Genomic DNA, 144,179 nt, shown 5'->3' on the forward strand with positions numbered 1-144,179 from the left:
TCAAAACAAAAGTACCTCTGCTCCCCTAAGTCACCATGAAGAAAATATACAAGTAAACCACAGATGGAGGGGAAAGCTAGCAATACATACATACAACTGACAAAAGACTTAGGTCCTTAGGTAAAGGATTCCAACCATTCTGTAATGAGACAAGCAGCCTAATTAAAAAATGGCCAGAGACGTGAACAGACATTACAGAAAAAGGCAAATTGCCAATAAGCATGCAAAAAGAAGTTAAACATAATTTGTCATCATTCAAATTAAAATCAATAGATAGAACTGGAATTCTCAATTGCATACAAATGCACATAAAATGGCACATATAATCACTTTGGAAATTTTTTGGCAGTTTTTTATAAAATGAAACATAAACCTATCTTATGACCCAGCAAGTCTACTAGTTATTTCATAAGAGGAATGAAAACATGTCCATAAAGCATGTTCAGAACTTTATAATAACCCAGGTTATTTATAGTTAACAAGGGAAAGGAGAACTTGTAGGGTGTTCCTGAAACTGAACACGACTGAGTAGCAAAACAAATTATGGATATATGTAACAACATAGACGAATCTCACAGACATTTTGAGCAACAAAGCCAGATGCAAAAGTGAACACGTTGACTAAGTCCATTTTTTTGAAATTCAAGAACAGGTAACACTTACCTATGAAACAGGAAACAAGAATGGTTGCCAAAGGCAGGAAGACTATGCACTGCGAAGCAGGAATGGGGACTTCCTGGGCAGGAAAGGTCCTTTATCTGGACTGGAGCAGGGATTACACAGACGTGCAGATTTGTCAAGAGTGACAGAATATATTCCTACACTGTGGGCTTCGCTGTCTACAAGTTTTACTCAAAAACAAACCATTTTACCTTAAAAAAATGACATTAAAAAGTCTGATTTATCAGAGGGCCCTCTGCCACTTCCAAAAAGAGCTGTTCGGACACATGTGAACTTATCTCCACGTACAGTAGCTTCGTTCTTTGAATCAGCACTTCAAAATAAAACAAACTTTTTGAATTCATTAAATTTAAGGTCAAATGCTCAAAAAAATTTTTTTGTCCTAAGTTTCTTATCCATTAAAAAACATCATTTGTCCTATTGTACAATAGTTAAAAACTGAAGTTATCCTAAAGATCATCTAAACCTTCAACTCCTTTTAAAATAAAAACAGATGCTTAGATAAACTGACTTGTCCAGGATCATATTTCATTGCAGAAAGAAAAATACATTATATATCCTACATTGTCATCCTTTGCAAATACTAACACTTGGGCAAAGACAACAGCTAACCTTTTTAATAAAAAGTAGGTTAAACAATTGTGTTTTAATTGGCAACTGAGAAAGCATTAGGCATGACGGTTGTCATTAGGTTAGAATATTTTATATATAAATATACATTATATATTTTAAAGAAAGCACATATTTTCAATGGACCAAAGCATTTTGAAACGCACACTGGCGGGCCATGAATGAATGATCCAATTTCTAGCTGAAGTGTGTCAGTCTTTACAGTTGATGCATTTCTATCAGGCCCCTTTTCAAGAGCTGTACTGATGATGTATAAAACCTGTATAACCCAAAAACTTCTAGATTTTTAAAAAGTGCAGTCAGTGAAAGGCATAATGGTATTCCAGTACTATAATGGAGGTTAAATGTAGTAAAATTTCACTTGAAACAAATTTGGCAGTGCTGGTTGTGATGAGCAGAGAGGCTTATTAACATGCTTAAATGACTGAAAAACACTTTTAATTATATAGGAAAATTTTTATTTGATAAATATAATTTCATAAACTTTAAAAAATTACTGAGAACTGTACAATAAATATACTAAATTTACTGAAAATGCAGAAAAAAGTTAAAGGATTGTATTAGACAGCCACAGTGTGTCTAAGTTCCAAAATTTTAAACTAAGTGTTGCTACAGTGTTTCCAGCTACGAATTCCTCATAAAAATCTTACAATCACCATTATTACAACCATATCATTAGTTATGATCTATTTTTGTAGGAACATCATTCAAGTTATCTCACATAAACAAATTGTTAATGTTTTATTTTTATGAAAATTGATGACTAATTTCAAGATAGAAATGAAAATGTCTCTAAACGGGGACCAAAATTAATAAAACATGTTTTATATAAGTCTTTGGTGTGTTAGTTTTATCAATACCTGCTTATATCGTACTCCAAATTGATCTTTATAGGAAAAACAAAACATGGGTCATTTTCTTTTTCCCCAGACTCCAGTAACTTTTCAGAATAGCGTATTTTAAAAACTTTTGGTGTTAATTTAAAATTTTTTACTGACCTTGACTCCTGCCTACTAGCAAGGAGTCTCAAATTTCTCACACAAGCCCGATTTCAGTCTCATGCAGTAGAAATGAGCCTGGTCTAAGTAAAGGTATTTCCTAATAGGGCGATGTGCCTCTGTTTAAATTTCCAACTCAGGACAGGGCCAGAGTTTGGAAGAGGTCCAGAAACTTTAGGATATCATGGAGATTAAGATTCAAGGAGGAGGGTATTTAAGAGAAATTCAAACTGTAAATTCTCCCCCCTTTTCTTCTCAATCCCCCAGTAGGCCGGGGTAGCTCTCCTGGCCGACACTCACCTGCTAGGGGGAGACTAATGTTTGCTAAGGCTGAGGCAGGCTGCTGCGTCACCAAAAGCAGCTGACGGGCGATTCTGGAGGCTCACTTGGTGCTTGCTACTATCTTCAGGGCTACAGCCTTCAGACTAGGCCAAGGCAAGCGAGGCAAACAGATGTGAGACCATCAACTAGCGATACCACATGCAGCATCTTACTCTGGTTTTGGCAGATAAAAGTATATTAATTACCAACATCATACTTTCCAAAGAATTTTAAAGAATATGCAAAGGGAAAATTTTCTGTGATTACTGGTTATGTAGTAATAGTTTCACAGTATGACTCTCACCACTAGAAAACTATTGAAATCTTATAGACAACACTGGTACTTTCTTAAATAAATAGAAGAAACCCCTTGTTTTACAATTATAAGACTCTTCCTTGAAGTGGAATAGATTTTGAACAACAGAGTAGGATGAGCATTATCAGTGGATGATGCATTTACTTGTTTTTACATCAAGTTCTTAAATAAGTTCGAACAGTGAATGCAAAAAGTGACATCAGTCACATCGTAAGCACAATGCGTATGTTAGCTGATCTCCCTGCCTTCCGCAGCTGGTCACAGACCGCCTGATGGCTCTGCTGTCCTGTAGTGTCAGTAGTCAGTTTAGCTGATGGCAAATAAAACACTGTAAGGGAGAGGTCATGCCGGACTACTGAATGTCATTTTCTTACATGAACACTTTATGAGAGATTCTGAGAAAAGCAAATTATCCTCCACTAAATTACTGAATATTTCTGCAATATGTCCTCTTCTGGAATTGAATTGGTGAGTGTACATACTGTAGTTTATTATCCCTTTAATGTATTTCCAGAAAAACAATTTCTTCTTAAACCCAACTTTGGAATATCTAAGTTAAAGAAGGCCTATGTACGAAAATTAGTATTTAGTCTGAAATTCATAACCTAATATCCTTACATTGAAACAGGCAAATGTGACATTAGGGAGAAAATAGTTTACCAGTGAACAAAGGTAGTCTTAATTCTTGACTCTAACAATCTTTCCCCATCAGCCCAATTCAAGAAGTCTTATATTCATGAAATGGGAAAGAGGTGGAGGGTTGCACATAAGTCTACAAAAAGGAATTATTACATTCTCAAGGGAAAAATTTGGCAAAACCTTATTTAACCATTTCCATACAGTTTAAAATGTCTATGTATACAATCATTATATGCTTAGAGCTGGGCAATAGTTCTAAACCAACAATCATTTCCAAACTTTAAAACAACATTACCTTTGATCAAAACAAATAACAACAATGGATCTACATGATATATTCAGGATGGAAATTAAGCATCAAAGTGCAGTGAGTTAATACAGTAATATGTACTTGATTAATGAATGATTCTTAGCATTTTAATTTATTGCTGCCATTTCCTCATAAAATTTAGCATTTTAGACTTTGTTTCATTTACATTCTATAGCCACACCTAAAAATATACCATCTAATGGAACCCTGGACAGATTTCACTTTACTGTGGTAGTCCGCTACAACTTAGATACGTATACTAACCTAAAAATAACAGGATTCTTATCTGAAATCCTTTATGCTAAAATCTAGCTTACCGAAAGGCAAGAGCAATTCTAAGCCACAGACAGAGGCTCTTCACTTTTTATTGATTTAATTACCGTAATATTTTGATTTATATAATTAAAAGTATTTGCAATATTTAAATACTGTCCAAACTTGTTTTTTATTGATATAGTTGAACTTTACAACAGTGTCATAAAATACTATAAACAGAGCCTTCAGATGGAGGGAAAAAAGCAAATTTAAATATATTAACCAGATTAAAGCATGCAAAAGATCCAATGATAAACACATTAAATCATAATAGGCTAATGATACCTAATTTACTCACTTCATATTCTGTCATAAAAATATTAGTAAACATCAATTTGAAATCTGTTGAACGGACTTGATTTCCAATTTACGTGTAAGATATGTACACGTATCTTTGCATGTATATGGTTAACTTGACTGGTTGTGTTACAGTATATTTAGAGGAGTTTGGTATTGGTATATGTTTACTATCCACAGTGCAGTAAATAATGGTTAGAAATGCATTGTCCTAATGTGCTCTATGAACTTAGAAAGCACTAATGAATTAACAACATGGGTCACTGAGGGACCAAAATTCCTTACTATTCACACTTACTTTTCCCATGAAAAGCTTCAAATATAACTCTAATAAAAAAATAGAGTTTTCAAGGCAAACTTTTCAGCATAATTTACAGAAGCAGATTTAAATAGAAGACTCAATACCTAAGCTAATACTAAAAAATACAATTAACTAGGGATTATCTCTCTTTTCTACCTTGATAGTAAAATATAGTGGCCTTAGCAAGAGTCTGAAATGCCATTAGGAGTCCCATAAGCACGGGGACAACCCAGACGAGAAATGGAAAGTGTCTCTTTATTCACAAATTTTAACATGTTCAGATTAAAATTATGGGGGTTGACAGTGGTTCACGTGATGCCTTTTTGTTTGTTTGCCATTGTAACTCTGAGTGGGTATGAACGATTCCACAGATTTCAGAAAGTAACTCTTCAGTCCTGGCCATTACCAGGATGATCACATTGAATTTTAGAAAGGGAGTTGAAATGGCTCCCACAAAGTACTACTGCCCTTTTAACAAGTAGATGAGTCCATTGTGGAGAGAGTCAAGATGCTCCTGTCGTTGGTATAGAAAGGATCCGATGCACTCCATGATCTAAGGGAACAATAAGAGAAAAGTTTGGCTCATCAGGACCTATGTTTTAATAGAGAAAAAAATTTACTCTAAAACTTAGGACCAAAATGCAATTTGAGTATTAAAACAATTGATTGATTCATTTTTCATTGCTAAAGAGAAGTTCTTCACACTAGCATTGAATGACCAAACATCCCATTTATATTATACAAAACTTGGGAAAAATAATACTCTACTCATCATATAAAATATTAGCCAAAAACATTCATTAGCATTAAAACAATTTTTATAGGTAGGAAAGCATGAGACGCTCTTAAAATCTTAATCCAACGAGAAATAAGTGTGTTATTCAGAGATATGCATTCAGTTTTACTGAAAAGTAGCTAGGGTATATTTTGACATCACAGAAGCAAGCAAACAAAAATCACACTTAACCAAAAGCTTTGGTATGCAATAGCAGTATGTTCATACATTATCTTTTTTTTTTTTAGCTATCAAATAAATTCTGAAGATTTTAGTGTAATTAGCTTGAATGTAGTGAATGGTTTATTCAACCGATATCAAAGATACCTGTAAGTCACTAGGCTTTTCACTTAACTAAGAACAAATGATCCTCTACTAGTCTGGAAAAATTAACTACTGTCTGGATGATAAAGCCCATAGCAATTCATTACATAATACTTAATTTGCATCTGTATTAACTTAGCTAAAATAATTCAAGATCAAAAATAGCCTGCCACACTTAAAACAGCCTACGCTATTTTAATGACAATATTAGGATTACCAAGTCAAAGGTGGCTTTTCTTAGAAAATTAAAAGCACTTAACAATACATATATTTTATGTAATTTTCTGGGGTTCCCACTTTCTCTAAACCAAAGATGTTGGAAGAAGAGACTAGCATTTAAAATGATCCAAATTCGCTTTTGTCAAATATCTGCTGTTTCCTAGAGACTCTGTTTGTATACAGTTCAAGTTTAAATCGATTAGGTGAATACAGTCTTAATGAAGTTTGGGACCTAGAAATTTTACAAAGTTGACAAAGAGGAAGATGAACAAGCAACAACTCTACCAGTGATTTACAGAATTTATAATTCCCAGAAAACCTTAAACAATATCCGCCTTAGTTTAAGGAAAGGCTTATTCACTACAATCTCTCTAGCACCTACAACTGTACCTGGTACATAGTAGGCACTCAGTATTTGTAAAATATATGAATGAAATGAGACTATGAACATTTCTTAGAGTAAGTATTTATACAAGAAAAAATATGCTCAGACCCACATATGATAAAATGTAAGTACCCACACCCCTATTATCTGGAGTCGTTTCCACTCCCAAACTGCCAATGTTTTATATTAATTTTTCCTCTTTCCAACCACTGCTTACATAGAAAAATCTTGTTAGGTAAGATTTCCTTCATTTTTTTACCCTTTCAAAGCACATGTGCATTTATATGTTAAATACCATATTTGACAGAATATTAAATACCTTAATTACATATTAGCTATTAACTCCATTCTATTTAGTTAATAGTTTTGATTAGGATAAAGTACCTGTTGATAAAACCCATACAGAAAATCATTTATTGTGAAAGTACAACCCTTTAGGGCAGGGTGTCAAAACTGCGGCCCGCGGGCCAACTGCGGCCCGCAATCCATTTTTAATTGGCCCGCAGCAAATTGCAAAAATATATTTAGTTTACTTAAATAAACCAGGTGAGGCAATACGTACTTCACCTCGAGTGAGTGGCCCGGCTGTTTGTGTATTTTACCGCATATGGCCCTTGGTGAAAACCGTTGAAAAAAGTTTGGACACTCCTGCTTTAGGGTATAACATGGCATATCCTCTCTATAGCACCATGATGCTACCTTTGAAACCAAGCTTGCAATATGGCATATTCCTCTGACAATATCAATTAATAAAATATAAGTAGCATTTTTGTGCTTGGATGATAAAAGAAAAATCTGTCATATGAAAGCACTAGTTGTACTTCTCAAATGAGGCCCATTATCTTTTATGTTTAATATATTAATGGGACAAATGCCCAAGAGCGTCTACATCTGGTGATAGAGGTACCAGCATTGCCCTACCTTTTAAATTAGACACGAAATAGAAATGTAGAATACAGGCTGCTCCAAATCAAAATAGCAATGCCAAACATAGTTCACTAACACAACTATATGTGAAAAATAGAACAAAACTCTACCTATCAAAATGACTTTAAAAGTTTAAATAGAATGTTAATGGATCTATGGCAATTTTCATGAAGCCCTATGAAAAGTACCAAGTGGTTTTACATATTGTATGATATTATTCACTAGGAAAAAAAATGAACAGATATCAAAAGACTTTTTAGATTATTCATTTGAAGAAAAAACGGAGATAATGAAAGTAGTAACCAATAATTATAACCTGAGATGTTGGACAAAATTGGAAGGTATTAATAATCTGTCAAATAGGGTATTAATTACTGTTAAACATTTTATTAGATAAATTAAAAAAATAAAATCCTACAAAAGAAAAGACTATGGTATAATTTTAAGTGAAAAGAAATACAGATGATAACAGCTACCTTCAAGAGAACATAATGAAATAAATCCCATAATTTCTGGGGCAGGTCCAAAAGGGATAATGCAACAAAAAAATGGCTATGTGAAAAGTAATGGGGGCATATTACTTAAATACTGATATCAGGAAACTGGGAATATACATAAAGCAGAAAAACATTTTTGGCTCATTTAACATTAGTTCTAGTTTTTTGTTTTTTTGTTTGTGTTTAATAGTGGAGATGTATATTAAAGAGAACTTCCTGTTTAAGTAGACATTTTATAAATTCTGTGAAGTTCTATAGTAGTCTCTTAGTCTAATTCCCACCTTAGCTCGTACAGTAAAGCTGTCTTAAGTAAAATAATATTATAAATTAGGTCTTTCTGGAACTTCCTTTGGGAAACTTGTTAGTCTGGGGACATGACAGAGCTGCTTTCTCATTATGCATTTTACACTATATTTGTGTAAGTCATAACATATAAGTCTCAATAAATTTAACTGCTCATAATAATTCTCTTATTTAAAATAAAATGACTACAAAATGATATCAGCATTATAGAAATAGTTTTGATTACATGTTATAATCAATAAATGGGGAGTGGAACCAGACATTGTATTAACATATGAATGCTATTTATAATATATGCAACTGTACCATAAAGACATGGCTATAACGAAAGGCAGAGTGGGCGTGAACAAGTTTGCTAGTAACAGTTACCTGAATTTTATCATACATGAAGGATATATCATATTCATCATTTTTAAAACACAAAGCTAACCAAATACTGAAAATTTCTTTATCAACAAGTAAAAGTAGCACTCTTAGGATACTTTCCAACCTTTTCCAAGCCATGGCACACAGAGAAGTGACTCTATTCACATGGCATACTGTGGACAATGAAAATCACGACCTACCCCTGCCCATTTGTAATCCTTCGTGCACACTAGTGCACTGCTGCTCTGATTTTAGGAACAGGATCTCATTTACCTAAAGAACACCAAAGTGTGAAAAGTTGATATCCTTTAAATAGTAATATTTAGTTAATATCCCTTAAATGATATTAAAGTTAATATCCTAAATAATATTATGTCTCTCGGGTAAATGTGTAAAGAAATGAATCCATTTCACATTTAAATAAATTTAAGTGGAATTTACCAAAAAGTTATATTGTTTCGTATGATCCACAAAATCAAGCACTGATAAATCTTTTAAGAAACAGATTTGGGAGGAGACAAAAATGCTAAGATTCTTTTAAATCATAATTTAAAGAGCCTGTTCTAACTTATAAACTTTAATTAGACCATAAATACCAAGTAAAAACTTAAAAACCACAACTCATTTTAAAACCTCATTACGGAGATATTAATAAAAAGGGGTAGGAGAGCAGCAATACAGCCTTGCGTGTTTATAAATACCTCAGTCTCAAATGACTGACAAGAACATATACTTGAACAATAAGAAAAGCAAACTCTTGATTTTACTATTATAGGTAGATTATTTTATAAATACAAGAGACAAACAAAAAAAAAAACAAATAACTAAAATAGCAGTATCAGTATAATCAAAAAAAAGAAAGTTATAAAAACCAAATAAGAGTACCATATATATATACGTATATATTCCTAAAACTCCTATTCACGTTTTAGAAATATTGTAAAGCAAAATTTTTGTTCATTAGATGCAAAGTCTCTTCAAAGGTACTTTCTCTTCCTTTGTTAGTGAAAGCACCGCTTACCCCAAACCACAAAATGAAATCTACCATCAAAGAGTGCTAGTACTTATCACACTTTCCGCTTCAGTTGGTAAAAACCACTGCTGATTTATTAGGTATCTAGACATACATGTTCATCTGCTCCAGTTTATAAGCTACTCATCTGCAGCAAAGGCTACTTAGAGAAATTTCACACCTGCTGACATGGGCCGGACTACATCTTCCTATCACTCGTTCCAGCATTCTTCCAACAGATGTGCACGCTGCTTCTCCTGAGAAACAGCACATGGAGTCCAAGCACTTGATACTTGAATTTGTTTCAGTAAGCTAGAGAAGTTTGAAGCAGAAAAAAATTAGTTATTTGTAGATTTGGAATTCCAAAAAGCATTTAAGAAAATTATGACAAGCACTTTAAAACTAAAAGTAATGTATATACATGTTTTCTATAATGTAGAAATATATGGAAGGCTTATTTAAATAAGAGTAATCATACAGAAATATTTAAAAGGCCCTGTGTCCCGAATTAGAGGTCAAGTAAAATAATTATATAAAAACAAGCAGCTGGATATTATTTAAATCTGCAAAGATAATTGGATTTTAATATCTTATTTTAATAATTTATTATGATCCAAGTGATTTACATCAAACACTCAGAAACTTAATGAATTCTAATTTTTGAGTGTTTGTACAGGTAAAATGTTCCTGCAATTTCAATTAAAAATGTCTAGCAATTAAGAAAAATGGAGTGTGAACTATTTTGAAGACTGGGAAATAACAACCAAGCAAGGCCTAACCCCAGTCTTCAACAACAACTGCAATAAAAACCACAACAATAGTGGCAAAGACTACGTAGTGTTGCTATGTGCCAGGTTCTCTACATATACCACGCATAATTACAATTGGAAAAAGAAAAGCAAATTGCTAAGCAATATTAAGTGCCAACCATGCCTATAATCGGCTCATCTTACTTTTTAAAAATTAAGTGATGGAACAAGTATTAAAATAGATCCAAGTGACTAAGTAGTAGTATTAAGATTTAAAAATGAATTTGTGAAAGTATGCAAGATTTATATTGTCTCAGACATAAATAATCCAGCAAGATAACTTTAAGCCACACTTCTAATAATTTTAATCTTGTTAAATTAGGGGGAAAAAATGGTATGACCACATAGCTCAATGAATCCCAACCCTGGTTTTGATAGTCAACGGAATTCCTAAATTTCTCCAAGTTTGTTATTTTAAACACTTATTTTCATTCCCTTTCCTTTACATTTATAACATACTGTATAACAAATCTTTCAAAAGTATAGAGGAAGGAGAACAAATAAATTCATTCGAGTTTTGCAATTCACGAAGGTTGGGAATCACCAAGTGTTGAGTACAGGCATGGCAACAGGGGACATTTGCAGACATGCTCACAATGGGCAGAAGAGATGGATGTGATGGGATGTAAATAACCTGGCATTCTCAACCTGAGGAACTGGGGACGTCCTGCAAAATCCCCGCTCAGAGTAATCCTGTCAAATACCAAGCACTGCAACACAATGTGGTTCCTGTTTGGCAATTACCCGATTGCACCAATGTCCTGGGACCTGATAAGCACTGAGAAAGAGTGAAATTTTACCTGTTCTTTCTTTACTATACCCTTGGTTCAGGACATTATGGTACTGTGTTCTTAAACTGTATTTTGTGTGATGTTTACAGACATCTCATGAAAAACAGTTCTGTGGCCATTTAAGTTTGGGGAACACTAGTTCAGCGAAGGTCTAAACACATTTTGAGTGAAGGATTGTCAACAAATCAGGGTGCATGGTCAGTCTCCAAGGGAAGAGCTAGACACAGTGCAATTCTCAAACTTGTTTGTTCAGTAACAGACCCTGACCCCAAAGGGAACATGAATCCTTATCAGGAGGAATGAGTCAGTGCCTGTCATTACTTAGGGTCAGAACGCTACCCCTATGCACCAAGGTCAGTTTACACACCATCATCTCCACAGAACCTTCCCCACCTCTCCATCTAGCAATAATCTTTTTCTGGATTCTACTGCATCACTTAAATGGCACAAGCACTTAAATTCAACTGCTATTTCTTGAACAAGGCGCTGTGCTGGTTCCTATTGGGACTAGCAACCCTGCTCTCAATCTAGTGAGTTAAGAGTAAAGAAGAGTGTGGGAGAGAGTCAGGAACAAATAATAATGGCAATTATATTAATGGAATGTTTATGATGTACGTGTCAGTTCCTGTGTAAGATGCTTCTCATGGATCATCTCACTTAAAACTCGCAACAACCTTTTGGGATAGGCACCATACTCATATACATTTCACAGGTGAGGAAACAGAGAGGTTAAGAATTTGTTTAAGGTCACTCCAGCTGGGGCTTGAGTCTTAGTGTCTTTGATTCCAGAGCCCAAACTTCTTTACCATGCCATTATACTGCCTTCTTATAATCATGATATGAGGCACACTACAGACATCAGAAAGAAGAGGGGAAGTTCAAACACAGCTGTTGTATTGGTAGGAGGGTATGAGAGATTTGAAGAAAAAGATGGCACTTGTATACATCTTGAAGACTGGATGGGATTTCAATAGCTGAAGATGGGGGAGAGAGCATTCCAGGCTAAGTGAAAAGAATGAGTAATAATTGTGTGTGGGCAGAAAAGGATGATGTGTATTCATCATGTTTACTCGAAGTGTAAGAGAGAGTAGTTGTTACTTCTGCCCCTTTGCAAAAAGACCAGTGAGACTCAAAGCGCGATCCATGGATCAGTGTTGGTCCAAAAACACTGTTGATGGCTCATGGGTGGGTTAAGTGTTTCTAGTCTGTGAGAGTAAGATGTTAGAAAATGTTACGGCAATTTGACAGAATACCTTTGTTAACTGTTGAATCTAAAAATAATTTTAAAATAATTTAAAAATTTCATTTCCTAGTAATTAATTTTTATTGTATTTTATAAAAGTATTGGTCTGTGATGGACTGTAAACTGAAGACAACAAAACTGGTCCTTCACATTTATCTGGGGAGCACTGAACTTGACCAGAAACTAGGGTGAGCAGGGAATTTGTCGGGCACTTCTCAGGTTAACACGTGCTTTGCCCATATAGCTGGTGCTCAGCCAGCTGCTGGGGATGCACTGAGATGACATCTGTAACCTCAGCAGCTTCTTTCTGAGTGTCCACGTATGTGCAGATCACTGCTTATTTCTGGATCTGACTTTAAGTAATGATCTTGTTTTGCATTCGTCACCTTTCACTTTGAAACCTAAGGACAGGTATTAATATATGGGCAACCTAACAGAGTAAACATCTTGAAATGTCAAAATTATAAAAAAACACAATTCTTTAAATCATGTTTTGAACTAGGAAAATATATTTCCTTTTTATTCCCTAAAGAGATAAAAACCCTGGCTGCTTTGAAAATGCTGAAGGCTGGTTAACTGTGTTTCTGCATAGCTATCTGTAGAAAACACCACACTGTTCTCTAGCAAACCTCCAAGCTCCACCACTTTCCCATATACACATCTTTGATCTCATATTCAGGAACTGGGAGCCCAGCCAGAGTACATGTAGCCATAGTTGCCAGTATAACTGGGGGTGGGGTTGGGGTGGAGCATTTAGATCTCATTTCATTCAAAGCAAGAAGAGGGAAACAGTGCTTTTTGTTTTTGTTTTTCGACCAATTGTAAATACTAGAAAAGAAAAAAAGCAAAGTATGATAATCGGAGTGAGACCTTTCCTGGTGGTATCAAAAGTAACTTTTAATTTACCAGAAATTTTGATTTATTGGTGAGACTCACTCTCCACTACACTTGCTTCCCAGGAACAACCATGTAACTTAGAGCCAGAAGGGCTGCCAAGCCAAACAACTATGGAGATTCAACATGACTATGTATGGCTAATACAAATTTTCATCTTTACAGAATTTGGCTTTTGAAATAAATTTTGGCTCACTGCTCTTATTTCCATTATTTTTATATCGATGGTAAACATTTAGAAGTTTCTCTTATTGCTTCTACAAAATATCTCCCTTAAATCTTCTACATGTTAGAAAATTGTTATACATTTCTAAAGTTTTTCATCACTCCTATGACACCTTACCAATCAAATCAAATAATTTTTTAAATTTAGATAAGAATCATTGAACTATTAACCATATTTGTTCTTTTGCCCTTAAAACTGTTTTATACACTTGATAATGAAAGTGAGCCTTGCATAGCCTTAACAGAGATATTTGGAAAGAAGCCTTAAACTAATATTAAGAAAAAGAAAAGTTTGTGTTCAAGAAAGCTTTTTAATATGAGATCAAAAGTAATCAAACACTACTGATTTCCAAATTTGGTTAAGAATAATACCCCTAAAACAAGTAATAGCTTTATCTCACTATTCAGAATTGTAAGATGGAGTCATTTAATGATGGCAGTTAGATAACTGCCCTGTCTTACTCAAGGCCTATTTCACCAAAATGTCTCAAGCTCACGTTCACTCCTCTGAACTCTCTTCCCTTTTTCCTTCTCTCCAAGTAAAAGAAACAACTTTGAAAGATAGTTATAAATATAGATAAAATACCTCCATATTGTCTTTTAGGGATCTCCAGAGAGATTTCTGTATGTGTGGCATAAATTTAACTATGAAAACAAGCATGCGATAATTATATTTATTAGGGAAGCATATTTTAATAGTTTGGTTTATTCCTAGTTTCAAAAAGACTGAGGCTCCTTTACTTTTATAATGTGGTGACATAAATAACAAATATGACTAGGAATTTGTAGTTTAGGTTAAGAAAAGTGTCAGTATCTGTCAAAAATAATAAAATGCTCAATTTTAATGGCGAGCGTAAAGCAGAATAGCACTAATTAATGAACCAAGTCATGGCACAGCTATTAAGAATTCAGTTTTCTAAGTATCAATCATTTACAGCATGTCACAGGATAATTGGTAGAAATAATGTCAATACTAATATTTTTCTTAATTTCAATCTCTAGATGAAAAAGCTGCTCAGTAAGTCAGCACAGATTTGAAAATAACATTTTTGTAAAGTGTCATATGCCTCTAGGTCCGGCCACTGGTGGCAGCCTTATTAATATTGGTCTTTTAAATGTTCGATTCTATTTGCTTACAGAATTTTACTCATTCAGAAAAGTGTAGCTTTTAGTGACGAACAACTGAGTAAAGGACATGAAGGTTTCCTGTGCCTTTTGTAGTTCACTACTTTGGTAAATGAGGCAGTAGCTGGATCTTTGTCACAGAAGGAGAGGAAGGTGACTTGTAATTGGTTGAAACTGTTTAAAATGTGTTCTGTTTTTGGTAGTGGCAGGTTCCAGGACTGAGGCTGAAGCACCTTGGTGCACAGCGTGAAAGGTCAGTAGCCCTGGCATCCCATTGCTATCACTAGGGTTGCTGGAAAGAGGGCATTCAGAACAGGAATCCAGAGACAAAACAAATGACAAAACGATAGAGGCCTAAGAGGCAGGGGACCGTAGAGGGGGATGACCAGAAGACCCAAGCCCACGGTGACATTCAGGGCTCAGCGTAACTTTCTGCCTGATTTGACAAGGCTGACCAAATTTTGATTAGATAAACAGATGCAATTTCAAGACAGAAAAAAATAGAAGAGGGGTATTATACGACACTTATTTTTTATAAGTGATTTTTATCTAAAAATACATGCCAAAGGCAGAAATATACAAGAAAAATATTCAAGATATATTTCATTCAACCAATTAAAATTCAGTGATAAGCAGGAAAAAAAATTGCAGATCAGAGTAATACCCCCAGCAATTTTACTAAAATCATATTCATGGTTTGAGGATTCTTCTGGCTTCTGGTTTATAGGAAGAGACCAAATATCACAGGATGATGAGAATATTCACTTTATAAAAGTAACAATAACAAGGCCCATTACTTAATAGGTGCATTTTAAGAACTCAGTTCTCAACTGTATTGTACATTTTAATGGACATACTAAAGCAAAGGAGCACCAGATCCATGTCTTACGAAATATCCACTTGAACTTGAACTTTTGGCGAACTTTTATCACAGGGGACATAACTTTACAGCTTTTGTATAGTTAGGTCCCAAGTGGATTACCTGCTTTGTGGATTATTCAGGGCATAATACAAATCCTGGCCAAGAACTCGCTTCTTTACCCAGCAAGTTCTTCAGCTGAGTTTCCCATGCAGCCCAATTAGGGCATATTTTAAAAACTAAAAATCTTTTTATATTTATCAAAGCAAAATACAAGATAAATGCATTGTCAAGATAATCATATGAAGCACCCCAAAACAAAATAAAAATTCAGAATTCTTTTGAATTTCTTTTCAATTAATAATAATAACTGAGAGTTGATTAATTATCTTCAACATTTTCCATTTATGACAATTCACCAAAGGAGCCTAATTTTAAAAATATGTCTTCCAGAATAATTCAGATTTTTCAAATTATTGTACCTGTTCTGTGGTCTGATTTATAGTCGAGTTAATATTTACAATCTTCAAGTAGCTTTGTTTTCAAGTTTCACCATTTATGTGGGCTTATTGCAGATGGGACAATAGCACCTTCTTGACCAGTAATTACTGTAAGACCTCACTTATAGTTGTTGATACCTGGGTTCTGCGACTTTAAGTGAAATGACGTATAACCAGTTTTACCACAGACTAATTGATATAAATAAGAGTTAAGTTCCAATAGTGTCTCATCAACGTTCTAATGAAACGACATGGTGTACAATATACAAAATAGCAAACAGGCCAAATAAAGAAATAATTATCAGTGGTAAGAATTTCCATCCTCCATAGTAACTACCAATCAAAATATTCTGCATACCCCAATTAGGTCTAGAAGTGGTTGTTAGGGTTTATCCCTCAAGAGGGGAATCAAGCCCTCACCAATTCATACTTTTTTTTTTTTTTATTACAAAGTTATAACTATGAAAGCTTGTGAAAAGAATGGAGAGTTTGGTGAATATCAGTCAACAGAAAGTTATTCAGTACTAAGCCTAAGCACTCATTCATGTGATCACTCGACTCAAGAGGTAGACTTAGATAAGTAATTCAGTGTCTAAATCGAGGTGTGTAAAATGATACATAACTACAGCTTGAAGTGAGAAACTGATTTTAGAAATAATAGAACTAGCGTGACATACTTTCAAAAGGAGAAGCGACAAGGAATAAGTTCTCGAATATAAGACAATTGGTTGGGAGAATACCGATGATCACAGAGGACATACGTAACTTTACAGCTTTCCTAGAGTTAGGTCCCACGTGGATTATCTGCTTTGTGGATTATTTTACTAGATTAGAATCTGAGATGAAGTATGATTAGCACTGTAACTCCAAAGGAAGATGAACAAAAGATTCAGGATGGACACATAAAAAAAGTAAAGATCACAAAAAGGAAACGAGTGAACAAAAACGATGTATGAGAAACAGTGAAGGCATTAGTCAAGTAAGAAGTGGAACGCCAGGCGGTTCTCCCGCAGCACGCCCCCCACGAGAACTCAGCAGATACGTCCCCAGAAGGTCCAGCGCAGTACTACCGAGTGCACGCAGGAACTGCCCTGCTGACTGCAAGCCTCAGCTAGCAGGTGCCCACTGTCCTCCCCTCTGCGCTTGCTTTCAGCAAATTCATATGCTGAGCTGACTGAACCCTTATCTTCTTCCATCTGGAAGGACAGAAAAGCAACAAATCTCACATTACTGAGCAATAATACTCTCACTGTATATAGGTTGAGAATCAAAACGGCAAGTGGGGTCCACAATTTGAGAGGCACAAATGAATGTTCACACACCACTACATTCATTTACTGTCACAAGAGAGCTAATAGCAGCTTCTTAAGGGGCATACGACAAAGCACACAAACTAAAGCCATGATTTTCCAGAGCACAAAGTTAAATGAAAACCAGGTTTCCTTCAAAAAAATTAAACGTCTTCTATTACACAAATTCCTTGCCACCAAGATGTAAGCTTCTTATTGCAAAGGTACGCTCCATTTTGCACTTCTCATGCTCCCTTCTCAGAAGACTTCTCTAATCTAATCACGTGGCCTTTCAAGTGTGACACGTGGGTAAAGGGGGATTGACTTGATTTAACGAAACAAATTTAATCCTTAATTTGAAATACTTTTTTTTGTGAGTGTTAACTAATTTATACAAATTTCTCTTTAGTTTTTCTGTATTTGTATTAGAGACCTTCTAAGGAGTATGTGCCCATAGCCAAGCTAAATTATAAAAATAATGTCCTAAATAAATAAAAAACAAAATTGTCCTCATTTCTATATATTTTCTCAGTCTTAGGACTGACCAGTACTTATTTCTAAGAAAAAAATGCTATGGTGAATTTCTTACATACATAAAAAAGTAGTCAAATTCCTTGGTTTCACAAGTACAATAAGTTTATATAAAGACAGCTTTGCCTATAATACAGGGGAGGGGAAAGTACTCAAAATGAGTTTTCTTTTATTCAAAAGGAAATTGTTAATAGTCTTGTGTTAACGGTTTTTAAGAAGAACTAACCTGATTAAAGATTTGAAAGCTCTTAAAGATATCCACTATCCCCACACAATTTTCCTCTCTGTAAATGATTAAGCTACCAAGGATCATACCCAGGAACATTGTTCAATGCAGTTCAGAAACAAGATGTATTCAAAATTCATAGGATGCATCAGCAGACAGATGTATGTGGGAACTTGTTCTTCCTGTGCAGCTGTGAGCAAATGCCCACCCAGTTGTTACTCACTGCTCAATTAATTAAGCAACTGTTATTTCTGCCTGGCCTTTGGTTGTATTTCTTCTTTCTGTTTTTCTCTGATGCTAACAGTTAAGTAAACAGATCACAGTATGGACAATGGTCATTTGATAGTGAAGAACCTGGAGGCTAGAGAGGTGAACTAATTTGGTTAGGACATAATTGGAAGCAGTGCCAAGAGCAGTGAGCATTCTGGCTGTCGCCACAACAGGGCACTTCCCCCTTTGTTATACCACCTGACTGGAGACTGGCTTGTGGCAAAGGCTACCTGACAAATATGGCCTGCTCTCACTGTGTTCTTTCACAGATGACTGTCAAGCTTCCTGCTCTCTTATATTATTACAGAGCCTAGGATCTCTAATTTATGATCTCCTTACCTCATTCTTTTTTGCGGCTTGATTTAAGCCAACATGATATGTGAAACTAGGATTTCATAAAAATATTAAGATTATTCTATATGCAAAAGTTATCTTCAGTTGACAAAAGTTTGCCAGAATGTTCTTTAAAAAATGAGCTCCCTTACTGCCTTAGAATTAAATAATTAGATGTCCAAAAATGTGATGAATACTCACTCTTTTCAGAAAGGAAAATACAGATAAAATGTGATACACACTTGGCTTTACCAAAGGCGAAGACAAATCTTCAAGTGTGTTTTGATTTTAGTTCTTGTTTTAAACATAAAACTTAGTTAACTACTATTTAAACACTCATTTGTATATTCACCTACAATTATTATATCTTTGTAATTCAAAGTAGAATATTTCAAAAATCTTGAGGCTAGTAAAAGTAATAAAATTGGAAAGTTTGATAAAATTTTAGAAGAGCTTAAAATGATGAACTCACAGTTACATAAGAGGTTAAATGGTGCTTTGTCAAAGCCATTTATTTGATCAAGTGAATACTGAGATTAGAAAACTTGAGAATAAAAAAGAATTTAAAAAAATACATACATATGTAATTGAAAATTCTCAAGATACAGGATGAGAAATTGAAGAGTGTAAAAACTAAAAAATTTAGTTATATTACTTTTTCTCTTCAAACCTGACTGTAGTTAAAATTAATACTATATAGTTTTGGTATCTAAATATGAAGAATTCTAGGATTTAAGCTTTCATTCTCTTCCATCAAAAGACAGCTCTAAACTACTGGTTAGTTTTTGTGGTAACGGACAGAATGAATCTGTCTGTGGAAATAAAGGTATATGTAAGAGATATAAAATATATTGTTCTATTTATAGATGCACTAAATAGTAGCAAGGATATGAAATGCTTCAGCAGCCATTACAATATACAAAGACAAATATGCACATGTATTTACAACACAGATTAAGGTGAGATAAAAAATGGGCAACTCTCACTTTCAAATAAATGAAACTTAAAACTTTAAATTTTATGCATTTCTGTAGCTTAAATTACTCAACATGCAGGAGCATTTTAAAATATTAATAATATGACAAGCAGAAGCATTAGAATTGTGCTACAAAAGGTAATTAAGGTGTAAAACATGTAATAAAGTACAGATCTGTCCTGTTATCATGCTGAATTTTCATCTCAAAGAAGAAATGGATTTTTTTAAGGTTTTAACATACATATTCATAAAGGTCAAATTAGAGACAGAGCTGTGCTAACAAAAAATGCCACTCTTAATTCATGCCTCTGCCCATCTTTTAAATATCGTTTAATTGACCTTTAGCATGCAGAAGTTAACAAGGTTCTACTCCTACTCTACCTAAGTTTGCTCAGCTGATTCCTTGCCCTCGACAATGGCTGCAGTGCGATGAACTCGTCACTTAAAGCAACTGTGTTGGAGTACATCTATAAATGGACAGAAAAGGGATGGGACATACAACAAGTCAGTGAGCTGTATTCATCACCTAAGAGACAGACACAGGACAAGCTTTGTAAAGACACATCTGTTCCTCTAAGAGTAGGAAATATCATACATGATACACATACATGACTGACATTTGTAGGCTGTTGGCTTTCTTCATTCTTAACACCACATTTTAACTCTGGAGAAAAACAAAGTTCAAAATAAATGCTGACAACTCTTCTTTTGATATGATTTTTCTCGCTACTTTTGGTAAACAATGAAGTAGCTAACAACTTTCTAACCATTTCTTCATCATTTAAAATCAAAGGTGACAGTATAAGGCTGAAATAATAAAGATTACAGCCTATAGCAAAAGAATAATGTCACACATGGGAGTTGAATGACCATATACTGTTTAAGCAAAAAACAAAACAAACCAAAAACAAAACCCAAACAGGCCAGAAGATCCCTGAGTAAAAGCAGAGATTTCCTCGTTGGACTAGACTACAGCAGAACATCTATCAAGTCATTTAAGTGTAAATTAGTGGGGCAAAAAAAGAGATTATACCAGCTTTCACACAGATAAAATGTTTGACTTATCTGCACATTCCATTTTTAATCAATTTGAACCTATGGTAAAAAAACCCAAAATATATGAAGTACTTTTAACCTTTTCTTGTCTAAGGGTCCACCTTAACGTACCAAATATTTCCTATGTAATCCTTTAGAAAGAGGCTATAGCAAAGGTAACAAGAACTATCACCTTTTATTATTATTATGAAACCTCTATGAAAATACATCAGTTTGCAAATGCACTGTCTAATGTAGAATTACTAAGGGTAAACATAAATAAGTCAGATTATTTACTTTAATAAAGAATAAAATTTTAAAGTGATGCCATTAATATATTTTGGTGAAATATAACTTTATATAGGCCAAGAGAGGGAGTTTGTGTTCTCCATAAAGGTCAGAAAAAGTATAATAGACAGTGTACTAAAAATAGTATTGTTACTATAAATACTTATCTCTGAAGATTAAAAAACATACGCAAATCTTTCTGATATATATTTAAGTAAATATTGCAGAGTGGAATAGTTTTTCCATACTGATGTAAATATACGCATTGGCAATCAGAGGAACCAATTGTGCAAATTTTTTCAGCCCCATTTGGAGACCCACATTACAAAGCAACATCCTCATCGTCCTTATAATGTTTTTACTGAGGACTTACTACATACAGGCCCAGGGTTAGGTGCTTTATATTCATTAGGTCTAACAATCATTTAAGGTAGTAAGTATTATTCTAATTTTACAGAGGAGGAAATTGAAGCTTAGGAAAGTTACTTGATTAAAGACATATTTTATAAATGGTTAAAACAGTATTTGAATTAAATTTTTGTCAGGTTTCAGAGGCCTATGCTGCTTCAATGGTGTTAAAATGTATATTGCTTAAGATTGAGTTACCAAAGCAAGTAAATGTTAAAGAAATGTTCATATGATCAACTGAAATTAAAACCAATACACTGTTTAGGAAGCCTAACTCAAATCACTACTTAGGAAGCGCTTTTCTATGTGTAGAATATGCAGCTAGATTTCCAAAATTTAAACAAAATTTACTTGGCATGTAGCAAACGTGTAGAAAAAAATCTCAACCTAGGCAGAACTAAATGACAATAAACTCACTGTTTAACAAGGCATAAAAGTTACTTAGAATGTATTCTTGAGGATAATAAGACAAGTTAAGATAGACTTCTAGTTCACGTACAAGTCAAATACACAAAAAAGGCACATTCAACTAAATAGCTACCATTTCTTGACCATATACTATGTGTTTAGACATTATTTTATTTAATTCTCATTACAAAGGTAATGAAATAGACATTTCTATCATAATTTTATCCACGTTGATAGTGAGACTTCAAGTCACAGAGCTACCAAGTGACAGATCACACTATATAACATGCTGTATGTAGCATAATATTTATTAACATGTGCTTAGTGAACGTATTTTATAAAAATTCATTCTTTAAATTATTTAGGTTAAAGAATGTATATTTCATACTCTAGTTGAAAACAATATAACCTGAAAAAAGTATTACTCGAATTCTAATGTTTCTAAAGACATAGATATCTATCCCAATTATATATACCTGATAAAATGCTGTGACAATACTATTTAAAACATATTTACTATTATTATCTGGACATAATAATTTTATATTTAAAAACCTGAAATTCTATCATTAACACAATGTAACTTAAAAAAATTATAATTTGTCAGGAGTCATAAAATTAACAGAAACAATAAGAAACAACTTTAAAAACATCAGATTTAACAATATTTATCTTGCAAAATGCCTGATACAGAAATGGATAATTTCCTATTTTCTGATATAAGCAAATTATAATAATAATAGCTAGTCATTGTTTAAAACCCCTAAATAAAAGGTTTTCTATATAGAAAATGGTTACCTGTGCCTTTTCAGTATTTGTAGGATGGAGCTGTCTGTCAAATACTTTCTTCACAATATCAAGAAATAGACATGTAACAACCATGAGGATTATGGCAAACCAAACAGAACCACTTGATAGGAGCTGAAAAAATACAAAGTACATATTCTGGGAGCCTGAAAATGGCCTGCAAAGAAAGAAAGTGGGCTTAATAAAAGTAGAAACTGACAAGATAGTTTATCAAGATATCATGTAAACCACTATCCTTGAAGGTTACAATTTTAATTTGGAATACAAGTTTGGGATACTGTTCAAAAATTGCAATCAGTATAATTTAATTAATTGAATAACTAATAAAACAAGATAAGACTAATTGTTAAAACTAAAATTCAATTTAGTTACTTTCAATGACAACTATAGTTTTTATTATTAGGAAAGTGGCAAGTAGTTGACTAGGTAACTCTCTCTTAGTGGTAGGATATCAAAATTATGTAGGAATGCAGACTTAAGAGACCAAGAAAAACAAGAAAAACTATGTAACAAAATATTTTCTACTAAGCAACTAAAAGATTGACTACCCAAATCGTAGGTTGAAAAGATCTACTTAGAAGTTCTTCTTTACAAATATATTTTAAAATAAACGCATTCACAAATACTAGTTCTACATAGCAGTAGGTATAGTCAAGATACTCTTTTTGGGTTTTGGTGTGTATCACTTCAAGAAACGAATATGGGGAAATACAGAATGAAATGAAAAAATAAAGAGCATTAAAAACAAACATTACACACCAAACATATTCATAAGAGTATCCTTTTATGATCCTAAATGGAAGTTAACTATTTAGCTAATTCAACTTCTTTTTGCCTACCTTCTATAATTTTTTTTCCTAATACAGGGATCAAAGACACAGCAGGCAAATGTTAATATAAATTCTCCAAATGAGAGACTTTAGTTGTCTATCACTTACGAAAGAATCCTAGGAGAGGCATTAATTTTTAATCTATCAGAGTAGCTGAATGTCAGATTTTACCAATGAAGATGAAGCATACTATTTAATGTTGATAGAGAAGTTAACTCAATTCTGGAAATTTAATGGCTCAATGACTTATTTTATTATGTACATTAATAAATAATTTAGCGGTAATATGGTTAGTGTAAAAGAACATTAATTGTGGAGTAAAACAATTGAAGTTTAAATCCTAGCTTTGCTCTTTTTAACCTTTGTGATCTTGGGGCTGAGTTTCCAAATAGAAAAAATGGGGATAATAAGATTATTGTGATGAATCAATGTATTAGATTGGTGCAAAAATAATTGCGGTTTTTGCAATTATTTTTAACCTTTTAAACTACAATGACTTTTGCACCAACCAACCTAATAACATCTTAGGTAAAACGCCTAGAACGTAGTAAGTATTCAGTAATTGTTAGTTTCTTTTTTACCCCATATAAGGTCAACTGAAAGAAGTGTATTTATTATCAGGATAGGATCTCAAAATTATTTGTTCATAATATAACCTATCACAATAAATGTTTATTAGAGTTAAATCAATATAATTAAAATACAATATAGTCACTCACCAGAGAATCCCTCCATAAAACAAAGAAAATACAAAATAGAATATAATAGATCCCCAGGTAACAAGATGGTTGATCCAGGTCCAAAAATGAGTTTCCAAAGCCATCTAAAAATAAAATTAAAAAAAAAAAAATCCTTAATGTAAAATAGTAAATCTTTACTTTAACCTCTCAGATAAAACTCACGAACAAAATGTAATACTGTATTTTGCCGTGTATAATGCGTACTTTTTTGTCCAAATTTGTGAGGGAAAAATAAGGGTGCGCATTATACATGGGTAGTACTAATTCCATATCTATATAAATGTTTTTTTAATTCTTTTATTTATGCTTATGAGTTAAAAGTGTAACTCTAGAAATCAATAACAATATCCGTATGCAAAATAATACCTGGGAATACGATAATTGATTTTGTTGAACTTACAATGAACTTGCAACAACAAAGAGTTCTTGGCCTTCTACGATGCGTAAATACTGTAAATGTGTTACCAGTACATAAAATTTCTTGTACCACAATATGTTAAAAAATAAATGCTAAAATTCCTTTGTAATACAAAAAATAAATACCTAAATGTAAACAAATAAAATTTGAATTAAAAAATTAAAATGAAAGATTTTTCCCCCTGAAAGTTTGGGCCAAAACTGTCGGTGTGCATTATACACAGCAAAATACGGTAATTATAAGTGACTAAGATTCTGATGGTAAAGACTCTGAGAAGATAAAAATTAATGCAAGGATCCTAGTATGAAATTGAACAATTTCAAGTTTATAATATTTTTCTTCTATGAGGAAGCAGCATTGAAAATTTTATGACTATTTTATTCTCAACTCTATTGCCTACAACAATTGTTTTGTCTTGCATTATATAGAGAAGCAAAATTTCAGAGTTGAGTATTGTAGGATTAACCTTTATTTGACTATAAAAATCAACAGAGGCTTTCCAACATAATGAATTTAAAAGACTTTTAACAAAAATGAAAATGAATGACTAAATAGCAATCAGTGAAAGTATTCATGACTAAAAAGGAAAAGAGAAAAATACCGATGGCTAAAAAAATGAAGAATTGTATGGATTATACAGACACCAAATGTGTCCATGTGTGTAATTTCGCTACCATACCTTTACTGTGACTGTAATAACCATGACTGTGAAGACCAAGGTGCCAAATGTCCAGTTTCCAAACATCTAAACAAAAAGAATAAACAATTATTACATTATGTTACCATGATGCTAAATCAGATGTAAGACAAAAAGTAACTTAATTATTTAATTACTAAAAATCACTTGCATTATTTAGGCCAATTATAGTTGAAGTCTGTGACTAGATTAGTAAAGTTAAAGGTGCATGAAACAAACACCATAAGCATTATTATGTAAAATGATCCTTTGTGTAACATTATCAGACTGGAAACCCAAAGATGGGTTTAGAACTGGTGACACAGACCGTTTCTAGTTAGAATGATATAGTAACTGCTTTATTCCTGTCACATAGTAAAAACTGTAAAAAACAAACAAACAAAAAACCCCCCAAAATCCCTGTTCAATGACAATTATTTTCTGAAACCATTCCAACCAAAAGTTACAGCTGATAACTTGCCACTGTATTTCTGGACACAACATAGGCAGAGCAGGACAAAATAAATTATACACAAAACCAATATCCGAAAGGAAAGATAATGGCCAATGGAATTACTCCTCAAAGGGTTCCTTGTAAAAATGCAGGTAATGTCAGTCAGAAAGTATTCCCTTGGGTTTTATGACAAACACACAGTTTATTACAAATGCAGAATCCCCAAAGAATGTCAGAATTTAAGTTCCACAGATAAGAACACAACCAGAAGTTCATGTTAATTTATAAAGTAGTCACAGTCTTCACCATTGGCTTAAAAAAAAATTACTCAACAGGCTGTTTTATTATTTCAGATTTCTAACAATTAGCATTTACTTGACAAATTACTTGTCATTTAACCTCTGTATCTCACATTTTTCATTTGTAAAATGGGGGAAAACTTTATATGTTTTTGTAAGAATTAGGGTATGCAAAAAGGTACCTGGTATATAAAAAGTAGTAAATACGTTATCAACAATAAAACATCAATTAATATTCCTTTATTTGAGGGTAGTTGGGGAGTTTGTCAAGGGGAAAAGAATGGAAAGGTCATATCGAACCCCTTATTTTCCTGCCTTTATCATCTCTAGAAATGACCTGTAAATATTGAAAATAAGTGGCTTTCACTTAACTATCAAAACATCTTTCCATTTCAATACACTTATGTGCCAGCAAAAGCTGTAATAATAAGCTAGAAAAAAATGCCATCATCATTTATTAGCAATAAGTAAACTACCTGTGTTCTTTCATTGGCTTGCAGCTATTACTTAATTTTAGGTATATATACAATATAGGACACTCTGGTGTATTAAATGTCTTGGTACTCAGGGACTCGAGTTCCACAGAACACACCTTCCCCCAAATGGTCAAGAGACAGACCAGTACTTCACATAATTACTTTCCTTGTAATCTTACATATTTTATTTTATGCATCTAAAAGCACTGTACTGAGTAGTTTATATATCTCACTTAACTCGGCTCTGAGAGAAGTGCCAGTCTCCTCTTTCAGGGCTGTGGGGACAGATATTTAATGCAGCCAGGGAACCTGTGCCTAGAAGTGATAACAACTGCATGTCTATCCTCCAGTATCTGGTTTTACTGGACCCAGACAGGGTCTCACAACATGGCATCTATCTTAGAAGCAGAGGAGGATTCAGGGCTCCCTTTTGCATTCAAGCCTCTAGAGGGAGCTGTAGAAACACATTTACATGGTCTTTTCTTGCCCCCTGCAATCAATTGGTTAAGACTGCTGTTTCTTTCCATTCTGACTTCCCCTTGAACTGGTGATGAAGTAGTGGCAGAGGGCATTTTGGGGATCCAGCTAAAGAGAAGATGAGTTGGGTTAAGTGGGACCTATTTATGTCATTCACAGTTATTTTCATGTATACTTAAGTTTGTATTGATAGTTGTTTTTTTCCCCCTCAAAGAGGGCCTGCCAAAATATGCACCGTTTAGATTTTACTAAACCTCACCGTCCCTGCTCAGAAGAGACAGCTACTCCAAACACTTTCTATCACTATCTGCATGTTTTCTGGACAACTTACTCTAACAGAATTTGTTACCTAGTTATTTAATAAAGCCCAACTTGTATTCCAAATTAAAAAAGAATCATTCATTATTCATTTGTATACTCAACAAACACTAAATGAGCACCTATTACATGCTAAGTACCATTCCAGGCCTTGGGAATAAAGCAGTGGTAAGATCAAGTTGCTGACCTCATGGAGCTTACACAGAGCGGGGACAGACAAATAAACCTAAAAATATATACCTTCAGGTAAAGATTAGCGCTATGAAGAGAAGTAAATGTAGAGTAAGGGGTCAGGAAGTGATGCAAGGTGAGGGAGATGGCACTTTATAGGAGTGCGCTAGAAAGGCCTACTTCAGCCAGTGATGTTTCAGCAACACTGAATGAGTAAGGGAGTCAATCATATCACCACGTAAGAGAAAAGCATCCAGGCAGAGAAACAGCAAGTGCAGAGGTCCTAAGGCAGGAACAAGTTGGTCTGTTCAAGTTACAAGAAAAGCAGTGTGGCTTATATTGTGCTAAGAAGCCACTAGGTGATTTTGAGTGGGTCACTAGATAGATTGTATTTCATCTTTTAAAAGATCACGTGGGCTGCTATGTGGAGAACAGACAGTCGGAAGGGGAGGAACAGAAAAGCAGGAGCAGGAAGGAGGCAGTGGTTATGGTCCAGAAGGAGATGGTAGTGATCTAAAATTTGTGCAGAAGGAGAGAAGTGCAAACATTCAGGATAAGTGCAACATGAGAACCAATGTGACTGCATTTGGGTTGTGGGAGAAGTGAAATCAAAGATGATTCCTAGACTTCTGCCTGAGCAGTTGGGTAAAAGGTGACACCCATTTATTAATATTGGGAGAATTAGAAGGGAAATGGGTTTGCAGAAGACATAAAAAAGTTCTGTTAAGCTATATTAAGTTTGAGATTCCTAGGGGATTTGTTGGAGAAGGCAGTTTCTTATTTGAATCTGAGCAGATTGGCAGAGATGTAAATTTGGGAGTTTTCAGCACTTAAGTAGTATTTAACCCACAAGAAGGACGAGTTCACCCTGTATACGTATAAAGAAGAAAAGGTGGCATAGCACTGAGCCCTAGGCCACTTCTCCATTTAGAGTGATTTTAAACGTGGGTGATTTTGTCTTTCAGGGGACATTTGGCTGCATCTAAAGATGTTGTTGGTTGTCATAACTGGGGGATGCATGCGTGTGCTACTGGTATTTAGTGGGGAGCAGCTAGGCATGCTGCTAAACATTCTAGAATTCATAGGATGAACCCCTACAACAGAATGATCTGGTTCAAAATGCCATTAGTGCAGAGGACGAGAAACCCTGCTTCTGAGGGTGGGAAGAGAAGGCTGAAAAAAACAGTTGATAAGGAAACCAAAGTTACAGAAGCTAAGAGAAGATAATGTGGCAGGTAGGAGGCTTCATAAATTGTGCCCAACGATCAAGTTCTGAAGGACTGAAACATGCTCTTGAATTTAGCAATGGAGAGGTGGCTGGGACTATAAAGAAAATGGTTTTGATGGGAGTGCTGGGGGGGAAAGGGGGTGGAAAGCCCCATAGTGGTACGTTCAAGGGAGAAGAGGAGGCCAGGAAATAGAAACAATGAAAAAAGGTAACTTCTTCAAATTCTGTTCTAAAGATACACAGAATAATGTAACCAGGGCAGTTTACGGGTCAAGGAACTGTGTTTTTTATTAGAAGATGGGAGATATTAGAGCATATTTGCATGATGATCTGTTTGATCCAACAGAGGATGACAGATTGATGGTGAAGGAAAAAGAGAGGATAATTGCAGGAGTAAAGTCCTAGGTTAGATAAGAAGAGTTTTAAGAATAAACAAAAGATGAGAACTTTTTCTGTATCAGGTTTAATTAACTGTATACTGATCTATAAAAGAATTACCTTCCCTAGAATTAATCAGTTGTTCAGTTCACAGTACAAACTGTCTTTATCACAGATTTTAAACATTTGACAAATAGTTGCATGATACCATAAGAAGTAAGGTATATATTTTCTGTTATCATCTAATGTATACTATATCTCATGTTCTCTTAATTGCCTGGAATATTATTAGTTATTATATATTAATATATAATATATAACAATATATTATATATTAAGATATATAATATATAATAAAGTAATAATATATATTTAATATTTGTCTCATGAAAAAGGGAACATATAGGAAAACTCTATAATAAATGAGATAATTCAAGATATTTTAATCATATAACCTTTTATTAAAAGAAATCTGTACCTACTTATAGGAATTAAATTGCATGTGTTTGAATGACCTAATTGGTAATTATAGTGGCTAAATTATTTGAACTGAAATAAAGGATGCTGTATTCTCTCTGGAATACAGATACAAAATAGTATACTTGTAGTCCTAACACAGAGATCCTACCATTTGATGATTAGGATTCAACAGTTGATGACTTGTATAGTGTGAAGAGAAATTAATTAAGGACAGGAAATAAGGGGAGAAATTAAAATTTCAAGAAAAAAATAGTAGTAGCACTACAAAAAGGTTTAATTTTCTTTCTCTTAAAATTACAACCTGAAATTTCACCTCCTCAGTCTACTTTGTGTTGCTAATTATTTCCCCCCAACTAATCTGGCAAGTGGTCCAGACCTAGAAAGCTTGATGAAGGAGTGAAGAATTACTTTTTCTTCCTTAATCCTTTCTTTCTCATTTAATTTTTAAGTGGTATGATAGTGTAAATATGTATTTTAGAATGGTACCGAGAATCTAACAATTCGAACATCTCTATTGGAGAAGTCTAAGTGGAATTAAAACACTCTAATAGCTTTTCCCTTTTTCTCCCAAACCTATTATTCTTTGAATTTTAATTACTTCAGTTTTTCAAATCTGGTATAATTCCACAAAGTGAAAAAAAATCATTAATGGTAGACATTTTCCTTTGAGTTTCTGTACACTTCAGTAAAAGAAAAACAAAATGAACAAAGAAATTTTTAAAAATCCTTATTTGGGTAGAATCTCACTTTACAAAGTAGTTATCTAGTTTGTAATTTTCATATCAGACCTCAGAATGAGTGGAATAGATATTAGAGTCTGAGTTCCTGAGTTAGCAAAGGATCTTTTTTTCTTTGTTCTTGTTCTTCTGAAGCCTCCGGCTAAAACAACTTGGAAGCAGAATGGTCTCCAAATATTTTCCTCCCTACATCATCCTAGTTGTCTACTCTCACTATGAGTACAATACCCTCCTTTCTGTTACCTTCATTATAATGTTTTTACTCTTCTAATATTCAAGGTGTAATCAAACAATACAGTAAATGTTTAAATAAAATAAATTCACTATAGTAAAAGACACATTGCCATTAATCCCCCTCAAAATACTCCCCCTCGCTTTGAACACCCTTATCCCATCATTTTGCCACATTCTGAAACAGTTCTGGAAGTGCTCTTTCATGTCTTTTGTTGCTCTGCTGTGGCTGCCCTGATGTCCTGAATCATTTTTAATTTGGGGAAGAGCCAGAAGTCACACAGTGCCAGATCTGGTGAATAAGGTGGATGAGGACACACCGTGATGTTTTTATTTGACAGAAATTGCCATACACCAGAAGCGATGTGTGACACGTAGTGTTGTCATGATGAAGGATGATTTACAGTACACTTTAAAATACACCTTCTCTCAACCGTAGGTCACACCCGACTGACTGCACCGAACTAGCTGAAACTTGTCACTCACTGTTAACTAAGGTTCGATGTGCTGCTTCCCATATTGAAGATCCCTGCCTTTCCGTTGGATGGTACTCGGCAGCAGCCTTCACTGTAGTTTTTTATAACAACGGAAAGGCTCCATGTCACATTGCTTCTAGTACAGCAATTTCTGTCAAATACAAACATTACGGTGTGTCCTCATCCACCTTATTTACTGGATCTGGCACCGTGCAACTTCTGGGTCTTCCCCAAAGTCAAAATGACCATGAAAGGTAAACGTTTTGAATCGATTCAGGACATTGAGGTAGCCACGACAGTGCAACTAAGGACACTCACAACAGAGGATCTATTGCAGTTTTTTCTCCTGCTCCTCTCTCAGGTTCATTTGTTTTCACTGACTTCATCTTTACCTCCAGCCACTCCTCTTCCTAGTACTTCCCTAGACAGGCCCTGAATTATTTGTAGATTTCTTGGACATACAAGAACAATTATTGGAAAGTAGGAAGCATTCAACACATCCAGCGCTGAACAATGGGTCATGGACTAGACATCCAAAAAGATTTTCAGTCAAGGGAGACATAAGAGCTGGAGCAAAAGGACAGGCTGCGGGCTCAACCCTGAAGAATAGATGGTTGTAAGAGAGATTTTGGGGAAAAGGAGGCAAGAGAACTCTAGAGAGGACACATGGCAATGGCATTAGAATCGGGCACAGCATGTTCTCAGAGAGCCAGCAAGGACAGTTTCACTTACACAGTTAAAGGTTAAAGAGGAGAGAGTTTCTGGGAGAAGTAGATCAGGTGGGATTGGGTAGGACAGGGTCTTCAATGTAATGACTTAATGATAAAAATAACAACGAATACTGCCAACACTTATTAAGTACTTCTATATGCTAGCTACTATCCCTAATTCTCTCCATATGTCTTGGACAGGCTAACTAACTCATCTCAAATCCCTAAAGTGCCAGGTGCCGGGATGTAAATCCAATTTGACTGATGCCAATGTGCCTTTTTTTTCCCCTCTACCTAGTATTGGTGGCAGGCAGTGATGGACTAATTTCTAGCAGTATATATCTGAGTGGTAGAACTGGTAGGCTAAAAGGGGAAAGAAGTTAATGATTTTCAATTTGAGTTAAAAAGAAAAAAAAATAAAGAAAGAAACCAATAAGTAATAGATGGTAAAGAGAAAAAAAAAAAACACCTGTCATACTCAAGGCCAACAATGTACTCTTCACTAAGATTTTATCTTTTCTATAAAGCATGCTCAAGATTTAATTTTAAAAAGCCACTGAAAATTCAAAACAAATGTTAAGTTCTCAAATTAAGGGAATACTTAAATAAGTTATGACATGTAACGTGATATTATGCAGCTGTGAAAAATGTTTTTGAAGCATTTTTAATAACGTGAAATCACTTAGGTTATAAGAGGATAATTGTAATAAGATTATAATTGAGAAATACGGAGATATAAATTATGAGGTTAATGAAAAATAGCAAAAAATAAAAAAGGATGGAAGGAAATATGTTAAAATGATAGAATTACATGTGGGTAGAAGGACAACAGGTGATTTGCTTTCTTTTATTTTTTTCTATATATTTTAAATTTATCAAAATGGGCATATATTACTTTTAAAATAAAAAAAAAGTAACTCTCAAAAAAAGATCTCTTTAATTTCCTTTTCATCCAATGACATCTTCCTTCTTAACTCCTTTCCTCTGTTCATTCTGTCCAGTTTTCACCCCAACATTTCAGGTGGAAATGAGCATACTCACTCATATGGCCACGTTTGATGGTCCTTTGCACAGGTGGGTGGCAATACTGTGCAGAAGGACACCAGGCTACCGCTTTTTTCAAAGGAGTTTAAATAGTGGTTAAACACACAGGCTTTGAAGTCAAACAGATCTGAGTTTCAATTCTACTCTTGTAATTTACTTACGTGTGGCCTGAGGCGAGTTTCTTAACCTGTATGAGGTTAATTGTCTAATAGCAAAAGTAGTAGGTGATATTTTCCTCACACAAGGTTATTACAATTTAATAAGCTAACATATGTAATACACCTGGCCCAGAGAAAAATCTCAATAAAAGGCAGTTATTATTTGGGAAGTGCTGTATCCTTTATACTACACAAGCTAGATTCATTTTTTTGTCCAAATCAGGCTAAACATGTCCTCAAAAGTGAAATGGCAGTAATAGGTGTTCCTACTCTACATCCTAAAGGGATTTGCATAATTCAAGCCTCTCTACAATTGAAACCCATTTTCTTCATTGCACTTACACATTTTGTTATTATTTTGCTTGCTTATTTTTCGTATCCCTCACAAGACTCTAAGCTCCATGACGGTTAGTTACTCTCATGTAGCCAGTACTGGATTTCATGGGAATGGCTGGTCCTCAATAAATGTTTGTTGAACAGATAAAAACATAATATTCTCTTTCTTGCAATTCTTGTATCTCTGTGTGTCCAAATATATTCTACAAAGTACTACCAATGGAAAAGGGAAACTAAAGGTGACAAGCATTTCCAGTCCACCACAGGCCCACTTGCTGTCACCTCCTAACCCATCTAACTAAGCCTAGAAAGAGAGGCCTAGTTCTGCCAAGAATCTCTCAACATGAGCACTCCAATTAGGACACTCCAATTAGGACAACATACTGTGTAGCACTCTTTCCCCATTTCACATTTCAGAAAAGTGGCCATTCTAAACAGTAACTAGAGACTTCTTCAGAATTGCTAGTGTGCACTGAAGAGTATGGTAGCACTTCCTAAGCATACCAAAAAAATAATTCATGCAATTAAAAGCAAAAAACTAAACACTACGTCCTCATTTCTCATCTGAAAAAGGTGGGTCATAATACCTCTTCAACAGGATTACTGTGGGGATTAATGGAGATGGGGCATGTAAAGTACTTAGCACAATAGCAAGCACTAAATAAACAGGAGCTATTATTAAAACACAACCCTGAAGTGAACTGCATGCAGGGAAATGAACATATCCGCTTGTATAATACATTTTGAATAGCAAAATTGCCTAGTAACTTGAATTTCATATTAAGATTTCACTGTATTGCCTTTTTTGTTTTAATTTTCATTTGTATGAAATTATATTAAGCAAAAAAAGTTTAACACCTTTTTATAATTGCATTTTAATATCTGCATTTTTACAATTTAAATTGAATTTTTTATGACAGAAAGTTATCAAAAACCAAATGAAATCAAATTAACAAACATTTAAAAAAATTATATATCTTACCTGGCCATTTCCAAGCAGCGATACATCTTTCCCCATTAGAAAATAGGATCCAAAAAAGAAAATAAAGGCATGACTGAAACCAAGGATGGTCCAATAAAGAAAAGTTTTAATGCTCAGTTGACGGTTTTTACTAATGTCTCTGTAAATTAAAAAAAAAAAAAGGAACTCATTAAGACTCATATTTATTATTTACCTAGTAAATAATTATTATAATTTGATAATTAGAAAACAAGATGGATCTTTAAAATTGTTTGAAAAAATCTGTAGAAAGAATAAACCCAAATTTATAAACCACTGCTTGTAGTTTCATACACCTGTGTAGTAGCTTATATTCAAATACATTTTCTCATTTTATAAAGAAATATGACACAGGCCTAACACTTGAGTTTAATTGTGAAAAGCTGATTTATCTGTATTATATCTGTTCTCAACATTTAGTCACTCTGCCATGATTGTTTCTTTTCAGTGGAGTCATTTGCGTCAGGTTCAGTACTGAGGCTCCCAATCGACTTCGTGTCCATCAATATAGCTAATTATGAGAAGAACAGTCTTTGCCAACCTAGGGTCAAGCACAGTCCTAGATATCCTAGGGAAATCAAGGTAAGTTACTGCCATTTCTGGATAACTGAATAACTCTAGAAGAGTGGAGGTCACGGTAATGTGGAAATCATAAGCTGGTCCTGAGGAATAGTTCTACATCTGTGATTCCTCAGTTCCAAGGCAGCAGAAATAACCCAGGGGATCAGGGACAGAAATTAATGTCCTCAACTCTACATTGTGCATTGACTACTACTCATAAATTTGGCAATGCTAAGACATGCACTAATTTTTTAGGAATTCTAGAGACAACCAATTACTGAATAACTTCTTTTGTACACATGAACTAGAATACTACTGGTTTACAAGTGTAAGTGCAAATTACACAACTGTTCAATGTATTACTAGGATGAAAGTGTTTATCCCTAAAAACACTGGAAAAATTACTTTGTTCAACAATTATAAACCATACAACAACTAAAGCATTTTCTTTAGTAAAGTATTAATCACTCATATACTACCTAATATATTTGCTTATTTTTAAAGTACTTTTAAAAATTGTTAACTATATAATATACTACTGGGAATCAGAAATGTTACAGACATTTAGTACTGCCAAATACTTACCGATAGAGGGTAGGCTTACTCTGTAATACATGAGGGTCTACGTGCTGTTCTAGAAGGCTATATATCAGAATAGGTAGGGAGGTAAAACAAATATTGTACAAAGTCAGGTACACGCTGTCATACAGTGTCTAGAAAAGAGAAATTGATAGACATTTTGAGATTCTAAACAATGTATTAGTATTACACTTATGCATATAAAAACAAAGAAGTATATCAAAATTAAGCATAAAAATTATGTAGCTTTTTCAATTTATACAAAAATTCACTTTAATAATTCTAATTTCTTATATAAACATAGACATAATGTTCACAGATTTCTATTCTTTGTGGGACTTGGAATATTTTATATCAAGTAATTCTGGAATTATAGTGAATTGCATCTACATTTCAAGATTCTCCATAATTTGGTCACTGTGATGTAATTTTACACAATTCTCTTACATGCATTCTAGGTTTCTTACTATTCTCTCGATATGTTACACATATAATTTTGCTTTCATGGCTTTGTCTTCCCATCTAAGTCCAATACTTTCTTTAAGGCCTGATGCATTAAATTTTAAACACTGGCTCAAGTCCTTGATGAAGGCTTTTTCTAAACAGTCAAAAGTGCTTCTGTTGGTACTAGTTGCTTAGCACTTTACCTATGCTTCACATATTGTTTTCATCGTTAATAATACTTTCTCTCTAATTACACTGTAAACTCCCTGAAAACCTAATAAAATTAGGTTAGTTCTCTTTGTCATATGCTCTTACAGCATTCTTTATTTTATTCAAATAAGCAAACACTGTTATTGGCAATCAATGCCTAAGCAGATATTTGGAATTTAGAGTTAGAGATTGTAAACAGAGGAGAGAACAGTGATTAAGGACAAAAAAAAGTCATGAAAAAAACCTAAGATAATTAAGCTCTTGTTATTTCAACAAATTCAAACAAATGTCTTCACCAATTAGAGATGTATACTGTGATACGTGAAGAGGGTGCTCAAGTAGGCAAAAGCCGTAGGTCCAAGCATGGTTTAGTTATTAACTTAGCTATGTGATCCTGGGCAAGTTACTTAATCTCTGTGTAATTCAATTTCCTTTTCTACGAAGTAAGACATAGTAGAATGGTAAATAGTGACATGTATATAATAAAAGACCCATCACCATACGCTCATTACAGCTATTGTTAACCAATTATAGGGTTTTCCTCTGAGCCTTTAGCTTCAAAACCCTTTTCAATATAGCACTCTTGGTGGTCTCTATTAATTATTTAGTTTCTGAGATGAAACCTCATCTCTGAACTCAATCACTAAGGTTCCTTCCAAATCTAAAGAAATTCAATACGTAAAATTCAATACGTAAATTCAATATGTAAAAATGAGGTAATCCCCCAATAGTTATCTGGCCTGGCTTGATTTGGATGTTATGAAAACATTACACACAAATTGAAAAAAGTTACCAAAATTCTCTCTTAAGCTGTTAAGAGTTAAAATAACTATTTTTTAAAATAAAACATCCAAAATAAAATATATTTTGGTATCAACACTCCAAACTGAAAATTAGAGTAAATAAGTATTATGAATGTTATACTGACTAAATACACTAATTAGGAAAGTTTTATCTAGTAATCAGCAGAACTAGGAAAAATGGAAAAAGTCCTTCCAAGTAGCTATCAAAGACTGAATGCACATACTTTATTATAAAAGGATAAAACAAAAGCTTCTATTCACTTACTTGTTGAGAAAACAAACAGTAGAACTGATATAAAAATTGGGGTGTGATAAAGCACACATTCTGAAAAACAAAATTAAATGGAGATAATTAAATTAAAATAGTCTAAAAGAAAATTTCTAAAAATGGCTACTAAAGAATCTAGAAACACCATAACAGTTGGTATGGAAGGCAAATCTGCCCATAAGAATTTGTCCATATAAAATGAGAAAACAGGATTCCCATTTTATTAAAAAATGTCTAAAAGTATTGTAAGTAGCACTACAAATGTCAGTTAAAACACCACTGACTCCTATAATTGCCGAGCAATACCATAATTTTGAATTTATACCTTCCAACTATTATTCAATACTTTTCATATATAGTACAATAAATAAGGTTAAACTTTAGGGCTGTAATAGCTTTAAAATGCCAAAATATTTAAAACAATAAATGGAACTATCAAAACATCTTTCCATTTCAATACACTTATGTGCCAGCAAAAGCTGTAATAATAAGCTAGAAAAAAACTGCCATCATCATTTATTAGCAATAAGTAAACTACCTGTGTTCTTTCATTGGCTTGCAGCTATTACTTAATTATAGGTATATATACAATATAGGACACTCTGGTGTATTAAATGTCTTGGTACTCAGGGGCTCGAGTTCCACAGAACACACCTTCCCCCAAATGGTCAAGAGACAGACCAGTACTTCACATAATTAATTTCCTTGCAATCTTATGTATTTTATTCTATGCATCTAAAAGTCCTATATTGAGTAGTTTATACATCTCACTAAACTACCAAACAGTCATTTGCGGAACAAAAAAGATTAGGAACCTCTGCTTGAAACCATCATAATGAAGTTAAATTAAAACTTATTACTGGTTCAGAACAAAATAACATAAAAAAGAAATCAAATTAATTCAGTTTTAATTTGCATAGAATAAAACATACTAATTTTAAATGTAAAGTTTGACATGTTTTGACAAATTTATATACCCATGTAACCACCACCACAATCAAATTAGAGAACTTTTCTATCATGCAAAGTTCTCTTATATCCCTTTCCAGTCAATTAATTCTACCACCTGCACCCTTGGCTTTGCTTTCTGTCAGTACACATTAGATTTGTGACAAAATAATCAAAGTATATTCCATAAACTTATTTTTACTTATAGAAATAATTTTTAAGGATAATTTGTATGGTAATAGCATTCCTTAAATTGAAACCTCAAATTACTATGTCAATAATTGATTATAAACCATCTCCATGAAACTCACCTTATAAAAAAAAAACTGTACAAGAGTAGCTATTCTAATATAATAAAAATGACCATGAACAAAAAGCAATTTGGAGAGGAATTTAAATCTAGCTATTGCATAGTCACTGTTTCTTGCAGCTTGTCTTCCTTCTTTACCCATGATTCCTGTAACAAACAAAAGGCAAGTTCACTGATAATTGGTAGGTATAATTTTCATTATATACCTGCAAATATGTTAATCATTTATAGCAGTTGAACCTGGACTTAGGGTCACTATATTCTAGCATGCAGCAGATAGATTCCCAAAAGGTTGTTCTACTGAAATCAAATATGTAATTAATACAAAGCTATTTATACAATATATACGAGGCATGTAACACCAATTTTCAAAGAATTAGAACATAATATCAAATACAATTAATATAAAAATAAATTGAAAGTTCAAGATCTAATAAGAACATCCATTTTTACACTAATAAGTACAAAGTACTAGTTAATATATTTCTAATGGAGAGAATGCTGTGAAAGTTTTACTTTCACTAGTTCTAACATAGAAAATATCCAAATTAGTAATCTGAACCTAGAAAAAATGAGCATGATTGACTGTTTTAAAACTTTCATGCATAAATCAAACAAAATGTGCTTTTTAAAAGAAAAGTGTACAATATCATCTGAAATCAGTACATAATTTTATGATACATATGGAGTACAGTACTTTTTTTTGTTATTATAATCCTTTAGATTTCAAAAGGGTTATTGCCAAGTTTGTTGTTTCGGTCTAGAAGCAGCTTTGAAAAATTGTTTATCAAAATTAAAATTTTTTATTTTTGTCATAAAAGGATCAAAACGTTCCAAAATGTATAGGTGAAGACAATCACCTACATTCATAATACCTAGAGAAAAACCACTACTTTGTGTCTATATCCTTTTAGAATTTTTCCTTCTGCATATTTTCTGTGTGTTTAATATATATATATATATATATATATATATATATATATATATATATATATATATAAAAACAAATGTATACAAACAGGATTACTCTGTTTCCCTGAAAATAAGACCTAGCTGGATAATTGGCTCTACTACATCTTTTGGAGCAAAAATTAATATAAGACCTGATATTATATTGTATTATATTATATTATGTTATGTTATATTATATTATATGATATCTTATTATATCATATCATATTATGTAAGATCTGGTCTTATACTATAGTAAAATAAGACCAGGTTTTATATTAATTTTTGCTCCAAAAGATGCATTAGAGCTGACTGTCCAGCTAGGTCTTATTTTCAGGGAAACATGGTATTTGTTTGCAATCTGCTTTTGTCACTCAATATATATGGACAATGTTTATAACATATACATTTGTCAACACATTCATTTATTTTCTTAAAAGAAGTCCTGGATGCATGATTGCCAGGTCAACAGGCATACATTTAAAATTTTGTTATACATAATAATGCAGCGTGTACCAATTTACACTCTCACTAACATTGTATAGAGCTTTGTTAATCTACACCTTTACCAATTCCAGGTTTTCTCAATCATTGTAATTTTTGTCAACCTGATAGGCAATTTATACTTGCATTCTTTTGATTACTAGTGAGACAATACTTTTTCATGCATTTAGTATTCATTTTAGATTTCTCTTTTTGTGACAACTGATGGCTCAAATCCTTCCACATATTTCTACTACAGTATTTTTCTTATTCTCCTTAATTTGTTAAGATCTCACATATTAGGAATATTAAGACTCTGTCATCTATTTTGCAAATGTTCTTTACTACTTTGTCCTTAAAATTGTTTTGGGGGAGTATTTACTTCTGCCACACATATTAATCTTTTTCTATTTTATAGGCCTTACTTTGATTTGTACTTAAAAAAACCCTTCCAAGCCTCAAATTATAGGATTATTCATTAAATTTCTCTTCTATTACTTTTTATGGTCTTTAAAAATTGTTTAAGCCCTTAATTCATTTGGAATTTGTTTTGCTATAAATAATGGAAAGGGATCCAACTTCAAATTTTTCCAAGTAACTGATCAGTTTTATCAAATAATTTGTTGCCCTACTTATTTGAAACATCTCCTTTGTTATATACTAAATTTCCATATGTTTGAGTCTATTCTATTCACTGGTCTGTCTGTTACCACAATAGAATCAAATTGTCATAAGTACTGGAGCTTTTTATGCTTTAATATATGGGATAGGAACATACCATCAAATTGTTATGGAGATTTATGGGAAACAACAATATACAAACTACAAAGAAAATTTAGTTTTCAAAATGAAGAGTTAATTATCCTAAAGAGGAAAGAGTTGATTTGAGACATACACTAGAAATATTAGATCCAGTCAATACTCATCACAGGACATTACAGAGACGATTCCAGAACAGGGACTAGCTTAACTCTTTTTCTAACTCTAAAAATTTATCCATTAATGAAAAACCCATACTGTCCTCTTTTGCTTCTGTATTTGTATAAGAAAATTATTGAGGAAGACAGGTCAGAATATGGTTTAAATAGGAAATGATTGGTAATTTAAATATAATAAAATATTAGTATTCTGAATCCAATAAAAATTCTAGGCAAAAATAGAAAATAAATTAGAATAAATGTTATTGAATTATAAAATTATTTGAAGTTTTCCATTAGTTCGGTGTAATTTCCTGTCTCTAAAACTGTCTTTAAAATGAACTGCAGAATCTTTAGATTGACAAATAAATAATAAGAACATTCTAAAATAAGAATTTAAAACCACGAGGGCAATGATGTAAATTACAAGTTTAGAGTTCAAAAGTGATAAAATAGTGTGAAACGTACTTTAAAAGGTGTAACATGGCATGCCAAAATAAAGTTACTTTATTATGAAAGAGAACTGGCAAAGATAAAATTCACTAATGGGTATTAATTTCTTTGAAAATTTGGAATTAAAATATTGGGCAAGTTATAATAGGCTTCTGATGGGGATATACTATGATATCATGTTGCATTTAGTTTTCATTCATGTATTTGATATTGCACTTTGTCTACAAAAGGAAAATTCAAAATCCCCAAATAATTATACCAACTTTAAAAGTTCAGGAAAAAAATCAATCACCTATGCCAACATGTGCTTCTTGTATCATGCTGACATCATTAGCACCATCGCCAACAGCCAATGTTATAGGTTTCTCAGGTGAGATTTTTATCAGTCTTATTACCTGAAAGACATACAACTAGTTATTTATGATTAAAATTTCAAATTTCTTTTATTTATATAAAGTCACTTGTCTAAAATGACTCTGTTATAGGAAGTAGAAAATAATTAATTTTATATTAGACAATAATATGCCCTGGGGTTCATGTTTTTGAGGGCTGTCTCCACTAAGATGTTAGGAATGTCTTTCAGAAACAACCTTGCAAAACTGTATTATCTTGGATTTTATAATGGGAAGCAAGAATCTTTAAGTATAGCTTAAGCTTGTAGAAAGCTTAATAATGATTGTGTAAAAAAATAATTACATTTAATTGAACTTTGTCAGGAAAAACTTTTTCTTTCAAAAAATTATTCTTTTCATTTGATATAGAAGATAATTATTTTCTCCTGTAATAAAATTTAAAAATGTTTAAAGGCAATCAAGATTAAATCCAATAACATCAAAAAAATGTTTCTTTGGAATTCTGAATGTACTTTTATAAAGAACCTAGGCATTAGCTCTGTTTGGCCTCCAGTTTTAGTCTCCATAGAGTGGGGATATGAATTATAGTAATATAGACATTGTAATACAATTCCATGAAGCCAAAAAAAACTGAATGTCTAATTTATTAGATCTATATGTGAAACAATCAGTGTTTAGATGTGCATTTCAAAGGATATTCGTGAAGAATACAGTCTCGGACCTCAAATTACAAATCAGGAGTTACAAAAATTATTTTTTAGGCTTTCACTTGAATCATAGCTGAAATTTAAATATTTTCTGTATAAAGCTTCTTCTCACAAGTTAATTGGCTTTTCAACTTCTTACTAAAGTTATATCACTTAGTCATTTTTAACAAAGAGAATTATCCCTTTATGAGAATGCAAGAATAAGCAGAGATCAACAGAACCACCTGCAGGTGCAGATGAACTGAAGCTACAGGCTCCCTCACTAGTTAAGTAACTAACTTACGAAACCTTAGTTACCACAGTTCAAATTTGTGTCTCAGGAAAGTGACAAACTGCTACACACCACAGACATTTTAGGTTATTATGAACAGTTGAAACTTGCATATTCACTCTGAAAATTCTGAAGGTTTAATATATACGTGGTTCAAATTCATGAGAAGTGACTGACTCCTAGTAAGATCATAGACTGCGTGCCACCAAATGAAACTAGATTAAGGCATTAACCTTAAAGAATATTTTTAGATCTATACATCTTTATGGAACTTTTTATAACATAAACGTACCTTGGCTTTCTGTAGTGGTGCCATACGACAGCACAATACAGCTGAACAACTTCTGCAAACATCCATAAATAGTTTTTCATGCTCCCTGAGTGCAAGAGATAGGCTGGTCCCATCCACGACCAGCCCGTGCTGAATCACATGATCCTCTGTAATTCTAAAAGAAAAAATAATTATATCCTCTGTCAGATACTTTGAAGTATCTCACTTAGTAAACAAAAGAGTCTCACAACCATTCATCCACAGACTTTACTATTACAAAACTGAGAGGTCAGGGAACAGAGTTGTATTACCTGAAAGTTAAGATTAAGCAGAACGGAGAGTGATTCATATGATGAGTAAAACAGATGATATTCAACTTTACAATTGATACATACATACACACACACACACACACACACACACACACCCACCCACACACACACATAACACAGTTAAACAGATTTTCTGTAATGTGAATTGTAACACATAATCTGAGTATATTCTCCCAAACTGTGAGTATGAAAAGTCTTCTAAAAATAAAAATATTATTAGTTACATTTAACAAATCCTAATTTTTAAAAATTAAATGAAATCAACAATATTCAGGAAAATTCATGAGCTAGATTCACCATCTGTGTAAGTAGCAAGGAAAGGAATGAAGGAATTCTAACTGTCTCTTGATATTAACCCCTACAATGGACTGTAATGCTAGATATTACTATGGTAGAACATGGTTCACACCTCCCTTGTGGGCATACGCTAGACGAGTATGTCTCATATGGTCCATATGGTCTGATAACTGGCAGCCAGGCAAACTATTTGTTGCCAGGAAGAGATAAGAAGCTTGCATTAGTATGTGTATCAACTATGTTACTGAGCACATTATTTTGTTCAACTGTTTCTCCCCATCCCCCGAGATTTTCTCGAAGAAAGCAGCAGTACCCACACATCCATTCTGGTGCGAGCTCCTCTATGTTGTGGAAAGCCAGTGCTGTGCTCCATGCACCACAAAAATACACTACAGCTCACCACTGGGTTTACAGGAGAGCACACAGCCACTGAGAAATACCCCTTCATATACACTCATAAAATTATCTTTGAACAGTAAAATGCAGACTGATTTCTCAGTTTGGTCATGTGAACTAGATTAGGGGTTGGCAAATGTTTTCTGTAAAGGGCCAAAGTAAGTATTTCCATTTTAGGTTATGTGCTCCAAGAGGCTAAATTGAGAGTATTATGTAGGTACTTACATTAAAAAAGAGGAAACAAATTTTGACATTCTTATTGACTAAATAAAAAATGTAATAATAATAGAGTATAATTTGATTAAACAATATGAGTCTACTAATGAGAAATCTTTTGGGGGGGTAAATAATATTTTGTTTAATTGGGGTTCAAACTCAATGTTCCCTATCATCAAAATCAACTGCAAATGTCCATCTGTTAATGCTGATCTATAATGAGATTTTACAGTTTAACACAATAGAACTATCTGTAATGAGATTTTATATTTCATCTTGGATATCTTTTCGAGCAGGTAGCATGTTAAAGTGTCATCAAATAATAAGTGCAATGCTTTGCATCTAATATAATAAGATAATCAACACTCCACTCTGCTTTAAAAGTGTGATATTAAAAGCCCATTTTTCTTGTTTGAACATGATCAGTAAATACTGATAATATTAGTAAAATATTATCATATGGCAATATCTGTGGCACTCAAAACACTATAGGGATATGACTGTGTCACTAATTTGCAGTATATCAAGCATAGTGAGAAATTATAAAAGTCCTTTATAAGGTGTCTGTTGTAACTACTCAACTGTGCTGCTGTAGTACAAAAAGACTTCACTGATGATATGAAAGTGAATGAATGTGGCTGTGTTCCAATAAAACTTTATAGACACCAAAATTTGAATTTCATATAATCTTTACAACACGAAATATTATTCTTTGGATTCTTTTTCATCCACCAAAAGATGTAAAAATTACTTTGAGTTCATGGGCTATAAAAAAACAGGCATTGGGTCATAGTTTGCTTACCCCTGAACTCTATGGTTCAGATAATTATATATTCTTACCTTCTGGCAAGCTGCCTCAATTGTTCAGCACATTCACTGTCTGATTTCTGGTTTATAAGTTCAAGGATATTCATGGTTCTGTGAAAATGTCCACATGATAAACTCACACTAACAGCTGTTTCATGTTTATCTCCGGTAAGTACCCATACTTTGATACCAGCCATTCTCAATGCTTCAATAGTTTCTCGTACTTTATCTTGTAGTCTGAAAATAAAAGAAACAAAATTAGAGAATACGTTTTGGACTGTATTTTAAGTATTAACCATGTAGTACAAGTAAGGTAAATTTTGGACTTCTTGACCTAGGAATGTTACAATAACATTCAGTTCAGTAATATAACTGAATTTCTTCCCCATTAGGCAAGAAACAGGAATAACCAAATTAGTGATCACCTAGTTAACATAAAATTTACAACCTCATATTTTAAGAATGTATCTTCAAAGTTCATTTGTATAGAACCAAATTACGTATATGGTCTTCATAAATTCCTATCTTATTAGAAAAGTCTTAAATTTCAAATTAGGAGATTTTTCTTTTTTTGATTAGGAAATCTCTCATATCAGTAGTTCAAAAATCAGACTGGACAAGAAAGGACTATGTAACTTCAGGTGAGTCTCAGAAATCTTATGAGGAAAACTGAAAAGTAAATGAAAACCTAGATTACAAAAGGAAAACACCCGTAGATCTAGGAGGCAGAGGAAAACATAACAGGATTAATTTGTAGAATTCAATTTAATCCATAGAATTCAATTTCATTCAAGAAACTGAAAACACATTGAGATTGATGCTGAGGAACAAAGACAAAGAATAAATGAATCTCAAGGAATTCACAGGCTAACAGAGAAGAAAGACTTTAAACAAATAATTATAATATACTTATGTAAGGACAACACAGAACTACCTACAAAACATGGAGACTTCATAAAAAATAGAATTTTTAATCCTGTTAGGGGTAAGAAAAGGTCTTATTGGAGTGGGGGTAATAGCCGAGCTATAGTTTATGAATAGATATTCACAAATGGATAATAGAAAACTGATCAAGCAGAAGGCATAGCTTTGCCAAGGAACAAAGCCACAAGGCAGAAGCAGTTTTAACTATAGTATTCAGAGGAGAACTACAGTTTGGTAGTGTTGAAGCATGAAGTGGAAGGAGGCAGTGGTGGGAAGTGAGGCTGGAGAATTAGCAGCTGCTTAAAGTCTTTGTATGTCACACACTGAGGAGTGTTATAAAAATTCAAATCTATTGGCAAATTTATACATAGCTAGATTCTTTCATCTATTTCAGATATCTGGCTAGAAGAAAAACTGTGTATAACTGCATAAAACTAACTGGGAAAAATTAAGGCTTTAACTCTCTATTTTGATTTTAAATATATTAGTATTATAGGATGTTAATAAATGGAATTTGTCTTAAAATAGAAACACTTGGTTATGAAAATTCTTATGAGAAAAAAATGACACTGCCTATTTATCTGATACTTACCTGTCTTCTACTGCTGTGGCTCCAAGTAATATCAGGTCTTTCTCTATAAACTGGAAGACATTTGCCAATTTCTCTTCTCTTTGCTGCAAGGCTGTCCTGGCTTCAAATAGGCGTCTATCTATTACCTCATACTCTTTAGATGTCAACTGTCTGTAAGCCATGCACAGAGTTCTTAGTCCTTTCTAAAACAGAAAAATTAAAGACAAAAATTGAACAAAAATAACTAATGGGAAATCAAGAAGTCACTGAAATAAACCGAGGACCTCTTTACTAAAAATCAATTACAAATAATTTAAAAGTACTACCAGCTAGTGACAGGAGATAATTGATGTGTCACAAAGTCCTAGGGACCTGAGTTATGAGACACATAGGCACTTATTATCATAGCTCTTTCAATTTCTGATGAGTCTTAAAAAGTTGCTCAAAATAATAAAGGTCTTTGAATTGTAGAATATTTAGTTAGAGCCTAGACAGAATCATAAAGATGATCTTAACTGTGGTTTTAAAACTGCTTTACCTGGAAAGCCAGAAAGTTCTTTAATGGTTACCTTCAGGTTTGTCAAGAGAGAGGCAGCCCCAGATTCTACCCTAAGAATTTGTATTTTAAGCAAAGGGGACCATAATTTCTTGGGGGTTCATGGTTTGACAAATTTGCAATTCAAATAAAGAAGTCTGTAAGGTGGCCATTATCAAACAAACAATACTTCCTGAATGTTTTAAAACTATATCATTGTATCTTCACTGGAAAATTGGAATTACACAAAACTTAGGAATATATATTTGATTATCTGATTCTACTGGGTTCAAATTTTTCTTAAAGGTATTAATATTTGAAAGTTGGTATCTAAATCTAAAACCTTATAAAAGTTCCTTTTCTTGCTATATATTTTCCTCAGTAAAACCCAAAATAAATGTTCTAATAACAGAACTTGGAAAAAGTAGATTTTAAAATACTATTATGACACTATTTAGCAGATTTCTAAATATTGGCATTCCTTGATTTACAAATGACCCTATAAATCACTGTTTCTCTTAAATAACAATTAAGGGACATTGAGTTATTACTATATGAAATTTATTCATTCATTCTACAACAAATATTTACTGAGTGCCAACTATGTGCCAGCACTGTTCTGAGTATTGATATAAATGACAGCAAGCAGGAACAATGTCTTTGCTCTCGTGGCTGTTACCGTGTGGTAGATGAACCAGATCATAAACACTGAGGGAACCAGAAATGGGAGAAAAGAAACCATAAGCAAAGGAGGATGGTGAGCAGAGATGAGTACGGAGTACACATTTACAGAAATGCAGAAATGAGTGATTCTGATAAGGTCCTAAGACTGAGAGACAGCTGCTTAATAATGGTTCACATGAATTGTAGCTTTATGCTTCTGTAAGATTCTCCTGCATTCTTTTATTAATAGAGACATAATTCATATACCATGAAATTCAATAGTTTAAAGGAACATTTTCATCACACCCAAAGGAATCCCATACCCATTAGAAGACACTTCCCTTTCCCTCCTTCTTCCAGACTCTGGCAACCACTATGAATTTGCTCATTTTGGATAATGCATATAAATGGATATGTAGCCTTTTGTGACTGGCTTCTTTCACTCAGCATAATCTTTTCAAGGTTCATCCATGTTGCAGCATATATTACTTCATTTCTTTTAGTGGCCAAATAACAGTCCATTATATGGACACTGACACATTGTTTAATCCACTCACTGATGGACATTTGGGTGTTTCCATTTTTCAGCTATTAGGACTAATACTAGGAACATTTGCGTACAAGTTTTTACGTAGACATATGTTTTTAATTCTCTCGGGTGTATTGCTGGGTCATATAGTAACTGTATTACTCTATATTCTATGAGGAACTACCAAACTGTTTTCTAAAGTGGCTGTCTCATTTATATTCCCACCAGCGATGCATGAGGATTCCAGTTTCTCTACATCCTTGGGATTCCCCTGTATTCTTTTAGTAACCCCCCTTTGCAATATAGTAATTTGAGTAGTCCTTGCAGCCAGAAGTGCCCTGACTATAATAGGTTCAAAAAACAAGATTTGTATTTTAGCAAATTTTAACCAAAGAATGTGGAGAGAACACATAATGTAACAGAACTGCAGAATTTCCGTAATTTTTGATAAATTATTAATGCAAAGATAAAACCCCAAATCTTTCAAATATACATGTCTTTTTAGTTTTTACATCACAGAAATTTGCACTCACCAAAGCAAATTCATCTACATGAATTCTGGTTTTTTCTATTTCTCCACCTATACATTTAGGGAGAATTGATGATTCAGCTCCTTTAGCAAATAAAATCTTCTCACCTAAAAAGAAAAATGAGTTATCAAGCTCTTCATATTAGATAAATAAGAATTCATGAAAGTTTAGGTTGGTTACCTGAAGGTGCCTGAACAATTACACTCATTCTTCTACGGTCTGAATCAAATTCCAGAATATGAAGCAGTTTGTACCTAAGGGGAAAAAAATAAGAAAGATAAAATTTTACTTTTTTGAATAATATTGAGTAAATATTTAGAAAGAATCCCTAAAAAAGATAAAAATGGTTAATTTAGAAGAAGTAGTTAACCTCAACTACATTTTCAAGATGACTGGTTCTGAGTCATTACTAAAAACCCAAAATATAAATAGAAGGAACAGACATTTATTGAATACCTACCAAACACCATACACTTTACGTATCTTATGTCATTTAATACCCATGAGAACCAAACAAGGTAGGTCTCTTTTTCTGTTTTGTTTTTTTACAAATAAGGACTATTAAACTCATAAAGATTAAGTAATTTGCCTAAAGTCAAAAAAGCTTATGAATCACACAGCAAGGACTGGAATCTGCCCAACTCCATGTTTTTCTTACTAAAAAAGATGATTCATTCTTACTCCCTTTTTCTGCCCAAACACACCTGAGAAATACAACATATTCACATTAGTAACAGAGGTTCATTACAGAAGTGAAACTGAATCTGGGAGAGGGTATATGTGTGTAGGTGTGGTGAACAAATGCCTCTTTAGGGAACTAAAAGAATTTGTGTGGATGTGTCAGGTGTAGCCTGAAGTCTTCCGGATAAATTTATACAATGATGTACATATGCAATGCTTTGCCATCTCAAAAAACACACTAACTGGAATGATGGTTTATATATGGACGGAATGAGCTAGACAGGCTCCCAACATGAAAGTGGCCAAAGAATGGGCTCTTTTCAGTTTGGAAAGGCATAGTTTGAAAATGCACAGCTGGAGGTGAGATATGATTGGAATTGATAAAACCATGAAACATATGAATACATATAGGAATAAACTAATTTATCAAAAAGTAGAAATAAGACAGCTGTTCCTTAATGTTTAAAAGATATAAGAAATAACAGAAAGTTGTTCTTTATTTAGTGAGTAGAAACTTATGAAACTCATTACACCAGGAGTGTGTAAAAATAAACAGATAAGCAAATTCAAGAACCATTAAGCTAAAATACAGCTGAAAGCTTCAGATTAGAATATTGTTATTACTGTGATGAGATACAACGTAATACAGACATAATTCTAGAGCAAAGGTCAATAAACTTTGTCTGTAAAGGGCTAGACAGGGACTATTTTAGGCTTTGTAGGCCATCTACGGTCTCTGTTGCATAGTCTTTTGTAAACAACCCCTTAAAAATATAATGTAATTTGTGGGCTGTACAAAAAAAAGGCCAGATATGGGCTGTGGGCCATAGTTTACCTATTTTTATTCTAAGCTAAATGCTTAATATATAAATAATTACAATATAGAAAAAAATTACCGTTCCAGTTTTCCAAGTGTTTTAACTTCCATAGTTTCTTCGGTATTGCCAATAAACACAATGCCGATTCTAGGGAGTAAGAGGAGAAAGAAATATAAGAATATGATATTTCATATTCACAATGTCATTGTAACTTAGCTTCCATAAAAACACTTAAAACATAAGTTTGAGATTATTTTAAAATATTTCCTTTGAACATAGCATCATTTTTAAGAACTTGAAGGATATGAGTAAGTCCAAAATACATATAAAAGTATTCTCACAAATTATATTATTCGTATTTCATAGTAACCACTTGTAAAGAGGATCACTTCAAAATATGACTCTACTGCAACCTGAACAAAATTAATGAGACATTTCAAATTTTCATTAACAATTTAAAATATACTTCTACATTTATGTGTTTATGAAGTTTGTCTGACAATTTAAAATAATTTTCTAGTATTTTCACATCTTTATTTTAAAAGGTGTTTTCCTGATGATTTGGAAATCAGACTAAACTACCTTGCAGCAGCTTCTACTAGAGCCTTTTCATCTGGTGAAGATGCATAGTACTCCAACTGGGATGGTGCAAGGCTGGATTGCCAGGGCCCATCACCAATGCCGTCAGTCTGAACATTACTAATCTGTACCGTGTGACAGAGGCTGACTGCTTTAAAGAAGAGATCGTGTTCTTTAATCTGTAGAAACATAATTAATATTCACACCATAAACATCACTACCAAGTAACATTTAGGAAACCAGAAACAGAATTCTAAAATGTGCCAACAAATACAGTTACTAATTTGGTAACCTTTAAGATTTAGAACAAGAATGCTACAATCTTGAATTGCCTAAGTAACAGCTGGTTGCTTCTGACTCCAAAGAGTAAAATGTCACATTTGCTTATGACCCTTCAATTTTCAGGAGGCATAATCAAATTGCAAGTAAAGATGAAAACTCTTTTGTGGAAGAAGTGATGTCTCAAAAATTATTAAATAAATTGAAACGCTATTTCTCAGCAAAATCTTCTTTACTTCAAGGCAGTAAAGGCTTTCCTTAACTTACTTAGTTCCATTTAATTACATAGAGAACTAAGGCAAACACATATTAAGTGACAAATTAAACTGGGTTATGACTACAAATTCTCAGTATTAAATCAAAGGATATGCACTTCAAATATATATTCCTTGTCCCAGAAACACAAAGAGAATTATTTCAAAGGAAACTCCTATTTATTAATTTAAAAATTGCTTACTAGTTCAGTTTCATTTTCAGGACTGGTTCTAAAAGAAGAACTGGATGTAAGATGGGATAAGCTGTTAAGATGGGATAAACTACTAAGATAAGTTAAGTTTCCTTGTGAAGAATCTGGTGTTGGTCCTTCGGATACAAGTCTACCATTGATTTCTTGGTATTTTATGCCATTAATTGAACATTCTCGAAACTGCATTTCATTTTCCGTCAGTGTACCAGTTTTATCTGTAAACACGTACTCCACCTAGAGATAGAAAACAAAAGAAAACAAACCTTTGGGTACACGGTCCTATGTTAAACAAAAAAATCTGAGCCTCTGTCTCTTAAAGTCAAGTTTACCTATTAAAATTGATATACTGATGCTGATTCTTATAATCCAAGCACAATTAAATAATTAAAGATGTCGTGGAAACAAAACAGGGTGACAGAAAATATTTTAAATCTATATACATTTTGAAGTTTGTGGCATCTTTAGGTTCATATTCATCTGTAGAGCTGACTGACAATGTAGTATTCGTACTACTTTTCTATCTGCTGGATAAAGTGTTTTTAAGTAGTAGGACTCCAGAATGACCTCTGACCAAGGGTGGAAAGGATGCTTAATTAACCTCGAATGTGAAGGGTTTCTGGTCCAGGAGAAAATGATGCAGAACTGGAACAGGAACACAAAAGACAGCGACAAAGAAGTCAGAGGCAGAAAGTTGTCTAAAATAGACAGAGGAAACTAAAGTCAAGGGCAGGAAACAAACTCAGTGAAAAGGGAAAAATGTTTAAAAGAAAATATTTTAAAAAGTAGATAAGACAAACAATTTCATTAGTCTTTGAGACTAATTCTAAAAAATTAACCCTAAAAGAAGCTAGGTCCAGAGAGAGAAGGATGAAATAGTTAACATTTTTTTTTTTGAAATAGTTAAGTCTTGGAACAAATAGGATTATGATGAGAATTTGATTATAGCAATGATGATTTGAGCAAGAAGTCATTTAAAAAGGGAGGAGCTATCACAAGGAAAAAGACAAACAAACAAACTATAGACCAATATACCTTATGAAAATAGACACAAACCAAATCCAGAAACATATAAAAAGGACTATACATCATGAACATGTGGGATTTATCCCTGGAATGAAAGATTGGTTCAACATACAAAATTCAATCAATGAAACCCACCATAATAGTAACATAATATTTTGTCCTTTATTCTATTAATAAAATGATCATCTCAATAGATGCAGAAAAAGCATTTGAGTATCTCCACTTACATTAAAGTTAGAGTCTATACAAATTATGGTCAGTTCTGCTCTTGCACCATCTTAAAAGCATAAATTTATTTTTTACAATGACACTGATATATAAGGCAACAATTTGAGCATAACATGAAATTTGCAATTAGTTATGCACAATTTCATCTGTGAGAAACACTAGGTGAATGCAGAAAACTGCTGCACCCACATGCAGGAGGAATATGCACATATTCGTTTGAATTGTATAAACCTCACATAGGTACCAGCTACCTCTGGACATCATGTGTGTTATGAGCCACACCGATCCACATCTGGTGTTACAACTTTCCTTCTATTCTCAAATAACCTTCCTTCCAATACTTCACAATAACACACAAGTCGAAATACCTCTGCTAGCCACTTCCACAAGTAAACTTCAGGTCTTTTTCAAGATAAAGTGCCATATTTATTACAGTATTTATGTATTTCTTAACAATTTACCAAACAAATTTCTTAACAAGTAAGTATCGTTTGTTTAGATACTTTTTATTTTAAATATGTTACAAAATTTCTGTTGTACCCCCTAAATCCCATTTTTCCAAAAGCCCTGTGGTTTTTACTAAGAAATTTTGCATAGCGCAGTGAGTTTTAGGAATGTATAAGTCACATTAGAGCAGAACTGACTATACTGAAAGAGGAACTAGGAGGAAACAGAAAATGCAGAGAGCAGACTTTAAATAAATTGTCATTAATATCCTCAGAAAGGTAAAATAATAGATTATATTCCATTATTTTATAGGAATATGATGCAATTAAAAGAAGATGATTCAGACATACTGGAGTATTAGAAATTAAAAATATATAACACAAATAAATCAAAAGGTGGGTAGAAAGATAAAGTTGATGAATTCTCCCAGAAAGCTGATTATAAAAACAAACAAGTAAATGAAAATTGAAAGTAAGAATTAGAGAAACGAGATAAATGATCTGACACTCAAACAGTAAATTAAAAAAAAAAACCCCAAAACATGAAAAGACATGTTATCAAAGAAATACAAGAAATATTCCCAGAATTGAGGGACATGTGTTTCCAGATTGAAACGGCTTAGAGTTCATTGCCCAATGAAGAAAAGCAAAAAAATAAATAAAAAAAAATAAATAAAGAGAGACTCACCAAGGTACATCATAAGATTTTAGAATTATAGCACAAAGAAAAGATCCTAAACACTTTTAGAGATAAAACAAATCACACACAAAGAACTAGGAATCAGAATGGCACTAGATTTCTCAACAGCAAAACTGGAAGCTAGACAAAAAGTGGAGAAATGTTTTTGAAATTCTGAGGAAAAATAATTTCCAACCTGGGATGTATTACCCAGCTAAATTATTAATCAAGTGTAGAAACGGAATAAAGGTATTTTCAGACATGCAAACTCTCAAAATATTTTCCCCTCTTACATTCTTCTTCAGGAAGTTATTAAATGTATTCCCCCCAAATGAGAGAATAAGCCACAGGTGGGAAGACACGAGATCCAGGAGATAGAAGATCCCAAACAAGAGAGAGGCAAAGAAGTTCCAGGGTGATGGTAAAGGGAAGTCCAGGGTGAGAGCTGAGCAGCAAGCCCAGAAAGAATCCAAACTGAAGCAGAAAGATAAAAGGATCCAAAAAAGCTGCCACCAAAGACAGGGGACCAGGGTGGGAGGGGAGAAGGAGAGAGAGAGGGAGAGAGGGAGAGAGAAAGGTTTCATATATTTGTCAGAGAATTGTTTGTGGTACATGGAAATTAAGCAAATGATAAAACAGCAATTAGCTCTAGGGAAAAAATATATAAAAGAAAGAAAACGTAATTAGAGCATTGCAGGGCGTACATAAAGAACTAGAAATTAGTGAGCAATACTAAAACAGCCAAAATAATGTCAATAAACATATGTTTATTAAATCCCAAATTGTGATATAATAATATTGGGGAGCTATGGGGAGGCAAAGTGGGTATGTGTCTGGGTATTTAAATAACGCCTCAAATTTAAAAATCAAGAAAGAATGATATATAGAAATATAGTGCTAAATAATGGAAGAAACGGCTTAAGATTTTAAAATAGAAAACAAAATTACATGTGGAACAAAGTAGGGCTGTTTTTTGGTATAAACTCTAATATTTTATTAGTCTTTGTACATGTATTGTTTTGATAAAAAAATAACAAGTTAGAAAAACAAAATAAAAGGATCATTTATTTACCTGTCCAAGCTCTTCATTCAGGTCAGAAGTATTGACTTGAGCTTTCTGATCTGTTTCTTCATGATAGAGATCAAGATCCCAGCCAATAAAAAATGATCCAAGAAATTTCTGCATTTCAACTGTCACATATAATGAAATTGGAATGATGAAATTGTAGAGTACCAAAAAGGCAAGGAAGTCTGAAATAAATCTCAGAATCTAGAGGGGAAAAAATGATCATTTGATAAGAGAAAATACAAAAATTTCTTCAGTATCACTGAAGAAAACTGTCAGAAAGTTTCATGTGTAAATAGACCATTAACTACATTCTGAATCAGAACAGTCTCATGAACTGAAATTCATTTATTGATTTCTCTTTTTAACACATTTCCTTTGGTAGTTTTATTGCTCATTAGACTCTTGAACAAAGTAAAAAAAAAAAAAAAGGTTAAATTCAAATTACTTAATTTGTTACTTTTCAGAAGCTACCAAAGAGCCTGTTGTGACTAAAACTGCTTTTGGCAAAATTATAATTATAACCTCTGGAATATACTTACCATTCTACTCCTGCCCTTTAAAATCACAGATAACTAAAACTTGACTGTAATTTTTAAAAAAAAAATTATAAAATTGGTAGGCTAGAACTACTAGAATTTACAACTCTTAAATACAGATTACACAGGAATAGCCTACTTTAATGGCATAGCAGTACCACATTTTAACATACATTCTGGTAAAAGACCTAATAATGAATGATACTGAAAATATATTACTGTGATTATCTGCTTTGTGGTCTCTTGAGATCCAAATTTGTCTTCCAATATTTATATTTTAATCTAAGGTGAAATCTGGACAATTATTTACCAAAATTGCAGGTTAAATGTTCTTGGTCGTTCATATTTAATCAGTTTAAAACTTTATATGATATAATTTGTGTTATTACTATACCGTCAATAGAAGACAATAGTAAGACTCCTTGAATTATTCTGACAGAACTGAAATAAAATCAATTTACTCTATTTCACTTGTAACATACAGTAAATGGAATAAAAAACTGAATTTGAACTATTCAAGTGGAATGCCAATATAGACAATTTAAAGTTTTGTGATCTCTTGCAACTATTCAAGTCATGCCAAAGAAAATACAATTGCTTATGCCCTAAAATGCACAAAGCATACCAGTACAAACATGTTGGCTACTCTTTATTTGCAGTGTCCTTTTGTCACCCTTCACTAGTAATGATGTTAGGAGATCACAGTGGTCACTCCTATTAGAAGTGACTACCAAAGCAGTAATTGTGCTAAAGAATAAAGTTTCCTTTGCAGCAGAGTCAAGAACACCATAAAATACCTTACTACTATTTCTTTGATGTTCTGTTTTTTGGTTATACCAAGGTTCATCCCATTTTTCTTCAGCTTGCCATGTGTATTTCAAGATAGTACTGATGATGGCTTCAGAAATAAGTATTATTAGATAAATTATCAAAAATGTATTCATTGACCTGAAATGAGAAAAAAAATATAAAACATATCAAAATGTGTTACTACATGCAGCTTGGAAATACTGGTATTAAGTAAGATGTAAAAATATTTAGGATATGATGGTAGCTACTTAAAGGACACAGTCTTTGTTTTTAAGAAATGACCATTCAATAAATAGAATCTATTTACTAGCAATAAAATAACCACTACATAAGATTACGAGCCTATTTCCTAGATATATTACTGTTCAAAATGCCAATAGGTAAATGACAGTTTGGGCCAGTTATTTTTGCATAAGTAATTATTCTAAGATTTTATATATTTTCAGGACCCAGCTAATTTTAAGTATAAACATAACTAACATTTGTATAGCATTAAGATTTTATAAAACTTGTCACATTCGCTAACTTGTCTAATCTTTATAAAAACTCTGTGAAGAAGAGACTACATCCTTTTTAATGCTGAAGACCACAGCCCAAAAACTATTCTGTAAATTTCCAAAAAAAATCATAGAAGTCAGGAATTGACTTTAGAATCCCTCTTCTTTTCACCAGACAAACTTACTTAATATTACAGTATTTTGCTAAGCAAGCTTAACTTTAGATTTCTTTCATCAGCATGTTGTCGTTTTTAGGTCCTGTATGCATTCTGCTGCTGGCTGTACACCTATGTGTTTTTTTGGGGAATGACTGCAAATGGTATAGTTTTAATTTCAGTTTCTGTCACTGGTGTTTTTTTTCTAATATAAGTATCCAGTGCTGTGATGATTAATGTTATATATCAAATTGACCAGGCTAAGGGAGGCCCAGATAGCTGGTAAAACATTATTTTTCAGTGTGTCTGTGAGGGTGTTTTTGGAAGAGATTTGTATTTGATTCAGTAGCCTTAATAAAGAGATACCCCCTCACTAACGTAAGTGAGCATCATTCAATCCACTGAGGGCCCAAGTGGAACAAAAAGGCAAAGGTAGGGCGAATTCTCTCTCTTCTTCAGCGGGGACACCAGAGCTCTTGGTTCTTAGGTCTGTGGATTCCTGGTTATACCAGAGGCCTCCTGGTTCTCTGGCCTTCGACTCAGACTGAGTTATGTCATCAGTTGTCCTGGGTCTCCATCTTGCAGAAGGCAGGTGTGGGACTTCATGGCCTACACAACCACTTGAGCCAACTCCTGTAATAAATCTCCTCTTATATATATCTATATGACCTACTGGTTCTGTTTCCCTTTAGCTGCGTCCTACAAAATTTAACACACTGTATTAGTTAAGTGAAAACTAACTTTTAGATATTTAAAAAATTTTTTTTTCAGATTTCCTCTTTGATCTATAGATTATTTATAAGCAAGAAATCCAGTTGCTCCATATCCTTACCAATGCTTGGAACTTTGCCTTTTTAATTTTCACCATTCCAATAAGTATATATTGGTATGTCCTTCTAGTTTTAGTTTGTATCTCTCATGACTCATGATGTTGTACACTTTTTCATGTGCTTATTAGCCATTTGTATATTTTTGTGTGTGAAATGTCTACCCCAGCCTTTTACCCATTTTTCCCCCCACGCTGGGTTGTTTTTCTTTTTATTGTGGATTTACGAAAGTTTTTAATGTATTATTATATATTCTGGATACAAGTCCTTTATCAGACATATGTTTTGTGAATATTGTTTCCCAATTCATGGCTTGTTCACTTCCTTAACTGAGTAGTCTGATGAGCAAAAGTTATTAATTTCGTAGAAGTATAGCTTATCAGTTTTTTTCTTTTATGATTATTGCTTTCTGTGTCCTAAGAAATCTTTACCTATCCTCAGGTTGTGAATATATCTTCCTAAGTTTTCCAGTTTTAGCTTTTATGTTTAGATCTATGATCCATCCTGAAAAACTTTTTGGTGTGTCGTGTGAGGTAGAAGTTGAGGATTATTATTTTTTTCCATGGATAGCCAATTGTTGTATTATCATTTGTTGAAAAGGCATCATTTTCCTCATTAAGCATCACTGAAAATCAATTGATCATATATGAATAGGTCTATTTCTCAAATCTCTAGTTTATTCCATTGAACTATCTTTTTTGCTAATACCATACTCTACTTACTATAGCTTTATATTAAGTTTTAAAGTCAGATAATGTAAATTCTCCTGCTTTCATAAAAGATTGTTTTCATTATGCACTTTGAAGATAGATTTTGGCTACTGTATTTCAATATTCATTTTAGAATCACCTTGTCAATCACACAAAAAAAACTTCCTGGGATTTTAATTAGGATTGAAAGAATCTACACATCAACTGACCGTTTAACAATAGTGAGTTTTGGTCTTAATATTTCTAGCCATGTTTTGTAGTTTTCATTATAGAGATCTTGCACAAGTTCTTAAAAATTTACTTCTTAACAATTTATTTCTAAATATTTTATGCTTTTTGACACTATTGTAAAATAGAACTTTTTTAAAACTTAGTTTTCCTACTGTTTCCTGCTGGTATATAGATATAAAAGTAATATTTTTAAATTGACCTTGTATCCCGAAAACTTGCTACACTCATTCATTAATTCTAATAGCTTTTTTTTTGTTGAATGCTTATGACTGTCTATGTGAAAAACCATGTGTCTTCCAACAGGGACAATTTTACTTCTTACTTTCTAATATTTATGCCTTTTATTTTTTTGTTTGGTGGCATTAAATAAGGCTTCTAGGATAAAGTTGAAAAGTGATGAGTCTGGATATTCTGGATACGAGTCCTTTACAAGATATGTACTTTGCAAATGTTTTTTTTCATATTCTGTGGCTTGTCTTTTCATTTTTTTAATAATGTCTTTTAAAATGCAGAAGTTTTTCATTTTGATGAAGTTTAACATATCAATTTTTGGTTTTGCTTTTGGTTCATTTATTATGTTTTCCAAGAAATCTTTCCTTAACCCAAGCTCACAAATATTTTCTCCTGTATTTTATAGATTTCACTCTTGTTTTAAGTCTTACATTTTAAGTTAGTTTTTATATATGATGGGAGGTAAGGGTCAAGGGTTACTTTTTGGAACATGGATGGTCCAACCATTCCCATACCACATGTTGAAAGATGATCCTTTTGTGTGGAGATATTTTTTATAATAAATTAAATGTCTGATGCAGGGTTATTTAGATAATAAATAACTGTGTCAAATTCTGTAAATTGTGTTTTCAAAGAATTTGTCCATTTCATCTGAGTTGGAGAATTTAGTGACATAAAGTTGTTCATAATATTTCTTTATCTGTGGATAAAGTGACCACAGTATGTAGGATCTATAGTGACAGCCTTTCTTTCACCCCTAATACTGGTAATTTTTTTAGCATTTCTCTCCTACCACTTCTGCGGTAGTATTTTTCTCCCCCTTGATACCCCAATCTAAGTAGAGATTTATCCATTTTATTAATATTTTCAAAGAGCCAACTTTTGGCCTTGTTAACTGTGTCTATGATTTGTTTTCTATTCCATTGGTTTCAGCTCACATCTATAACATTTCTTCTTAAATTGGCTGTAATTTTCCTCTTTTTCTAGCTTCTTAGGTAGAAACTTAGATGACTGATTTTAAGCTTTTCTTCTCTATATACACATTTACAATTAAAAATTTCCCTTGAACCTACGCTTTCCCTTGAGTTCACAAATTTTGATAAGGTTGGATTTAAATTACCATTCTGTTGTTTTCTCAAAATTTAGAAATGTTCAGTAGTTATTTTTTCAAACATTTTTATTCTGCCCCTTTTTTCTTTTTTGGGGGGGGAGACTCAATTAGACTTATGCTAGATAGCTTCATGTTGTCCCACACAACACTGAAACTTCATTTTTCTTCAATCTTTTTTCTCTCTGTTCTTCAGATTGAATAATTTCTATTGCTCTTTCAAGTTCACTGACAATTTCTTTTGCTTTCCACAATCTGGTGTTGAGCCCATCCAATAACATTTACTTTTCAGTAATTACATTTTCCTCAAGAATTTCAAACTCAAGAATTTCCACTGAGTTCTTTTTTATAGTTTCCATTTCTCTGCTGAGATTTCTCATATACTCATTCACATCTTTCTTTAGGCCCTTGAAGATATTTATAATATCTGCTATAAAGTTTTTGCCTGCTAATTACAAGATCTAGATTATTATGAGACAGTTATTATTGAGTGCTTTTTCTCTTGAGTACAAGTTACATTTTCTTCATGTCTGCTTATTTTTGATTATATAGTGGATTTTAGAAATAATAGGTTGTAGAGACTCTGTATTCTTTTATGTTCCTCAGAAGAGTATAAATTTTCATTCCACCAGAAGTTAACTTAGTTAGGCTCAAACACCAAACACTGTACTGCAACAGGCAACAACACAATCTGTTCAGTTCTTTTAGCTTACTCATACGTACTGCTTTACTGCCAAGCCCACTGGGGTCTCCCTTCACATGTACAGTTTTCCTAGCCAGCCAAAGATCTGGATGTAATTTATATGCAGGTTTTAGAGTTCATTTCCTTCTGTGGCTCCTTCCCTTACATGATTTTCTCCTTTCTAGCTGCTCTTCCCTTGTCCTCTAACACCTAAATCCTATAAAACCACAGGCTCTCTGATACCCTATGTAGTATGTGAATTTGTAGTGCCCTCAGGCAAAAAGCTATACTCTTAAATCTTTCTTCTTGCTGATGCCATCTTTTGAGAGTAGATTCTTTGCCCTTTTCTTGGTTTTTTTTTTGGTCATTCTCCAGTGCTTTCAAAGAGTTATTTTAAAAAATATTTTGTCTAGATTTTATAATTGCTATTTGCAGGAGGATTAGTCTGATCAAGTGATTCCATTATTACCCAATAATATTTATTTAAAGTCACAACTTAGCATTTACTATATGCCAAACATTATGTAAAATGGTACATGTGTACAAAAATCCCTATCTTCAAGGATCCCATCTTGTGTTGGCTTGACATTATATATGTTTTAAATATATTTTTATGTATTACATATATTTTATACATATAATTTATATAGGAATAATACACATATCCATAGTCATATGTATGTGCAAACAAATGAAAATGGACAGTTTTCTTACTTTTCTACTGCAGATCGTTTCTGTGACTTGCTCTTGTAATTTAATGCCATCTTTGTTTCCATTCCAGTGTATATAGCAACACCTGCAAAACAAAACAGTCCTTTAAAACAATCCCCTAGCATGTTTCACAAGACACATGTACACACTAGCATGAAAGCATCTAAGAAAATGTATTGTCTGACAGTTATTGCAATTTGGCTTCCCTTTAATTTTGATTGGAATTTGTAAAAGGCTTTCCAAGTCCAATTTTGGGGAACTCTAGTCACTTAAAGTGCTGGATAGGGAAGGCATGGGGGGTTCTGTTTCTGAGTTATAACTAAGATACCTGAATGAAAGACATACTATTTGAGTTGGAATTGATGGAGGAAAAGGATTTGGAAAGATCAAAATGGCAGTGAAGGCCAGTATAGTAAGAGCAAACAGGGTTAACAAAGACAGAAATGGAAAAGCACTTTCTGTTAGGTTGGAACAATAGATTAGGACCAGAATTTGAAAGGCCCTCAATGCCAGATTCTGGAGTCTAGACATAATTTCACAAGCACTGGAATGGTAATACAGAAATCTATCAGCATAAATAAACAGAAGAAAAGTGTTATTTTTAAAATTTGTGCCTATGTGAATGACTCTGAGATGAGCAAGAATGACAATAATAATGGGACTAAAACTGGGGAGTGAATGAAATTAGGCAAGATGAGCCTTGTAAAACACTTTGGAGTTAGACCTTGGTTTTAATTCTAGCTCTGCCACTTGTTAGTTCTGGGTCCTTGGGCAAGTTATTTCATCTCTCTGAATCTCAATTTCCCCATCTTTAAATGGAAAAACAAAAAAACCAAAAAATCCTCACAGAATTGTTGTGAGCTTTATATGGAACATTAACAAAATTCCTGGAAACAGATAATCAATAAATGTTTATACCCATTCCTGAACAGTAAGATTTGAGAAGTAGTGTAGAATTCATCACGTCCTCTTCCTAAGGATTGGTCCTAGAATTTTCACCACTAGCATTATTCCGTAAAGGCAGGAATTACAACTCAAACGACAAAAGGCACCAAAATTATAGAAATGTGAAAAATCAGCCGGAATGATACAACAGAGCGATGATACTGAGGCAAACAATAGCAGACCCATCTAAAGGCATTCAAATACACATTTTCTTTTAAGAGCATGAAAGGGGTTACCGCTATGGAGATGAGTTAAAATACAGCAGTACATGAGAGGACCTAAAAGCCTTGGAGGTTTTCTCTGGCTTTTGCCAAAAGAAAGTTATTATAGTTTTCTTTTTTAAAAAAATTGTGGTAAAATAGACACAATTTACCATTTTAATCATTTAAAAATGTAGAATTTAGTGGTACTTAGTGTATTCACAATGTTGTGCAACCATCCTCACAATTTAACTTGAAAAAAATTTTCATCTTCCTGTACCTATTAAGCGTCATTCCCCATTCCCCTTCACTCCCCAGCCCACTAATCTATCCTATGTCTCTATGAATTTCCCTATTCTGGGTACTTCCAGCAAATGGGATCATACAATATGTAGCCTTTTGTGTCTGGCTTCTTTTACTCAGCATAATGTTTTCAAGGTTTGTCCATGCAAGGTTGTAACATGCATCAGTTATTCATTTTGTATGAGTGAATAACTGTCCATTATGGATAGCCTACATTTTGTTTATACATTCATTAGTTGATGAACAGTTGGACAGTTTCTACCCTTTGACTATTATAAATAGTGCTGCTATGAACATTCTTGTACAAGTCTTTGTTTGAACACCTCTTTTCAGTTCTTCTGGGGTACATATCTAGGAGAATTGCTGGGTTACATGGTAATTCTATGTGTAACTTATTGAGGAACTGCCAAACTGTTTTCTACAGCAGCTACAACATTTACATTCCCACAAGCAGTATATGAGGCTTCTAATTTCTCCACAACCTCACCGACACTCGTTATTTTCCATTTTTTAAAAGTATATGGGCTTTTTAAAAAATTTTTATCAGAGAGCCTAATTATGAGAGATAAGATACAGAAAAGAGAAGAGAACCTCAAAAGCTGTAAACATGCAGTGTGAATAACATATGTTAGCCAGCATATGAAGGGCCATTCCTAAAATGGGAAGAACTGGATGACAGTTAAGGTTATTATCGACTTCACAATTTGCCTAGAATTGATTCAGAGCACAGTGAATTAATTAATTGTTAATTAATTAATTGATCGATCTCTAAAGCAAGAACATTATTTATTCATCCTTTTGATCCAGTTAGTACATGTTCCAACAGTACCTGGTATATAGTCATAGGTCAATAAGAATTTGTTGAATGAATGAATCAGCAGCTTTATTCATCCAATTTAAGAATAATCATAATGGAATTATATAGGTGGTTTACTGCACATGATGCCAGATTATTATACTGGTTCTCATCCATCATGAACAGAAGTGCCAGAACTATTTTCTTAGCACTCAATTTCACAACTATATACAAAAAAAACATATAAGAGCAAGGTTCTAGTCTATTACTCAAAAATAGAGATTAAGAACAAAAAATACAACACAAAATTATATTAATACAATCTCTGTAAGGAAATTATCGTAGGCAAAAGTTAACTAAGTAATAAATTATCCAACCAAAAGACCACAAATGCTGCTTTTAAAAATACTTCATATAAAGAAAGCATCAATGTGAATCTATAATTAAAAATGTTCAACATATACAAACCAAAAATTTCTTTTGTGTTTTTTAATCTGGCTCCACGAAGCAAAAGACTCTCTGGCCCCAGAGGTCTAGGAAAAAAAAAAAGCAGTAAATATATTAAAAATTCAATTAGATTCTAAAATGACATCATCAGTAGAAGGCATCTGAGATATAGTTACAACACTGCTTTTATATAAAACCAAAATCTCAGCTCCTATAAAGCTTTCTAGGTCAGTCATGATATTAGTTACCATAATAAAAACACCTGCTTTAGCATTTCAGTTACTTTAAGGTCAGTGGCTCAGAAATAAAATTTTGCTGGTAAACTCACAAAGCCACCAAATTCAAAATTTTTAAACATAAAACACAGCAAAATAAAAGATTAAGCAATGATTTTAAAATGTTTAAGAGAAGATGAAATTTTAAAATTTTGAGCACAATCAATACACGGTTTTCAAAGAAAATAGTGTTACAATGCAATGTAAACATAAGTTGTAGCATGATTTGTATATAGATGCATGAGCTCTGCATAATTAAAATTAAGTGGATTATAAGACGTAACATAGTAAGTGAGTTAGTACTTTTTTAGGCAAGATTGACACTACAACTTGACTACTTGCATTGCATACTTCTTGGAGTACGGGTCTTCTTGGTGTTTGAATTTCTCTCCATGAAGGAGATATAAAATGAAAAGGCATAACTAGAAAGGAAATTTTATTTTCTTAGTGATACCAAAACAATAAGAATCTATTATGGATAAATAAAAAAGCCTTAATTTTGTTGATATCCCTTATGCTTTCCTGAAACATACATACACAGTCATCCAAATCGAACAGAATCTAAACAAATTCTGAAGATATCTGCAAAACCCAAACACTCTAAAAAATCCAACAGAAGGAAGGTCAGGTGTTTGGGACATGGTTAACAAATATGGTTTTATTAACTAGTCATGTCTGGAGCACATTCCATAGATATTCCAAAATCAATTAATCAGGAGCCATAAAATAGCTCTTTTTTATTTGGTGTTGGTTCCAACAATGAATAGAAAAACTCTGAGCTCATACTGGCATATACAATTAGGTTAGAAAGCTTCAAATTAAAAGATAACGCATTAGCAAACTCTGATTGCTTCAGCAAAGAACATGGCTCCTTTTTTAACCATTCTAGGGGCTGAGGTAACATAACTGATCTTTTCCTTTACCAGCCACAGTATCGTAATGCAAATTAGACTATGAATCCTCACATGTATCCCACTATGTCACTACAGATATCAAAATAAAACCTAGTCATAGTTATTCAAGCAGGGGTCCTACACTTAAAAAGACCTTGTTGCAGAGTTTATTCAATGTGCTCCTATGTTAATGTTTCTTAAAAATGTGAATTGGTGCTGATGCATGATATGTGGTGGCTTATCTTGAGGATGTCATTTAAAAATGCTCAATTCTTTGTCAGTGACTTATTTCAAGCAGCCAATTTAATTGAACATGTGTCTCCAGAAAAGAGGTGGCATGCTAATTTGAATAGAAGTTCAAGGGATGATTCCAAGATTCATTCTAAATTTGATTTGTGGTCATGAATAACAATGTAATCTCATCCCATCAGCAAATCTTTGAAATGACCCAAAGCCTTTCATATAGGCGCCAGAAATTAACCTAAATATTGAAGGTGACAAGCAACCAAGCAGACAACCAACCAACCAACCAATCAGAACAACCAACCAATCAGAAGAGTAAATAAGAGGTTCTGGATGGTCGGTAAATACTCTAGTTGTGCTGAATTATTTTGAAATAAAGAAGACCGTAACATTTATACTTGTTAAACATTATAAAGACATTTTTTGTATTCTAGACTTTAAGTGTGGTGAGTAAGGATTTGAATAAAAATAGCTATGTTTCCTTTTATGTTACTATCTAACATTAGAAGAAGAAATACAAGTACACAAATGATCTTTCTAAATTATTCTGGTATCACTTCATGGAATTGGTTTCATCCTTACCTGCTGCTACTACAAATTACTAGCAGATGGAGTGCTAAATGCTTTTAAATTAATCTTTTTCTATGATATGCTGCTTACTTAGCTAATATATCTTTAGCTTTATTCTTACCTTACAATTTCTTCCATTTGTTGAGTTATTATCATTCGTCCCATGAATCTATCAAAGAATTCACCACGTTACAAAAAAACTAATGATACATTACTTCTGACATCAATGGGTAGAAAATTTTAGATACTTTTGGCACTATTTTTATACATGAAACAAACCAAACTTTTGTATATATGAGTGGTCCAATATTCATGTTAGAAATTATAAAAGTAAATGCTTATCACTCACTAAGCTTTAACAATTTTTAAATTCTTGCCTTCTCTATTCCAGTAAAGAATGAGGTAATGAATGAAAACATGTTTTGAAAATGGTATGCAAATGTTATATATTATTACTATTTTCAGTTTCATCATCATGAACATTTATATTGCTAGATGCATACGTTAATTAGCCAACAATGAATGCTCACATAGTTCATCGCAATTTACTAAATAAAACTTCCTGTGACCAAAGTCATTCACTTATTCATGTATCCATTCAACCAACAAATACTCATTGCGCAATTACTGTGTGAGTTAAGTGCTGGAAATAGAATAGTAAGCAAAAACCTCTCAGTGATCTCCAGAGCGTCTTTAACTTTTGGTTGCCTGAAATCGAGAGTAAGTGGCCTGTTATCAATGAATTTTCATAGCCTAGCCTTTCAGTTCTAACTTCCCCTATCAAAACAGCTCCACAGCATAGTGAATTCAAGCGTACAATTACTTTCTACTATGTTGAGAATTGAATCCTGAATTGAAGCAAATTCTAGACAGGACTTAATGTTAATCATTTAACTAGGCAAAGAAATATTAAGCATTTCCTTCCAAATGTCCCTATTATTCTTCCTGTTTTCAGGTCACAGATGCTTTATCCCTTTTGGCTTCATTGTTTCTTGCTAATCTCTTCTGCTTCCTTCAACTCCCTGTATCAGGGAGAAGTAGTGTTACTTTTATTATCTCCACTTAATGGAATTTTATGTAGCCTTGGTTTCAGCCTCAACTTTGGACTGATTCAAAGAACCAATTCAGCTACTGTCACCCTAGGCATCTTTCACAGATAATGTGTGATCACTCTTTTGATTTTCCTGAGCTAAATTCCAACAAGAGACCTGTATCCTTCAATTTATCTGTCCTGTTATCCTTGATTCTAAGGTACTTCTCATCAGTTCATGCCAGTTCCATACTGGATTAACTCATCCTGCACTTTCCTTAGCCCTTTCTCCAACCCATAGTTTGATTTGTTTCAAAGTGAAAAGATCTTTATTCTCTTTTCTGATTATAGACTCAAGCACCACATTTTATAAAATGATTCAGACAATATAAAAAGGATACCAAAAGGGAAATAATCATGACTGGTAATCCTACTACTCAAATACAAACACTGCTAATATTTTGGGATATGTTTCCTAGGCTTTTTTCCAGTCAAATATAAATAAATATGTATCTTAAAAACAAAAATGGGATCATACCATATATAATGTTGGTAACATTTTCCCCCCACTTAGCATTTCCTGCCATAAACACAGATCTACATCATTATTTTTAATGGCTGTACATAATACCGCATTTTTGATTACTTACATAATTTATGTAAATAATACACTACGGATGGAAGTTTGTTTTTTTCAACTTGTAGTCTAAACAATGCAGCCCTAAACAACCTGTGTACATATCTTTTCATATTTTCATTAAGATAAATTCCTAGGAGTAGTTTCATTATTTAGTTAGGAAAAATTCCTAGAAGTGGAAGTGCTAAGTTAAGTCTAAAAAATTAAGAGGTGGAAAAAATAAAGAACTAAAGGATTAAAGGAGCCAAGGAAAAGGATAATGGAGAACTGCAAAACAGACACCTGCTAGCGGCTGCTCCTGAACAAAAGGCTCTCCTCGTTTTTATTTCTTCCGGTGGTTTGGCAGAGTTCATTTCTTACTATATTCTAGCCTCTCTCAAAAAACTATTAAGGAGGAATAATGTAATTCCATTTAATAATTAGGTAACTAGAAAGGAATCAACAATGTTCAAGGGGGGAAGAATTAATAAATGTTTAGCCTTTCTAATAAAAAATAAATTAAAATTCAAGTTTTAAAATTATGATACTATTATGTACAAAATTAGCAAAAAATTTAAAACTATAATACTTAATACCGTAAAATTCTGAAACAAAGAAGACCTCATAAACTTATACTTTGCTCATGGCAATAAAAACTAGTCCAATGCTTTTGTAAAGTAAGTGTCAGTATGTTTATTAAAGGCCAAACTCTTACGGCTTTAATCCAATAATTCCTTTTGTGCAGTTCAGTCTGTTCTTAATAATCTAGTACTAGATTATAAACTCTAAGAGGCAATAGCTATCACTGTTTCTTTACTGTTATAGTCTCAATTTTAGTATAATGCTGCCGAAACGAGCGCAGGATTCTCAGTGTCTAGCACTACGCCTCAATTATTGGAGGCACTCGATATCTGATGAATGAATGGGTAATAAAAACATTCGCCCTTCCTTTGATCTAAGATAATTTGGAACTCTATCATTCATCCATTCATCCAACAGGTAATTACTGAGTGTCGACGATGTGCCTGTTCTCCCTATACCGTTTGCTACTATGTGCCTATGTGCCTACGTACTGTTCAAGTACTTCGATGCAATAGTAGAGTGAACTACACACAAATCTTGCTTGCATACGTCATAGACAATTCAATAAAAGGGAAAATCTAAGTACTCAAAATTAAGTACATAAACATATTTATTCTTTCAGCTGTCAACAAACACGTAGTACGGCCTCCTACTTGCCAGATCTGTCCTAAGTGCTTAGGACATGTCGGTGCACAAGACACACAAAGGTGCTGGCCCTTGAGTTTACCTTGTAGTTGAAGAGATAATAAGCAATAAACATAATAGGTAAGTAAATTACACAGTATACTAGGAGGTATTATGGGTTATAAAAAAAAAAAGCAGGACAGAGTAAGGATTAGGCTGCAGTATTAGTCAAAGTGGGCTTCACTGTGGAGGAGGTTTAAGCCTAGACTAGAAGGTGATCGAGGAGTTAAGACAAGGAACTCCTAGTGAAAAGGTGAGAGTGAACATGGCACGTTCAAGGGAAAATATGGAGGCCGGTGTAGCTGGAGGGTGAGCAAGAGGGAGACGAGTCAGAAATTAGGTCAGAGAGGAAAGCTTGGGGATAGGGACAATCAGTCAGGGCTTATAGGTCCTTATAAAGATAAGGGTTTTGACTCGGAGTGAGATGGAAAAGCCATTGCATGGTCTGAGCGGAGGAATGACATGATCTGACTTTCATTTTAAAAGGATCACTCTGCTGTTTTTGTGAGAACAAACTGCAAGGGAAAGAAGACTGAAAACAGAGAAAGTGGTGAGAGTGCCTTTGTGAGCAGTAAACCAGGCAGGAAATGATGCTGGTTTGGACCCAAATAGTAACAGTGAAATTGGTGCAAGATGATCAAATTCTGAAAGTATTTTGAAGGTAAACCAATTAAGCCATCCTAATGGATTGGGATGCGATGTGGGAGGGAAGGTGAGGGGAGGTTAGCAGAGAGGGTACGGGCTGAGTCATGGCTAACACTATGGTTTTGGGCCTGAACAACTGGAAGGATGGACTGTCGTCAGCTGAGATGGGAAAGGCTATTGGCATAAAAAGTTTCTGAGGGAAGATCAGGAATTCAGTTTTCAACATGACTACTTTGAGATACTTAACTAAGTGTCCAAGTGGAACCATAGAACAGAAAGTTGGATATAAAAGTCTGGAATTTGGGAAAGAAGTCTAGGACGGAGATAGAAATCTGGGAGTTAGCATGTAGATGGTCTTTACAGCCGTCTGCTTGGCTGAGACCACCAAAGGAGTGTAGAAAGGAAAAGGTACAGGGAGAAGGGAAGAGGACCGAGGACAGTACTGGGTCACTCTAACATCAAGAAGTCAGGGAGGAGGAGAAATCAGCAAAAGGGACCAAAGAGGGACTAGTGAAGTAGGAGGAAAACCAAGAGCAGGGAGTGTCTTGGACGCCAAGTGAACGAACTGTTCAAAGAAGAGAAATAATGAACTATCCAAAAGCTGGATTTCGAATGTAATATTTATAATAGCAAAAGAGTAGAAGAGTTAGGTATTGAAATATTAGGAAATGCCTTTGTTCACACAGACTATTTCCACAGCCATTAAAAATGAGCATTAAGAATACTGTGCAGTAACATGGAAAATCCTTTTTGTAATCACAAAAGTAATCTATATTCTTTTAAGAAATATTACAAAATTTAAAGAACACAAAAGGTAAGTAAAGAGCAGCTGAAATTCTACCATCAAGAAATAACTAACATTTTGACACGTAATTCCAGGTTTTTCTTTCTCTCTTTACCTACCTATTTTTCTACCCCGCTAGTTAACTACCTATCAAATACACAGACATACACATTTTTTAATATAACTGGGACCATATGAGAGCTACACCTCTATTTCTTATTTAACATTTTATGTTCCTATGTCATTAAATTCTTTGAAAACATCATTTTTATAATCTACATATTTCTCTCATATCTGTACCATATACCCATTTAAGCATTCTCCTATGTGGACATTTAAAATGCTTTCAATATTTCCCTCATATACGGTATATAGTAAAGTGAAAAAATACAATTTTACATATATAATATTTTTACAGCTATGAGTTCCTCAAAGACAGAAACTATACCAACTCATCTTATTTCTCACTAACCATAATAAGCACAAAAGTGCTCAACAATAACTTGTTGAATGAGTGAATAAATAAAAACAGCAATAAATGTAAGTAGTGATACAATCATGAGTTATCTTTCCATTACAAAAGTCTTCCGCAGTAGTTATACTGAAAACAAAATATAGACTTTCAGTATGGAAGAGAAAAAGAGAACATAAAGAGGAACACCTTATATTTAACAGTGAATTATTTCCTATTAGAAAAACTTTTAATTTTTTTCCTATTTTCCAAAATAATATAAAAACCATCCAGTAATGCATTAGTCATATTTAATCTCATGTTAATTTTATGCCTGCTTAATGCTCCATCATTTTCAAGTTTTTAATAATTTTTTTATAACTCATCATTGTCTAAGACAAGGAAATGATAGCAATATAGAAATCTTAAAGTACTAAATTCTTCAGTTAAATCTTATAGTTTAAATGCTCTTAAAGCATAGGACTCAAATTTTTACAGTTAATTGGAAAACTATACCTCATTTGACTGATGAAAATGCAAATTTTTATAATGGTACTTTAAGTATGTATGCGTATGTCAGGAGTTCAGGGAACAGTTTCAGGATACATATAAATTTGAGAACCATCAGCATATAAATGGTACTTTAAGTATGGATGAAATCACATAGAGAAAATGCCATTATAAATAGTATATGGATCCAGAACAAAGATATGTAAGAGATATGGAATAGTTAATGACTAATGACAAGATTTGAAACATTTCAACCAATACAGGGAGATATATGATACGACAAGAAGCTGACAGTGATTTTTTACAATGTGATTGTAATTTATAGTCTACCACCAGCTATTGAGTAAAAATGAATTTAAATTTAGTACCTCACTTAAGTCGTTAATAATAAAAATTTGTTTCTACCATTGCCCACAATAATTAGCGTATCACTGAAAGATTATTTACATTATATTTGGTCAATTGTAATATTAAAAATGAACATAAGGATATAGCCTTTGCCTTCACGAAGTATACACACACACGATTTTTTTCCCTAAGGAAACAATCTTACTTCTCCTATAGCTACTATTATAGTTATAAAGCCAGTCCATATCAAGATGGAAGGTAATGGGAAAGAACGTTTGAATAAAAGCACTGTTTTTGAATTAATACTTTGGATTAGAATTCTGGCAAGTTCTGCTTTAAGTCTTTTTTCCCTTTAATTCATCTCCCCAAACCACCCACCCGCCCCCATAATGTCTTCAATTAGCTAAAGGTTTCATTGTATGTTTATATTATAAAAATGGTATCTATAAACAGAACTTAAAATGAGTGAGTATGTTGACTATCACACCGTACCTGTACAAGTCTGCTTCTGGTTGCTGACATTCTATCACAGCTAAAAGAGTGTCCAAATTGGCAACTGTTTGTAATACTGCTGTTTCTGGAACTGCCACATGTGTCTAAAACAGAACAAAATAAAAAATTTAAATTACAGTTTCAAGATCCAAATGGACCTTATATATATCATCTATTTCAAAATCTCTTTTATCTAAAAAAGCACCAAAGTATTAAAATATTTTGTTTTTCCTAAAAACACTTTCCATTTTTCTTTAACTTGCCTTAACTAAACCATCTGAGGCCAACCCTCGAAGTAAGTATATAACAACATTACTTCTTTTAAAAAAACTCAATTTTTAAGTTCCGGTAATTTAAAAAAAGTCTCCTTTACCAGGAGAAACTTTATTACCTTAACCAAAGGAAATATCACTATAATCCAAAGACATTTTGTTCACCAAGACAAACACTCAAATATATATATATATGTATATATATATGTGTATATATATACACACACACAAACCTTCAGGTTAGTTTCTCCATCCAAACTAGCAGTTGTAATGTGACAAGAACCATCAGGTCGATCTGAGGACAAAAGCACCAAATCTGCAGGGAAAATTTCATCTTTGGCTATTCGAACAATATCACCCACCTATGAAGAATTTTGGGGGAAAGTGAATATACTGATTTTTAAAGGCAAGCACTTATTTTACTGGGTTCTAAACAAGTAGTCTATCACAATATTTTAATACAGGAAAGCAGGCTTTTAACTAAAATATAATCAGATTAGAATTTGTGATACCACAACATAGTTGATTTCCATTATTTACTAAATGCATACCCGAATGTTTTTTGATCTAGTTTTAACAAGGCCACCACTTCGAACAACATACACAGGAGCTCCATTTACTTCATTATCTGAGTTATGTCGTAACCAATCTTCATATCCCTGTAAATATCAAAAGAATAAAAAAGTACCCTTTTTGGTAAAATTAGAAGATACTTTTATTAACTGAGAAAAAGAAACATAAAAATTTCCCCAAAACATTTCATTCACCAGAATTATATTAGACTATTTTGATGCATATACTTATAAGTATATGACATTCATTTGCACTAGAAACACTCTCTTTTGGTTTTCATCACACGGTTTTTGTAGTACCTCTTTGTTACTGCTTCTCAATTTCCTTATGGGGTTCCTTCTATGTCATCTTTACGGGCCCTTTTTCACCCTTCACTTTCTCACTACAAGATTTCTTCTATCCCTGTGTCTTCAAAAATTCTGAAATGTGTATCTTTAGCTCGTATCTTTCCTTTGGACTCTAAAGTTGAATATCCATGTGTTTTCTTAATATCTTCATTTTGATGTCTCATGAATATATTAAACATTTCAAAACTAAATAGATGATGTTATCCCCCCAATCTGTTGCATTTCCAGTGTCTCCCATCTTGCCAAATGACATCACCATCTATTGAGTTGCTCAAACTAGAAATCTGGGGAGTCATTTTTGATTACCTTTTTGCTAACATGTATTCAGTCAATAAGTTCCACTGTTTCTACATACAAATGATATTTTAAACATAAAATATAAATTCACAGAGCACTACAGACAATAAATAGAAAAAAATGAACAGATTTTAAAACTGAGGTTGAGTTCTTTCACTTTCTTAAACAACAGATCAACAGAATAAATTATAATTTGTACAGCAAAGCAATATGGTAGGTTACATGGATCATTATTAAAAAGGGAGACATAAGCATTGCACAAGGAATATTTTGATTAAATGTTAAGAAGTGGAAAATTTTAAGTGGAAAAGACTTTCTGTGCTATTTTAGAGAAAATTCAAGAACTCAGAGGTACAGTACAAGTACAGATAACAAAATGACATCGATAGCATTAAGTGATAAAAGGTATAGAATGTGTTGTGTTCTGTGCTATCATTTGTGAAAAAAAAAAGTGCTTGCCTATGCAAACACTCTGTATATGGACTAATGTAAAAATAATGGCTCCCTCCGGGGAGAAGAATTAGGAGACTTAGGGTTAGGAGTATAAGACACTTTTACTATATGCTATTTTGTACTGTTTCCATTTTTTTAAATATATACCTCAATTACCTAAAAATATTATAAAATTATAAAATATAAAGCAAATGTTAAAGGACATTTTGAAGGTCTATTTTTTTCAGAAGAAACCTTTTAGGAAAGCATTCTTAAGATACTTAAATTATACTGGCCCCACTTACGATGTGGTATGTCAATTTTAGAGAAATTCAATTGAGGGTCAAAAAATCTTTTCTGAAACTGTCAAAAAGCATACTTCCTTTTATAGTCAGATGACATTAACAGCAGAGTAATAATAATAACATTATCTTTTTTAACACAAGTTCAAAAATCTAATTCATCTTACATATTACTGCCAAATTAATCTTTTCAAAGCATTGTTTTAATTCACTATGCTGTTCAAAACCCCCTTAATAAAATCTCAATGCTTAAAACAAAGAATCTGCCAGCCTGCTTAATTTACCAACCTCTATTTCCATTATTACCTTTCAGTACTTTCCTATACAGGGTCATATATTACTCAGAAATATCATTCCCCAAAATAGGTCTTGCCGTTACTTCCATTTGGGCCGTTACTCAAGTTGTTTGTTGCTACTTCACCTTCATCACCAATTGTCATTTTACCTATATTCCAAGTCTCATCGCTAATAATGTTTCTGCCACAAAATCTTTCTTGATTATCCTGACAAAGCGTTCCACCCTTTTTCTGCACACCTACAGATCACTGGCTCTTCCTACTACATTATTAAACTGTAATTATTTTTGTGTTTGGTCTTACCTTCGCTACTTCATAGGTTATAAGTTCACAGAAGGCAAAGACTGTTTACCAGAGCATTACATCTTGATTTACACAACCAGAGAGAAAACTTCGTATGCAAGTATGGTTGGCAGAAGTTAAAAAAAACTAACAACTTTACTCAAAGTATAAATAACTGATAATACAGCTTTTCCTATTTTGATAAAAGTGCAAAAGGACAAACACAGACTAAAAGGGGTGAAGAGAAGAATGAAAGATTGAAACATGGCAACTTTCATTTTCACAATTTTTCCAAAATTTGTTCTAATGATCTATAGTAATGGACATAAAAACCTGAACAGTATATTCTAGTATGTTGTGTTTTATTAAATGAGCACAATTTAGGAACAGTTGTCACAGAACAGAAAACTCTGTGTCCTGAAGTTGTAATGGGAGAAAATCCTTATATATCAAATGTTCTCTTTGAAAATTATATGATCTTTCATATTTTCCCTTTTGATTAAGTTGTCAAGCTCTCATGTAAATTCAGTACTTAATTGCAATACCCATAGTAACACAGGTTTGAGGTATAATCATCCTGATTCCTACTTTTAGATTTTGTGTTTTTACTATACTACTTTAGAAGGACACAGAATGTCAATTATTACTATTGTTATTATTATGTTAAACTCTCCCATTTTGCAGATAGTAAATTCACCAGCAATTTTTCCACTTGGCTAACGGCAGCACATTCCAATTAAACCCAGTCTATATTTGGCCAAATATACATTCCAATTAAACCCAGTCTATATTTGGCCAAATATACATTGGGAAACCAGGGCAAGATGTATTGCAACATTTACACTGTCTTAAAAAACATTCAACTATTCAATAGATTCATTAATTCATTTATTTATCTGTCAAGCAAATTATTTACTGAAGGTCCAGTAAGTACACAGCCTTGTGGTCACTGGAAATAAACTGGTTTATAAAATGAAGTCTCTGCCTTCATAGAGCTAAATATTCAAATGAAGGCAACAAACTAATAAACATTTATTCACTAGAACAACAGGTAGTGACAAACGACATGAAGAAAAAAACAAGAGTAGGAAATGAGAGGGTGACATGGTGATCAGGGAAAGTCTAAGCTATCCAAATGGAAATGTTGCACAAACAGCTGTATGCCAGGAGTTCAGGGAATAGTTTCAGGATCATATAAATTTGAGAACCATCAACATATAAATGGTACTTTCAGAATGGATGAAATCACCTAAGAGAAAATAGAAAATAGGTCCAATGGAAAAATATGTGTTAACTCTGATGAATTAAATGACATCTGTAAAACCAAGTAAATACATAATTGTATGAAGTGGTGTGGATGCTATTGTCTTACATAGTCTCCACCAGAACAGTGAAGAAACGGAAATCAAACTTTTAAAAGCAGTAGCAGGATATTCTGACACTAGATATAAAATGCAATTGTTTATCTATGGACTACTCTTATCCTTCTTATGTAAGTAACAAGGAATATCCTACATCCCAGGATTATAAGTGTTTGTCAACTTTATTTCCATGGCAGTTTAAACCTTATCCCTAACTTATAAAACGAAAATTGATCATATTTACACAAGGGAATTCAATTAACTCCCTTTCAGATGGAAGGGACCATCTCTGTATAATTGAGCCCCTGCCAAGATTTTTCTGAGAAGTGGTAGCTATAAACACCTGACATTTCTATGAATTTCTTTATTTCTTACTCGATATGTTTACTCAATAATACTGTTTTTCTATACCTAGATTTACTAATTCAGATACCAATTCTATACCTAGAAATACCAATTCAGAATTTGATTGAAGCTATTTCCCCTAGAGTACTACTTTAGATAAAAAATCAACTTCACCAGAGAAAGTGGTAAAAAGTAGGAAAACACTACACAATTTTTATTCAAAATGTTCATGTCAGAAGTACACACTCCACTGCCCATAAACATATCCCTCTTGAATTGTCTTTCCTATAAATATTGCCAAACTCTACAAAAATGATAATAATTAATTTATTTTATATATAAATCGGTTTGTACGTATACAATGATTGTTTTTGGATGCTTCCGAGGTGTGTCAAGGGAATGACATATTTTAATAATGGTAATCAAACTACAAGTCACCAGCTACCTAAAACAGAGTGGCTTAACTCAGTTTAATTTTACCATATACAATATCAAAAAAATTGGTCTTCTTATGGAAATTATTTTCAGAACAATAGAGGTTACTTTGGAGTGGACATATTTAGCAAATTATGATTAACGGGGAAACAAGAATTAAAAGTATTTCATACCTGCTTTATAGCAGTTACTGTTATCACAAAGAATAATGGAAGTCCACTGGTAATTGGGCTGGTAGGTGTATCAATCATAAGCTAGATTTTAAAAAAAGAACGCAGAGTATTATATATTTATATTGTACACATCACACTATCAACATCTTAAATCTCAGACATATGGGATTTCTGGTAACACCATATAAAATGTGTATCATAGTCCACAGTAAAAAAGTAATAGGAGAGACATATTATGCAGTGAGTATAGTTTAATTCAGTTTCAGAAGTTCACTTTGCTGGCTATTACAGGGGGTTAGTAGAATATCTAAATATATTATATACTCACAAATATTGCTAAGGTGGACTTAGTCACTCTGCCTTCTTCACACAGAGTACTTTAAGTTTTTCCTCAATATTTGCCTAGGAGTGGAGCTACAAGTGCTCAGAATTTCATTTCACTTTTCTTTGTCCATCCTGGTAAATACTGAAAAGTCTTTCAGTAATTTTTACTCTGGGATTCAGAATAAACTCACCACTTGCAGAGCCAGAGGGTACAGCTTGGATACGACAATTATGATCTAAATCATACAACTGAGGTTTCAATAAATTGCTGTAGAAGAAGTTTTTGCAGTAATTATGTTTGGTTAGTTAGAAAATGGATCTAATGATTTATTAATGTTCCCTTATGCCACATAGGTCAATTTAATTTGTTCTATTCCACAGACAAGCTGAATTCCTGATCTTATTTAGTAATTTTACAAAAGCACGTGTCACGTGGACATGGTTAGTATAAATTTCTCACTTTTCCGAGAAAACCAAGCTGATGTTCTGTTGATAGAAAAGCAGAAGTTTCTTCTCTGTTCATGAAGGAAAACAATTTTTTTTAAAGTAAATGTTTCCTCAAGTGTTAAAGTAATAACTTGACAAGTTTTTTTCTCTTTTGAAATCCCAGGTTCTACTGAGAGAAAAGTTCAGAGTTCATACAAAAATTCAATGCCACATTAAAAGAGACTGCAAAGGTACTATCAGAAAAGAATAATCTCTTTAAAAGAAAAATAAATCTTGACTTATACTCAAGTTTCATAACCTATTCTCTTGGTATTTTGATGTTAGGAAAAAAGCACAATGTGAAATTAAATTGTTAAACAGCAACAGCTTATAATGAATACAGAATTAAGAAAATGATCTGGAAAAAAACATCTATACTCATGGGGATTCTTAAAAATTAAAATTTTATAAATTAAGAAAGTAGAATTTACATTAAAAAAGGAAAAATTTACTTTGTACTACCATGGTTCCATAGGCAGAAATGTGCCAAAAACATTGTTGTATATTAAAAGCCAAAATATTTATATTCTGAAGAAAAACATCTGAAAGATGATGTTATTTTCTTGGCTTTGATTATGGTTATCAGCATCACAGCACTTCAGTAATGTAACAAAATACAATTAATCTTAAAATTTATAGGCTAGTTTGTAGAAACCTAGACGTGGTTTCAATCATGATATTCAAGACGTGGTATTCACTGGGGAAACTCTGCAGAAAAAAATAGTCCCATCGTCAAATTATTTAGAATGCAGTGTAACTTTTCCCTGAAGACATATTTTTAGAAATCCTATCTGTGAACTTCACAATGTATTGAGTGATAATGCTTACCTGAACCAAAAATATAATAAGAAAATAAAAGTTTGCCACTCTTCTGAATTGTTCAAATAAATTTTTTGGAACAAAATTCCACACAGTATACTAAAAAAAAGAGAGAGAAAAGAGCAATAAATTAATATTTAAAAATAATACATACTATATAGATATAATAATAATACAAGTGAGATCAGATATACTAAGCCCTTAGATAAATTCATGTAACGCTTGGTATTACAGAAACTATCTGGGTTTTAGAGTTTCCTGACTTTTATTCTATTCTGTTTTCTTTCTTTTACTATTTACTGGTAATTTTAGTATAATTTTTTAAAATGAGATAAACTGTGACCTATCAATTTTGCTAGGAAATTCTTGATTTTTTTACAAACTGGAGGCGGTAGATCTAAATAATTTACTTTGGGCTCTGGTTACACAAAACTAAACCTAATGAAAAAGATAAATAAGAGCTGATAGAAATGCTAACACTAGATAAATTTATTTTACATTTTATTTAGCTCAGTGTCAGAAACAGAGGAAACAGTATAATTATTCAATTATTCCTTGTTAAGTAGAGAATATGGAAAAATACCTAGAATACAAAAAAGATGAAAAAATAGATAAGTGATCACTGGTATAATTACCAAGAAAAATCTCATAAAAGACATAAAAATCTTTCTCAATGTCAATTTTTAAAGTAAAACAGTAGAGTATAATGGTTAAGAATATAGATGGTAGTGAGTTAAACTCCTGTGGCCTGAGTCCTAATCCAAAGTCAGTAAGTGACCTTGGAACTAATCTCTCTGTGCCCCACTTTGTACCTTCAAAAAATGAGAGCAACAATAAACATATTGTATAGGGTTGTTATAAAGACAAAATCTGGCTCATATTAATTGCTATGTGTCTGTTGTTATATTATTAATTAGCTTACATTGTTAATCAAGCCTATATATCATAGGGGCGGGGTACAAATACAGCACAAATTTTACTTGTGTCCCTCACTAATCACAACACAAGTTCCTACACGAAACAGGGAAACACTTTATAGCACTACTACTTTACCCTATGTACATTCTCCAAGTAGAATGTAAAATCCCTGAGGTTAGAAACCTTGTTTTATTTATTGCTCGAACCAGCACTTACTCTACTACTTGGAACATAGTCGGAGATTAGAACTTTAGCTGAATAGATAGATAGATAGATAGATAAAGTTGAAAAAAAAATTTTGTTTCAGATAACTATCCTGATGTCAAGCAATGAAGCCTTAATGATTATAATTCAAGATTTTTAAGAGACATTCTACCTAATTTTCTCTGGTGCAATGTAAAATGGTTCTAATTTCTAAATTTTTGTATGTCAAAAGTTCACTTTTTAATCAGTTGGTTTGCGACTTGAAACACTCTTTCCCATATGAACCATTTTATAAATAGGGTTAGGTTCCCAGGAGAGCCCACAAAAGCTTATCTGACCCAAGGGTATATAAAGAGTAGTGTAATACCTAACAACCTTTCTTTCATAGGTGAAATTATATTTTCAGTTCTAATCTGGGATATCTGAAACATATTTTCCTGCAGTAGCGGCTCCAGATTCTGGAATTGGGAATTACGTTCAGTGCCCTAGAGAGAAGAGAGGTAGATACTTTCTGGAACCAAAAGAAGTCACTGTTCAATGCCTACATCTGAGATAGTGGGTAACTGGGTCAAATTATCTCGAGCTGATACTAACTGGAGTAAAAACACAGTTGTCCCTACAGGGGTCGGAGTATTCCAGGTAACTTCCTCAGTTACCAAGGCCAGTGTATAAAGTTTGTAAGAATTAAGTTGGCACTGTTCTAAGTTTACATCAATCTATTTAAATTATAGCAGTGACAATATATTGTCTTCCAGAATCTTAAAAAGAGGAACTACATAGATTGACAGTAAGGTCATTGGGTTCAGGATATTTCCTTCAATAATACAATGGAAAAACTCAGAATAAAAATTTCTTAGGAAAACTACCTTACAAATGCTAGGAATTGTTTCCAAGTTTTCTGAAATACAAACATATTAAGAGATTGAATTCTGTGCTTGTCCTGTCATATATAGAAAAGGGACTCTAGTAGAATAATATTAAACAATATGAAAATATTCTAAGAAAAATAATGATTTATTATGCTTTAAAATGTTTTAAATTATTATGTAATAATGGTCAAGAAAAGTGAATTAGAAGTATAACTTCTCTGTAGTTATGTACATGACTGTAAAATTAACCTTTTTTCCTCCTAAGGCCTGACATTAGAAAGGAAACCAAAATACAGTTATAAAATTAAATCTTTTCAAAGAAGTTTAAATTTAAGATAAAGCAGTTGCTATGGTAAATTAAATACAGACATATCATACATCTACAATGTGCAAAACACTTGCACTATAAGAGAATCAATTATAAGTTCAATATTAAATAGAGGAGATTGAGACTAAAACACCTATAGCTGCATTCAAAGTTAAATGAAGGGATATACAAAGAATTCAAAGGAAAAGGAGTCAGTAAGAAAAATTTAATAAAGGAGGTCATGTTTGACGTGCTTTAAGAGAGGAACATTCAAAAGGCTGAAAATAGGGGGCAAATAGAAGGAGAACATCTGAGGAAGAAGGACAGCATGAACTAAGACAGAGAGAGGAGGGAAGTTTATCGTGCCTTTGTGGGGTAAAAGATAATACAGTCTAGAAGAAGTTTCTGGGAACAACGGGAGTGAAAAGGTAGTATAAAGGAAATAATAAATCAGCCAGCCTCATTTATGTCAGGATAAAATTGACACTGTCTATATAAATATCTACATTCTTGAAATGATGGTCAAAAACATGAATTCTACATTTCTACAGAAACATGAAACCTACAATCTCTGCAAGAACAAATATCTACATTAAAAAATTGTGGTTATCAACATGAAATCATAGCAAAGATACAGTGGTAGGAAAGTTCAACATGAATTTATGGCATAGCAGGTAATCTGGCTTGGAAGGAGTTTAAGAAAGCCGTAGTGGAATAAAGAAGTAATAAGGAAGTAATGAGAGAGTCCTCATGTATGCTAAAAAAAAAAAAAGGCAATGTTTATTTAAATATCTACATTTTAAACTGTAATCAAAAACATTAAACCTAATACGGTTGCATATGAAAACAGTCATATAAAGATATTAAATCCCAAAAGTTTTCCAGGACACTCAGCTTCCAGTATTGGCAGAAGAGTTAAGTGGTCTGTGAATTCCTAGCTGGTAAGAATCATTATACAAACACTAGATTAGAAAAAAGAAATGAAAAAACAAAAAACAACTATTTTAAATTCTGGAAAGTGGCCAAAATATAGATACAAACTGAAAGAGAGTTTAAGTTTTTTGAAAATCGCGAATGGAAGGAGTTTGAATTCTGGAACTACGGCTTAATCTGGACACACTATGCAAACTCTCACACCTATGGCAGCAACACAGTAGAGGAAACTACACCCTTATCAACAAAATACGACAGAGATTAGAGTTCAGGGCTGGAAAGTTAGCTGGAAATTTAAGGGGAAAATACTGGTAGTGAAAGAACCACGCAAGAAAAATGACCCAAATTCAGAACATACAATATCCAAACCCAGACTGATAGCTAAACTACGTACTAAACAGGGATGAATTACTGATACTGATACTTGCAACAACCAAGATGAGTCTTAAAAGTATTATGTTAACTGAAAAGAAGTCAGACACAAAAGGCTCATACTGGATGACTGTATTTATATGAAATTCCAGAAAAGACAAAACCGTAGTTACAGAAAGCAAGTCAGTGGTTGCTAGTGCTAGAGGAAGAGGAGGGGGATTGGCTGCTTTTCATAGTGTCAAATATATTCTACATTATGATTGTGGTGGTGGTGGTCTCATGATGTTATAAATGATGAGTTTATGTATTTGATGAGTTGTTAAAACACATCAAATTGTACACTTAAAATTGGTGAATTTATTGTCCATAAATCATACCCAGTTTAAAAAAAAACTTAGAATTTTCAAGGACTTTTGTTTCTTGCATAATTGACTAAGAACGGTGCCGTTAATGTAGAACTCCTCTATTATCCTAGATTCTGTTATTTCCCGTTCTGCCCTCTGCTTCAGAACCATCGTCCAAAATGAGAGATGTCACTAACGGGTGTGTTGCATATGTAAGTAACGGAAGGCTGAAATAAAGGGCAGAGCAAAGGGACTACTGGCCTAAGACAACATCCTTGGCAAAGGCGAGATCAGGATTAGAGAAAGAATTACTAGTCACTTTGGAAGGAGGGAAGGAGCAATACAAAAAAAGCTTCTTAAGGTGGTCTATTAAGCAATAGTGATGATCTAAGGAGAACTTTAGTCTTAGTCTCTTAGACTCACATCCTCTGTAACTGCACTGTCCAATAAGGTAACCACTAGTAGCATGTGGCCACTGACATTTAATTTAAAATAAATTAAGTTCCTTGGTTACATTAGCTATATTTAAAGGCCTAAATAGCCCTATGGGGCTAATGGCTATCAGAATAGTATGGAAAATGTTTCCATCACGAGAGAAAAGTTATTGGACAGCATTACTCTATAACCTTCAGTTTCAAACTAAACTAAGACATCGTAAAAATGCCACAGAAAAAAATGAAACAAGGAAGAGTACGTAAGAGTGAAACAGTACTTTGGTACTATAAAATACTTACAGAAGAGTGATAAAATTGGAGAAAGTCGGGCTTTAAAGTCGCACAGAACTGAGATCAAACTCCAATCTTATCACATACTAGTGTACAACCCTGAGTAAATTAGTAAATTATTTCTCAGCACTTCAATTGAAGAAATGAGTACAACAAAATGAGTATAACACTTTGTAAAGCCATCTCAGAGCTGTCGTAAGGATTATATGATGTGACAAGTACCTAACACTGTGCATGACATAGTATCATGTTTCCCCGAAAATAAGACCTAATCAGAAAATAAGTCTTAGCAGATTTTTCAGGATGACATCCCCTGAACATAAACCCTAATGCATCTTTTGGAGCACAACTTAATATAAGACCTGGTCTTATTTTCGGAGAAACGTGATATGAATATGAGTTCTTTAGTTTGATTTCAACTAAGCATAATGTTGGCATGTTGGCTACCTGATATTAATAATTGGCAACTCCTTTTATTTTACAGTTCACAATTTTGGTTAAGATAAATCTACCAACCACTATTTCCTTGAAGTTTTAAGGTTATAAATGTATACTAGAATATGCAAATAAATCACCTTTCAAAACAAAATGGTACTTATCTACAATTTTAAAAATAAAAGTATTAATTCTTACCTTTGATGAAATGATCCGGTTATCTATAAATTTCTGAGGTGTGTAAAGGCCATTCTGAGGAAATCTGTTGGCTATGTAAATAGTTCTTGTGTCACTTTGATGTGGTGGGTCAAAACCCTAAGTACCAAGCAGAGAAAAAGTAATCATGGTCAACAAGGTTAATGGTCATGATTCTTTACTTTTGGTTTTATTTAACTGATCAGATTGCACATATTATTACTGGCTTTGAACTTCATATAGACTCAATTTATTTATTAGCAGAGTTAAGTCATATATGTCTTTCTTTCACAGGAAAACAGGCACATTTTCTTCAGATACAAACTAACTAGGTAATAGCTCTGGTAATGAAAAACCATCCATACTCTGTCATAAATGCTACAACAAGAGAAAAATAATATAGAAGACCTGCAGAAGCATTTGAAGATGAAGCTTCTTTCCTTCCCTGTCATTCTTGGGGGCTCCTTGCCTTTTTCCCAGGATGGATTCCTACTCAAAGACGTGGAAGCCCTGTGTAGCTATGGCCGAGTTAGCACCTACCACGTCTGATGACAAAAGTTTACATTTTATTTCTTCCACACCTAGATCAACTTGATTTCAAAGAGCTTTGTTCCCAGAGAATTTACAAGGCATTGGGTAAGGGTCTTACCCAGATTAATTCCATACAATCCTCCCTTTGTGCTAGCTACATTATCAATTGACCCCCTGAAATATGGATATATAATTGATACATGTTATAATTCTGGCCTCAAGTTTAGAAGACTCTCTCTCAAGGTACATTTAGTAATGATCTCTAGTGGTTATAGTGTTGTACTCTTTTTTCTTGGGTGGCCAGTGAATCTCAAATACTCCTTTGGTAGCTCTCGGGATCCTCTTGCCAGGCTGAAAGCAGTCACCAAATGCCAAGACCTTTTTTTGGTTGCAACAGGCAATGATTTGGAATTTCTTAGATTTTCCTTTTTCTCATGGTGGCCAAGGGCTCTTGACTAGCACTGCTAAGTTATTAAAAGGTCAATTAAACTTGGAATTCATGAACTACAATAATCTATTTTTAAATATTAAGGACTCTAACTTAGTACTCTACTAAGTAAGTAATATGGCTGCCATTCAATGGTTAGCATCCCTGTGAAATTTCCATTAAGCACAGACATACAGATTAGTGCAAATTCCCATATTACTTGGAGGGATATTTTGTTTAGTATATCAGAATATTAACAGTGTGGTATATAGTTTTCAACTGCTGTTATTCTGGTCATAAAAAAACATGATAAAAAAACACGATGTTTAATTTTATTTGTTTATGCTATTTATAGCAATGACCACATTTTCTGGATGTGGATGTGAACATGCCATTATGTGTCTAATTTCAAAATCAGTTTCTTGAAGGATAAAATATGGCATGCATACTTATTTTCTTTTTTAAACACTTCACAATTATGCCTTTTTCCCCTCATGGGGAAAAAAAGGCAGGTCTCAAAATCAGAATTGGATCTTATTGCTCATTTTAATGATACGTGACATTTATTCATTCAACAAATATTTATTCAATTTAAGTATGTTAAGTCATGAAGGAATATGTGATTTGTTATATACTCAAACAAATCATAACATGTTCCAACTAAATAAATAAATGAACAAATAGTTTCAAAGTCAATGGCTGTATTTCTATGTATAGTCTATGGCTGTATTTCTCTAAGGGGGTTCATAGGAAGTTCACCTGTAATCTTCATCAAGTTAGAAGAGTTAGACTGCATGAGGCATATTTATTCAGTATCTACTCTGTAACATAAAACTAAGTTATATACCATGCATGTAAGTTTCTGGGATAAATTAAAGAAGTAAGAAAGTAAATTTGAGGGTCTAAAAGAATATATAAATCTTTATGAAGATGTCTAGACAACTGAGACTGAGAAACACTGATACGGAATTTCATTTTTTGCTAATAAATTCCACCAAGACTGGAATTTTTACTATGTTCAACTAAAGCTAAGAAACAAAAACAAAACAAAACAAAGACCTTCCCAAAAATACATATAATATATATACTATTGCAACATTTCATTCCCGACTAGTATGTACATATATATATTTCGAAGGAAGCAAATGCTTGCTCATCATTCTCCACTCATCTGTACTGGATGTACCAGTTATCACATACCCCAGATTTGGAACTCCTGAGGTTTCTACTAATATTTTAAGAGGATATATTGAAATGTTCAAAAAATAAAATCAATTTTAAATTCTGTATCACCATATTCCAAAACATCATAATTTAAAATAAGAAGACAATTCCAAAAGGAGAATAAGTTTGTCCTTTTTCCCAAATAACATCCTATGCTATAACATCCACTTATGCATTTTGCATTTGTTTCAGTTGATTAATTCACATTTCATCCAATCATGTTATAATCAATGGCATGCACGTACGTGTGGGTGTTTTTTTCCACACACAAAACAGTTAAATTTTATATTTGTGACTGTAGTGTAAATATAGCTAAATGTCCCTCGTGGAAATTCAGCCTATAACTTCAGGTCAGTAGCATCATCATCTCTGCCACAAATTACACTAGCCACAAACTAAATAAAAATAAAAGAATACAATTGTCCAGAAATAAAGAAACTGACTCATAGCACGGTCCATAAATGAGCTCAGGGTCTGTGACTCTCTGAAATTGCATGCAAATTTGCACATATGTGCATTTTCTGATGAGAGTGAGCCTAGTTTTCAACAGATTTTCATGATGTAAAGAAGCTTAAAACTATTTACCTAAAGTCTTGCTTTTGTAATCAGTTCGCCATCTCAATATTCCGTATTTTTAAAATGACACCAGAGAATCTATGTTTCAATAACACCTCTACTTTCTTTAACAGGAGTTCAAAACAAACATCTATTACCAAGTTAATTGTATAACTATACTGTTAGGGTAAAGTTCAAGTGTAGTTTCGAACTATTTCTAGGAAGTACTGTCAGCAATTCTATGGCACTGAGAAAGAAATACAATCTGAACTCCCTAATCACTAGGCTACATGCCAGGGTTCAGAAACCTTTGGCGCGTATTACGTTTTCTGTGGTCATCCCAGACTACCCTTTCACACCCTCAACCCTTTCATGCTTGCCTGCTCCTTTCTCCTTTGGCTTCATATTGTCCCAAGCAAAGGAATAGAGATAGATTAATGGTATTCTAGCCACGGTGGTTTTATTTTAATGTCTGATGCTAAAAAGGCATTGGAAGCACATAATTTTAAATTATTTAAAAACAAAAACTCTCATACTCTATAATACGGAATTCCAAACCTCTTTTCTGTTTGGATTTGTGAGCATATGTTAAAGCTACAGGTACTTAAAAAAAAAGTAATGATTTAGCGTGGAAAAAATCTCATGGTAGCAAATAGGTGAAGAACTGATGACACACGATTATTTGAAAGAGACTCCTTTTGTAACAGCAAACTGTTGAGACTTAGAGAAACCAAACCAGCAACCAGCTTTATAATTATCAGAAGCTAGAAGCAGTACTTGGAAATGAATCACAACGTGTTACATTATCTTACCAAATATACCAGCCTTTGCATTATCTTAAAATCCCAAAGACTTTATGAAAAATATAAGCATTATAAAGAGTTCAGAGACTAAAACCATACTCCTATAATTACTGTCACATTTCTTTAACGTAACAAGAAAACATCATCTTTAGAATTCACAGTAATCAAAGTAAATTTATGCCTTTTATTTTAGTTGGCTATATGTTCCAACATCCACATGAATGTGAAAATGGCCTAGAAAAAATACAATGCTTCTGAAGAAGAATGATTTAATGTATTTTACCACATCTAAAAACTAGTTGTGAATTACTGTTTCCTGGACACAGACTTTGAATAAAATACACCTATATGAAGGTATTGTAAGAACAAGAGAATTTTACACTGTTACAAAGCAAGGTGACAGAGAATAACTTAAAATGCCCATGATGTACACAAACACAATAATCTTACTTTTTGTTTCAAGTTACCTAATTTTCATTTTAGGACTTAAGGTAGTTTGCCAAATCTATCAGATTTCTGGACTTCCAAGAACTTTGGCTTAGTGCAGGAATGAGTTGGGATTCGCTCTCTAGCTATAGCATATAAAATTTAGAGTGATCTTTCATTTCAAAATTCTTAAATCATCTGCTAATGCTTTACTACAGAAAGCTCATCTCTGACAGGTTATATTACTTCTCAAACTCGATTCCCTACTCCAACATGTACCTCCAGCAAAAGCCTACTCATCCTTTAAATTTCAGCTTAAGAATTTCCTTCTCAATGGAGCTTTACCTGACACTCCTACTCCTCCAGAAACAAAGAAAGGCATTTGTTATTTACTATACCCACCCAACCTTTTTATATACTCCCGTTATAGATTTTATGACACTGAATTGCAATTGATTGTCTGTATATCCATATCATCCTGCAAATTGTGAGTCTTTTAAAAGTTATTGGAGTGACAATGGTTAATAAAATTATATAGGTTTCAAGTGTACAATTCTGTAATATACTATTTATACGTTGCATCCTGTGTTCACCACCCAGAGTCAGTTCTCCTTCCATCACCATTTATTTGACCCCCTTTTCCCTCTTCTACCAGCCTCTCAACCCTCTGGTAACCACTAACTGTTGTCTGTGTCTATGAGTTTCTGTTTCTTTGTCTTGTTTATTTGTTGCTTTCAGTTTTATATCCCACATACAAGTGAAATCATATGGTTCTTGACTTTTCCCATCTGACTTATTTTGCTTGACATATTCTCAAGATCCATTCATGTCGCAAATGGCAGTATTTCATTTTTTGTTATTGCTGAGTAATATTCCATTGTATATATGTACCACATCTTCTTTATCCAATCATCTATCGAAGGGCACTTGTTTCCATGTTTTGGGAATGCTGCTGCAATGAACATATGGGTACATGAATCTTTACAAATAAACGTTTTCAAATTTCTTGGGTACATACCCAGAAGAGGGATTGCTGGGTCATGATAACTCTAAATTTTTTGAGGAACCTCCATACTGTTTCCCACAGTGGCTGTATCAATCTACATCCTGACCAGCAGTGTATGAGAGTTCTTTTTTCTTCACAACCTCTCCAACACTTTTTATTACTTGTCTTGTTGATAACAGTCGTTCTAACAGGTGTGAGGTGGTATCTTATTGTGGTTTTGATTTGCAGTTCCCTAAAAGCTAGTGAGGTTGATCATCTTTTCATGTATCTGTTGGTTGTTTGTATGTCTCCTTGGGAGAAGTATCTGTTCAGGTCTTCTGCCCATTTTTTAATTGGATTTTTCTGTTGTTGTTAAGTAGTATGGGTTCTTTATATATTTTGGATATTAGCCCCTTATTGGAGGTGTTGTTTGCAAACATCTTCTCCCATTCGTTTGGTTGTCTCTTTGTTTTGCTGATGATTTCTTTTGCTGAGCAGAAGACTTTTAGTTGGATACAGTCCCGTTCATTTACTTTTGCTTTTAGTTCCCTTGCCTTTGAGATCAAATTCATAAAATCCTCTCAAAGAACAAGGTCCGTAAGTGTAGTACTTGTTTTCTTCTATGTATTTTATTGTTTCAGGTCTTATGTTTAGGTCTTTGATCCATTTTTAGTTAATTTTTGTATATGGTAACAAACAGCAGTCTAGTTTCATTTTTTTGTATGTGGCTTTCCAATTTTCCCAGCACCGTATATTGAAGAGGCTTTCTTTTCTCCACTGTATGTTTTTGGCTCCTTTTTCAAAAACTATTTGCTCATGTATATGTAAGTTTATTTCTGAGTTTTAATTCTGTTCCACTGGTCTGGATTTCTGTTTTTCTGCCAATACCGTATTGGTATTGATATTGTTGTTTTGTAGTATAACTTGAAGTCAGGGAGTGTATTACCTCTGGCTGTCTTTGTTCTCAGGATTCTTTTGGCTATTGGGGGTCTTTTGTGATTCCATACAAATCTGATGAATTTTAGTTCTATTTCTCTAAAAAATGCCATTGGGATTTTGATGGAGATTACATTAAATCAGTATATTGCTTTGAGTAATATGACTATTTTAATTATGTTGATTCTTCCAATTGATGAACACAGATTATCTTTCCACTTCTTTGTGTCTTCCTCAATTTCTTTTAAAAATGTCTTATAGCTTTCAGTGTATACATCCTTCACATCCTTTGTTAAGTTTATTTCTAGATATTTTTTTGTTGTTGTTGCAACTGCAAAAAAAATTGTTTTCATTTCTTTTTCTGAAATTTCACTATTAGTATACAGGAACACAATGGACTCTTTCTTCTTCTTTTAAAGATTTTTGTTAAAAATATAGCTAACAAGCAATATTATATTACTTTCAGGTGTATACCACAGTTATCCAACGTTTATATACTTCAGGAACAGATTACCATAAGTCTACCAACCATCTGACACCGTACCACACTATCGCAATATTGACTCTATTTCCTATGCTGTATATTACAACCCCATGACTTATCTGTTTTATACCTGAAAACTTGGACCTTTTTAAGTTTTTCAATTACAGTTGACATTCAATATTATTTTATATTAATTTCAGGGGTAGAGCATGGTGATTAGATATTTATATAATTTAAGAAATGATCCCCCTGACTAGTCTAGTACCACCTGACACTATACATAGTTATTACCATATTATTGACTATATTCGCTGTGCTTTACTTTATGACTGTTTTGTAATTATAAATTTACAAAATTTTTTTTTGTAATTATAAACTTTTTGTAATTATAAATTTTTTTTGTAATTATAAATTTGTACTTCTTAATCCCTTCACCCTGCCCCTCAAGACCCCTCCCACCTATCACTCCAATAAATCTAGTGCCCATCTAACACCATACATAATTATTATACTATTATTGATTATATTCCTTATACTATACCCTACATCCCCATGACTACTTTGTAACAATCAATTTGTACTTCTTAGTCCCTTCCCATTTTCATCCAGCCCCCTAAGTCGCCTCCCACCTGGCAACCATCAAAATGTTCTCTGTATCTATGAGTTTGTTTTTGTTTTGTTTATTTTGTTCTTTAGATTCCACATATAAGTGAAATCTGACATTGCATCTGTCTTTCTCTAACGTACGCCACTCAGCACAATACCCTCCAGATCCATCCATGCTGCTACAGATGGCACGTGGAATATTGTGTGCCAATCCCTTCTGGCCTGCAAAGTTTGTTGAGTAATATGCTGACAGTCTTATGGGAGCTCCCTTACAAGTAACTAGTTGCTTTCCTCTTGCTGCTTTTAGGATTCTCTGTCTCTAATTGTAATGTGTTTTGGTGTGGGCCTGTTTGGGTTCATCTTGTTTGGGTTCATCTTGACTCTGTGATCTCTGAGCTTGTAGGTCTAGTTCCTTCACCAGGTTAGTTAAGTATACAGGCATTATTTCTTCAAATAGGTTCTCAATCCCTTGCTTTCTCTCTTCTTTCTGGTACCCCTATGACGCGAATGTTGCTACACTTGATGTTGTCTCAGAGGTCCCTTAAACTACCTCAGTTTTGGATTCTTTTCTTTTTGCTGTTCCGATTGGGTGTTTTCTGCTACCTTGTCCTCCAAATCGCTGATTTGATCCCCTGCTTCATTTAGCCTGCTGGTGACACCTTTCTAGTGCATTCTTCATTTTAGTTATTGTATTCTTCATGTCTAACAGGTTCTTTTTTATGGTTTCCATGTCCTTTTATACGCTTGCTATCTCTGTTGAAGTTCTAAGTTCTTAGAGTATCCTTATAAGCACTGTTATGAACTCTGTATCTGGTAGGTTGCTTGCCTCCGTTTCATTTAGTTCTTTTTCTGGAATTTTCTTTTGGTCTTTCATTTGGGATGTTTTTCTTTGTTTCCTCATTTTGGCTGCCTCTCTGTGTTTGTTCTCTATGTATTGAGTAGATCTGCTACTGTGCTGTAGCTTTACCACATGTGTTTATTGTTTCTAATACCGTGTTTCCCCGAAAATAAGATCTAGGCAGACAATCAGCTTTAGTGAGTCTTTTGGAGCAAAAATTAATATAAGACCCGGTATTACATTACATTACATTATATTATATTAAAGACCCGGTCTTATAGTAAAATAAGTAGTTTTTTTGATATGAGTCTTAAAGGGAGCATATGCTAGTTATTTAACGAACATTTACTGAATGGGTTAATTCTTTAGTTTTTCAGGTTCTGAGTTTGGTTTTAAAATATCTTAATAAATTTTCTACCAAATTGAATTTAAATTCAACGATATTTAAATTGAAAAGGAAAAACCTTAAAAGTGATTCTGTAAAGAGAAATCTACCATTATTGGTGAAAGAGGGGCTAATGGTAAACTTTTTAGTCTGGTATTCCTAGTTGTCCTTTATTCATCAAAGCCATTTATTATAGCTTTACCGTTGGTGGGGGTTCATTTCTGGATATCAAAGAAATCAACACATTGGGCTTATTAATTTTATATGCTAGGAACCTGAGAAACATGCTTCAGAAGAAAGTAAAACATGTCTATACAAGGTTTAAAAAAAAAAAGCAGCAAATCCTAAACTATTGCTATGAAAATTTGAAAAACTTTAAGCAGAGAAGTGATTATTTAGCAACACTAGGTCAAATTGACACAATCCTGAAAATGTATTTAAAAAAAACACAAAAGATTATTTTAGCATATTTTCAGCTCTTTCAGCAAGCAGTTAATTTATCCTGCATAATGACTATTAAAATTGTACTGGTGATCTGAAATTCCTGCCTTCTGGTGTCTTCCTGTGTAAAATGAAAAGAATTTACTTTAGTAACCAATCAAAAAGTATTTACCAAGTATATGCGCTTTGTAGTGTGCTAAGGACCACTGACGATAAAAAGAAATATATGACTTAGTCCCTACGCACTTGGAGTTGATGAAACCTTGGTGATTTAGGACTTATTTAACTTAGAAATAATCTAGTTTCCTATTTAGTCTCTAATTTCTTATTTCCTATTTAAGATCAAACTAGGATTATCTTCTGGTTTCAATGTGGGACACCCAGCACAGATACCTAGTAAGCAACTAGTTATGTTTGTATAGAGGTTAGGAAAGAGGGTTGGACTTGAGATTGGAACACAACAAACATAATGATGATGGTTAAAGTCAAATATATGTATGAGACTGCCAATTAAGAGTGTACAGAGGACTAGAATAAGGATAAGAGATGGAATTCTCTGGGCTATCATTTAAGATACACGTAGGAGAAAAGGAATACACAAAGGAGAAAGATCACCAGAGAGGAAGAAAAACAAGAAGAGCGCTGTGGCAGAAACCCAAGAAAAAGTTGCAGAAAGAAATTATTTCAACTGAAAAAAAAAAAGACCACTGCACTTAATAATTAGGAAATCATTGGTGGCTTTGCCAATACTGTTTGAATATAGTTAAAAGGATTACAATGGATTGATGAATAGGGATGAAGACGAGAGTGAGGAAGTGGGGACAGCGGCTAACTATCGAAAAGCTGGATCAAATGAAAGATTTTTAGTGTAAGCAAATCATAAGCATATTTTTAGGTTTAAAATGAAGGATGGAGAAAAATTAATTTATGGGTAAGAAAAAGTTATTGGAGGATAAAAGAAGAGGAAAAAAACAATCAAAAGCCAAGATGTAAAACATTAACTTGGGAAATGGATAAGATCTCGCCTTATTTGAAATGGAGAGAATTTTTTTATTTGAAACATGAAAAACGAAGAGAGCTGAAATCATATACTATCACATCTTCTATATTGGTAATTCTAAGAAACATCTTTGTGATGAGTTGATATACTCTCATCAACTGAGTAATTAAATTCAGTTACTCAGTGTGTGTTTACAGACTTCCTATCATCCTATGGCTTTCTGCATACACTTGTGTCTCTAGTGAATGCTCAGACTACTGTCACAAATCAGATCATCAATTCTTTCCTTTAAGATTCAAGTAACTCTAAACTTCATATTCCCTTTTTTATTACTAATAGATATTTATTGTACAAGTATAATAAATATAAAATATAATTAGGAAACTAGAGACTCTTTAATTATTGATGGTCAAGTGAAAAGAGGCTGAAAAAAGCTGTGTACCTTTAAATATGTATTAAACCTTCTAAGAGATAACAGAATGATATGTTTTTTGGGGTTTTTTGTTGTTGTTGTTGTTTTAAAGAACGTAATATTGAGACAAATCAGGCAGACATACATCAAGAACAGATGGAAATGAAAGAAGTCGATAATAAATTCTGGATATGAAAAGTCATTTAAATCAAAAATTCAGAAGACAGGATAAACTCTAGATTGGACACAGGTGAGAGAATTAATGCACTGGAGGAAAGAACTAAGAAATTTACACTGAAAGTGGCACAGAATGAAATTAGACAAGAAATATGAAAAAGAAATTAAAAACCATACAGGACACATTAACATCAAGCAAGAGTTCTAGAATGAGAAAGTTAAAGGCTGAGAAGCAATATTTAAAGGAAAACAAAGGCTGAAAAAATTTCTGAATGTAGAAATAAGAACCTTCAGATTGAAAGCACATGTAAGTACAGAGCTGGAAAAACAAAATTTTGAAAAATATGATGATACAGCATAGTAAAGTTACGAAATATTGACAGAGGCAATCTTAAAAACAATTGAAAGAGATTACCAACAAAGTAATGACAATCAGATTAAAAGTGTATTTTACATCAGCAATAATAAATGCCAGAAAGCACTGGAATAAGTAGTATCTTCAATATGTTGAGCAAAAGTAATTGTTAATCTAGAATTCTATATCTACCTAAATTACTATTCAATAATAATTGTGAAATCAAGACATTTTAAGACATAAAAACTAAGAGAGTTTACGTGCATAGTAATTCTTGCCTTAAAATAAATAAAGGATGCATTTCAACAAGAATAAAAGTAAATCCAGAGGGAAGAGATGGTACAGAAGAAAACAATGGTGAGTAAAAGAAATCACTAAAATCCTTGTAGTAAAAATCAAAGTGAGTAACTGTTAAAAAGTTAGAAAATGTTTTGAGTTTAAAAAGACATATGCGTAGACCACCACCACACATTGTTTGAGAAAATATTTGCAAATCACATACCTGACAAGGCTCTTGTATCTAGACCATGTAAAAAAACTCTTTTAAGTGAATTCACTTAAAATAATTTTTTTAATGGGCAAAGAGATCTGAATAGGCATTTCTCCAAAAAGATATACAAACTGCTAAAAGGGACATGAAAAGATGTTTGAAATCATTAGTCATTAGGGAAATGTAAATCAAAATCACAAATTCTCAACCACTATAATGGCTGTAATCAAAAAGAGAAAAGCAAGTGTTGACAAGACTATGAGGACTCCTTACACATTGCTAGTGGGAATGTAAAATGGTGCAGCCACTTTGGAAAACAATTTGGCAATTCCTCTCAAAGTTAGAAATAGAGTTAATATATGACCCAATAATTATACTCTTCAGGTATATAACCGAGAGAAGTGAAAAATAAATATCCACACAAAAACTTGCACACGAATAGTCAAAACAGCATTATTTCTAATTAGCCAAAAAGTGGAAACAAACTAAATATCCACTAATTGATGAATGGATAAACAAAATGTGTGTATCCATAATGGAATATTATTTGGCAATAAAAAAGGAAGTACTGATAAATGCTACAACATGGATGAACCCTAAAAACATTATGCTAGGTGAAAGAAGCCAATCATAAAATACCACATATTGTACGATGCCATTTATATGAAATGTCCAGAGTAGGCAAATCTATAGACAGAAGTAGATTAGTGATTGATTAGGTTTGTGGGAATAGAGTGCGAGTTAATGGGTTGAAAGTCTCTTTTAGAGAGGGTATAAAAATGTTCTAAAATTAGAGCGTGGCAATGGCTGCACAACTCTGAATATACTAAAAAAAATTGAAATGTATACTTTAAATGAGTAAATGGTATGGTTTGTTAGTTGTATTTCAATAAAACTAATAAAAGAGAAAAAAGAACTAAACTATTATGTAACAGTGATGTAGAAGGTGAGAAAGGGAATATTGGCATTAAAATCTTCTAATCTGTATATTATTTATAAGCAGATAGAGATACTCAATACACAGGCATAGCTGGAAAATAAAGGATGAAAATACAATCCATAAGTTCTACATCACCAAAAGGGAAAATAGAAGAAACTTAAATTCAATGCAAAGCCAATGAAAATTCTAGAAAGATTTTCCACCAAATTAGACTACTTATACATAGTATATGGAGGAGTAAAGATGAAATTCTGAAGAAAAAAAAAAAAAGAAAAGGGATTGGGGGTTCTGCCTGGCCAGTTATCAAGACTTATAAAAATACTATATTTAAGACAGTGCATTATTGGTGCACCAATAGATCAACAGATGAATGAAACAGAACAGAAGACCTAGAAAGAGAACAAGATATGCACAAGAGAACGCTGGTTTATGACACAGAAGGCAAACAACACAGATGAGTGGGGATAAGATGCCTCCTTCAATAAACAGCATTGGGTCAATTAACTGTACACATGGAAGAAAATAAATTATCTACTTTATTCCATATATAAAAATCATTCCAGATATATTAAGGACCTAAATGTTGAAAAACTAAGTTTTAAGACAATTTGAAGAAAACATTAGAAATATAGCTTTATGATCTTGACAGCGGAAATTCCTAAATAAGTAATAAAAAGCGGAAATCATGTGCCTAATAAACCTACCTACCAATAAATTTAAAATTTCTGTACCAAAAAAGACACCATCAACAAAGTTAAATACGAGGAACAGACTGAAAGAAGATATTTACAACATATGATACAAAGAATTAGCATTACAGAAAGAACTAATAAAGTCAAACTATCCAATAGAAAAATGGGTAATCTATGCATATGAATGAAATATAGGACACTTGAATCTCACTAGCAATCAGGAAAATGCAAATCAAAGCAAAATGAGATATAATTCACACCCATCAGAGTGCTAATTTTTTTCAAGTCTGATAGTACAAGGTGTTGACCAAGATGTAGGTAAAGGGGAACTCTCATGTTTTGGAAAATAATTTGGCAATATCTAGTACGTCATAATGTTATACCCCATGACCCAGCAATTCCACTTCTAAGTATTCCAATAAAATAAATAAAATACACATAAGAATGGTCACTGCAGCACTTTTTTGTAATAGGAAAAAAAATGACAACAATGCAAATATCCATTAGGGAAGAAGAGACGCCCAGAAGGCTGTCTAGGACAGGGGTTCATTTTGGTCATTCCAGAGCCTAGCAACATGCTATCACAGAGCAGGTGTTCAGAAAATGTCTGAGTGAATTAATAGGTAAACATGAGAGAAATGGTGTTACCTAAAGTGGATGCAGGGTTGAGAAACTGTCTTTGTTACATGGAGAACTAAAAACAGACCAAAATCGCTACCTACATGAGATAAATGAGACAAATAAGAAAATTATAGAGTATATTAAATAGTATTAAGTGCTAAGAGAAATATAAAGCAGGGAAGGGGGCTAGGGAAGTACTGGGGAAGTTTACAATTTTATATTGGATGTCCAGAAAAGGCCTCATTTATAAGGTAACAACTGAATAAAGACTTGAAGGGAGTGAAAAAAACAGAAAACTGGAGGAAGAACATTCCAGGCAGAGGTAACAGCCAGGGTAAAGATCCTGAGAGTGAAGTACTGTATGCCTGACACTTCTGATGAATTGAAGGCTTCCAAGGTGGATAAAGCAGAGTGAGTGAAGAATGATGGGAAATGAAAAGTGGTTGGAGGGCAGGGTGGGACTGGGGAATGATACAGATCAAGTTGAGACTTTGGTTTTTACTCTGAGCAAGAAAGCAAATCCTTAGGAGGTTTTAAACACAGGCATTACATGATCTAACTTGTGTTTTAATAAGATCACTCTGGCTGCTATGTTGAAAACAGACCGCAGGGACAGAAGGGATACGGAATGACAATAATGGCAATCCTTAGGTTCTTTGGAGGATCTGGTCAAGGTCCCCTAATTTCAGTGCTGCTGGGATACTTGGGATTCCTGTAATGCTCCCTAACCAAATGAAAAACTGGGTATCTAGGAATGTATGTCTGAATATATGGATAGAAGCAAATCTTCAAAGATCTAGGTTCTTACACATTAATTCCTGACGTTAAAACTTATTAGCCACACCAAAATAATACCACCATAGGCCTGTGCTGCCTTTTCCTACTCTTTATTCATTCCTTGAGAGAAAGGCAAAGAATGCAGGTACTTCCAAACTGATACTGAAATAAATCTGACACTCATTCATTTATTCAACCAACATTTGGTATGTGAGTACTTACAGTGGGCCAGCTGCTCTCTTGAGCGCAAGGGATTTAAAGAAGAACAAGATACGGACCCGTCCTAAGATATTTACAGCGTAGTCTAGAGAGTGAGATATCTAGACTTAGATAATGTATTATATAGAAACACAGCAGCACTAGTGGAAATATAACATGAGCCACAAATGCAAGCCACATATATAATTTAAAATTTTGTTATTTTTTTAAAGTAAAAAGAAACAGGTAAAATTACTTGTAATAATATTTTACTTTACCCAATATATCCAAAATATTATCTCACCATGTAAGCAATATAAAAAATTGAGATATTTTACATTCTTTTTTTAATACTCTTTTTGAAATCCTGTTTGAACTAGTCATGTTTCAATGTATCAGACAGCTCTATTATGCAGAATAGACCGATTTTTCTTTTAAAGAAAATTGAAAACAATTTGACATTTGCAGGTATAAGACAAACCAAAATAGTAGAGGGAAGCTTGAACATGTTCATAGGTTGAAGGAAAAGAGAGTAAATGTACTAGTACAGATAATTGATGGGGTCTGTGGACCCCATTAAGAGGACAAATGGTTAGCTTAAAAAGAGGATAATCACACCCTCCTTTGTGACAGGTGAAAAGGGAAGAATTAAGTACAGTTAAAAGCAAGTTTGGTGAGTGTGATTGATGAGAGAACAGGAAGTTAAGAGAATTTTAAGAGCATCCCGTTTTTCTTAGTGAATCAGAAGACAATCTTACCAACCCTTCCATCTTTGCCAATACAAATCTGAAGGGACTACATTTATGGAACAATTTAAGAATGGTATCTTAGTATGACAACATTAAGTTGTACTTTTGTAAAATCAGTTTTCTAGCTTTCTTCTGGACTGGTCACCTATTCAGCAAACATGTATTCAATGTCTACTCTATGTCAAGTGCTGTGTGGGACTGAGCATACAGAAATGAAAAAGATTTTCAACGACCTACATTTGTATCCTCAGCATTTAGAATATTACAATGGCTGCACAAAGTAAGTGCTTTAAAAACACAGCATTACATTGCCCTGTAAATATTACAAAGCAACTAACATGTATTTACAAAGACTTTCATTTAAAAGTGTATAAAGTAGTGCCGTCCAGTAGAGTTTTCTGTGATAATCAAAATGTTCTACTCTGATTTGTCCAACACAGTAATAGTCACATTAATTTTTAATCTAATAAATTAGAATTTTAATAGCCAATGTGGTCAACGACTACCATACAAATGTAACTATTAGAATACAGTGAGTAGCTAATGGCATTTCCAGTATTATAATCAAGGTGCTGTCATCTTTAACCGGTTAATACACATAATATGCCGTTAGAAATGGGTACACTATGGATAATACTAATTGTACCAGAAAGACACCATAAGAAAATCTTAGTGTGAAATAACTAGCATTTTGAATCAAAAAAGAATAAAAGACTAAGAAAAATGAAAGGATGATTCCAATCTTTTCACTTTACTTCCGCAAGGGAAAACATCAACCTTCTGACAATCTCCTGATTTTTCTCATCATGTCAAATAGTGAAAATGCTTTGTGGAGATAAGGGAGTCAAATATTTCTTTAATTAGAGAGAAATTACTAGAGCACAGAAGTTGTTTCTGTAATAAAATGACAATAAATTTTCTTTGGCAAAAGAATAGAAATTGTTGAAAATCAGGATTCATATAACAAATAGTGTGTTTATGACTCCAAAAACCTGTTCTTGTGATTTACTTATTAATTTCCCCAAATTTGTCTCACTTATCTGAATTTTAAAAATGAACCTATTGCTAAAACACATGGTGACTCAATCCATTGAGCAAATGGAAGTATAATGTAAACTAGACTTTGAGTTAAGTAATTCCTGGTATAGTAACTAGAACTACTGTTTATAACTGGGATAGTAAAACATACTTTTATTACTCTGTGTATCCACTATCCTCAATGTATAATTTAAGTGACTGTACAAAGTTAATCAGAGACACAAAGTCCTACACTGGCACAGGTCTGATTACATACTTAGAAGATCTGATAACTTAAAAATAAAGCCAGTGAGGTGGGCAGCTAAATGTCAGAGATAGTATTTTTTATGCATAGCAACTTGTTCAGCTTGTTAACCACCTGGTGAGGCAGTTGTCTTGTAAATTAACCACACAACTTCCTGCCCTTCCTTTCAGTTGTATTCATATGAAGCCATTTAAAAAAAAAAAAAAAATTACCAATTGTCTATATTAAGGAGGAGTGGTTATACAACCAGGATTTTATTCAGGTTAACAAAAATACCTAACATTGAGAAGTGGTGTCTTATTAAATCTACTAGGAAAAGCTTTAAGAGAACCACTGTAGAATGATATTCCTATCATACAAAAACACCATCAGGTAAGTAAGCCTTTTCTATTCTATACATGAAGATTGCCAAATCAAAAGCATGAGACCTGTAATAATTAACTTCCAGAGTCAAGTTACTGTTCTATGGCTTACTGAAACAAAGTCGAAGTATTACCATAATACGGTATTACATTGATATCATTAGCTCTGTTTCTTAATGAGTTATATATCTGGGATATCTGAATTTACAATTAGATAAAAACAGAGAATCAACATTTGTTTGAGAAAGAGGCAGGCAGTCTAGTTTTATTTATAAGATTTTTTTTTTTTTTTTGAGATTGGTGTCCACTGCAAAATGAATTAACAGAAGGTTGGATCTGAAATAGTCTTAACATTAAAATGCTGTTCTAGAGCAGGGGAGAAGAGTTATCCATGCTTTAGTCTCACAAAAATCGTTTTGGTTTCATTGCCTTTTTAATTAGTAAGTGAAACCAATGAATTGTAGAAGCACTTAATTAGTGCGATTTAGAAATTTAGCAGCAACCAGTAACAAACCTCAAAATAGAGACAAGGTTGGGCTTCTTCAGCCAGGAGCAATTTCTGTCCTAATATGCCACTGTTGCCTTCCTGTTGTAGTTGCCAGGAGGCAGGACAGATTTTTCTCTCTGAACTGATTATGAGAAAGGTGGCGCTTTTGATATGCCTTAAATCACCCTCTTCTAAGATTTCTTTTTCCTCCAGATATTCCATTGGTTCCAAACCTGTCTCGCTTAAACTGCCTTCAGAAGAACGGAAAAAAGTAAGGCCTACATTCCAAAAGTTTCACTTGGGGGTGGGGTGCGGGCAAGGTTGGAAGGAAAACGTCGTCCTTCGTAACTGTTGTACAAATCTTTTCCGAAACTAGACGGGGGTGTTGGGAGTATTTTCTTTCCCTCACCCAGGCCATGGGTAACGTTTCTTTTGTTGAGAGAGGGGTTAGACGAGATAAGGTCCCCTCCTCCTGGATAATCAACGCAACACTGAATCGTGACACTAATTGAAATCAGTGACGAAAGGGAGCTGGAGACAAGTCCTGCCCCCTCCTCTTCACTCAAACGTGTCCCAAATTGCTAGAGACAAGAAACGCAAGCCTCTTTCCTCTCCCCAAGGCCTACTCGCTTGCCGTTCCCTCGCCGTTTCCTCGGGGGACGCCAGCCCCGCTCCGGACCCCCGCTTCTGGCCGCAGCCGCCTAAGATCGGCGAGGATGAGTGAGGAACCGAGAAGCGCGGGCAGGAAGCAGCCACCTCCCGCCGCCCGATCGGCCGGGGCTTGGAGGCGAGTCGCGCAGCGGGGCTGCGCGGGGCTTCCCGGCTCCGGTCCCCGCGCCCTCCGCTGCCGCGGCCTAGCCAGGCGCCCGCGCCCCAGCCTCGCGGCTCCGCGCCGCCGGCCCTCCCCGGCCACCCAAGCCTGGGAGGCCGCGCGGGCGGGACAGGGGATGGAGGCACCTACCAGCTGCTGCCGGACCCAGCGCCACATGCCCCCACTGTCGCCGTCCCGGTCCCGCGGGACGCGGGGACCGAGGGGCTGCAGGTGGAGGCCGATCAGCCAGAGGGGTGAGCGGAAGAGCCCCTCTGGCTGAAGTTCTGCTGGCCGCCGCCGCCACCTCACTCCCTGAGCCGGGTTCCCATCTCGCCGCTTCTGCCCGGAGGTTCTACAGGCGCAGCCACGGCGCCGCCCCCGCCCGGTGCTGCTGAGCCTGCCGTGGCGCCGCAGCCACCTTCATTATTGACCGTGGTCACCCGAAGCACCGCCACAACCCCACCCCCGCCAGGTCCGGCCCCACCCGGGCCCGCCCCCCGGCGCCCCGGCCCGTCCCCCGGACGTGACGAAAGGGGCGGCCGGGACCCAGGCTCCCCGCGCTCTCGGCCCCTGTCGTGTGCTGCTGGGCTTAGCCATGTGAGCAAGGTCAGCAGCAGACGGGGACAGGTGCGGGCTTCTCGAAAGTGGTTTTTGCGTTCTGCCCCCTTCCCCCTTTTCAGAGGTAGGATTAAGTCGCGGCTGTGTGTCTACATTTCCGTGGAGTCTGCAGCTTCTGGCCGACTCCTCTGTTTCTATCGCTTGTTGCAGGTCTGTTTCTGCCCCTCTGCTTCCTTTGGTACCCCCATTCCCCAACATACATACGCAACAATCTCAAGAGTAGTGGCTGAAGGTTAATCCCGAGGTCTCCACTTTTGGTTCAATTAGATTGTCAAAGCCTTAGTCTCAATGCATAACGCAGCTCTCTTCTTTAGCAAACGACTGAGTGGGGGAATCTTGATCACTCCCTGTAAGTGATTTTGAAAGGGATTACAATTTCCCTGTGCCTGATCCAGTTTGGACCAGTGTTTTTGGGAGAATAGACAAGATATTCTGTTTTGGAACAGGTTAGGGTGAAAAATACTTTATGGAAAGATAGTTGTTTACTACTGTTAACTGCCAAACTCCTGCAATCAAAAACACTCTAGAAGTAGCAAGACTTAGGTAAGATGAGGAACGATAAATAGAAGTAAGAAGGAATGTAAAAGCAGCTGGAGCAGGGCTTTGACTTGGGAAGCTGAAATGAAGTGACAAATCTCGCTTTGTTCAAAAGCAGTCAATAGACATCTTGAGTGTTACAAACATGTATGGTGTGCAATAATTTTACTGAATTAAAGCACACATCATTCAACACACAGGAGTTTCTGGTGTTTATTTTTCCTTTTTAAGTTTTTTTTTTTTAGTTGCAGTTGATATTCAATATTATTTTATATTAGTTTCAGGTATACAGCATAGTGGTTAGACATTTATATAATTTATGCAGTGATCCCTCCGTTAGTCTAGTAGCCGGCTGGCATTATACATAGTTGTTGCAATATTATTGACTATATTCTCTATGCTGTACTTTACACCCCATGACTATTTTGTAACTACCAATTTGTATTTCTTAATCCCTTCACTTTTTTCACCCAGCTGCCCAAACTCCCTCCCCTCTGGCAGCCATCAATTTGTTCTCTGTATCTATGAGTCTGTTTCTGTTTTGTTTGTTGGGGTTTATTTTATTCTTTAGATTTCACATATATGTTAGATCATACGGTATTTGTCTTTCTCAGTCTGGCTTATTTCACTTAGCATAATACCCTCTAGGTCCATCTATGTTATCGCAAATGGTAAGATTTCATTCTTTTTTATAGCTGAGTAATATTCCATTGTCTATATGTACCACATCTTCTTTATCCAACCGTCTGTCGACAGACACTTGGGTTGCTTACATATCTTGTCTATTGTAAATAGTGCTGCGATGAACTTAGAGGTGCATATATCTTTCGAATTAGTGTTTTGGAGTTCTTTGAATAAATACCCAGAAGTGGAATTGCTGAGTCACAAGGTAGTTCTATTTTCAATTTTTTGTGGAACCTCCAAACTATTTTCCATAGTGGGTGCACCAGTTTGCAATCCCACCAACAGTGCATGAGCAATTTTTGGTTTCTTTAAAAAAACATTTTATAAAGTGAAAACATCTAAATGAGATTAGTATGACTAGGCAAGTTATTATATATATCATATATATTATATATATAATACATATAAACATTATAGACATTCCTTATTAAATAATAGACAGTCCTTATTATATAATGATTATCCAACACCACAAATAGAGTCTTTCCTTTGGGATATTTATGATCTATAAAACCAGCAGTAGAATTTTATATTATAAATAAACCAACCACAAAAATTAGCTATTTAAAGATTTAAAAAAATCTTACTTTCGTTATTGTGACTGAACCTTGCTTTATGACACTAAAAGGAAGTTTGAAATACATTTACTTATTTATTATAGTGATAAAACATCACTACCATTTGTGGGACACTTGTGTGTCCCAGGCCCTGCCCTAAGCTCTGTTCTTGCATGGTCTAATTTAACCCCCATAACATTTGAAGTTCATATTATTTCCAATTGTATGGTGTGGAAATAAAGGCTCAGGTTAAGTAACTTGGCAAAGCTGGGATTCAGATTCTGGATGGTCATGTAACAAAGCTCATGCAAGCTCTTAAGACGTGTAAAGATACAAAAATATGATCATACCTATTTTTATTCACCTGCAAGTTGTCTGATTGAAATTAGGCCTGGAAATTTATATTTATATGCCACTAAAGTTTGTGAAGACAACATAAGAAATAGAAATCTAGAGGACACTTTGTGAATTACTGTTTAACTGTGTTCCAAATTTCAAAAGGTCGAAGTGGGAGGAGGAATTGATTTTAAATGCTATGGTGGAATGTGGTGAGAAATGATCTCAAGATAACTGTGTAAAGATCATAATTGTAACTCAAACTGTCAGGAAGAGAATGAGAACATAAAGCACTGTTTTGTTCTAAGCATTTTTCAAGAGCAATATTCTATACCTCATCCTAATTCAAGGAGTATAGAGTATTTTTATGCTATAAATTATAACCCTTTAGTGATGAGGAAATCAATTTAGTTTATCATGATCAGTATTTTGAAAAACAGGATACAAAGCATCAGAATATATTAGCACAGTGTAAGTAATATGTATTGTTTTGTCACAATAAGAATTTCTTCCTCTTGGCTGTGGTTGGAAAGGTTTGAAAAGCATTGCTTTGGGAATACACAGGATTTAAGACAGGCACCGGCTATAAAAGAAAGGAAAAATGTATTTGGAGTCAGTGGTAATTCATTCATTCCACAGCTATTTCTTAAATGTATTGCGTGCCAAATATCTGCATAACAAATACCTAAAAGTAGGAGGAGACACACATGCAACTTTTAAGGTGAGCCCCTTCTCTCTGGGTGGAGTTCATGATCTAATTGGAAAGAGAAGATGCAGAAAGGAATCGGTTAAATAACAGTCCACGTCAGTATGGGATTAAGTCCTAAAGAGCTATACCGATAATAGTCATTAATTACAAAAACAAAGTTGATATGGGCAATAGCAATTGGGGAGAGTTCAGAAGAAAGCTGCTGAATTTAAACTGAATTTGAAATGGGAGGATGAGGGGGCGGGGGGTTGCTTTCCAGCAGGAATAAATCCTTAAAGAGCAAAGGAAGTTCAAGGTGTTTAAGGTACAACTATTAGGTTGGTGCAAAAGTAATTACAGTTTAAAAGGTTTAAAAAACATTTGCAAAAACCGCAATTATTTTTGCACCAACCTAATACTACGTAATTTGGAGTAATAAGAAGTGGGGTTGGGAAGTAAGGTGAAGCATAGTACTGGGAGAGTTTCTGGCTAGTCACAAGAGTTTACAGGAAATGGGCAATCTGTGGAATTTTCTGAACAAGGAAATGACAGGATGAAATTAGAATGTTATCCCACAGATATTCTATGTGATAGGTTGGAGAGATAAGAATGGTCAGGTAGAAATTATTACTAGTGTGAAGCACTGAGTTCAAAAGTGCTGAAATGGCAAACAGCCAGAAGTAAAGCATGTTATAGGAAGTTGTGCTCTGGTGATAGACAAGGAAATTGAAACTTAAACCATTCCAAGTGAGGTGACCTTCCAAGAGAGTAAATTTACCAGCACCACATAACAGCCACTGAATTCATGGTAAATATGGTTCTTTTTGTTGAGTAAACTTGTTACTATAATTCTGTACTTGATATACTTGTGAGACGTGTTCATTCCCAGGAAAAGCACATCCTGGGTTGGTGTAATAGAGATTCTCAGGTGTGACACAGACAAAACAAAGAGGGATATTTTTCTGCATCAGAACATCTTGGACCATCAATAGAAAAGAAAGCACAGACTGTGACCTTGTTAAGGTCAAGATTCCTGGCTTATTCATTTTGGTACCGATAGTGTCTAAAGGGTACTTGATAAATATTTGTTAAATGAATTAATAATTTAATGTCAATAACTGAGTAGCTGGGACAAAATATCTAGTTCAGGAATATCAAAGTGATATAATAAAGCAAAGCATACTAAATGATTTCCATAGACTCTAAGCTATACAGTAAGACCGGTGGTCACCATTCTTTGGACTCGGGGCACAACTCTTCAAGGGTCAATCTGATTGGAGGACACTAAGATGTGACAATCCATTGCTTTAATTATTTCTTTAGCTACAGAGTCGTCAGATGGGCACTAGACGCTGCTGTATCTCATTTTTTAATAGGGCAATTTTCTACTTTCTCAATATCATAAATCTAGTATATTATAAAATAATCCACTTAAAAAGCAGTTTTCTTGTAATTGATTATCCTTCCAGAATTTATAGACCAAACTTTAGGCAAAGAAAAAACAGACTTCAGGCAAGCTTTCTCCAATACTGACCAGGATTACATATTTTATCACTTTGTGAAGAAATTCATTAGGAACATATCACATTACATTTTTGCAACTTTTCTTGAAAGTTTCTCAAACAGTTATCAGTGGTGGACTAAGTTATATCAATTTAGTTTTAATTTTTCACTATTTACATATACAGAACTGAAACTGAAAACCATTATGGGAATTAGGATCCACAAAAACAATCTTTTTCTTAAAAAGCCAAATATGTAAAGCATAAGTATGTTCTGCACCTTCCTTCTTCCTTATTTTTAAGTTGCCCTTTAATAATTTGATACTACTTTTGCATGAACTAGATACAGTATTCTGTCATTTCTCTTGTAAAAAACAGAAAAATGAACGTGTCTACTTTCTGACTTAGTTTTACGTGTCTTTAGAGAGGAGGAGCTTAACTTGACAAGCAGCCTGTGATGGAATTACTGATGGAAAGATTGATGGCCTCAGAGCAGCTGCAGCAAAACCCAAACTGCTATTAATAGTCTCCAATACTTAAAACAACTTTTGGTTTCATGTGCTACACAATAGATCAAATTATTTAGCCATCTAGAGGCGTTTGTTTTGTAACACTTTGTCTTATGGAGGAAAGGAGGAAGTTTCATTGCTTGAGATTAGATATTTTATGAGAGTGTGTGTGTGTGTGTGTGTGTGTGTGTGTGTGTGTGTGTTCCTGATTAAAATGACTGCATTAGATCTTAGAGACAGTCTTAGTCTTCAAGACAGAAAGTAACATGGTGGTTGTCAGGGGCTGGGGAGAGGGGGAATGAAGAGTTATTATTTAATGGGTATAGAGTTTCAGTTTTACAAGATGAAAAGAGTTATGGAGATGGGTGGTGGTGATGATTGCACATTATGAATGTATTGAATACTACTGAACTGTACACTTAAAATGGTTAAGATGATAAATTTTATGTGTATATTATCACAGTGAAAAAAATGGGGAAGAAAATGACTGCACAGGTAAGTATTTACTGACAGCTGCTTCATAGATTTTCTAGGCTTAACCATCACATCTGAGTTCAATGGCAAAGTCTTGGCATTTGCCCTTTTATCTGACATATATATATCTGACATATATATATCTGACATATATATGTATATGTACATACACATATATGTCAGATAAAAGATATATATATATATATATGTATATATACATGTTAGAATGGATCCAAAATTGTTTTTTGGGGAAAATCCTGGCTTAGCCCACAAATGTTTCCTCAGTTCCCCTCTGTTTCCGTAACTTCGATAAACCAGCGTTAAGCCTATCCCCAATTCTGCTGACTGCTAATGGAAATGAATATGCCCTAAGTTGCCAACACACCTGTCTGGCTTGCAGACATGATCTGTTGGGAGAAGAGAGTTAATGGAGGATTTCCTGAAGACTATGCACTCTACTTAGGTGATCTAAATTTTATCCTGAAATTAAGAAAAATGGCCTTTGAAATTAAGAAAAATCTGTCTTTGCATAGTCTTGTTCTGACCCCTCCCATGATCACTTCTGCTGGGCTGCAGTTTAGGATCGTGTGAACATGTGAAGTCTAGGGGTGGTAGAGAAACAGCCTGAGGAACCCCATGACTGTTGTTACTGTGGAGGTGCAGCTGAGAACGCCACTCACTCATCTCACTGTGTTCTCGTAACAAAAGCCTGCAGAAATGAATTACCACATATGACTATGCTTCTCTTGTGCAATTCGTTTGCTTTATAATCTTCTGAGCATTTTGAATTGTGTAATTGAATGTGCTTCCTTCTGTTGTGTGTTGGTAGTTAGAAAATTCAGAAGCTTACTTACAGCAAGTTCCCAGACTCTCTAGTGTACATTTTGTGAAATATTTTTACCCTGACTTCTTATTTGTCTACTCTTAGTTTCCCTTTGGTTGGTTACTCCACTTCTTTAATATTTTATTATACTGTATATATTTTGTAAGCCATCTTCAATCTATTTTGAACAGAAGGAATAAAGGGAAATAAAAGATAACCATTCATTATTATAAGTCATAAAGACTGGTTTTAAGATGATATAACAATGAACCCCAAATAATCTAGTCTGAAGATTATGTGACTTGAAGTCCTTTATCTACACCACAATTGCGTATGTATTTTCACTACCTTACAAATGACTATAAATGTTCATTGGTGTGAGTAGGAGATTGACTGGAAGGAAACAGAACAATGAATAAAGGCTGAAGCCAGGTACGGCCTATGTGAAAGGAGGAAAACAATGTGAGCAAGAAGAAAACGTGCTGAGTCAAAGAGAAAAATCAAGAGCTGTGTTCATTAAGATTGCAGAAGTAGAGTGGGTTGGAAGGTGAGTATTGAGAAATACTAGTTCAAAGAGACAGGAAGAAAAGTGGCTGCTTGTACAAGGGGTTAACCTGCACGTCTGATTTTGGTAATAGCTTACCCCTATGGAAGGGTGTGGGAGAGTCATGGTAATAACAGCAAGGGGGTATCAGAGAGCAGGTGACGGTGCAACAGGGCAGAATCCTGGGCAATCCTGGATGGCAGGCAGAAAGCTTGTTGCTTCCTTCGTGTTCGGGTTGCCTGAGAAGAAGGGCTCTGGGGTGGACTGAAGACAGTGGCTGGGTTGGTTTGGGATTAGGGGAGATAGGACACTGGGGCAGAAACAGAGTGTAACCAGGAGGAGAAGCCACACTTCTTAGCGAGTCAGGTGAGAGGAAGACCTCGACTGGAGAGCACTGAGATCTGGCAGTAGATCTACAAGAACCCAGAGCAGGAGACATCCTTGGGTATCCCTAGCACTTAGCCTGGCACATAGTACGTTTTCAAAATTTTTCTGTCATATAAATAAAGCTAGACGAAACTGAACTCTGTATCTGTGTCACTATGACTGCTGTGGTCAATGTCCCAACGTGACTCTCACAGCAAGGTGGCTTTTCCTCATGTATACAGACAGGATCTGATGAGTCTGCCTTTGGAAATGACTCCCTTCAGAGGAGAAGAAATAGATGAATGGAACCAGGACTGTGGCCTCAGTCACCTGTGGGACATTTCACATTCTGCATGTACCCTCTGTTTGGGAATCATTTCTCATATCTTCTGTCTTGTTACTCAGCTAATTCGTCTTCATCATTTAAGTCTCAGCTTATAAATTACCCTTCAGAGAAGGTTAGGTCCCCTTGCAGAGCTAGGTTAAGACATTTATAAACCCTGAGCACATAAAAGATTCTATTGGCCGCCCCCCTATATGAATTCAGAAACAAAGTAGAAGTATGAAATAAACATTTACTTTTTTTGATATGACGTGCAACAAAACATAAGCGTATAGATCCTAAATAAATTCTAGATTGTCTTCTGATTCAAATTCTCTCTCTCTCTCTCTCTCTCTCTCTCTCTCTCTCTCTCTCTCTCTCTCTCTCTCCCTCCCCCCCCCTCTCTCCTATTCTCTCTCTCACATGCTGCCCTATTCTCTCTCTTTCTCTCTCTCCCCTTCCCTCCCTTCCTCCTTCTCTCCCTCCCTCCCACCTCTGCTGGTGCCCCAAGCAAGTGCTGAGTCAGCTGTTCTGCACACTCCCCATAAAGCATTCCCAGTGTCCTGAACGTCTCCAAGTACTTTGCACACCGGTGATCATGTAATTGTTTGCTACAGTCTACTTAATGTCTGTCTTCTGACACTCTATTCTTCTGTAGGGCAGAGACTCCATTTGTGACATTCAAGAGCTAAATATTTGTGACTTACCAGCTACTCTGTAAAATATAAACAACTTTTAAGTGAAAATAAAATATAAACAACAATTAAGAAATCGGGGCATATTCTGGAGTGGTAAATTAAACTGTTATGAGTAAAAAGGGGATAAAATAAGATGATGACTTACTAGGTGAAGACAAATGACATAAGAAGCATTCTCCTTCACAATATTGATTTAATCAAAGACCTCACAGACTGCTTACTGTTGCTACCCTGGTGAGGTAAATTGATTCCTCTAGACAATTCCTAGTCAAATATATAATAAAGCTGTCATGACAATGAATTTGTTATTGACAATTTTGTAAGACCCATTCATAAAATCTTATTAAAGTCTATCCTATTCTGGTCCAGATGCTGGATTGGGGCTCTCCCTCCACCTCATCTCTTCTGCCACCATTCAGTTATTCAACAAGTATTTGTTGAGCATTCAGCAAAGGCTAGCCATTGCGATAAATGCCTGGACTAACATTCCCACAGACCTTGCCCTCAAGTTCATAGTTTAAGACTTGGGGCACTGTCTTAGAATTATGTTATTAACAGCAACACAATGTTATGTCTGTCATAAAAATGTTATATGTGAAACAATTCAGAAATGTACTAACTATACCTAGGTAGGAAATTTCTAGTTACATAGAATAAAGAGTGTCCGTAGAAGATAAAGTTTAGAAATTTCTTAGTTCTGATACCTCCAACTTACGACCTGCTTGTTCATTGACCGGGTCCTCAATGATTCAACTGTGGCATAGTAACTTTTCTGGATGGGGCAATATTTCTTGCCAGTCATCAGTCAGTGACCTTGCTTGAAGAAACATTCTGTCTGCAGAAAAGGAGCTTGCACCTCATCCACACAAAGCAGGGGTGATGGTTGTCAGTGTGTGCGTGTATATTTATGCATGTGTGTGTGTATGCGCATGCCCAGATGGGAAGATATGGGCAGGTGATCTGTGCATGTTTTATTACGTAGCTCACTGGATTGTTTTCCAGAGGTATTAATGAGTTTAAAATTGTAGGTTCAACCCTCAGAGATGGTTGTTAGTCTTTCTCTTTACAAAGAGGAAAACTCTGTCCCACGACCATAGCTTGCACTTCTAGTCCCAAAATAGGACAAGAGGGAGCATGTAACTCAGTGGTATTATCAGCATGACCAGAAATTCAGCTCAATCATATAAAGGTGGATCAATATTATCATTGTAAATAAAGGGGAGATTGTTGTTAGATGCATCGTTCCGTGACTTTCCACTGTACTATGGAAAAAAGGGAAAAAATCCCTCACGATCATAGTAGGAAAGGTAAACAACTTTTCAAACACACACTACGTATATGTTTTCCTCTGTATTATTTTTCTGTATGTTGTTTTTATTTAAGTATAGAAAGATGTAAATATAATTTAACTGTGAATATTGTAATGTGTTTGAAGTCTAATTCATAGGACGTAGTCCCACTCAGTAATTAATGACAACTTCAGTGAATGTGAGAGCTCCACAAGGTTGCATTAGAATTATGAATGGCATCTTGTTCTTACTTTATTGAGTTGTTTTGCTATGTCAGGCAAGAAAATGCAGCTGTTATTCTGTGTTAATTAAATAGTATATTGGGAGAGATGCCAGTTTTTAGGTTGCATCTATCAGTTTTAGCTCCATCTGTTATGTTTTATCAAGTTGCTCTTCAAACTCTGGATAGTTTGTAGTTTCAATATTGTCTCCATTAGATTCCCTAAAACTGATACTCCATTACTAACCCCTACTCGTGCCCTTATGGTCCTCAGCACTGGGCTGAGTGTGCTGGTTGAGTTCCAGAAATAGCCTATTCTTATTTGAGGGTCAGATCATGGACAGATGAGCAAACATCTCAGAGTCTTAACAATTCTCATTGGGGCTCTTTGCAGAGCATATAGCTGGAATTTGTTTCCAGTTGAAACCTGGAAGCCTTTTTCTTGGATTTCTCTTCTTCCCCAGAATTCCAGTTCCCAGCCTCTCCCTGGCTCTTAGCTCAGAATCTGAGGAGATGCATCACTACATCCAACCTGGGAGAATGACAGAAAGTCGTACTACATCTGCATTCTTCAAAGTGGGACATTTGCTGCTGTGGATCATCTGTTTTAATATAACTTGAATGCTTTATTAATTTTAATGTTTTATTTAATATCATTATTAATATCCAAGGTGAGCAAATGTAGCCTGCTCTTTAATTCCTCTTTATTCACCTGGCTCAAATTCCTATTGATTAAGTGTTAGACTGACAGTACAAGCATGCTTAATTAAATTAAATTAAATTTGGCTACATCTAGAAAGATGCAGTTTAACTGTGATGCAATAATCACACTATTAAACACTACACATTTTTGTGACTAAACCAGTTTTTCTTCATAACAAATTTAATTAGTAATAAGTGAGGAGATCTTCTCAATAGGGTGCTCAGATAAAAGAATTGTGGAATAAAAGACATGTTTTGGGATATGCAGTGCTGGGGGTGCTCAAAGTCTGTGTTGCTTCTTTGTATTTCTCTCTCCAACAATGTCATCTCTGTTGAGAATAGTAGCTCATCAATATCTTGCTCTTACCTATTTCCTCCATATCCCCAACTGGTGCCGGCTTCTTTCTTTGCAAGCAATTGTCTTTATTTCATCATTCAGATAGAGTGAACCTTTTGAAGGCTAGTGAATCAACAGAAGCCAGAAAATTATATACGCACATTGTATGTTTACTAATGGTGTGCATCTGATTACCTATCAGTACCATTTAAAATTTTTTTCTGTTTAAACAGAGTTTGTGATGGCAGCCTGTTCTCTTAGTATAACTTGAGTGGGAAAATCCCTTTTAAAGCGATAACAGAACTTGTGGTACAATGTAATATTGGTTCATTGGTAATGAAAATTAACTTTGAGCTTACCATCAAAATGTGGAAAAAATAAATTTGAATCAAAATTGAAAGTAAGACCCTCAGTTCTGGCTCTGGGCTTCCGGGGGTGGTTGATGCCCTTGAACGCCGCTCCCTCATAACGATGGGGAAGATTGTTATTTTGTGGAATAAAATAAATAATCTGTTGACCTTTACTATCATACCTAAAATAAAGCTGATAATAAGAAAATACTGTTAATTTTAGTTGTAGATAAGTTTAGTAGAGTTTTCACTTCATCTCACTCACATTTTCCAAACCACTAGACCACTAACTATACCCTGGAGACTTTAAGTCACTGTAAAATGAAATAGCAATTTGGTAATTAATTGCTTTAATATTGAGTTCCAAGACACCATTGAGGCTCAAAACCCACAAACCCCAAATCCATTAAATGTCCTGTTTTGGATGTCTATTTTAAGGAAAATAAGCAGGGGATTTTAAAATAGCTATTTCATTTTGCATAACCACAGTCTGAGGAACTGTTAAATTGAGCAGTCTGGGAAAGCTTTCAGAAGACTCTCAAGATTTGAGCTGATGTATTTCATTAAGGAAAAATCATTACCTGTTTGCTAATTTAGCCAGAAACATTATTTTTTTCTCTAATATAAACTCACAGAAATGAAAAAATATATACCATTGAATTTTAAGTTATCAGTAACAATGAAAATGGAAATTGCTTCAAGGATGCTAGAATTCATTTGATCATTTTGTCACTTTATATTGTACTTTCTCTGGGTTTACAGTCAATAATTTGTCAGATGCAATTACATTTATGAATTTAATTTTGCGCTATTTGACAAGCTAGGTGTATTCCCAGATTGTAAGATGTTTTGTAGGAGTTGAAAAAGGAAAACTCTGTTTTTCTTAAAATTATTCACTAGTTTTTCATGTTATTTTCCATAATTTTACAACCTGAATGCAGTAATCATTTAGTAGCTAGAAAAGCTGTGACATATGCAATATTTGCTTGGCCCTGATTGATCTTTTAATCCACTGAATCCAATTTAATCCACACATCAGACATTATATAATAATAATAGTAACAGCAATAATAATATCAATAATAATGCCTATTGTGTGTTAAGCACTTACTAGGAGACAAACCCTGAACTAAATAACACGTTTTCTTATTTAATCCTCACTGTAGTCCTGAAGTTGGCATTATTTCATTCCTGTCATGACACTATTATTATTAGTAATGTAAATGCCATTTATTGAGCTTAATATATGCTGAGTGCTTTACCTACATTTTATCCTTTAATCCTCACATCAGCTCTGCATAATGAGGTTACACGGCCAGATGGCCAAACTGGGTGTTAAAACACTGAAATACTTCCATAGTGGGCAGTGGAGAGCTGCTGCCCTAAACTCCCCAGGTGCCCTCCCCACCCTGTTTCCCTGATTGCCCAGCTCTTCTCCTGCGGACCCATCAGCCTTGTCCTCTAATCTAGAAACTAAAGAGTTAATAATGAGCACAGCAGCCCTCCAGGACCCTGGTCCAGGACCAAGGCCAGAGTTTGTTCTGAATGGTTAGTGCCGAAGCTGTACCAGTTGTTAAATAATTGACTGTTAGTAGGGATGTAAATATAATCATTCCCATTTTGCAGGTGGGGAAATTCATATAAGACCATACAAGTTAAGTGACTTGCCCAAGATCAAGTGTCAGAGTCAGGATTCAAACCCAGGTCCCTCTCAGGTTAAAATCCCTGTTCTTTACTACAATGTACTAAAAAATGTCAGCTGACTGTTGATGTTGACTTCCCAGGCCCAACATGAGTCGCTTTGGAATTCTGTACCCTGTGTCTGACTATTTGCACAGTGGATTTTAAATTTCATAATGTTTTCACTATTTACCTTAAAGCTATGAGCATACTGTTCGCCTAACTGGTTCCCAGCCGTAATAATATGTATTTAAGTACTAGGATGATGAGCATGGCTTTTCATTATTCTGCCAACAAGCCTATATGCACTAATTTAGCCAATGTTGAATTTTGTGATCATCTCTCTATATGTATTCATTCTTATTCGTTTATTCGGCCCCCAACATAGCAACCTTGATACTCAGTCTAACCAAGAATTGTAAGTTACAAAAGTAACATTTTTATATACAATATATAAAACAATAAAACTGTATTTTTTTTTATATATAATTTTAGTGTCCAAAATCTGAATACCGAAGGCTAAAAAAAAAACACCCTTGGCATTATATTTTGCTTCTCTACTTCTGTGTCTCATCTACCATGTCTTTTTCTCCATTCTGATAAAAAGCCAGCCTCCAATTTAGCATACGTAAATGTCCAGGTCACTTATACAACTCTATCCTTAGTATTAAAGGAAATTCGAATGCTATTGTTATAGTGCTATGTATCTTTTAAAGGCAGTTACTTAGTACTGACACATGAATTAATAAATCTGCCAGCTACAAATTTCACTTTTATTTAACAAAATGCAGTAGGTCTCCTAATATTAAATATGCCATATCCATGCACCAAAGCAGGAATATTCACTAGGGAAAAAGCAGAAATACCCTGGATATGTTGAGAGAAGCTGTACATTTTATCCATACATATCATAGCATTTGGAGAAGGAATAAGCAGAAGACCTTTGGAAAATATGCCTGGCATCAGGGGCAGGGCCAAGGAGGTGTCTCAATGGAGGCCCCAGTCTGGCTCTCTTTCTGGGACAGCACCCTGTGCCTATCTCTTGCTGACCCATTCAAGTTCATGGTGGGGCTTTTGGCTCTGTATGAAACCCGTGGGACCAGTGGAGGAGTCTGCCGGCAGCAGCACAAAGCAACCTCACCCCAAAGCAGCAGCAGGGATGAGGTACTCATCTGTTATCTCTCCTGGGCCCCGAGCCACACCTGGTGCTCTAAGGCTGTGGCTGCATGGCTCGCTGGTGATAGTTAATCCTAGGACTTTCAGTAGCATTTAGGGAGGGATGCAGGCTGCTCCACGGTCACCTTTCCGCAGGTGCAAGGTGGCTGCAGGCAGGATCCGAGCTCAGAAACTTGTAAGAACACACCTGAAGCTGGAGCTACTCCTCACTATTCCACCCAGGGAGATCATAATTGGTGGGAGCTGTTGTAGTTGCTGAGGGCTGGAGCAAGGAGAGTGTGGAATCCCATGGGACCCTGATGGGTGACAGAAGGGACCCGAGAGGGGAAGTTGAATCTCTAGCAAGTACCCCGGAGAGGGCCTGAGCTGGTGATAGTTTTGTTATCCTCATTTTCTTGCATTGTTTTTTCCCTGGGAACCGGAGGAGTGTGTATTAAAAGAAAAAAAAAAGTGCCCCAAGTTGTGGGAAGTTCTGTTGACGTTAGGGCCACACTGTGAGACTAAATGGTCCAGTCATACGTAGTCATAAAAATATTCTCAGAATGGTGAGCTGTCTCCTATCCTTCGTGAGAGACAATCAAACATGCACAAGAGAAGCCATCATTTCAATATATATTTACTGAGGCCCTACTATGTGCTAGGAGCTGTATTTGCTACTATATAATTCAAGGGAGATAGGGCTAGTGAGGTCCATTTTACCTCAAAGAGACAGAAAAGGAAGTTAACTTTTGGACGTGATTGATCCCGGTGCATCCACCATTATGTTTACATTCTGAAGTGTGGCCTGGAGCACACCGTGCTCACTAATAAAGGTATGTACATTTTTTGGAATGGAAAAAGTTTGCTTGACACTCATCAGTGCAGAGGGGATTATCTGGAGAAGACTTGAAGAACTCATTGTTCCATATAACCTGCTCCAAACATCACAGATTAGAAAACATTTCATCAGTATTTTGAAGTTGATCAGACTGGGGATGTTCAAGTTAGCAAACCTCCCAAAAAACTGACATATGAAACTAGAAAGGTATTTTATTCATTTACAATGAGAAATAAAACCTTCATAGACTGAGGAGTCCATTGTTTATTTTTCCTTCCTCTCATTCTTGGATCGGAAACCCCGTAAGAAGCCAAACTATCAGAAGATAGCCTTGAGGAGCACAGGCTTAAAAGATATTTTAAGGTATTTATGAGAGACTTACATTTAATATCATTATGTTAAGAGAGCTTAGTGCACACATTTCTGCTCTAAGGAAATAACCTACCAGGCAGACCAGATACTTAGAAGGTGGCTGGGTTCCCTTTCCTCAAGATCTGAGGTGTGATCAAACAATACGGTGAATGTTTAAATTTAAAGAAAATTATTACCGTAAAAGACACATTGCCATTAATCTCCCTCAAAATATTCCTCATCACATTGAACACACTTATCCCATCAATCTTGCCACTTTCTGAAGCACTTCTGGAAGTCCTCTTTCATGAGTGTCTTTAGTTGCACTGTCATGGCTGTCTCGATGTCTTGAGTCATTTTGACTTTGGGGAAGAGCCAGAAGTCGCATTGTGCCAGATCCGGTGAATAGGTAGATGAGGACACACCATAATGTTTTTATTTGACAGAAATTGCCACTTACCAGAAGTGATGTGTGACACGGAGCGTTGTCATGATGGAGGATGATGTACAACACACTTTAAAACACACTTTCGCTCAACCGTAGCTCACACCCGACTGCACCAAGCAAGTTGAAACTTGTCACACACTGTTACTAAGGTTCATCATGCCACTTCCCGTATTGAAGATCCCTGCCTTTCCATTAGATGGCACTTGGCAGCACCATTCACCATATTTTTTTAAAAAATAAATTTTATAGCATGTTTCTCCAGGGCCCAACAACTCCAAGTAGTTGTTCTTCAATCTAGTTGTGGAGAGCGCAGCTCAGCTCCAAGTCCAGTTGCCATTTTCAATCTTTAGTTGCAGGGGGCTCAGCCCACCATCCCATGCGGGAATTGAACCAGCAACCTTGTTGTTGAGAGCCTGTGCTCTAACCAATGGAGCCGTTCGGCCACCCCTCTGGAAGCTCAGTGGCAGCTAGTCTTCAATCTAGTTGTGGAGGGTGCAGCTCAATGGCCCATGTGGGAATTGAACCGTAAACCCTGTTGTTCAGAACTCATGCTCTAACCAACTGAGTCATAACCAGCTCTAACCAGCTCCGACTGCCCAATTCACCATATTTTGTGATCAAAACGCTTACAAATTCACTGGGGGTTCTGCAGATATTTACACTGTGAATCTCCTTTTCCTGTATTTTTGTGGTAGACCAGGTTTTTCTATCATTCTTACCACCACTATATTAATTGGGTGGCAGGTTATTTTGTTTCTTTAAGGTGCATCTCAGTGTTGATTTTGGTTTAACACCCCGAGGGCAATATTATTTCCCATTCTTTGAGACTATCTCCTTATCCCATGTACTACTTATAGAGTGATTACTGGACTTTTGGCTATTAATTATTTTGACATCATTTCCAGTTTTACATTAGTTTCAGAAATGAAAGAAATAAAGAGCATGGAAGTAGAGTGTATCATTAACAAGCTAAGTTTAAAATTAGGGTTTCCTAATGCCTAAGCCTTTGATAAATTTACTGGTTTCAAACGTTAATTGTATGTTATTAATTGCTATTTTAATGAACATGCTTATTAATTGGGCTCTAAGGTGCCAATTAAAAGAAAAAGTCTATTATTTACTAAGGAAAACAATTGATTACATTTCCTAGAATTCATGGGAGATGTAAAATATTCTGTAAAATCATTTTCATCTGGGCATTCTCACTGTGATTGTGTCTCGAGGGGTCAAGAAAATTGCCAAGGCCAGTACACTGTTAAAAATGGATAAGCAACAATCCCTGTCATTTTCAAGTAAGTTCAAGTCAATTTGGTTGCTTGACACTGAGTACCCCGACTAGTACACAACTCCAGCTAAAGCCAGATCCAGCTAGTAACTACTTTGTGAATGTTTTCTTCAGCCTTCTCTTCTTGCTCACTTCTCTAGATTAGCCAGGGCCAAGGTTTGGCTTGGAAAGTCATCTTCCCAGGGGAGCAGGCAGTACATTGACTTGTATCTGGACAGCCACAGTATTGGTTGTTAAATGCGCTCGGTTTTCTGATTGGGAATAAAATGGGAAGGAATGTCATCATATATTCAAACCCTCAGGGAGGCTTCCTTTCCAAAACAGCACCCCCTACTCCCATCCTCAAGAAACCCTACGTGTTAATTAATATTCGCTAAATAAATTGATTTTTTTCCCCAGAAGAACTGTTTTTTTAAAAAACAAACAAACAAACAAAAACCTTTTTAACTTAATATCTACTCCATTTTTTTTCCTAAATAGGAATGTATAGAGAAGCAGATAGTTTTGTTAATCTGAGTAAATTCCTGATCCCAAGTTCAGGAATATAATTAGATGTAAGAAAATTCAGAGTTGATCTTGGATTAACATTGTTTTTGTAATGCTAAATTCATATTTTAAAGTTAAACTTTTAAAAATACTTAAAATAATGATTGGATATAGTCACTTTCATAAGAATTTAACGTATGTAAACTTACCAAATTTTCTGAATAGCCTTCTGTTGTGGATAAAGTATAATCAGCTTAACTGTACAAAAAAGGAAATTAAAACCATAAATATTTATAAACCAATTTGTGAAAACTGAGAATTCAGATTCTGAAATTCCCTGCTCCATTATATAGATATGTTGTTCGGAAATGCCTTTTTATAGTTTAAGAAAAGTATCTCTTCTACTGAAGAGTAAACAAACATATGGAAAAAAATGCTCATCTTTGATAGTAATCAAAGGAATACAAATGAAAGCAACTTTAAGATAGCATTTCATGTCTACTAACGTAACTAAAATGTGTATCTTTTCATTATAACAGTTGTGAATGTTGAAGTGAAATTATGTACTCATTCTTGATATTAAATTAATACAATCCTTTTGTAAAGGGATATGGCAATAAAGAACAGACATAGATATAATAAAGTCTTTTGTTTCATTAATTATACTTTGAGGAATTTGTCCCAAGAAAATGATTCAAAAGAGATGCTATACATGAATATGAGTACATTCATTACCTCTTTATCTAAAATAAGAAGACATTGGTATTAAGTAAATAATCAATATAGAGGGGTATATTAAAATTTTGGTTGATCATCTTTATAAACCAGGCATTCCTTCATCAACCTTAACTGAAAATGAGCATCTATTTCATGATATATATGTGTAGTACAGAGACTATAGACACAATCTAGTAGCTGACAGTAGTGAGCAATGATTGATTCTACAATATAATGTCAAACATATCAAATTTAATTACTAAAATTTTAATAAAAGCATAGTTTCAATAGTCAATGATCCTATTATGACCTGTACCTCAGAATAACCTTATAGTAATGAGGGAAAATTTTTCTTTTATCGTATCACACCCAATAAATTAGGAAGAAATAATAGAATTAGAATATCACGATATAGGCATTGCTTAATCATGGTTGCTTGTATCTCAGGGAGATAACCAGACATGTAACTTCTGATGGAAATATAGAAACATCTAGGAGGTAGTTTTGTCCTTCAACAAAAATCTGAAAATGATGAAGTTTCAGATTTTAATTTACAGAAAGTACACAGGCTAGAGGTATATGTTCACTGAGTCCATGGATATTCAATCAGCAAAATCTAGACAGTGAAGACTTCTGCAAAACTATGACCTTTTTTTGTCAACAGTAAAATTGCAAGAAAAAAAGAGATCCAGGGAAAACTTATGGATTAAAGAAAAAAGCCTTCTAGGTATATACCAACCAGTAACAATATATGGACCTTGTTTGTATTATCTAGAGTTGAACAAAGTGTTTTTAAAAAGGTTTTATAATTACAATAAGGAAAGCAAAGCGTGTGCACTGGGTATTAATAGTATTAAGGAATTTTTCTTGATTGGGATGGGGGGATTGATTGTGACTATTAAAAAGGAAAGTCCTTTTTTTAAATAAAAAGTGATGCATATTGAAATATATATCAAAGAAATGCTATGATATCTTGGATTTGTTTCAAAATAATCTGGCATTTCTTCAAATAGAATTCGCATCAATTTTGTTAAGCAACTGAAGCCTGTAGAATGCTGCACGTGTGCTCTAGACCTTTCCATTTATAAACTTAGTTATTCTTTTGAAGGACCTTATCTTTTTTCACCAGAGCCTTTTTGAAGCCTATTTCTGCTTCATGGATTTTGTCTAGCTTCCCCTACTGCTTCAGTAGTATGTGAACTATTTTCCATAGTTGTTTCCTTTTAAAAAAAAAAAAACCCAAAAACATGAGCACACATTCTTCTATTAAAAAGTAGTACTGCCCCTGGCATTCTCATCATAAAAGGAAAATCCTAGAATCTGAGACCAGTTAAATCCATAAATAGTTATCATATGCACATGATGGATTAAGCATGGACTGCGATTGAGAGTGGTTAAAAATAAATTTTCTGCTTTGAGGAATTGATCATTCAGTTAGGGAAGAAAATCATGTGGCATTAATTGGAACAATAATTAACATTTGTTGACTTCTTACTATGTGCCCAGGAACGAGCTCAGTGCTTTACATGCATTTAATTTTAATCCTTAGAATGACTCCACGAAGTAGGTACCACCACCATCATCATCATCATCCGTAAAATACAAATGAGGAAAGTGAAGTATGCAAACTTGAGATAACTTGCTCAGTGTCACGCAGGTAGCAAATCAGCACAGAAGGGTCAGGAAGCCGGGTCTCTGTGAAGCAAAAGCCCACACCATGCACAATTGTACAAAACTAGCAGTAGTCTATTGATATTTACTCTGAACCTTCACCGTGAGAGCAACATACAGTGAACAGAGCCTAGATAGACACTGTCACATGAATGGTATAATGGTTAATTTTATGTGTTGACTGAATGACCAGTGTTTGGTCAAACATTATTCTGGGAGTTTCTGCGAGGGTGTTTTGGGGTGAGATTAATACTTTAATTAGTAAAGCACATTGCTCTCCATAATATGGGTGTGCATCCAATCAGTTGAAAGCCTGACTAGAACAAAAAGGCTGACCCCCTTCCAAATAAGAGGGATTTTGCCAGCAGACTGCCTTTGGGCTTCATCTGCAGTCGTTGTCTTGCGTCTCCGCAGATTTGGCTGCTGGTTTCCATAATCACATGAGCCAGTTCCTTGTAATAAACCCCTTTTTCTCTCTCTGCCTCTCTGTCTTGGTCTCTCTAAATACATATATATGTACATATATATAAATATATATATGGCAGAGGGTGCCAAAAATGTATACACATTTTAAGAAAGGATTTGACAGAAATTGCCACTTACTAGAAATGATGTGTGACACGGAGCGTTGTCATGATGGAGGATGATGTACGACACACTTTAAAACACACTTTCTGCCACAATCCTCACATCCTTTGTAAGAAGAGCCTTGGCTTTTTCTTTTTAAATCCTGACTCTGCCATTTGCCAGAGTCATGAATTTATCTGAATCTCAGTCTCAACTTCAATAAAATGAACATAGCATTGCCTAGTCCACAGGTTTGTGAAGATGAAATAAAATTATATATAGATGGTATACTAAAGCTGGTTCTGCTTTTCTTTGGTCATAAGGCTGGTTCTGCTTTTCTTTTGACCAATTTCCTTTGCCATTTTCCTGGTATTATTTTGATTCTTAATCAAAATAACCAGATACTATCCATGAAAATAAGGAAGGGGACTCATCCAATGCAATTCCTCTCAGATCCTGTACCCTCCATGGAAGAAGTTGGTAGTGTAATAAAACATATATGAATTCTTGGCATTTAACAATTAATGGTCTCATGAAAACTTTTGAAGAAATTTACTAATTTGGGGCCAAATTACTATACTCCTGAATGATGCTTTAAAAACAGTTAAGCGTGTCATCTGGAAAACTAAGGATGGAGTGTGTTAAAATAGTTATATTTTTTGTGTCTTCCCTAATGAAACCACAGTTTACGGACCCCAAACACTGCAATACTTGCTGCCTTACAGTAAGACATTTATGGCAGCATGTTCTTGTCATGTGATTATCACCTGTTAGACCTCATTATAATCATGGACTCATACCTTTGGCTCCACCTCTTGTTTGCTAGGGCAGTGTGGAACTTAGATTAGATATGAACTCTTTGCTAAACTCAGTGGTTGAAAAAGTCCCTTCAGAAGTGCAGTACTTGATTGTCCTCCTTTTGACCTTCTCTTTGCAGTTTCTTTCTTATCTTGGTAACCATAGAAATAACTAAGAGAAGTAAAGTTGGCCAAGATCCATTCCTTTATTGCATGGAACATGGCAAGTGCACTAGTACGTTGTCAATGCTGACCTGAAGGGAAAGATGAAGGGTTGAATATTGAACAGCAGCTATTTTAGCTTTTGAAGGAGTGTGGGAGAAAGAGAGAGGGTGCAGGGTTTACTGCCCTTGCCCTCTTATCTTGCTTTCACCATTAAATGCACCCCAAAATCCCCTGAGCCCCTTCACTTTTCCCTCTACAGGTCACTGATGTCCACCCCTACTTGATCCTTCTCTTTCACTTAGACTCATTTGTCTTTACCTCCTTTTGTCGATGTGTCTGGCTGTGTCCTCTCTCAGGTGGACAGTGAAGGTGAGCTTTGAATTTACAAAGATCTCCTATGCATCTAGTGCTCAATTTCCTGCTCTGTAAAATGGCAATAAAACCTACTTCTCAGAGTTATTTTGAGTATTAAAAAAAAAGAGATGTATTTATATATACATTTTTAGGCATACAGTAGGCATCTTATAAATGTTGGTTTATTTTTCTACGTATTAATCTTTCTCCTCTGACCATTTCCATTTACCTTTAAAACTTTGCTACTCAAAATGTGGTCCAAGGACCAGTAACATTGGAATTGTCAAATCTCATACTCTCCCCACTGGACCTATTAAATCAGAAGGGGCATTTTAACAGCATTTCCAGATGTTTCGTATACATGTTAAAATTTGAGAAAAACTGCTCTAAAACAAAGACTCCTTCTCTTTCTATCCTTTTTCCAAAGGGGAAAGAATAATGGGCACCACTGACTGCATGCCACCCTGTTCCAGATGCTGGGTTCTTGACTGCTGTTTCCCTCATCCTCACTCTGAGAGGTTGGCCCTCCTTTACGTGTGAAGAAATGGAGACAAGGGAAGTTAAGTCCCTGGCCCAAGAGCAAGTAGGAATGACCCAGGTCAGCCTCAAACTCAAGTCTTTTTGCCTGAATGCTTTGCACTACTTCAAAACCACATGTGCCTACTGGCTTTTACTGCTCCAGAAGAAGACAAAAGTGAAAAAAAGAGTGGAAAATGAAAACAAAACCGAACAAAAAGAGAGACATGAAAACATTGAAGGTAACCTTGAGTTGCAATGAAATCAGTAGAGAACCACTTCCTTGATGACCAACTCCAGCTGACTTCAATTCTTTTTCAGGTTCCTTGCCCTTTATTTGATATTGACATATATTTTGGCACCTAATAAAAGATGATAAAATATTCCACAAACATAAAGTGGTTATTTAGTTTGCAGCCTGTTTAATGAAATTATGTATCTATCAGCTGATTGTGGCATGGCACCCAGCATGTGATTGCTTTGCTTTGTTCATGAGGCTTTTTCAGGTGTATTTCTTCTCTAAACTAGATTGTAAGATTGTTAGGGAAGGGCAGCTTCTCCCTCCCTCCCTTCTTCCGTCCTAGCTTACTAACGGCAAGGGGTAAAAAACCCCACAGTATTTATACTTCCGGAATGGGAAATTAAATTTAACTTCAGGTTGTTTAATAATTTTAGTTCATCTGCCATGAACAGATTATGTTTTATTTTTAATGCGTTTCTTGATTTGATCAAGAAATCCATTTCATTTTAGATCAAGAGACAATATCATCTTTTTAAAAAGATTTTTATTAAAATGTAGCTAACATATATTAGTTTCAGGTGTAAACATAGTTACTCAACATATATATACCTAAAGAAGTGATCAGTATGTTAAGTCCAGCGACCATCTGACGCTGTACCACGCTGTCACAATATTATTGACTGTATTCCCTATGCTGTATATTATATCCCCATGACTTATTTGTTTTATATCTGAAGATTTGAATCTCTTAGTACCCTTCACCTTTACTCCCCTTTTTAATTTTTTCAATTACAGTTGACATTCAATATTATATTAATTTCAGGTGTACAGCATAATGGTTAGACATTTATATAATTTAAGAAATTATCCTCCTGACAGGTCTAGTACCCACCTGGCACTCAACATAGTTATTGCCATACTATTGACTATATTCCCTATGCTTTACTTTACATCCCCATGATCACTGTATAACAACCAATCTGTACTTCTTAATCCCTTCTCCTTTTTCTTTCACTCATCCCTTTCCTCCTCCCATCTGGCAACCATCAAAATGTTCTCTGTATCTATGAGTCTGTTTCTGTTTTGTTTATTTTGTTTTTTAGATTCCACATATAAACAAAATCTCTTTGCATCTTTCTCTGTCTGACATACTTCACTCAGCACAATACCCTCCATGCTGCTGCAGATGGCAAGAACCAATTAGCTTCCGTGGCCAAGCAATATTTCATTGTGTGTATGTACCACCTCCTTTTTAACCATTTTTCTATCAACAGGGACCCAGGCTTCCTCCACATCTTGGCAGTTGTAAACAATGCTGCAATGAGCATATGGATGCATACATGTTCCCTTGAAGTAGCATCTGTGTTTCTTCAGATAAATACCCTGAAGTGGGATTACTGGGTTCTTCTTTGTTTCTTGTTATAGCCTTTGTTTTAAAGTCTATTTTGTCTGGTATAAGCATTGCTACTCTAGCCTTTTTTGTTTGTTTTGTTTTCATTTCCATTTTCATGATATATCATTTTCCATTCTTTTACTTCCCATCTCTGTGTGTCTTTCGATCTGAAGTGAGTCTCTTGTAGGCAGCATATGTAAGGTTCTTGTTTTCTTATACATTCAGCCCTCCTATGTCTTTTGAGTAGGTCATTTAATCCATTTACATCGAAAGTAATTATTGATAGATATGTATGTTGCTTTTGCCATTTTATTCATAATTTTGATCTTTTTTTCCATATTAAAGAAGTCCCTGTAACATTCTTTGTAATAGTCATTTGGTGTTGAACTCCTTTAGCTTTTTCTTGTCTGGGAAGCTCTTTATCTGTCCTTTGATTACAAGTGATAGCTTTGCTGGGTAGAGTAACCTTGGTTATAGGTCTTTGCTTTTCATCACCTGGAATATTTTATGCCAATCCCTCTGGCCTCAAAGGTACTGTTGAGAAATCAGCTGACAATTTTATGAGAGCTCCCTTATAAGTTACTAGTTGCCTTTCTCGTGCTGCCTTTAGGACTCTCTCTTTGTCTTTAACCTTTGTCATTTTAATTATAATTCTCTTGGTGTGGGCCTGTTTGGGTTCATCTTGTTTGGGACTCTGTGCACTTCCTGGACTTGTATGTCTATTGCCTTCACCAGGTTAGGAAAGTTTTGCATCATTATTTTTTCATATAGGTCCTCAATCCCTTGCTTTCTCTCTTCTCCTTCTAGTATCCTTATGATGTGAATCTTGTTACATGTGATGTTGTCCCAGAGGTCTCTTACACTATTCTCATTTTTTTGGATTCTTTTTTCTTTTTGCTATTTCGATTGGGTGTTTTCTGCTATCTTGCCTTCTAAATCATTGATTCAATCCTCTGCTTCATCTAGTCTGGTGATTCCTTCTAGTGTATTCTTCATTTCAGTTATTATATTTTTCACTTCTGACTGGCTCTTTTTCATGGTTTCTATGTCCTTTTTTATGTTTATTATCTCTTTATTGAAGTTCTCACTAAGTTCCTTGAGCATCCTCATAACCATTGTTTTGAACTCTGTATCTGGTAGGTTTCTTGCCTCCATTTCGTCTAGTTCTTTTTCTGGAGTTTTCTTCTGTTCTTTCATTTGGGATGTATTTCTTTGTTTCCTCATTTTGGCTGCCTCTCTGTGTTTGTTTCTACGTCTGTATTAAGTAGATCTGCTATGTCCCCCAGTCTTGGCCAGGTGGCCTCATATAGTAGGTGCCCTGTGGGACCCAGTGGCACAGTCTCCCTGGTCACCTGCACCGGGTGCTCCAGGAGTGTTCCCTGTGCAGTTGTGTGTGCCCTCCTGTTATATTTGAGCTTTGGTTATTTTTGGCACATCAGTGAGTGGGATTGACCCTCGGGCTTATTGGCTGTGGGGTTTTGCCACGTCCACAGCTTATAGGCTCCTGTGTGTGGGGCTTACCCCACTGGGTGCGATTAGCCCCAGTGGGCTATGGTGCCTGTTGAGACCGTCCTTTGGGTGTGCTGCTTGTGGGGCTAATTGAGCAGTGTTCTTTGTGGTCTGAAGCCAACATCCTAATACGTAGGTTCTGGGGCCTCTTGGGATGAGTTCCGGTATTGACCCAGGTCACCCACTGCCTGTGACTGGGCGGGACTACCTCGTAAAAGCTACAAAGCGATTGCAGTTATTTGCTGCCTGTGATAACTCTGGAGGTGCGTAGAAAAGGCCACGCTACAAACCAAGGACATCTGCCGCCAGTACCAGGCCTGGGGTAGCTCCACAAAATGCCAGGACACCCCAAGGCCTACTGCCACCTGCCAGCTCCCTTAAGGTTCAGCCACTAATAAAGCCTCATGCGGTATGCAAGTTGGGTTAGGCAGGGTCTCAGGGAGTCCTAGAATGGAAAGAGTTGTGGTCACCACGTTAATGTAAATTCTGGTTTGGTGCCAGTGCTGAGGTTGGAGCTACTCAGCAAAAGTCTCAGAGCACACTGAGGCCAGTTGCTGCCCTCCTGAGGTCTGTCAGACTCTGATAACTTTCCAAGAAAGAGTGCAGTGAGGATGGGGCTGGCTCCTCTTGGAGAAAGTGCGACCGGCATTGCGGAAGTTGAGGGGGGTGGGGTTCCAATGAGTCAGCAGGTGGAGCTTCGGAGCTCACCAGACCAATCAGATTCACATTTGGACGTAAGCGTAGGGGGAGGGCTGAACACATTAAAGATGGCGGCCGCCTGCTGGCTTCACGGGAGGAGGACTCCTCACAGGGAAAGTGCTGACAGTCCTCCAGCCTTCGTCCTGAGCCACACAACTCAGTCGGCTCTCCTTATGTTTTCAACACTCCCCTGAGCCACCGTCCCTCCACTGGAGCCTAAGGTGAGTGCCTGGGAGTGAGAGAGTCTGTGTGTGGGCTCTTTAAGAGGACGCTTGGGTTTCCTGCTGCCTGGGTTTCTATCTGGATGATCGGAATCCCCACTCTTTTTCACAGCCAGATGTTGTGGGAACTCCTCTTTTCGGCACCAGTACTCTGGGCTACAGAGGTCAGTGTGGGGATGGGGTCCCTCACTCCTTTGGGGGGAACCTCTGCAACCGAGATATCCCTTGTTCTCAACAGCCACATGGAGGTCTTGTGGCTCCTACCAGTCTTGATGTAGCTTTTTTATATCCTTAGTTATAAAACTTCTGTTCATTCAGACTTCAGATGGCTCTCCAGGTTGATAGTTCTATAATTTAGTTGCAATTTTAATTTGTTACTGAAGGAAGCAGGTACAGTGTTTACCTACTCTGCCATCTTGGATCTGTCACAGTATCTCATATTTTGTCTTTTGCACTAATCATGATGTCTTAAATTTTTTGCTATGTTAATAAACTCCCTAACTATGAACTTTGAAATTTAAAAGGCATGAAAACATTAACTGAGATATTTGAGTTTCCAGTGTAGGTTTTAATAATTACACCAATCATTCCATATGGATCAAAATAAATAAAATCTAATAATTGACCCATGTAGAATATACATTACATTCCTCTATAATGTTATGAAGCAGTAAGAGGTAAGCTGGAACAACAGACAGATTTTTAATCTTTTGGGAGGATCTTTCTTAGAGGCAAATGTTTTATCTTTCTAAGATTCTTAAATAAGTCTGTTGAAGAGCCCATGATATATACTGTGAGTACAGATGTGTTTCATATTTGACCTATCAAAGTTAATAATTTTTTAATACCAATTTTTCCTCTATTACCATTTTTTCTATACTTTGAAGCTTAAATCACTAGATAACATTCCCAAACAAGTAGAAATAGGATAACTGCTCCCATAAGTAACTTTTAGAAACCACTCCACTTATTTGTTTAAACTTGTTAAGATGCCAGTTTGTAAGACAGGATGAATATCTAAGTTTATCCTCTTTGAGCACCATAACTGTGTCTATGAAAGGTGGTGGTATCCATCCATTGTAGATACCTTCCTATCTGTTGTGGGAATGAATTTCAGTTCACAAACAGCTGTGCAGGAAATATCACATTTCTTTATCTTCCCTAAATCTACTGAAATCTGACTCTGAGCCCCCATCCTGCAGAAGAGGCAGAGAATTCACTCACTGTCTGAGTGGCTCTGGCCACAGGACTGTGCTCAGATCCTGGGGAGATACTGACAGCTCTGGTTAGTGACCAGCTGCCCACTCCGGTTTCTGCTGACATGTCTGTGTCTCATCAGTGTGTTCTGAGGGCTTAGCTGCTTCTGGACCATGCCTAGGGAAGGAGAGTCTTGGGGGAGGCTTTGGGCCCCTGTGCCTAGAGTCTGTCCTCCTTTGGAGCACTAGAAGCTGACACTGCTATCAAGCTATGTAACAGGTCTCTTCTGTCCACTCGCCAGTCTCCCAGAATCTCTGCTCTCTCTCCTTTCTGATTTTAAAAATACTTTCCTCTCTCTTCTTCCTCTCCAAGACACCCAGGGTTATGTCTTCTATAGACTTAGGTTTTTCAAAAGACCAGAAACACCTCTGACTTCATATGTATTTGTTTTCAGCTCTGTAAAAATTCCTAAGGTAAGAAGTTACAAAGGACTTTCCTTCTTTCTTAAGACTGGAGGAGGAGAAAAACAGGAGAATTGGATAAATTAAAATTTAAAATTTTTTAAAAAAATTATCTTAACACAGGTCATACCAGTCCCTCAAAAAGGTTTTTTTTTAATTTATTAGGGTGACAACTGTTAGTAAAATTACATAGATTTCAGGTGTACAATTCTGTATTGCATCATCTATAAATCCCATGGTGTGTTCACCACCCAGAGTCAGTTCTCCTTCCATCACCATATATTTGGTCCTCCTTATCCTCATCTCCCACCCCCTACCCCCGTTACCCTCTGGTAACCACTAAACTATTGTCTGCGTCTATGAGTTTTTGTTTCTCATTTGTTTGTCTTGTTCTTTTGTTGCTTTCGGTTTATATACCACATATCAGTGAAATCATATGGTTCTCTGCTTTTTCCGTCTGACTTATTTCGCTTAGCATCAAACTCTCAAGATCCATCCATGTTGTCACAAATGTTCCTATATCATCTTTTCTTACTGCCGAATAATATTCCATTGTGTATATATACCACAACTTCTTTACCCATTCATCTATCGAAGTACATTTTGGTTGTTTCCATGTCTTGGCCACCGTAAACAAAGCTGCAATGAACATTGGAACACACATGTCTTTATGTATAAATGTTTTCAGATTTTTTGGGTAGATACCCAGGAGAGGGATTGCTGGGTCATATGGTATCAAAAAGGCTTTTATCTTGGGATTTTATGAAGAAAATAAAGGCATTTATGTTTGATTAAATCTACTCTAGAATGAAAGTTCTGTATGGATACTTTATTATAAACTATGTTAAAGACAAATATATGATGTGATATAAATTTCCAGGACTTCCTGGGACTGGAAATAACTTGTAGCCCAGGTGTAGTTCTGATCTGTGTTCTTCTGTGGCATTTCCTCTCTTACTTCAGCTCGTGGAGGCATTTCAAACTTTGTATGTTAGGAAAAGACATTCTTTACTTGGTGTCCAAGGGATAAACAGATTCCCAAAGCATTTACTTTGTAATATCACTAAACACTCCTCCTGCTCTATATATGTATCATGTATGTATATGTGACATATGTATATCATATATCTGGTATATATGATATATATCATTCTGTTTTCACTTCAGAGATTCAATATTTTATCTTTTTTCTTTGAAGATAATAATCACAGTCTTTTGAAATAATTTTTGTACCCTGCAGTATTCTCTAGCACAGGAAACTATGTTTTATATATATGCATTTCCAAATAGATAATCATATTTTTAGATTTGCGTATTTTACATTTGTATTTCAGGTATATTAAGTAAATATCCATGTATAGACTGATTTAATGGCATTTAACTACATAACTTAAAGGTGAAAATCATTTTAAAAGGAGAATAATATGTCATTTTCCAGAGTGAATTAATAAAAAGAATCTTATGCAAATTATGTGCTCCTGAGATGTGTGTGAGACAGAATTTTATAAATTAAATCATATTTTAAATGTATTAGGATATGCTAATAAAACTCTTTTTAGAAACTTTTGTTTTGGAAAGTGAAGAGTTGACCCATAATTTATCTCTTTGCAACATGATGAGATGGTTAATAATAATGGCTCAGAAATCGGAGTGCATGGTTTTGAATCCTAATTTCTGCTTGATGTTGAACAAATTACTTAGCCTCTCAGAACATCCATAAAATGATGATGATAATAATATCTACTTCACAGGGTTGTTGTGAGGATAGAAGGAAAAAAACGCATGTAAAGCACTTAGAACTATGCCTTGACGCATATTTAGTACTTAGTAAATGTTACTAATTTTTTAATAGACTGAGGCACCATTGTAAATGATCACAGTATATAATCCACCCTACCAATTATTTATGGATAACTGTTATTTATTCATTTGTTAAAAAGTAATGCATATGATATATTTGACATATTTGCTTCTTATAATAATGAAGCTTCAGAAAATTCACCATGTGTTATCAAATGTGATTGTCTGAAAGAGCTATTAAGTGTGATCTCAATCATCAGAATAGAAAAACCTTACTATAGCATCACATGGAACTGTCATGAGACTCTCTGCCATGAGACACACCCACCCGCTAAACAACACCTACACACTCACTTACACTCTCACACATATATACCAGAAGGTATTGCTTGCCTCAATGTCTGCATGCAAGACACAGCAAGAAATCTGTGTCTCTGAAATACAATGTGAATTTTTCATGCCAATATAGGTATTTATTGTTTGGGAGAACATTAAGTTAGTAAACAGGCATTAGAATTTTCCAATTGGTTATTTAGGGTATTGTATTTTAACTCAGCATCAGTCAATCTTTCTGAACTGTGATGCATTTTCTTACTTCTTTAGTATTTATACTAGTAACAGTGGTACCTGACGATAACTGACTCATTACTGCATGCCTATGCTTTCTTTGTATTAACTTGCAACAACCCCATGAGCTGGATATTCATTATTTCCATTTTAGAAGTGAGGCACAGAAGTTTTTTGCCTAAGGTTAATAGCTAGTGAGTGGTGGAGCCATGATTTGAACCAGATAGTCAGGCCTTAACACCAACTTATTTGACAACTCAGTATACCATACTATATGCTAAGTTACATATTAATGAGTTAAATGTATAATGTTTACAAAATGCCCGACTAGAGGTTGATTTTTTTTTAATTAATTAATTTATTTTTTAAATTGATTGGGGTGACAACTGTTAGTAAAATTACATAGATTTCAGGTGTGCAATTCTGTATCACATCATCTATAAATTACATTGTGTGTTCACCACCCAGAGTCAGTTCTCCTTCCATCACCATATATTTGATCCCCCTTACCCTCATCTCCCACCCCCTACCCCCTTACCCTCTGGTAACCACTAAATTACGTTCCCCAGATTAATTTTCAAACCCCGTGGCCATCTTGTGGTTATTGATTGTTTTCTAATCCCCTCACCTTCCCCTTTACCCCCACCCCCCCCCCCGCCCATCTAGCAACCCTCAGTTTTTCCTCTTTGTCTCCAAAACTGTTTCTGATTAGTTCATTCACTTATTCTTATCTTTAGATTCCGCATATAAGTGAGATCATATGGTACTTATCTTTCTCTGTCTGACTTATTTCACTTAACATAATGTTCTCTAGGTCCATCCATGTTGTTGCAAATGATAAGATTTCTTTCTTCTTTATGGCTGCGTAATACTCCATTGTATAAATGTACCACAGTTTCTTAATCCAGTCATCTACCGATGGGCATTTCGGTTGTTTCCAAGTCTTAGCTATTGTGTATAGTGCTGCAATAAACATAGGAGTGCATAAAGATTTTTGAATTGGAGTTTTGGATTTCTCCGGATAGATACCTAGGAGTGAAATTACTGGATCATAGGGTAGTTCCATTTTCAGATGTTTGAGATACCTCCATACTGTTTTCCATAGTGGCTGCACCAATCTGCAATCCCACCAACAGTACACAAGCATTCCTTTTTCTCCACATCCGTGCCAGCACTTGTTGTTTGTTGATTTATTGATGATAGCCATTTTGACTGGGGTGAGGTGGTATCTCATTGTGGTTTTTATTTGCATTTCTCTGATGGTTAATGAGGTTGAGCATTTCTTCATATGTCTATTTGCCGTCTGTATGTCCTTTTTAGAAAAATGTCTCTTCAAGTCCTCTACCCATTTCTTAATTGGGTCGTTTGTTTTTTTGGAGTTGAGTTGAGTGAGTTTTTCATAGATTTGTGATATTAATCCCTTATCAGATATATCATTGGCAAATATCTTTTCCCATTCAGTAGGATCCCTTTTTGTTTTATTGATGATTTCCTTTGCTGTGAAAAAACTTTTTAGTTTGATATAATCCCACATGTTTATTTTTTCTCTTACTTCCCTCGCGCCAGGGGCTATATCAGTAAAAATCTTACTCTGGGTAATGTCTGTGAAGTTTCTTCCTATATTTTCTTCCAGGTATTTTATGGTTTCAGATCTTACATTTAAGTCTTTAAGCCATTTTGAATTTATTTTTGTATATGGTGTAAGGAGGTGGTCCAGCTTCATTTTTTTGCATGTGTCTGTCCAGGTTTCCCAGCACCATTTATTGAATAGACTGTCTTTACCCCATCGTACATTCTTGCTTCCATTGTCATAGATTAAATGGCCATATAGGCATGGATTTATTTCTGGACTCTCTATTCTGTTCCATTGATCTATGTGTCTGTTTTTATGCCAGTACCATGCTGTTTTGATTACTGTAGCCTTGTAGTATAATTTGAAGTCAGGTATTGTTATACCTCCCACTTTGTTCTTATTTCTCAAGATTGCTGAGGCTATACGGGGTCTTTTATGGTCCCATATAAATTTTAGGATTATATGTTCTATTTCTGTGAAAAACGTCGTTGGTAGTTTGATAGGAATTGCGTTGAATATGTATATTGCCTTAGGCAGTATGGACATTTTAACTATATTAATTCTTCCTATCCATGAACATGATATGTGTTTCCATCTATTTATATCTTCCTTCATTCCTTTCTTCAGTGTCTTATAATTTTCTGAGTACAGATCTTTTACTTCTTTGGTTAAATTTATTCCCAGGTATTTTATAGTCTTTGGAGCAATTGTAAATGGGATTGTTTTTTTAATTTCTCCTTCTGATGTTTTATTATTGGTATATACAAATGCAACTGATTTCTGAATATTAATTTTGTATCCTGCTACTTTACTAAATTCATCTATCAGCTCTAATAGCTTCTTGGTGGAGTCTTTAGGGTTCTCTATATATAGTATCATATCATCTGCATACAATGATAATTTTACTTCCTCCTTACCAATTTGGATGCCTTTTATTTCTTTTTCTTGTCTGATTGCTGTGGCTAGAACTTCCAGCACTATGTTGAATAGAAGCGGAGATAGTGGGCAACCTTGCCTTGTTCCTGATCTTAGGGGGAATGGTTTTAGCTTTTCCCCATTGAGTATGATGTTAGCTGTAGGTTTGTCATATATGGTCTTTATTATGTTGAGATATGATCCCTCTATTCCCACTTTCTTAAGGGTTTTTATCATAAATGGCTGTTGGATTTTGTCAAATGCTTTTTCTGCATCTATTGATATGATCATGTGATTTTTATTTTTCATTTTGTTAATGTGGTGTATCACATTAATTGATTTGCGGATGTTGAACCACCCTTGCATACCAGGGATGAATCCCACTTGATCATGGTGTATGATCTTTTTAATGTATTGCTGAATTCTGTTTGCTAATATTTTGTTGAGGATTTTTGCATCTATGTTCATTAGAGATATCGGCCTGTAGTTTTCTTTTTTTGTGGTGTCTTTGTCTGATTTGGGGATCAGGGTGATAGTGGCCTCATAAAAAGTGTTTGGGAGACTTCCCTCCTTCTGGATTTTTTGGAAGAGCTTGAGGAGAATAGGTGATAATTCTTTTTTGACTGTTTTGTAAAATTCACCTGTAAAGCCATCTGGTCCAGGGCTTTTGTTTGTTGGGAGATTGTTGATTACTGATTCAATTTCCGTGGTGGTAATCAGTCTATTCAGGTTTTCTGTTTCTTCTTGAGTTAGCCTTGGAAGGTTGTACGCCTCTAGAAAATTGTCCATTTCTTCCAGATTGTCAAATTTGTTGGCATATAGTTGCTCATAGTAACTTCTTAAAACTTTTTGTATATCTGCGGTGTCCGTTGTCACTTCTCCTCTTTCATTTCTGATTTTATTAATTTGGGTCCTCTCTCTCTTTTTTTTAATGAGTCTGGCTAAAGGTTTGTCAGTTTTGTTTATCTTCTCTAGGAACCAACTCTTGGATTCATTGATCTTTTGTATTGTTTTTCTGGTTTCTATTTCATTTATTTCTGCTCTGATCTTTATTATCTCCTTCCTTGTGCTCCCTTTGGGCTTATTTTGCTGTTCTTTTTCCAGATCCCTTAAGTGTGAAGATAAACTGTTGATTAGTGGTGTTTCTTGTTTCTTTAGGTAGGCCTGCAAAGCTATGAATTTCCCTCTTAGGACTGCTTTCGCGGCATCCCATAGATTTTGGGTCGTCGTGTTTTCATTTTCGTTTGTCTCGAGATATCTTTTGATTTCTTCCTTGATCTCCTGCTTGACCCATTCATTATTTAGTAATAAGTTATTCAGCCTCCATGAATTGGTGTGTCTTCCAGTTTTTTTTCTGTAGTTCATTTCTAATTTCATAGCATTGTGATCAGAGAAGACAATTGGTATGATTTCAATTTTCTTAAATTTATCAAGACTTGTTTTGTGGCCTAACATATGGTCTATTTTGGAAAATGTTCCATGTGCGCTTGAGAAAAACGTGTATTTTGCAGCATTGGGGTGAAATGTTCTGAAAATATCGATTAAATCCAAGTGGTCCAATGTATCATTTAAGGCTGTTGTTTCCATATTGATTTTCTGTCTGGAAGACCTGTCCCTTGTTGTCAGAGGTGTGTTGAAGTCCCCTACTATGATAGTGTTACTGTTGATCTCTGTCTTTGTGTCAGTCAGTACCTGTTTTATATATTTAGGTGCTCCTATGTTGGGTGCATAGATGTTTACTAGGGTTATGTCCTCTTGTCGGATCGATCCCTTTATTATTATATAGTGCCCATCTTTATCTTTTAATATGTTCTTCATTTTAAAGTCTATTTTGTCAGATATAAGGATTGCAACTCCAGCTTTTTTCTCGTTTCCATTTGCATGCAATATCTTACTCCAACCCTTCACTTTCAGCCTGTGTGTGTCTTTTGTTCTGAGGTGAGTCTCTTGTATACAGCATATACAAGGGTCTTGCTTTCTTATCCAGTCAGCCACCCTATGTCTCTTTATTGGAGCATTTAATCCATTTACATTTAAAGTGATTATTGATAGGTACATAGTTATTGCCATTTTTAAATTTGTAGTTAGGTTGTTTTGATCTTTCTTCTATTTACAGAAGTCCTTTTAGTATTTCTTGCAATGCTGGCTTGGTGGTAATAAATTCCTTTAGCTTAGTTTTTTCTGGAAAGCTCTTTATCTCTCCATCAACTTTAAATGATAGCCTTGCTGGATAAAGCAATCTAGGTTGTAGGCCTTTGTTTTCCATCACTTTCAGTATCTCCTGCCACTCCCTCCTGGCCTTCAATGTTTCTGTAGAAAAATCTTTTGATAGTCTTATGGGAGTTCCCTTGTATGTAACCCTCTGTCTTTCTCTTGCTGCTTTTAGGATTCTCTCTTTGTCTTTAAGCTTTGCCATTTTAACTATAATGTGTCTTGGTGTGGACCTGTTTGGGTTTATCCTGGTTGGAACTCTCTGCACTTCCTGGGCTTGTATGTTGGTTTCCTTCATCAGGTTGGGGAAGTTTTTGGACATTATTACTTCAAATATGTTCTCAATCCCTTGCTTCCTCTCTTCACCTTCTGGTATTCCTATGATGCACATGTTGTTGCGCTTGATGTTATCCCAGAGGTCTCTTAAGCCATCCTCATTGTTTTTTATTCTTTTTTCTTTCTGTTGTTCCGTTTGGGTGATCTCTGCTACCTTGTCTTCTAAGTCGCTGATTCGATCCTCTGCTTCATCTAACCTGCTGGTAATTCCTTCAAGTGAGTTCTTAATTTCGGTAATTGTGTTCTTTAGTTCTAACTGGTTGTTCGTTATGATTTCTACATCCTTCTTTATGTCTTCTCTAAGCTCCTTAAACATTCTTATCACCAGTGTTCTGAACTCTGTCTCTGAAAGGTTGGTTACCTCTGCTTCATTTGGTTCCAGTTGTGGAGGTTTCTTCTGTTCTTTTATTTGGGACGTGTATCTGTTTCCCCATTCTGGCTGACTCTCTGTGTTTGTTTTGATGTATTAGGTAGATCCCCTAGAGTTCTTAGTTCTTGCTAGGTTATCTTATGTAGTATGTGTCCTTTATATTTGACTTGCACTACGTCATTCTTCTCCTCTGCGTGTGCTCCAAAGGTGACTCTTGTGTTGTGTATATTGTCCTGTTCAAGAAGATCTTTAATTGCTTTTTGCTTGTGAGTAGGTGGGGTTAACTCCTAGGCTGACTCGTTGTGAGACTTGGCTCTGCCCACCGCAGGGTGTTCTGCTGTGTGAGGGTTGACCACTTAAATATGGTTTGGCCTCTATGGGCTCTTGTGCCTGTAGAGAATTCCCTCTGGGTGTATGACTTGTAGGTCAAACCCGGTAGTACTCTGGTTTGGTCTGGAGTTGGCCTCTGGATATGTTGAATCTTGTGCCTCTTAAGCTGGGCCCTTCAAGTAATCCTTCCACGAGTCTCTTAGCTGTTCTCCTGGTCTCTGTGCTCTCCGTTCTGCCCTGGGATCCCGTGCGTGCCTGGAACTGCGGGTGCCACCGCAGTTTTCGCCACCGCCGCCGCCACCGCCGCCGCCGCCGCAGGCCAGGATGCCGCCGTGGGCCGCGAGTTTTCACTCCGCTCCCTTCCTTCCTTCCCCTGCTCGCCCAATTAGCGCACCTTCAAGTAATCTTTAGCTTCAAGTAATCCACGAGTCTCTTAGCTGTTCTGTGTGATGAGCAAAGAGTTCTTTGATGGGTTATAGGTCCCGTTTGTAATAAGATCCGGAGGAGAACTCAGAAAGTGCTAGAGGTTGATTTTAAATCAAATGAAAATTAGAAGTGTGACTCTGGGACTATGTTATAATGAACTTTTATAATGTTTTTGTAAAATATTTTATATAGATATATATCTTATCTAATTAACATAGATTTTGTTTTTTAACCTGTAAGTTGGTTCTTTATAATGAAAAAAAAAACTTTAAAAAACCAGGTTTTATAATGAAGCTCACTTTGTCAAGGAATGTATTGAATGAGACTGAAAATAATAAAAATGGCACTTTATAGTTCTTTAGTGTTTTATTTATAAAATGTTTATAGTGTTGAATTCTCTATAATAAGCGGAACAGTTCTTTACTTTGTAAAGAATATCCAGCATTTTCCATATTACTTTATTACATTCATTTAACTAATGAACTCCCTAAAGCTTTACAAATACTATCCACTGTCTTCTGGCAGCAGAAAGGAAAAAATATACACCTGTGTGTCACTGAGTTACTGGCCTCAGGGAATGCTGGGCTGATAGGGGAACGTTTACTTTCTTGTTAATTTTCATGGGGCTTTAAAAAATCAACAGTGTGGACACAACCTGTTGGTTTATACAGGAACCAGCCTTATTCTTTGCTTCATTAATGAGAACTCCATTTTGTAGAAAACTGTCCTGTGTAGCATGAGGCCTGGTGAAAAGTCTCCATCATGTTAGCCTTCGTATCTCAAGCCATCTGGGTGGATTTGACGTGAGACTTGGTATTTAGCCAGTGGTTAAAAACATCCCGTCTGCAAGCTGATATGATGCTTGAATTACCCTTATAATTATCCTTGTCAAAGGTCTGTCCTGCCCATTCTACAGTAGCCCCATAGACATCTGGGAACTCATTACTTCCAAGGCTGCTCCTAATGTCCTTCTTCTGTTCTTCTTTTTCTCCCTTTCTTTTTACCAGCTTCTTACAACATCAACCCATTGTTTTTTATGCTTTCTCCAGGGCCACACAAAAGAAATTCATTCCCTCCGCAGACTGATAGTTCTACAACTAACTAGAGGCAATTATTATCACATTCCTCCACCTAAGGGTAAAGAATCACTCTATATTAAAGGGTACGGGGTCTTTCAAGAATTCTTTAGAAACAAATATTAGCTAACATTTACCGAGTGCCTCATATGTGCCAGGCACTGTACCCACACCATTTCTAACCCTTACAACCTTGCCAATGAGTTAATGACAGCTAATACGTAGCCTTTACCATCAACTCATCGAAGATGTGGTAAACACAAGGAAAACCCTAAAAATAGTGGCTGGCACATAGAACTTTCAATAAATGTTAACTGTTTTTATCTTCTTGTACTTCTGCAATCAAGTGCATTTTTTTCCTTTCTTTTTTTAGCATTTGGAGAATTTTTGGCTCAGCTATAGTATTCCACATTTATTCTTTTCTTTTTTTTAAAATTTCAACTTCATCGAACTAACACGAGGAGACCTTTTAGCTCCTTTTCTTAGTTCACTATTTCTCTCACCTTTATATTAACCACATATTTGGGCCCTAAAGCCACTCAAAAGAATGAATAAGGATCAAGGATGGAGGCCTGTAGTTTTCAAAAACTTCAGATTATCTGGGCTAGGCTTTCCTGGCACAGTTCTTTGAGGTCTGTTTTTTCCATGTCAGAAGCACAAGGGGAATGAATGGCATCTGAAGTTTGAGTTTCAGCTCTAAAAAAAGAACACTAAAAACAGAGCTCTATTTTGCTTTTCACATATTAAAAATTCGTTTTGAACAAACTGCAACTTTTCTCAGCTTAGTTAAAGGGAAGGGGGGAAAGTTGATGCCCTTCGTGATCAGTTCTAGGGCTGTGGGTGGCAGCTGCCACTCTAGTCTGACAATTAGTCTATGTAGGCCCTTATTGTCTGGAATACATCATTTAGTAAACAGGTATTAGAATTTTACGTTTGTCCATTTAGGATACTGTATTTTTACTCAGCGTCACTTCTTTGCCCCTACAAGTATTCGCTTGCGTGTTTTTGGCTAATTCCCTTGCGTTCACACTTCTTTGAACTGGGAAGGACTGGTGGAACTGGTCTAGGTGCTTAGACAAACTTTGGCAGTAAAATACCTGTTGCTGCTGATCTGGGGTGTTCCCTTTTGGGAAAGGAGATGCTTTGGAATAAAGAGCATCAGATTTGGGGAATATGGGAAGAAGGCTGCTGGAAGGAGACCCGTGATTTGATTCCTGGGTGCTACACTCAGTCTCAAGCGGTGGTGGGAGCTGTTATTGCCCTGAATATGACTGCGTCAGTTCCCCATCTTTTTCTTTTCTTTTTTCGTTTTGGATTCCACCATGTAACTTCAGCCTAACATAGCATACAAGGTCACCCCTATTCACAAAAGGTCAGGGCCAGAAGCGAGGTGCAAATATATTTAGTGGAGATTAGTAAGATACATTTACAAAGTTCACTGTCTCTTCCATGGGTAAAGTTATTGCTAGCTATCCCAGTGTAAAACGTGCAAAGGCTTCTAAGAACATTCCTACCAACGTCTCCAATGCCATTCTCCACCCAAAAGTGCAGGGACACATTGTTATCATGAACAGTATGTGTTCCACACAGACTGGTACCAGCGGCAGTATGTTGGAGCAACAAGGTTTAAACTAGTAGGAGCCAGAAGCTAGTCTGTGAAAAAATTTCCAAAGTTCATAAATAAATCATAAATAGAAAAATACTTGAAGATGGCATTTTCCCCAAATTCTACAGCATTCTAAATATTTACATGACATTACCAAATATGAGTTGTGAAGCTGAAGTAAGTTCTGTAATACATCAATAATAAAGAGCAAAAAGCCTCAGTGAGAAAACCCTAAATTGTCTTTATATTTTCTTTATAGGAAATGTTACAAAATAATTGTCAAGTGAAGAGCCGATCAAAGAATCTGTAGTCAAAACTATACCAAACCAGCATTATAGAGGAGTGAGAGACAGTTAATTAATGAAAAATATTGTTTTTGGATCTTGTGATTTTGTGATGTATCAAGTTTTCAAAATTTGTTACTAGTTGTAATTTATTTTCTCATTCTAAATAAATATTCACTTTCATACCAGCTTTTTCCATCTTTGGTCCAATTTTTTGGTCAAATGTCTACAATCTCATAACAGACACTGTCTCCTCCTTTTGACTTTTGAGTGACGTTCTATTTGGCCTAGCTCATAGTCAATAAATGTTAGTTGAGTGAATAAAAGTATTAATCATTGCAATCTGGTTGGTTAAGTGGGCCCAAAAGAGAGTGTACTAACCTTGGGTTTGGAAGATGGGTAGCATTTGAAGAGGTGACAAGGGTAGTGGCATGAGCAAAGATGTAGAGATAGCAAGACCATGGAGAGATCAGAGGATAACACATAGTTCAGATTGACTCAAAAAAATATTGTAACTTTGTGAGGTGATGGATATGTTAACTAACATTATTGTGATAATCATTTTGCAATATATGCATATGTAAAATCAGTATGTTGTACACCTTAAACTTACACATTGTCGTATGTCAATTATAACTCAGCAAAGCTGGGAAGAAATGATTGGCTCAAGTGAAAGCTTTGTGTTTAATAGGGGGTGAAAAAATAGGAAAGGGAGTTTTAGGCCACATGGGTACAAGGATCTGGGATGTCAGACTAAGGGAATTTAACTGTATCACATAGTCATGGGAGAACGTATTGGCCATCTGTTGCCTTTGCCTACCCAGAACCCATCTCCTCATCTTGCAATAGCACCCTTATTTTCTATAGGAGCCAAGCTTTTCCCTACTCTTGATCTAGCTGGGTTCAGTGGCCTGACATCAACCCAGGTTCTAGGGGTGGGTCCATGACCCCCGTCTTGCAAATCAGAGTCAGTGTTAGGATTTCTGCTGGACAATTGAGAAACAGTACTCTGTTCCTGCTAATGATGCTAAATTTCTTCAGTTTAAGTCTGCAGGTAGTGGTGGCTATTTTCCACTCAAGAAGAGTGTGCCTGAGAATGAAGCCAACCCGTAGCCAAGAGATGGAGGGAGAAAGATTCCTAGTGACGTCGCTTAAATACCTAGATCCAACCATGCTTGGCAGATACCCTTGGTCTTTTGGTTAGGTGTGTGTCAAAACATTTCTTTTTTACTTTGTCAGTTTGAACTGGGAGTTTTATTTGACATCTGATTAACATAGGTAATCAGTGTTTGTGAGCAGGGTTTTATAAGGACTAATCTAGTGGCAGATGAGATACAGAAATCAAGATGCTGGTAATGGAAATAGAAAGGAAAAACAAAAGAAGTATGGAAGAAGAATGAAGAGGACCTGGTAACTAGAAAAGGAAGAGGAAGCAAAAATGACTGGAATTTAGAGGCTCACTGAGTCTTAGAGAATGATGGTCCCATTGACAGAAATTTGAATTCAGAAAGAATAACATGCTCTCCCCCACTCCCTGAAGAGTGGGAAAAAGAGTGGGAAATAAAGGTGCAGTTACAAGGTGAGGAGATGGGTTCTGGGTAGACAAAGCGACAGATGCCCAGTGCACTCTCCCATGACTGTATAATACAGTTACATTCCCTTAGTCTGGCATTCTAGATCCTTGTACCCTAATGTGGCCTCAAACGTCCTTTCCTCTTTATTTTTTGGCTTTGAGTTTGAGGTGATAAGAGGAGAATAAAATGGAAATATTTAGCAGGTAGTTAAAATGTCGAGTAAACCTCAGGAGAAAACTCAGGATCCAGGATACAGTAAGTCAATGTGCTGCCAAGCTGGAACAATGTGACGATCCAAGGGGAGAGCTGAGTCTGTAACAGGAGAGCGAGCAAGGGCTGATGGACGGGAATGTGCAGGGAGCAGGGCTGGGAATGAATCAGGCCCTTCTCCCCTGCAGACATCTAGTCTCCACCTGCTGCAGCTCAGGGAGCAAAGTCTGTGAAACGCGGACATGCTCTCGGGAAGGCCCCGCTGCTTGTGAGTACCCTTACAAGAACTGAGCCGCTCGAAGACCTGAGTGTAGGTGAGATTTCTGGGGCGAGTGTTTGTAGGGACTAAAGAAAACACAGATGGGAGGACTGATT

The 144,179-nt window shown here is 34.8% G+C and overlaps 1 protein-coding gene across 4 annotated transcripts; it reads right to left on the reverse strand.

Moving 5' to 3' along the window:
* Nucleotides 1-1,661: 1,661 nt before the first annotated feature.
* Nucleotides 1,662-102,686, reverse strand: ATP11B (ATPase phospholipid transporting 11B (putative)). 4 transcript variants are annotated; one of them, XM_033126677.1, is made up of 31 exons: nt 102,370-102,686; nt 84,229-84,345; nt 78,933-79,022; nt 77,295-77,375; nt 73,003-73,110; nt 72,685-72,813; nt 72,180-72,283; nt 66,159-66,206; nt 64,078-64,142; nt 61,369-61,450; nt 56,201-56,351; nt 54,871-55,068; nt 51,414-51,656; nt 50,681-50,856; nt 50,177-50,245; nt 48,780-48,853; nt 48,603-48,706; nt 46,364-46,545; nt 44,881-45,084; nt 42,821-42,974; nt 41,490-41,592; nt 38,395-38,540; nt 37,133-37,192; nt 35,417-35,544; nt 34,253-34,391; nt 25,301-25,366; nt 24,183-24,286; nt 22,625-22,790; nt 20,069-20,154; nt 9,798-9,928; nt 1,662-5,361 (listed from the first exon to the last, which is right to left on the reverse strand). In XM_033126677.1, the coding sequence occupies exons 1-30, from the start codon at nt 102,394-102,396 to the stop codon at nt 9,829-9,831; spliced, it is 3,504 nt and encodes a 1,167-aa protein (XP_032982568.1). In that variant the 5' UTR covers nt 102,397-102,686; the 3' UTR covers nt 1,662-5,361; nt 9,798-9,828. The 4 variants fall into 4 exon arrangements, with proteins under 4 accessions (XP_032982568.1, XP_032982587.1, XP_032982561.1 ...); XM_033126687.1 differs by lacking the exon at nt 1,662-5,361 and adding an exon at nt 17,133-17,258; XM_033126670.1 differs by lacking the exon at nt 20,069-20,154 and having other exon boundaries at nt 1,666-5,361; nt 102,370-102,685.
* Between the last annotated feature and the right edge of the window lie 41,493 nt (nt 102,687-144,179).

Source organism: Rhinolophus ferrumequinum, chromosome 2 (assembly GCF_004115265.2).
Source record: "Rhinolophus ferrumequinum isolate MPI-CBG mRhiFer1 chromosome 2, mRhiFer1_v1.p, whole genome shotgun sequence".
In the NCBI taxonomy this organism is placed as follows: Eukaryota; Metazoa; Chordata; class Mammalia; order Chiroptera; family Rhinolophidae; genus Rhinolophus; species Rhinolophus ferrumequinum.

Excerpts from the sequence above, each read along its gene's own strand:
- ATP11B (XM_033126670.1), bottom strand. The coding sequence starts at position 102,396 with ATGTGGCGCTGGGTCCGGCAGCAGCTG. Across the intron at positions 50,246-50,680 it reads CTAGTAGAAGCTGCTGCAAG|AATCGGCATTGTGTTTATTG; the intron begins GTAGTTTAGTCT and ends CTTACTCCCTAG. Across the intron at positions 48,707-48,779 it reads AATTGTTCAGGCACCTTCAG|GTGAGAAGATTTTATTTGCT; the intron begins GTAACCAACCTA and ends TTTTCTTTTTAG.